Source organism: Oxyura jamaicensis, chromosome 2 (assembly GCF_011077185.1).
Source record: "Oxyura jamaicensis isolate SHBP4307 breed ruddy duck chromosome 2, BPBGC_Ojam_1.0, whole genome shotgun sequence".
NCBI lineage: Eukaryota > Metazoa > Chordata > Aves > Anseriformes > Anatidae > Oxyura > Oxyura jamaicensis.
The window spans coordinates 34,886,228-35,030,406 of NC_048894.1; the positions used below are offsets into that span (position 1 = coordinate 34,886,228).

The 144,179-nt window shown below is 41.7% G+C and overlaps 3 protein-coding genes and 1 long non-coding RNA gene across 11 annotated transcripts; 2 read left to right on the forward strand and 2 right to left on the reverse strand.

The window, feature by feature from the left end:
• Window positions 1–39,492: 39,492 nt before the first annotated feature.
• On the reverse strand, window positions 39,493–53,476 carry HNRNPA2B1 (heterogeneous nuclear ribonucleoprotein A2/B1). Of its 7 annotated transcripts, XR_004748766.1 has the most exons (12): window positions 53,306–53,476; window positions 48,644–48,754; window positions 47,680–47,826; window positions 45,965–46,175; window positions 45,552–45,653; window positions 45,372–45,461; window positions 44,773–44,835; window positions 44,181–44,300; window positions 43,815–43,937; window positions 42,992–43,074; window positions 41,542–41,672; window positions 39,493–40,702 (listed from the first exon to the last, which is right to left on the reverse strand). XR_004748766.1 is itself a non-coding variant. In XM_035319440.1 (11 exons), exons 1-10 carry the CDS (start codon window positions 53,333–53,335, stop codon window positions 43,013–43,015), a joined length of 1,059 nt encoding a protein of 352 aa, XP_035175331.1. In that variant the 5' UTR covers window positions 53,336–53,476; the 3' UTR covers window positions 39,493–40,702; window positions 42,992–43,012. The 7 variants fall into 7 exon arrangements, 6 of the variants coding, with proteins under 6 accessions (XP_035175331.1, XP_035175330.1, XP_035175332.1 ...); XM_035319440.1 differs by lacking the exon at window positions 41,542–41,672; XM_035319439.1 differs by lacking the exon at window positions 39,493–40,702 and having other exon boundaries at window positions 40,797–41,672.
• Window positions 53,477–53,585: 109 nt separating this feature from the next.
• CBX3 (chromobox 3) lies at window positions 53,586–64,541 on the forward strand. 2 transcript variants are annotated; one of them, XM_035319445.1, is made up of 6 exons: window positions 53,586–53,731; window positions 55,075–55,125; window positions 58,982–59,124; window positions 60,607–60,772; window positions 62,163–62,257; window positions 63,891–64,541. In XM_035319445.1, the coding sequence occupies exons 2-6, from the start codon at window positions 55,102–55,104 to the stop codon at window positions 64,015–64,017; spliced, it is 555 nt and encodes a 184-aa protein (XP_035175336.1). In that variant the 5' UTR covers window positions 53,586–53,731; window positions 55,075–55,101; the 3' UTR covers window positions 64,018–64,541. The 2 variants fall into 2 exon arrangements, with proteins under 2 accessions (XP_035175336.1, XP_035175337.1); XM_035319446.1 differs by lacking the exon at window positions 55,075–55,125 and having other exon boundaries at window positions 53,597–53,731; window positions 63,891–64,537.
• Window positions 64,542–78,011: 13,470 nt separating this feature from the next.
• LOC118162149 lies at window positions 78,012–79,966 on the reverse strand. Its single transcript, XR_004748316.1, has 2 exons — window positions 79,197–79,966; window positions 78,012–79,036 (listed from the first exon to the last, which is right to left on the reverse strand). It is a non-coding gene; the product is annotated as an uncharacterized LOC118162149 (long non-coding RNA).
• Window positions 79,967–80,983: 1,017 nt separating this feature from the next.
• Window positions 80,984–120,259, forward strand: SNX10 (sorting nexin 10). The gene is made up of 7 exons (XM_035318152.1): window positions 80,984–81,237; window positions 97,705–97,760; window positions 106,080–106,166; window positions 108,109–108,209; window positions 108,891–108,989; window positions 116,775–116,990; window positions 117,426–120,259. Exons 2-7 carry the CDS (start codon window positions 97,737–97,739, stop codon window positions 117,502–117,504), a joined length of 606 nt encoding a protein of 201 aa, XP_035174043.1. The 5' UTR covers window positions 80,984–81,237; window positions 97,705–97,736; the 3' UTR covers window positions 117,505–120,259.
• The last annotated feature ends 23,920 nt before the right edge of the window (window positions 120,260–144,179 follow it).

The following is a 144,179-nucleotide window of genomic DNA, read 5'->3' on the forward strand; positions in this document are numbered from 1 at the left end:
TCATTTGTGATCAAAAAGAAATAGCTGGCAGCTTCGCCAAGAAACCTGTGCCTTTGGGCAGTTCTCATCTGCCTCCAAAAAGCAGACAAACCAGCTTCGGGTGAAGCTAGGCATGCAGCACAGCCCACAGTCAACGGAGCTGGAAGAAGTAGGAGGCTTCAGTGGTTTTGTTTCCACTGCCATACAGGAAACAAAGCTTTGCATACCTGTACTTCACCCAAGTGTTTCAGGTTTATTTCTGTCTCCAGAGCTAGACCCCAAGATAAGAAGCCAATGGTTTTACGTGCACTGGAGCACGTAGCTGTATTTTAATGCTCGATTAAAACCATACATGCACTCCAGTGACACCAGCCACTAAATAATGCAACAACTCACAAACCATTATTTTAAACAACCCCAATTTTCAGGGGGAGAGAAATAAGTACAGCGATAACTTTTAATGTGGTCGAGGCAAATTCCTGGAAGTGAGATGGCAACAAGCACAAGTTTGATGGACTGCTGATGCAGAAGGCAAGGAAACTTTTTTTTTTTCTTTTTTTTTTTTTCTTTTTTCTTTTTTTTTTTCCAGAAGGGGTTGTAATAAAGGAACAAAAAATGGAACAAATGCTTTTTGTTTGTTTGTTTTTGCAAGTCACCTCTCCTAGGGTTTCCCCACCTGCTGTATGGCAATATGGATGCAAGCATTTGAGATACCTATTTTTGGAGCAGACAGATTTTTCTGGGTTTTTCTTTGCACACCTCAGTTGCACTTGTGAAACAATCTAAAGAAAGCCACCAGCTGGAAGAACAAAACCTCTCGGTACCGTACACAGAAGGAGCCTGCAATCATGCACAGGGTTCAACGTCATATTAGTAGCACTGCTACAGGTAAGACAGTTTAAGGTTATACAAGAGCCAAGGCTGTCACTTCTATTTTGCTACTACTTTTTTAGAGTTAAGCAATACTTCATTTTTTGCCTGCAAAAATTGTGGAAATGATAGTTCTGATATAAATAAATAAATAAAAATTGTTTGCTTTTTCTAGTCCATTGGAAATGAGAGGTAAGTTCAGCACGGAGCCTGCTGTGGCACTGAATCATCTCTGTTGTTTCTGCATCCTTACTAAACCTCCCTGGAATGATGCTGTTGCTAATAAAACTCTGTTCTGCTATGAACTATAGACAATACTGTGAGATTAATTTAAAATCTGCCTCTTTTCTCTCTTTTTAAGCTGTTTTAGCCATGCTGTTTCTTTCCAACTTTGTTTCTTGATTTCAGTCACCTGTTACTTGAAGAAACCACTGCCCTAGAGAAGGAAACATCATGTTTCGCTGCCTGGTCTCTCATGTTCAACAGTGTTTTCGAGGTATTTCTAGCAAAAGTTACAAAAGATTGCAGGCTCCATAGCAAGATCCCCAGCAGCCGTAAAAGCAAGGGGCAGTCTATTCTCGGAGCCATGCCGATGCTAAGAAAATGCAATTTGTTTTTCACACACCTTTCTTTTCTCCTGGTGTCAGCAGCATGCCCGTTTCCCCACCGTGTATACGTGATCACGTTGGCAGCTCCGGCATACTGCAGTGTCTGAACCTGCAATTAAGCGGCTTATTCCAGGTTAGAAGAGAAAAACAAAGCTTGCAATTATAGAGCCTACCTGAGAGGCTTTCGGGCTCTGTGATCAAGGCGGGTTGGGCAGGGCTGATGCTGAGTAATAAAAAATCAGGAGATCCAAGTTCAACATCCAGCACTGCCCTCGGACCTGGAATTTCTGCGCACTGATCCATCAGGCATGAGGTTTACAATCCCTGAATAGGTCTCAGGAAGGTGAAATGGCTGAGAAGCTATAAGCTGTTGAACCTCTAACTACCAAAATATCATAATTTAATGATATTTCTGCATCTGAAAGAAATACAAATGAGCTACTGCTATTGCTGAGCTGTTGGTGCTATTCCTTTGCAAGCAAATATGCTGCTTTACAGAAATGATAGCTCTGCTAAAAACACAAGGAAAGCTAGGGGAGTAGGAAAGAATGATATGATGAGAAGAAAAAAATATAACAAAAATATAGCAGCTTTAGCAAAATTGTTACAGTACCTTTAGCAGCTGAATGTGAAAGAATAAGATGAACCACAAGGAACTGTTTTTCTTTTACCTTGCACCTCTGTAAATATTTATAAGAGCACAAACTGTGCACAAAAGAAGCATAAAACATTCTCCTTGTGAGCCAAGAGCCTTTTATGTTCATTTTGCATGGGTCTGCATGACTCCACAGGTTTAGGGGCCAAGAACAGCAGGAGCAGAGCCTGAACACAATTCAGAGATACGTAACGTGTACAAAGGTGGTTAGTGGCACATACAGATCATGTGTGGTACATATAGATCACGAGTCCAGAGACAGAAGATGAAAGAATGAAAGGCAGGGAAGAGTATGGTAGAATCTGCAGAGAAGTGAAAATGAATGATGCCCAAGGACCAATTTCTAATAAGAAATAGTTTCAAGAAAACTGTCAGCTCATTGTGAACAATTTGCAAACAAAGGAGGTGAAAGATCTTGGATAAATTATTCATTATTCACAAAACTCTAATTAGAAGACACCCCCACAGTGAGAGGGTTTGGTTTGTTGTTTTTATTTTATATTATTTTATTTTATTTTATTTTCCAGCTTCTTATAAGCAGTTTTCCACCTAATGAAATGTTATAGTGGAATGCCAAAGCAAAAAACAAGGTGCCCCAAGACTTGCCTCAGACTGGATCTTTGTAATGATGTTTATCTCATCAAACAGTTTTGAGGGTATCCTCTCAGTGCCAAAAATACAGAGAATAATTCCCATAACAATGGAATATGACATCCTACGTCTTGAACTGCTAATTGCAGTTATGTACTTCTTGATGACTGATTATGGGATAACTTACTAGGGGTGCACCTCATGAAAAAAAAAAAAAAAAAAAAAAAAGCTTAACGATTACAGTCCTTTAGAGCCTGCCAGGAGAGCTGGATGCCTCAGGATGCATTCAAATAGCACTGATTCAGTGGTGCCACATACAATCCATCTGTCCAGAGACTCCATAACACAAATTTATCATTCAAGTCCAGCTTTTTGAAGATCATATTCCAAAAATCATTGCTAGGCTAATATTTAATTGATAGTCTTATCTGGCAGCAGTCTTACAGCAGACTGTCTAGGCAGACTTTGAGTCAATCAGTTACCATGAGATTTGGTCTCCTATTCTGTTGATGCCTTGGCTTATTTTTTTTTTTTTTTTGATGATGCCTCTCCCTATTATACCTGCACGTGGAGAGCCACATGCATAAATGTTCCAAAAAGAGGTGTTAAGCATTTGCAATGGCTTGATTAGTATACGCAAGTAAACTAATTGCAATCAGACTTAATTTCTCTCAAAAACATGTCCAAAATTTGTGCAGAAAATAAAACAGAACAATAGATTCAAGACTATACAATGGGATTTGGAGATTTTATATATAGCTCGGGTTGGAAGGGACCTCAAAGACCATCTAGTTCCAACCCCCTGCCATAGGCAGGGATGCCACCCACTAGATCAGGTTGCTTGGGGCCCCTCCAACCTGGTATTGAACACCTCCAAGGATGGGGCATCCACAGCCTCTCTGGACAACCTGTTCCAGTGCCTCACCACCTTCTGAGTGAAGAATTTCCTCCTAACCTCTCATCCAAATCTCCCCAGGTGTGGAGCTACAGGAGCTCAGACCTATTGTGGATCAGGACAGAGAAGTCCTTGCTCAAGACTCAGACTTGACACTCACCTGTTCATGAGCTATTTGGTGCTAGAGAGCCCACGGTGGCTGGGCATGACGTTGGCAGTGCTGTTCTTGTGCTTTAACTGTCTTAATTATCAGGCTCTAAAGAGCAATTGACCATGACAGGTTTTGTATTCTGTTCAGGTCATAAAGCTGCAGGTGAAATAAAGTGTTTATGACGTTAGCAACAGAAATATCAATGACAAACCCCTTCCAGGAGTGACACATCACTTTGAGAAGCTTTAGAAAGAGACATTTGTCTATGCAGTCAGTTTTAAATTATTTAATATTCGAACTGAAGTCTTGTTTCACCAGCACAAAGATCTCAGCTGTGAGAATGGGCACCCACAGAGCCAAGTCCAGCAATGTCCTCCCATGGACCTCTGCCAGGCTACCAGGGAGTTAAATAGAAGCCCTCCATGTGAACAAGGGTGAGCAGCTCCATTTTCCTTCAAATCCAGTTGTGTATGTTCAGGTTTTGCATTAAGAATCATCTGTATACCTGCTTAACTTAGAGAATGAGCAGTCTCTTCAAAACGCATGCCCTGAGGCTCTCCTGTCTTTGTCATGCAAGCAAGCTACCCCCTGCCTTTTCCTATACAAGCCATGAAAGGATAATGTATTCTTTTCTTTTCTTTTTTTTTTTTCTTTTTTCCTTTTTTTTTTTTTTCCCTTCATCTCATAGTGATATGTTTATACAGTGATTATAATCTTTGCAGGTAACAAATGCACTGGTTTTAAGGTTCTTAACTTGAAAAAAAATCATCTTCTATCTGCATCTTTCTGATATAGTCAGATATGAAAGGTTTTCTTTCAGTTATTGAAGGAGAAAGTTTTCCTCTGCTTGTCTTCTACATCACTGTCTTTTGAATAATTGAATCCCTTCTGGGGAAAAGAAGCAGAGCATTTTCCTCTACATGCTGATCACTTCTGGAGGCAAGATACAAGGTCTGATGGACCCAAATTCCTTTTAGATCTGCATGACAAGGGCTGATCCTCTAAATTAATTAATTCCTAGTAACAAATAGCAGCCCCTCTGGCACAACATTTATTGGACTAAAACAATGCTTTATTTTGCTTTGTGGAGGAAGTGCAGAAACCACCTATGAAGAAACACCTAAGACACTGATAGAAGACTTAGAAAGGTATGCATAATTTAAGGATTACAGTAATTGACATGCCTCCTATTCTTAGATTTCTATCAAGGCAGGGGTGTGTTTGGTAGACTCGGCTGTTAAATGGTAATGTGTGTGAATTAGCTGTTCATTCCTGTATCTAGATCTTTGCAAATCATAACACATTTATGGAAAGCAATCTCCTCCCGTGTTCTAATTGCTGAGCTCGGGGTGAGAGTGTTGGGGGGGTTGCATCTGGAGATTACACTGATAGATTTTAAATGGTGGTATCAGTTTGCCTATCCAGCAGCAAAACTACATCTGAAATTTCAGAACAGAATTTGAAAACATTTTCTTCTTTGATTTATTCTGCTATTTCTGCAGTACGGGACATGAAAACATCCATTTTTAAGGGCGTAGGAAGCAAGATCCCTGCCCCAAGAAGAAGATAATTTAATCCAAATACAGAGGACAAGAACAGAAAGATCAAGGTGGTTGCAGATAGTGCCAAAGGGCACACCGAGTGAAGTCTAAATGGAAGGAAGACATTTGAAGGGAGTTTTGAAAGCAAAGAAGGAATTAGCTTAATGAAGGGGTGGCTGATCCAAGTGCAAAATGTTGCTTGAGGGTAGGTAGGACATGAGGAGAGGAGGGAAGAGACAAAGAGAGCATTAAGAGAGAATTAGGTAAATGCTACACTTCATCGCCATTAAAAGAGGTTTGCTAGTGTAATTTATGACAATAAAAAGCATGTGCTGTCTTTCATTTTTTATATTTTGCTTGTGAATGCATCAGTTCAGGAATCGATGAACAAACAGCTTTACACATGTGTGCACACACGCACATACACAAATGATTATGTCTACAAAATGTTTGGGGTCAAAATAAGATCACAAAGACAAAAAGCAATCCTACAGTGCTAAAGACCCGTGGAAGATCTTGTGCAGACCTGGCCAAAATTATCCCAGGAGGTGGTAGAGTGGACAGAAGATACCTTGCGGAAAGACTTTTCCTTCAATGCAGAAGTGGAGGCAGCCAAAGGATGATGCAGTCTTGAGACAGGGCATTTATTTGAATCCAACATGTAAAAGAAGTGGAACCAAGGATGTGAGAGAAGAAAGCGATTGTCAGAGGGGCAAGAGAGAAGGAGAAGCAAGCTGTGAAGCCTGTGACCCAAACCATTGTGTACATCATGTTCAAGGTCTCAACAGACAAATATGGGCTCTAATGACTTAATTTTTGTTGAAAAAATCTTCTAATTCTGAAGAATGTAGAATTTCAGGTAAAAAAAAAAAATGGATTACATAGATTGGCATTACACTTTTGTCTAGCAGCACTGGTGAAGAGCTGCCACAGTCAGCACAGCTCAGGAATCAGGGTATCGTAGAATTAGGAATCAGACCTGTTTGGGGCTAGCCACTGTAGTGACCTAAATTCAAAAGCTAATCCCTCTCTCAAGGAGTTTTTCTATAGATTATACACATGACAGTGATTGTGGAAGGGGAGATTATGACTTATCTTCATGAAGCCACTTCTCCATGTTGCAATGAGTCTTTCTCGAAAGCTATCATCAAATAAGAACATTATTTATTTATACAGCTCCGAAAGTATGTTCAGAATTTGAGTGCAGAAGCAGGCAGGATGTAAAGCAGAGGCATTTTTAAGCCTGACAGTACCAAGACTTTTCACTTCAACTGTTAATTTCCTTTTTTTGTTGTTGTTTTTAGTTCATACAGCACAGTATGCTCGCTGTTCTTTATCTCTTGGCAGAGAAGACTGGCAGGTACTGCTAGGTGCTGTTCTAAAGGCACAGAGCATGCTTACACTATGCCAATTCAAAAATATTAATAACTTCTTCCACTGCAGGGCCTCCAGTGTTTTATTTGAGAGGAACTGTAGTCTAGAGCATCCCACTTAATGCAAGAAAATAGCTCAGAAATTACATTCATAGATCTCCTGTAAGCCCGCCTACCAACGTTGCTTTGTCTACTGACAGGCACTTAAGGCATTGCATTGACATGAGTTTATTTATCTATTTGTAAAAAAAAAAAAAAAAATGATAAAGAAGGAACAACAGACATATTTCATTCTGAAATGGTACCACATGGTCCTGTAATTAATTGGGCTCAACTGCTCTGTGATTTCATTTGTTCCTATTAATGCAGAGGCTTGTCAGAGCTTATAGAAAGTTAATCACTGACACTAAGACATAGAAGATATTATACAGCACAGTGCATCATTTCCCTGTTTGTGCTGAATACAAATTACTGTGTCGGAAGAAACATGAATGATGCCCCAGATCCCTCTCACCTCTGAGTGCAAATGTGCATCATTTTGATGTGAAGTGCAATGCATTAACTCATTGCTACGTGTCAGCTCGGTGGAGTTACACGCGGGATGAGTTTGACCCATTCCATGCCCAGCACAGGATGGGTCTGGTGCCCTGCTCCAGCTCGCGGGCAGCTGGACAGCTGGAATATCCCCAGCCTGACCACCAGAGAGGAGGACAGGCAGGGAGGAGAACTCATTGAGAGCAGCCCTGTGGAGAGAGCTTGGGGGTTCTGGTGGACAAATGGCAGGGGAGTGGGACTTAGATAATCAATAAGGTCCCTTCCAACCCAAGCCATTCTATGATTCTATATCTCACCTCCTCCCCATACAGACTTATAACCAGGTGAGCTAAAGCAGGAGCCACCATCCCTCTTTTGCACGCAGCCTAATGAGGCTGAAGATTTCCCTTCTTGTCCCACAGGGTTCAAATTCCTCTCTTTTATAGCCAGGAAAGTACCTGGCTGCTGGCTATGCTGGGTGGTTTGTTGAGCCTTTGAAGCCACGCCGCCGCGCAGCACTCAATGCAACCACAGGTAACGCCAGCACCTGGAGCACAAGGCTCCCGCCTCCCTGCTCAGTGCCAGGTGAGAGCAGCTGGCTCCCCATCAAGGTGTCAGCTAATTATGCCTGTGTGCTGGTCATTAAGGTGTTCTCCAAGAGACAGAAGGTTAAACACCTCTTTCTAATGGGGAAGAAGGTCCGAAATCCATGTCTGCTCAGGGTGGATGTTTTAACCAAGCCAGCCGTTACATTAAAGGTAATTTAACCACACCCACCCACGCTCCTCTTTTAGTAAAATAAATAAATAAAAATGCATTCCCTGTGTTGGAAGAAGGGAATACTTCCCCACTTCTTCTGATCCCCCCTCTGCGGTTTTGGGGTGGGTGGCAGTGCAGACGGGCTGCCTGGAGGGGGACAAAGGCAAGATCCCCAGGCTGGAGCTGGCACTGCTCCCGAGGTTACAGGCAGAGCGAGTAAGAGAGGAGACACAGAGAGGGGGCTTCCCTGGGGGATGTGGGCAGGGAGCAGCTCTGGGATTTACAGCACCCAGACAGAGGAGTGGAGGTTTCTCAGAGTTTTGGGGCAGAAACTAGCTCTTCAGACTGCCTTAAAACACCCCTGTGTGCAGAGAAAGCTCCCTATAAACACAGTGCCCTTTCCAGCAGAGATTTTTGCCAGGATTCTTTGCTGGAGTCTGGTGTAATCGAGGACTGCAATTCCCGGCAGCCCCTGAGTTATTTTTTTTCCTGTGGCAGCTGAAAGGAAAGTGGCTGTTAACCCGCTCTGCACGTGGGGGCTCCCACTACATTCCTCATGAGCAGAGACAGGTGCAAAAAGGGATTTCTTTTTTTCCATAGGCATTCCATGCCTGCTCCCCCAAACCCTCACTTCTTCTTGTCAAAAAAGAAATTATCAGTGAACCTGAGGGTGCTTGTCCATGAAAGTTCCCTCCATCCTTTAAGGGCTGCACAAGATGGGTGTAGGGGGCAGAGTGTTAAAGCTTGCCTGATGAAGGAAAGAGGACCTGACATGCACAGAACATCATTTCTGGATGTGAGAACTGACTGTGCTGGCTGAAGGAACAGGCAGGTGAATGGGGGGAATCATGAGGGCTCCGTTAGATAATCACTTGGAGTGAAAGGCAGCAACACTTTTGTCCCTGATTTATTTTTGACAGCTGCTAGTCTTCCCAAAGTCACAGAAAATATTAATGCCATAGGAGGGATAATGAAAGCACAAAGGCCTAATATGATTTTCCTTGAGGTTGTCATGAATTGCTTATGAAGCCAGCACTGTCCCTTCTGGTGGAGAGCAGCAGATGTTTGCAGTATCTTGTTTGTGCACACAGATGTGGTTCTGCTCATCAGGTACGGTTGAAATCTAGCAGGACCCCGTGCTCCCCACAGGGATTCAGCATGAAGCATCTGCAGGTCCTTCATGTCCAATCTGCAGAAATACAATTAAAACATAACAGAATATCATGTTAATGATAAGGCTAAAAACGAACAAAATTATGGCAAGTATTCAATGCTGTGTTAAGATATAGGGTTATCAAATATTTTCATAAGCCTCACTGTTATGGTTTTCTTCCTACTGGAAGATGTCATGCCTTTGCTAAATGCAAGACCTCGCTGACTCATACTGCAATAATTGCACCTTCAGTCACCATCGCTAACAGCTGGCAGATGGCCCATCTCCCAGTAGAGATATTGCACTGGGCAACAGCACAAAGCCCTGCATTTCTGAACATTAATTATTTTACAAGATATATTACAAGGTATCACGGCCCGCAGTGGTCAGCACTGCCAGCATTTGCTGTTTGAACTCATTTTGGGCTCTGCCAAGTTTCAGGAGTTCCCTGCATGGCATGGCCTCATCCGCCACCCCTACTGTCCCCAGAGAGGTGACCGATGCCCCGGGCTGGAGCTGCTCCCCTCACTGCCCTTCTCCAGGCTGGTAACGGGACAGATCCTGCCTGTGGGGTCCTGCCCATTCCACCCCCGTGGCCCCCACAATACCCTGCCAATTTCTGTGCACTGACCATGGAATTTTGCTACACTGATTAGTTCCATAAATACTAAAAAATAATTACAGCTGATTTTTTTTTCTGAATTGTAGTGAGGAAAAAAATAAAAAATACTATTTGCAGCAGTTCTTGGTTTCTCTTGCAAATTAGCCTAATTCTAGACAGCCACTACTGCAGCAAAAAGATGCTTGAAGGCAAACTAAGCTGGCATTGTCCTAAAGCAGTGCACGAACTGGGGAAATCTACAACAGTGACAACTGCTGGAGGAATCCTCCCAGGTGCCTGGCAGTCAGCTCTCCTGTTAGCAACTAAGTGTAACCTGACCAAATAAAGGCACATAAAACCAGTGGTTTTTACTACTGAATAGCTCAGGTTTGTGTATATCCCTCAGGTTTGTGTATATCCCCAAATACTTATTTTTGTCCCTCCTACCTGCCTGACTTCAGCAGGGCAGGTGTCTGAAGGTTTGGGCTGAGAGCTCCGTAGCAGTATGACCACCACAGCAAAAGCCAGTAAGGGATGCTTTTTTTACTCTTTGTCATAACTCAGATCATATGATATAAGAGACAATTAAGAAAATTGTCAGACAGACCCAAGCAGTATGGGAGAACATTGTGGAGATCTAAAGTGGGTTGAAAAGGGAATTTGATAAATTCATAGGAAAGAGACCCATGAGCAGCTGATAAACACGATGGCCCAGATGCAGCTTTTGGCAATGGGAAACCCTGTGTTCTGCATTGCCAGAGCTGGAAGGGCTCAGCAGAGGAAGGATCCTGCCCGACTCCTTATACTCTTTCCACCAGTGCTGGAAATAAATAGATGTAATAAATGATATAGCTCCAGTTTATAGGCTGCAGCCATCCAAACACTAAATAACAGCAGTTGAAAGCCCTCTTACTATTAAAAATAGTATTGAAAATGTGAATTAAAGCTTTTTTTTTTTTTTTTTTTTCTGACAGAGCTCCAGAAAGACACTTCCCTGCAGAACCTGCTGCAGGAAGCTCTACACAGAGGCATGTGTTGTGACACCTGGGTGAGTGCTACAGGCAGAGCCTGGGAAGCTCATCACCACTTCAGAGCAATGAAGAGTGTTTTCCAGTCCTACTCTGAGACATGTAACTCTTTCCTGCAACACTAAAGAAATTCTTTCCTTTGTGTATGAATTTTTGTATAAATTTTTCATAAGTTGTTTATAAGACAGATGGATTGCTTGAGTCAGTCTTTTTTTTTTTAATAGTAAAATGTGATTTTTTTTTCAGAAATAGAAAGAATAATTTTGACAGTTCTTCCACAAGATCTTCTATATTGCTGAATAAAAGGATCAGAATCACACCCCATATAAGACCAGCAAAACAGTCCATTCTAGAAGAAGTGTATTTCTGGCTTTAGCTGTCAGGACAGTTGTTTCAAATTTAGCTATTGCATTAACAAAAACCTGTATAATAGCATATACAAATGCAGATTATAAATAGCCACATTTGGGAAAGTGTCTTTATTCCTCATTTATCTAGGGCATATGGACTAGTGTGATGATAAACTCAGTACATGCACATTCAGGATCTCTGGTTAGGCCAAATGTTTGCCTGATTCAGCATAGCATGCTTTAATAATGTAATTCAATTCTTCCTCATTTTTAATGTTATTTCAGCCCGTTAATATAATTTGGTGAGCTATTATAGTTGTTACAGCTGCTAGTTTTGCCCTTAATACTGATTTCACTTATGACCTCAGTCAGAACTAGATTTAAAGTTTGAGATGATGTAAGTGAATAAGGATTATTAGATTTATTCATATGGCAATTTAAATAAGAAACTGCCTGGCTTAGAATAAACGGTAAATGAAAAATGCATGTGATTTATAGACCTGTCCATTTCAAAGATTTATACGTGGAGTAGGATGATTAAGTAAGAGACAGACCTGATTATATGAAATATGTAATTTTTGTAATGCAATATTGGAAGCAAGCTGCTAAACAGCACCAGCATAACAATGATTGCCCAAACAGCTTTTATTACAATATCACTGTACAGCTGGTATGCAGTCATGTAAACACAAGCAGCAGGCCGCCGACCATTGCTTTTCCTTGACAACTGGTAGATGGTGTTATGCTCCCGTGAAAAGCATCATCCTTGCTCAGTCACTGCCTTGCAACCTCCCCGAAGCAGGCTCTGAGCTTTGTCTGTACCTCGTCTTCAGGAGTACAGGGGCTTCGTATGTATCTCTGCTTTCACGGGAATGTGTATTCAAGTACTCCCAAGGCTGCATGCCAGGATTACTGACCTTCTTCCATTAAACTCTCCTGTATCAGAAATATAGAGATTTCTGAGAGCTATCGGGAGCAATCACACCTCTCCCACAGGACCCAAGAAGGTCCAGGTGCATCATCACAGAAACAACAGGATTGGTAAAAATCATTCCACTCCTACTACATACTAGAAAGGGCAAGCTATTCTTTTGCTCTCTGTTAAGATTGAAGAGCAGAAGAGAAAAAACAAACAAACAAACAAACAAACAAACAAACAAACAAAACAAAACAACAACAAAAATATATTTCCTCCCATGTGCTTTAAGGTTAGAAGTAGTTGATGTACTTATTTATTTTCCATACCTGTATAATGCAAGCCACAGACCTCCATTCCTCTGGCTATCTTCCTCTTTGGTTTAGGACTGAATGAAGTCCTAAAGCCTCACCATTAATAGTAAAAGGCCCTGTGAATAACACAGATGAATGGTGCTTTAACACTCTCTAGTTGGAGCATTGCTACAACCTGTTGTGTCTCCTAAGGCATAGTCTGATCATGTAAGTATAAAATGGTAATGCTACTTGTGGTTATTGCGGCATTTTTATGCGTACAGATGTGGAGATTTGAAGACCGCATGGGAAAGTGTGTGTAGGGATACTAGGCTCTGCCATTCTACATGAATTAATACACTTTTTATGAGAAAGCTTAATAAATGTGTTCCAAACCAGGGGGTCTTCCATAACATAATTTGCATGAAACAGAATTGACCCAGAAAATTTTAATCTAAATCCCAATCTGATTTGTATAAAGTAATTTAATTTCCTCCCTCGTAGTTATATGGATTTTATCAATTATACCAATTAAATTGTCAAGCAGATTTATTGACCAGTCATCTAAAAGACACTTTCTTTGATGTACTATTCTTGTATCATCAACTGGTCATGCACGTGTAGCCTTGGTTTTGGGTGTCATCATGTGCATCTGAATACTCAGATGAGAAGGTTCAAATAAATGAGTTGTGTGCACCAAATTTTGAAACGGGAACAAGAATGGAAAGCTCCTTGTTTTTAAAAGCAGGCACAAAACTACAGGTAATGGCAGGTATGATCACTTCAGATCCTTAGCCATCCTATGTGGAAAATACATATTTGATTTCTGACCTCAGATTTGGATCTCCGTGCTATTATCTAAATGTAATCATCTTTGCTAGAGTGCACATCCAGTTAATTTTAAATGTAAAAAGTGAGCCATAAAATTAAAGGTTGGTTTTGAACTTGGTAACCTCTGTTTTTCAGTCCGTTTGATTTTCTCTGTTGCCTTGGTTCTAGACAAGTGGCAAATCTTTCTGAAATAACCTTATTATCCATCCTGAATAATTTTGTTATTAAAATAAATTTTAATTTGTCAGAACAAATTACTAGAATCAGACATCTTGCTTCCACTGAGAGAATCAGAGTGCAACTTCTGATTTCCTCATAACATTTTCCTAATTTCCTTCTACAAGTTTGCCAAGAAAATGAGGATAATACTAGAAGAAGAGTAAACAAGTTACAGATCTTTATTGTCAATGAAAATATATATATATAAAAATATGTAGGTGCTAAATAGGAGAACTGCTGTGGGGCAGATTCAAAAGTCTACAGAAAAAAGCAAATGTGAATAAAGAATTGGACGCCAGTGGGAGTGCTTTGGTCCACATTTGCCTAGCAGGCAGGCTCCTTTCCCACTGCAGGTTCAGAGAACATGAGAGATACCCAACAACAGGTTTCGTCTCTTGGGATATTCTTCTAGAGTTAACTTTTTTAGAAATACTAAGCGCTCAACATGAATAAGAGGATATACGGTTGTATATATCTGTATACGTCTGAGAATATACATCAATGTATATTGATGTGGTATTAGTTACAGGGACCCCCAAATCTGGCGGTTTGTGTTATCTTCTCTTACAGACAAAGCTAAAATTTTGTTTTTCACCGTTGGCATAGGAAGTCTGAATTTTTGGTTCATGTCACTGTAATGCTCAAACTCTATTCCTAAAATGTTTTGAGACATTTGTCAAAAGCAGTAAGTGGCATGATGTGGTAAACAGAGCTGATGTGAAAGACAAAGACCCTGTTAAGCATTGAAGAGCCTCTTGGACTATTTCTGAAATGGTTGGCTGCATGCATAATCTCAGTATTTTTGTAAGCATGCCTGTGAATGTATGCTTTGGCCAACAGCTCTGTATCACTCTAGTGAGTGATGTAATGAAAGATATCTCATGATGAATATGAAACATAAGTAACAGCTAGCTATGTTAGTGCCAAACACAGAGCAAATATGCCTCCTTAGCTGCCTGATGGCTTGGAACTGTTTCCTCTTCTAAATCCACAGCATTTCTTTGGCCTCTACACCCATTTAAAAAATAAAGAATATGGGAAACAAAATGTTAATGCACAAGCTACCTCTAGCAAAGAGTGTGTGAGATTCATAGAATCATTTAGGTTGGAAAAGACCTTTATCATCACCAAGTCCAACCACCCACCTAACACTACAAGTCCATCGCCAAGCTTCCTCTTTGGACAAGCCAGCGGTGGCTGGCTGCTGACTGTTGTGAAAGCATTCTGCTGGTGTCCAGCACAGCAAATACAGCTCCTGCAGGGACTGTCCTGAAGGCAATAGCACCAAGGTTGGGCTGCATCAAAGCCACGCTGAACAGGTTAGGAAACAGGAGAAAAGCATGACAAGCAACCAGAACCCTGATTTTCCTTTATAGGACTTCAGTCACCAGGCTAGTCTCCAGTATAGAGTAGCTGTTTAATTCAGAGGTGTGCAGGAAGAAGTCACACTTGTGCCTAAACACAAAAAAGCCACTATAACATGTATATTCTGTGTGGTTCCCTCTAATTTGTCACCTGCTTTGCATAGCTGGAGCAGCACGAAGCAGAAGTAGAGGGTACCTCTGTGCCTGTGCTGGGGCACAAAGCAGATGCAATATTGTGGGATTACTGATGGTTCCCATGCAGCCTAGGAATCCTTTACATATTTCAGGCTGCAGAAACTTAAGCAGCAGACAGGCAGTGACTACAATCCCCTTGTTTCTGTGTCAGATATCTCACCTTGAGTAAGGCAAAAATGTTTTTACTGGGTAGTTTTGTGAGGCTTTCCTTCTGAAGTTCAGGGGCAAAGCCAAAGCATACACATCAAAACACAGGGAGCAGCTGAGCTCTTGTCATGCAGAAATCCAGGCGCTGTTTCAGGGACAACAGAACCAAAAGTGTTATTAACCTAGCTGGAGGAGGCCCTGCCAGAAAAATAATGCTTTTCATTATGAAGATGACAGTGTAACACCCTGAATGGTAAGGAATATATATATATATTTTTTATCTACTGCAGTTGAATACTGCAATAGGTTTGATTTCAGTGAGTGCAAATGAAAGAGAATATGGCCTTCAGTGCTTAGCCTAGCTGTAATTACATGGGGCTGTGATTTAGGAGACAGTGTCTCATTCCTTTCTCCTCATCTAAGAGTAGCTTAAAAAACTATATATTATTTAAAATGAAGTCAGGAACACCCTGGTATCATTTAAATGACCTGAGCAGCAGATACAGCAGGCAAGAAAGAATTATTATTAAATTAACAGTTTCATAAGGTGCTTCAGCATCAGACACAGTTGGAAGAGGGAAGCAAAATCAGGAGGGAGGTTTCATGAATTGTTCAAGCAGCTGGCAATAAGATAACTGCAGCTCAGATAAGAAACCTCAGAGCTGAAATCTTCTTTCCAGGCATAACAAAATATTTTCTGACAGGTGTAGATTCCTAAATGCTGAAGAATCAGTCTTTAGACCCAGGAGTGTGCCTCCGCCTAAGAGAAATCATCACTTTCCAGTTGAAATCTCCAGTCTAAACTAAGCTCCTAAAATTGCTAACTCATTTAAGATTGAGGAAAGTTTCAGAGCTATGTAACTCTTCCTGTTCCAGCAAATCAACCTGAGTCAAAATGTATTTGTCATTTAGCTGTGAACACGATTGCCAGCTGGATACTGTCTTTCTAACTGCTGTGGCTGCAAGACACAATCCAATCCCCCCTTAAACTTGGCACCATCTTGTCTTTCAATCCTGAGTTTCTGCGGTCTTGGTGATAAATTGTTCCTGGCATACCACTGCATCAATAAGTAAAACAAAAAATTATATTAAAAAGTCTTGGTTCTTCCAAGAGCCATAGATGTAAAGCAAGGAGACCTTGAAAGCATCAAGTCTTTCTTATTTTCCTGTACTTTGGTAGTTAGTAACCAACAGTATTACAGTGCCTCAGGCTATCAAGATTATCGAGACATTGACAACCTCCAAAAAATATTCAGACCTCTTATCACATTAAATATCCTTGGATCCCACAGATGTTACTACCATGAAAGTAACTGCTTCATCTGAAAAAGAAATGGAAATGTATTGATTTCTACCTATGAGTGCAAACCACATGAAGCAATGCCTTTTGCCTTCTCCCCCTCCCGACTCCCAGACAAAATCAACCCATTCCTGCTACCTCTATCAAGTGATTTTATTTACTGCATTTTGGCCTATTTTGTTCTGGTTGAGATTGTTTTGAGGATTTCCTCCTTGGGTTTGTCTGTGTGTGAATATCTTCTTTTCCTTGGCTTTCAGCTAGTTTAATGTTGTTGGGTTTTGGTGGCTTAAATGTATTTATTTATTTATTTTATGGAAGGATTGGTCACTTCTCATTTATCACCTTCCCTAGGAAGACAGCAAGTGTTTCTTGGGTCTCAGCTGTTATGTCCACTAGCCCTTTACTCCGAGTGTGTCTGTGCACAGTCTCCTTCACATATGCCATTGGGACTGCATTGGTAGGAGGAATTCCCGCCGAGCTGCAGCCTCATCTGGCCCCCAACTACTATGTGAAAAAGGAAGAAAGCATTAAGGCAGGGATTCAAAAAAAGCAAGCAGGTGCCTAACACTGATCTGTAAAGAGCCACCAACTGTCCTTATACTGAAATCAGTTGATGTAAATTAAAAATACCCATGGAAGAAGAAAAGGTGTGTTTTCCTGCACGAAGAACACTGGGCCAGGGAAAGTGGCCTCCCTCATGGAGGATGAACTGGGAGCTGGATGTTGAACTTTGGAGATCTGCTGGTTTTTGCAATTTTTCTAAAGGAAGGAACAGAATACCTTCTTGGTTTTAAAATGAATTCACATTTCTTTTCCCCAGATGATAGGGAGAAATACACAAAGTAAGTGGGCAAAAGTACAGTTGAAAGAGAAAACCTGGGCCCATCACTTTGTGGGAGCCCGCTGTGCATCCACAGGGTGCCAGCCAGAGAAAGGGAGGGAGTTCAGGTAAGGACTTGGAGAAAGAGAGTCAATGGCTTCCGTTACCAGGATGAACTGCAAACAGTGAGTTACAGCTTCACATTACTTCTTGTTGCACACTTAACTAGTTGAATCTGAGTGGCTGACCTGATGTCCAGGGGACAAAGTGTTTTACTTTTTCAGTACATTGAATTATGCCATTATATGTTGAGACACGATTGACTTCCCACCCCTGAGTATCGATATTTGTATATATCCTAGCCAACAATCAGTCGCTTACCTGTTTCTGCTATTGAGATTACCTGCCAGAGATGGCAAGGGGACAAACCGGGGGATGAGGCACCAAAGCATGTGTGCATTACATACCTGTATGGTATGAGAGAATTTAACAAGCCTCTCTTATGATCTGTGTCCAGCTCTATAAACTGTGGCCTCCAAAGCACTAATGCAGCTATTTCAGGCTCCTGCCAAAGGATTTGTAGTAAGAGCTTAGTAAGATACACGATCCATCCAAGTACTTGTTTGATGATTTCACTGGTGTAGTAACTGTGTATCTAACGTAAAGAGCTGGATCAAGTCATGGGGTAAAAGTGTGAAATGTATGAAAGTGGGTCCCAGGTATATGATCAGCTTTTGTCATTTGATTCAGAAAACACCAAATCCGGCCGCTGCAGATTCATTCTCTTTTTCTCCTTTCTATCCATGCAAAAACCCTTAATAAATTAAACTTACTCAAAGCAGGAAAACAAAACAAAACAAAAATTGGCAACAAATTAACTAAGAATATATCTTTTTTTTTCTACGCATGTGTTTTGATAGCTAACACTGTTAAATTTAATAATTGATGCCTTTAAACTTGGAAGGATTTTCAAGAGAGTGGTTATAGTACCACTTATAGGATCTCTTAAGCTGAAAGAAGGATGAAGTAAAATGAAAACAGGGGCACTTATTAGGAAAGTAATAAAAATGTTGCTACTTGTTTACAGTCAGAATGACAAGCAAATGGGATGGTGAGAAATCAGTCAGATAATAAAGTAGTAAAATGAGTATAGTCTAAGACCAGGAGACAAATTCTTGAAATGCTTATGTTTGTGACTGTTAGTACCTGCCTGCTCTGAATAAGAGCCTGAACTTCAACACTTGCATTACTGTAGATGGCTGTTGCAAAGGATTTCTACTCAGTTGCTTGGCCTCCATTGTAAACGCTCTTACCCTGAAGAGGCCATTCCTCCTTTTCAATACTGGAAGGAAGCAAAAAGGCATGCTGGGGAGTAATTCATCCATCTAACACAGCAGAATCAATACCTAGAAATTAAGTAACATAATTATTAATGCTAATGCTTCTCTGAGAGACAATTATCTATGAATTACTTATCCTGATTAAAAGTATGTTTCAAAGGAAGTGTATTTATAAATTGAAACAATCAAAAATGATTCATGAAGTATCACATGGAAGAAAATTTATTAAACAAAATAAATTATTATCAGAAGTTAGCAATAAGGAAAGAAACAAAACAAAACAAAAACTATATACTAGATTGTCTGTATTTAAGACTAGCAGAACACTTGAAATTTTTAAGAGTCTCTTTTGGAGTACACAACTACAAATGCATTTAAGAGCTGTAAGTGGCTGAAATGTAGCCTAGCCTCACCTGCAGCTCCCAGTCCTGACACCCATGCAACCTTTGGTGATTCAGAGCTTGGTGCTCACCCAGGCTGCATGTGCTGCTTCTCCTTCTGCAGGGATGAGTCTGGGGGACCTGATACCAAAGGGACCAAGTCTCCTTTCCACATGAGTAACTCAGGAGCAACTCTTGTGAAGTTACTCTACTGCAAACGTGAAGAAAGAGGTCTTCATTTTTACTTCAGAACATTTTCACCAACTCAGATCAAGCCTTCACTCAGATTTACAAAAGTTGTTTGTCTCTTCTCCCTCGTAAATGAGCTGCCAGACCACAGAAAACTGCTATCAGCTGTCACATTTGCTGTTGTGCTGAACTTGATTAAGAGGTTGGGGGAGATCCTTTGATTAAGGGATTTGGGCTAAAAGAATCATGTTACAATATCATCTATATAGTGGGATTTGCACTGATTTTTAGCAAACATGCACAGAAATAACACTGACTTTGCAGATTAGGATGAGGGGGGATGACATTTCTGTGGCCAGCATTTGCCATGCAGAACGGCTGTGGCACTGACCAAGATAGGGCACATGAGATCTCTGATGCTGAAACCTCCTCTGTGGGACACAGTTTGAGGGTAAGATTTTTGAGTCCTGAATTTCAGGAGGCAAAGAAATCTGAATACCATCCCTAAATCTGCCATACAATATTCTCTGTGTGAAGTTTATTTCCAGTCAAAGTTAACCAGGAGAGCCTAACAGAGGTTTTGGTCCCTCTCCAGTTGCTCGTGTGTACTGCTGAGGACTGGGACTCAAAACTCAGCTCAGATAAAACACTACCAGACAAAACCAATGGTACAGAGCTTCTATACCCTGATATCCATTTTAAATCCACCATTTTGTTAAAGGAAAATATTAAGTGATTAAATAGGCCTACTAATGTAAAGTACACAGTTGTAGTGGTTTATGGTGGCCCCAAAGAGGCTCTCGTCTCCTTTGAGGTGAGATGTGCCAAACCACACACCAAGGGCTGGCCAGGCAGAGGAGTGCCATACGTCCCTCAGGTGGTACTGGAGATGCTGTGTATCACAATACAAAGTTGTGGAATGTAAGGACCTGTTCTGGCAATGTCTGTCCTTGCATTTGTCCTGTGAAACGCGATGTGAAGTTCCCTGTATTTGGCTTGAGACACGTAATTTACTTTTACAATAGCAAAATAAACATTGTTCCCTTTGGATATGCGTCTAGTTAAAATACAGAGATCTCACTTTGGTGTGGAAAAGAAGCTGACAATAGAATCTGACTATCAGATTCCACTTCCTTTCAGTTCTTGAAAGAAAATCGTTTTATTGGAATTCAAGAAATAAGGTGCAAGAGAGCACCAAGAACATTGTAACACACACATTGCATAGCATCACATAGGATAAGATGGAAAGACGAGATGTCAACTGTGAAAACAGAAAAATTAGGGACTGCGTCTGTTATAAACGTAGATGTTGCTGAAGAGATGACACTGCCCAGACAGCCTCATGCCTTGCAAACACCAAAACCAGTCTGAGACGCCCCGATAATCTGAGGTGGCAAGAAGTGGCAAACGGCCTTTTCAGAGTTTAGTTACAGAAATAGAGAACCTCTTATGCATTTTTATCTTTATTTCCCCCCAAACTAACGAACTTCCTAACGCGTCTCCTTCACTCGCCGCCCCGGGGCTCCCCACAGCCCTCCGGGGGCGCTGAGGCGGCGGCCACCCCCGCGGCTCCCCTCGCCTCGCCTCGCCTCGCCTCGCCTCAGGGGAGCCGCGCCCGAGAGCAGCCGTTGGGGAGCGACCGTTAGGGGGCAGCCGTTGGTGGGCGGCCGTTGGTGGGCGGCCGGTGGGGGGCGGCCATGAGGGGGCGGCCCCGCGCTCTGCGCCCCCTCAGGGGAGGCGGTGGGGCGCCAGGGGGAGGAAGAGGAGGGAGGCGGGCAGCCCCATGGCGGAGGTAAAGGGGGGCGGCGGGGCTGGGGCTGCGCCCCGCGGGAGGGCTCCGGGGCTGCCGCGGTGCAGCAAAGTGCTGTCGCTGCCACGGAGAGGGAGCGGGTTTGTGCCCTGAAGTAACGCGGTGTCACGTTTTGCCAACCCAGGGCATGGTTTTCAAGGCGCAGGAGCAGCGAGGGTTCGCTCAGAGCCCCCCTTGTGAGGGCACTCCCGTGCCCCGAATGTGGTGTGTGACCCGCAGGTCGGGATTGCAAGGTGAGGACTTTCGCTTTTACTCGGCATTTCCTCCTGAGATGCCCTCTTTTTCTTCACGTGGGCGTACAGGCAGCTCAGGAATGTAAAATAGCTGCAGAAATACGGCTTCTCCACAGAGCGTCACAACTATCAACTTCACCCCACGGATCACCTCTTGAAGGGCACATGTATGTCACAGTCTTGTATTTACACTTGCCAGTAACATTTCTCAGTGTCACTCTAGACTTCTTACAGTGCTGTGGCTAAACGCTCGTCTCGTTTCATCTGCCTGCATTATCAGTGTGGCACCTCTAAAAAATAAGGTAGGCAATGAATGCCTGGTGGTGATGGCCAGTTTCGGTTGTAGAGGATGCAGTCCTTACTGCACTTCTGTCTGCTTGCCCCCACTCAGACCCCACGCCTGTGGAAGTGCTTTTCTGGATCGAGTCACTGGCAGGCACAGTTTCGTTATGCCTGAATAATTTATGATCTAATTTACGATCTGATAATTTTGTGATACCCTCTGCAGATAGAAGATATGCAGTAATGCCAAGAAGATGGTTTTGAGGCTTAGAATAATAGATAGGCTTAGATAATCAGTACGTCTTGAAATCTCAAGTTGAGCTACTGAGATTTTTCAAGTTGATTTTGAATGATTATGAATACCTGTTCTTGTTATGAATTACAGGACCTGCATCAACTAATGCTTGCTAAATTTGACTTGCATAGTAGGTTTTCATTTTTTTTCCCTTCCTTTCCTTTCTCCTCTCTCTTTTTTTTTTTTTTTTTTTCTTTTTCCCCTTGTGTTCACTTGGCTGTTTTTTTGAAAGGTAATTTCACAATTAATTTCTATGCCCTAACTGTAAGGGATCACTTGTTTTCTTAGAGAGATGATGAATTTCTTTGCTAAATGTAGGTCTGGACCCCTCTCGTAATGCATGTTTTGTTTAAGTTGAAAGAATGATTGGACCAAGGCAAGGTAGTGTTAAGTTCTTGAGCTAAAACATAAATGGACTTCTAAGTGAAAACTACCATGTCTGTCCCACCAGACTTCTTTTCAAGTGCATGACAGGTCCAAAAAAAGAAATACAAAGGGAAGAGTTGATCTTAGTTTTAAATCTGACCCCTATAAGTTTGAATAAATCTACCTGTGGTGTCAAAATGTTATTGCAACAGAAGAATGAATTTCAAAGTGTTGTAGCTGATTTATAACCTTTATTTTGCCTTTTGTAAAAATATACCAGAGGTATTATTAGCCTTTCTTTTATCTCTAATAGATCAGGACCAGACTTAGGGCTATGTGTAAACAGATCAAAGTGATGGCTTTGTTCTGTTTGTTATTGTGTGATTGCTAAGTTATCAAAGCTTTACACAACCAGATTAATCCACTCCTGGATTAATTTCATTCACTGGGCTCCTGAGAATGTTGCTGGCAACACCATGCGAACTGGTGATTCTCATCCTTAGGGAACTGGTATTTTCAAATGACTCTGGAAGATGAACGCAGATGAAAAAGAAAATGAATTCAGTGGCTGAAATACACAGTTTGGGCACGCTGAAGTGTGTGGGATTGCTTTACTTTTTTTTTTTCTTCTGTGCTAAGACGTAATGCAGTGTTATAAAAGTTTGAGCACTTAGTCTGACAATGAGTAAAGCTAACAGGTGTGCTTGCTGCCCAGCAGACTGAGATCAGCTCTCACCTTTGCATTAACTGTTTTAATCAAACAATTTCTTTCAGCCCATTTCTGTAATAGAAGTTTGCTAATAAAATGTAAACTCCGCGATATTTTTTATTACCTTGGTAATAAAAATAACAACATACATTTCTTCTGAAATATGTTTATTTTTCTGGTTAAAAGGTATATGATATCAGAGTCTTGCTGCCTGTTTTCTTAGATAGATGTAATAACAGGATCAGGAAAGAGTGTTTGTACCAAAGCTGAGACTGAATTAAAAACAGTTTTTTGTTCTGAATTGTATAATTAATTCACTGTCCTGCATTACTGCAGGTCATAGCAGATGGTTTGTAGATGTGCTCATAGGGCTCAGGATATTAGTTTAGTGCTTCTGTGTGTTCCCTTTTACAGATTCTCATTCTCATGGATGCTTAAGATTGAGACTACAGTACCAGGGTTCCTGCATGGAAGCCATGAGTTACATCCTTGTGGGGGGAAACAAAGAGGTAGACTTGCCTTGAATAAGCCAGGAAAGCATGCATCAGTTCATGCAAGGCATCTTGCAATGGGAAAACAGCATCTGTAGCAATGAAAGCTGACCTAAGTCCTACCATTTACAGAATGCCCCAGCCCATGATTTTAAGTTCAGTGGTCATGTTTGCTAGGAAAGTAGATTAAAAAGGGTAGGTATGAACCTTACTTCTGTGCTGATTATTTCTCATTGTACTTTTTTCCTGATACAACAGTGTTCATTATTTTCTTCTTCATAGTTGGCTGAAAGAATAGAGTGTGTTCTTGTTTTTTTTAAGAAAGAATTTGAGATGGAACGGTTTACTCCTTAAATGTTAACAGTGTATTCCGTCTGAGTTCTACTGTTGAAAACCTGTTTTCGTTACCTGCTCACACAAGGAGGTCACATTGGGTAGGTTATTGACCTACTCATACAGGTAAAGAGAGGGAAAAAATAACCAGACATTCCTGCATGCTTGCAAATTGGATTGCTCAAGGAATGAGTTTCAATGAAAATACTAAATTGAGACAATATGTGGGGATGTACATTTTAAAGTTTTAAGCATAGCAAAAGCAATAAAACATACAGGGAAAAAAAGACATGCAGCTGACACGGGATGTAGGTGTGGTACCAATAGGAAAAAGAGATAAGCTATCCCACAGGCATGTAACCTGGGATGTGGTCCATACCCCACTATGCCAAAACAAGGCTGTGATTTCCTTAGGCTTCTCACTGTAAACCTGCCCTGACAACGCTTCTAGAAGCTGTCATATTGAGCCACAGGCCTGTATGCAAAATGAACAAGACAGGTTTTCCAGAGCACCTTAAAAATGTGTGTGGAAGTAGTAAGCCAGGGTGCTACAAGATGTGCGTAGCATAGATATAGGTCCAGTGTAAATGGTAGCAGAATTAGCAAATCCATAGAGAGTCTCAAGGAGCTTGTAGTACAGCATCACTCTTGCAAGGTCTTTGGCCAAGACGAACTGCCCTGCTTGATTCAATGGTGTTGGTTTTTTTTTTCTGTGTATAGATACTTCATGTGTATATTTATATGTCTGTGTATTTAGGCAGACATGACATGTGAAGAAAGGGAGTATAAAATTTGGATGGGTTCCTTATCTCTCAAGAAATATACATGGGGGAATAATTTTGATTACCAGGGATAGCCTATGTAGCTCTTCAGTTTATCTGTGGCCTGAATCACATTTTTATTTTCCAAATTGTATGAACCCCCCAAACACTGATGCTGCCCATGTCAGCAGATGAGCCAGCATCTGAATGAAGGCAGCAATTGCAGTGCTGGGTCATCGTGAAGTACGTAGGGCAGGCTCCAACTTGGGGTGAGACAGAGAAGGAAGTCTGCCCCCACCAAAACCCAAAATGTTTGTTGTATATGGATGCATTACATTCTGTACAACAGATCCTGAAGCCCTTTATAAGGGCTGAACTCCAGTGCTAGGTTAAAGAATGTCTGCTCTATTAAAGAATGTCTGCTCTATTTAATACTTAACAGCATAACATTGCTGTTGTTTATAAACTAAAAAAGTTAAGGAAGAAAATGTATGGTGGATAATTCTTATTGTTTGCACTGTAATCATCGTGTTTGTATTTTGGCAGGGCATTTTGGAGCACGATACATAAGACCTCTTACAAGCATAGCTTTTTGAACACTGTTCAAGGGCGGAATTTCACAGTATTAAAAATGCATTGGATGCAGTGAATCTGTCCTGCGATTTTGGGCACCATTTCAAATATTTATGCTGACTGAGAATACTTTGAGATGTGTTGTTGTTCTGCTTTGTTTTCTTGGAAGGTATCAAAACTTTATTTAAAAAAAAAAAAAGTAAGTAGAAACTTGGTAGGCTTTTTTTCTGAAAGCTTTTCTCCCTTTGAGAACAGTCACACTGAAGCTGTTTGCTTCACTCAGAACATTTATCAATTTTATTTATTTAACTTCTTAGAGACTAGGATATAACAATATTGCTATGGAGGAATGTCACTGGTTTGTACTCCTGAATGGCTCTTGCACATTAGCCAGAACTTACCTGGGTGTAATAAGAAGGTTTGTGAAGGGCTGAGTGGTTTCAGAGAGAAGTGGACTAAAAGAAGAACCTCATGAATTTGGGGTCTTTGAAGATTGATCTTGATTTTTTTATTTTTTATTTATTGCTTACAGTTTGCTGCAGAAGGTACAAGGGTTTCAAAAAGTAAAGTCCCGCAAGTGGTCAAGAGGAGTGTAGCTGAGTGTTGTGGGACACACACCAGCATTTTCCTGCTACCTGGAGATAGGGGAATGTATTCTGCATGCAGAGTGTGCATGAGAAGTGTACATGAGAGGGGATGAGGGGAATAGCAGGCATAAAGAAGAAAGAATTGGTGTGGTGAGTATGCATAATAGAAGAGGAATTATCTATGGTGGAAAAGGGGATGTCATGATACTCAAATCTCAGAGGAACTAGAATTATCAGACTGTGGATTTTAACAATTCTCCCTATTCAGATCCTGTGAGCTGGGAGGGCATTTGTTAACTACAGTGAGATATGTAACTTGAGAAAGTTACGAGCTGGATACCTGGAAAGCTATATTAGCCTTTAGGGGCTCAAAAGAAAGACATCTGAAAAATGGAACTGGGTTGTGGACAAAATTTTATCAGAAAGGGTGTTCCCTGAATGCTTTTGTGTTTATTCAATGCATCATTTAATAATTATGTCATACTAATGAGGATATACTACCGATCCAGCCTGCGTAAAGGTAGACAAAGTGGGGGAGAAAGTCTCTTATAGAATGCCAATGTTGACCACAATAGAAAGCATCTTGGGACAGCAAAGGCATAAAAAGAGCTCTTTGTTTGTTTGTTTTTTAAACTAAGTCTGGAAGAGTGACTGAATAAATGTAATAACCTTCATATCAGGTTTACTGTCAGAGATATTGCATGCATTAGGATGGATTCAATTGCTGTTGCAAAAACCCAGCGCAGGACCGAATAGAGTGTGAATGTGGTTTATGTTCTAAAAGTGGTTTAGAAGGTTCATCTTTAGGGGATATCAAACCATCTTCAAGTCAGCTTTGTGAAAACTGATTTCTTAATTTAAATCAGTGATACAATTTGTGTCTGTGTCTTCATGTGATACCCATCTGTGCCTCTATTCTGGAAGTAGGTTGGTGCTAATTCTGTGTACGCGTCGAACACGGAGAATGCAGAGTATGTCTGTTTTATAATGCCCAGCATATCTGAGCTATGCTCTGTAAAGTCTTAGTGCTTTAGTTTCTGAAATGCATGTGGCTAGGTTTCACATTTCACACAATGAAATTCACTTTTCTGTTCCCAGGTATTCAGGGTGTTTTAAAGCTCATTATGAATATAGAGGGACAGCAGAGTACATTTCACATTCTAGCTGAAATTAAGTAGATATCAATTTATAAGATTAATTATCATCACATATTTAAAGTACACAAGCAAAGAGCAACATCAGTAACCCTAGAGCTACGTGAAAATCATATTTAAGTCTACAAGGTTGTAAAGCAAAACTGCTGGTTATGTTCCTAGATGCTGTAACTTTGCTGAACTTGTACTGGTGTGGGACAATCTTGTGAAAAGTTACTTAATGGTTTAAAATGTGGAAAAGATCACAAGGCCTGTGACATCTTTTCAGCTAATACCAAAGAGAGTGCCAGTTATACAGAAAAGTGCAGCTCATAAAGGAGAAGGGATACAAGTTCACAGAAAATCACGTCAGGGATCAATGACAGTAATGGAGCAATCTTGTTTGAAACTGGACAAATAAAATAAGGAAAATGTAATTTGAAAATGGGTAATTAAAAGACAGCATGTGAACAGAATACATTAATAGTCAGCAAGAAAAAGTAATGTCCTCTTGCAAATAATGGTGGTCATATACCTTTGCACCAGTGCAGCAGATATTTGTAGAGAGAACTCAAAATCTCTCTGCAGAAAACTGTTTGTGGGCTAGTATACCCTGCCTCCTGGTGTTGCCTGTATGCTGAGACAAATTACCCTGCGTGCTCTGTCCCGCTGCAGTGAGGTGTTTCTGTTACTTTATGGAAAGATAGCTCAGATATTTCCATGAGCTTGTAGCCATGAGCTGTGTGGTTTTAGCCCTGTTTACAAACTGCACGCTTACCAATAGCTGACAATGGCTTGCTTGTGTTTTCTGTTGCATCTAGAGTGGGGGTCTCGTTCATCTGATCCAATGCATTGCAATAGACCTGTTTGTATTTTGTTATCTTCACAGGTGCTGCTCCTTCAATCTTATGTTATTGACAGCAAATAATAAATGGATGGGGTGGCAAGAGGAGGAGATACGTGCAGGCAGTCTGATGTACTGTGCACCCATTTTATACTGAGATCAGTACTCCAGTACACTTAATTGGAAACTGAAGGCTTTATATTTAACATGAGATGTTTTGGAAAACTGCTGGAACAGGCAGCGTTCTTCCAATTAAAGCAAAGGTTGGGCTACCCATAAAATTGTAGCTCCTCTCACCTCTGCATGGATTTTGGGGCCACCTTAAGTTGCAGTTTTGATATAAATGAATATTTTTTATGTTTCAAAGACTGACAAACTGTAGCTGATAGTTGATTTGTGGCAAGTCATATCTCAGGAAAAGGGCACAGCTAGAGCCCAGCCCTCTGTCACATGAGGCTGATAGATAACTCACTAAATCAGGCTTAATCTCAGATTGTGTTCTGTAGCTCAACCAAACTAGTAAATGGCAGAAGTAAGATTAGAGTTTGAGATACTTGGATTTTTTATTTTGTTTTATATATTGTAAATCTCCTGCCTTCTGCTTGTGCAGAAATCTTTCCAAATGTAAGTAGAAGGCTGTCTTCAGGTACTGTTTTAGTTTGTAAACAGCCTGCTCTGAGGTGTGAACTTCCACACCTGCTGTTGCAATAAATGTACTTGTCTGTAATATTAAGCCTTCCACAATCAAGAGATAAGAGAATTTGTTGTCTTACCTGTACAGAGACTGACTGATGTGATCCTGATCTAGATCTTGACCTCCTGGTGGTATTATTATGACTCTATTTCTGTTTTTTTTCTGCTACCATTAATACGAAATAAGAAACAGGGCAGAAACACTAGGTGTGGCAGTGCAGCACCAAGTAAGTAGTATTTACACCCAATCCCTTTTTGTCATTAGATGTATATTCAGGCTGCAAAATTAAGCTCTTTAAAAAAATGGTGTATTCAAGAACATTCTATGGCTGTTTCTGGAGGAGGCCTTTCTGCTCTCCCCATAGCAGCAGCCCAGCAATCATCCCAAGTGATACACAGGCTTGGAAAAAAGCATTCAGTTGCTGAGCAGTATTTTCCAGCTGTTTTTCTTCCACTGGGAAAGAGTAACGTCAAAGAGTAAGTCTTTAGCATCATAATCCATGAGATTTTTTGTTAAAAAACAAAACTAAGGAATGAAGAGGAAAAGGTTCCAGTTGTGTTACATGACTTCCATGTAGAGCACTTCACTGAAGTGACCCAGAAGTTCAGAAATCCAGGTTTCCTTGTGATGGTGCTGGGAAGGACTGTCTCCATTGTATACTTCAGCAAATCGATTTCTGAGGGGTTTGAATGATCTGTGGGGCACACTGTGGGCTTTTTACAAATCTCTGCAAGCCTTTGTTTTCCCTGGTGTTAGAATAGATTTGTACCCCTTGTCATTTTAATAGGATCCATCAAGTTGTTATCCATATACTTCCGTTGTTCAAAATGTGTGCTTACAATTAGGTTTTGAGACATAACGTTATAGATAATAAGTTTGTTTCCTCCATTTACCTCTTAATCAGCCAGTAGGGTGATGGATTTACTGTGTTATTCAGGAGGTGAATGCTCGACTTTACAGCAGCAGCTTTCCGTGCTGCTCAGCTCAAGAAGAGCTGTTTAAGGTCTTTAATAGCTGTTGTCCTTGACTTATTTGCTTTTGATGATGACGGATTTTATCAGTTAGGATGATAATGGAGTATATTAATTGAACAGGTATTAGGATGGTGCTTTGTAATACTGAAGACTAGCCCTGATCTTGAAAACACAGTTGTAGAAATAACTTCATGTCTATGAGTAGCTCTATTGGGCTCATTTAAATGTTTGCAAGTAGGGGGTTACTGTGTACTCAGCGTCTTCTGTAGTGAGTTCCCGCTCCTGCTCTTTTACCAGGTAGAGGAGTACTGCATTTTTGTGTAATTGTATTGGAAAAGTACATTTGTTTTCTGAGATTTGACGATAGCAACTCACTTGGTCATTTTTAATTTCATCTGGCAAAGATGATGTGATTTATTGATACATGTGTATGTATGTATAGATAGGTGGTATATCACAAAGAAGTGATATATTGGAATAACATTTTTAGTAGGTAGAAATTCTGTTGGGCTTTGTTGAAGACAAGTATCTCTTCCATCAGAGCAAGGTGAATGCCCTGCATATCTGTTTGTTGTTAGAAATGACTGTTTATTTCAGTTTTTCTTAATTTCTTTTCATAGATTAGAAGGGACCTTTAATTTTATAGAGTTTAAAAACACTGTTTTGAAAAATAAATATTTGTAATAGAATTAAAATGACTATTACTTTATTCTTAAATGTTGGTCAACTTTGAGGCTTATTTTTAGACTTTATTATATTTTTGAATGTTTTGTATGAAAATAATTGAAAAAATCTTGTAAACATTTTGATGACTGTTACAACTGCAGTTTTTGTATAGCTTAGGGTTTGATCTTGAGAAGAGAGGACATTAAGTCATTACATTTGCTGCTGTTGAGAGCTTTTCTGCTACGGCCATAGCATTTTCCTTGGAATGTATGGAACTAATGCAGTGTAGCTACCTGGTTTCCTGGCTGCTGTTCCGCAGAGTCTCACATTTTAATAGCTCAGACTTGCTCTTTAAAGCTGGAATATGACAGGTTTGTTTGTTTGTTTTGGTTTTGCTTGTTTTTTGAGTTCAGATATGCAAAATGCTTAGCAGTGATCCCTTATCACTCCAGCAATACCCCAGCCTTAAAATAATAATAATAAAAAATCTCTGCCAATACAACTGCAGATGTAACTTGAAAAATGTTTCTGAGAACACTAAATCAGAACAAATTCATCCTTGGAGATGAAAAAATATATATATTTTATTGAAAGGAGGATTTTGCTAACTGGTCATGTTTCTAATTGCCTATTTTAAAATTCCATCACTTAGTATGTATCTGGTCTGGATATGTTGTTGTGGAATGACATCCAGATGATACTGAAAGCCCAGATTCTCCATGATATCACAGCATGGCGTATCTGTTTCAGAATAGTTTGTTGCCGGTGATTATGAATGTCCAGTTCTCCCATGGATGGGTTCAGTGTCTGCGTACCTAAAGCAAAGCTGGTATCTGCAGTTCTGAACCGTGATCTCGTTCAGCCCCCGAAGTCTGTGTATACTTAGTTAATTTCTGTGAATGAATTGTTCAGTGTGTATTTTACTTGAAATGCTGTAGCTGTTTAAAAATCAAGAGTGTTCTTAAAGATTAGTTTTGTTAGTATGTTTCTTAATAGGACTTTTATTTTTGTCGTCAGGATGTTGATTTGAAAGCATATTAGGAAGCTTTGGATAACTCTTGTCCCCACCAAGAAAATAATCAGTTGAAACTGGAAAAGGAGGAGGAGGAAGAAAACAAATCAAGTAAACCATGAAAAAAATGAAAGAAGGGAAAACTCTAAAGTGGAAGTGAGGGAGAATGTAGATTTTATCACTGAAGTAAAAGTAGTGCAAGAAACTGAGTAAATGGTTTAAAAGGAATATCTGATTTCCTCTGTTAGGATTTGGAGGTGTCCGTTGCAAGGACAGGAAAGGAAGACTGACTTACAACTTTATTTTGTAAAAGATGACCTTGTTCACCTTCCTGAAAATCCCCCTGTCCCAGTATAGTTTATATAGTTGAAATATTCTAAAGGTTACAAAAATTACTTGTAACTAACTAATTACTCAATTATTATTTTTTTCTATCAGTACTGTGTTTGAGTAAGGTGTTTTTTTTTTTTTATGCAAACACTTGAGACATGAATGCTAAGTTACACTGCTTTCACCATTTATGTGAAGCTTTATGCTCAGTTACAGAATGACATTTGGGAAACTTCACTGTTTGGATCTGAAGGTATGTACTGTAACCAGAAGTTAGAAAAAGAATCTAATAATGTTAAACCAAAACAGATGCCCTTTGTCTTTTGTTCTGTCTGAAAGCTACTATGCAAAGTGTTTTCTTATTGAGTCCTTATGAGGGTTGAGAACATCAGATCTGGTTTTCCTGTCAGCCCCTTTGTTCACTACTACCCTGGCATTTTGGCTTTTTTTTCATCACAATAGCGGGTGGTGCAACCCCTAAGAGAAGGAAAGCTCAGTTCTGCTTTTTGGGGCAGAGTAGGGCGCTATTGCCATGCAGTTGTTCTGCTCAGTGTCTCATCAGGATGAAGACTTGATGGTGGGGTCACCAGCTGTGTTTCAACTGATGAAATACCAAACACCAGCTGGTTGGGGCTGGAACTAGATGATCTGGAGGTGTTCAAGACCAGATTAGATGAGGCTCTGGGTAACCTGATCTAGTGGGTGGCATCCCTGCCCATGACAGATATGTTACAACTAGATGATATTTAATGCTCTTCAACCCAAGCCATTCTATGGTTCAGTGATACACAGCTGTACTCTTTCCTGGACTTTTTTTTTTTTTAGTTTGTTTTGTTTTACCTTCTTTTGTGTAAAATGACTGTGCTTTACAAAATGTTTCTATTTTTTTCTGTCACAGAGCAACAACAACCATGTAGATTCCCTTCTGTCCTTAGAGGGTTATTTCCAGCTTCTGTTGTAGCAGACAGAAAATGAGCTAGAGGTAAATGTGTAAACACATGTATAACTAATGGATTGGAATACACTCAGTGGTTATTGGATAATGATTTACTCTGTTTTATCTAATTAAAAAACAGGGAATATGTCAGCAAATCAATACAGTAAAACCTGAAGAATTTAAACAAGCTAGTGTCCACCTTGCGTAGCAGCTGTCATTGGCTTGACTTGAAAATTTTCCTCAATAACTTGTTTGGGATTTGAAAACTACAAAGTCCTGTCTTTCATGTGACCTAATGTTCAAAGTTGGATGGAACTGCTATGGCTTGCTTAATTAATTCAGCTAATGATTTCCTTTCTGAAACCTAATACCAATTTGTATTTACACAGCAGCTCTTAGTGCATTTCTCTCAAACAATACTAAGGTATTCAACACTAGCAGTTAATAAGCATTTGCAGCCAAAGGTTACAGATGTATGTACTTGACCCAGTATTTACGACAAGGAAAGTGTGTTCAAGAACAAACCTATCTTCATTACAAGTCAGGTTAGTCAACATTAGCAGCAAAACCATTTTGTTTGCTTCACTTATCTTTTGGACTTCTGATACTATTGTTTACTTTCTGGATGCCCATCTTCACCAAAAAAAAAAAAGTTACCTTAAATGGAGGTACCCTCTTCTCCCCCAGCTTATAGCTGCAATCGTTAGCCACGAAATTCAATCATTAGTCCCTACATTGCTTTTTTGCAGCACTCCAATGGCATCTTACATATGCTTCCCGTTCTAAGAGCCCTATAAGTTCATTAGTGTTTTCCATACTGTTTCTTTCTTACAGCTGGAACACCTGGTCTTGGGAATCTGTAGGTTGGATAGTGCCTCCTGCCCCATAAATTAGCTGCCTCCTTGTTCAACTTTGGTAATGCATTCCATGCTATCATGGAATATGGTTCAGAAGTTTGTCAGTACAGTTTTCTCTGTTTTTTCCATAATTCAAAAGGAATTCGGCTGTAGCCCTTATGCAGTTATAACAATACGTTATTACATCTTTTACTTAAGACTATCAGTGCACTGCCATCTTGTGACAATTTATCTGTTGAAAATTGAATGTTTGCTTTTACCAGGTATCATGTTTTACACTGTGGGGGATTTTTTACGTATATTAAGTTGCCTTTTTTAAAAAAAATAAATAAATATATATATATATTTTCAAGTGCTTAAATGAAAATACCACCTCTGTCTCTCAGACTACAGGTGTCCTAGTACACAGTAAATTCCTAGGAAAAATATGACAAGACTTTCTTCTGTTACCTGAGCTCCCTGTAAGCTTAAGACATTCTGGTATTTGCGGTGCATTGTTCCTCTCCTGTGGAGAGTAGGATTTACGATGACTGTTCAGCGTATTGCAGGCAGAAGAGTGTTCTCCTGTATAACAATAGGGGTGCTTAGCTATGGAGAAATCATATCACATACTTTTTTATGTGATGTATTTAGAGTCTTAGCTTTTTTTTAAAAAAAAAAATCATTTATTTTATGACTGCTTGTCAGCAAGTGCCCTGATGTAAATTTGTGCAGTGGTTTTGTACTTCCAGGAGCCAGAAATTGTAACACAGGCCCGCAAATGGGGGATGTTAATTCTACGGCAGCATTTGTTTATCATTTGGACTTCAAAGCTGAGTGATCAGATAGCAGCTTTATTTTTGTAAACAAAAACTGAATAGTAATTTCCAGTCAGAAGACATGTGCGGAAGGTATGAATAATACGGATTTGGGGGGGATATTTCCTTCAAATGGATTAGTAAAGAAGCTGAGTTGAAATCTGAAGATGATAGACCAGAGTTAAGAAGTAGCTGAGCTAAATGTGGTATTTAGCAGCCCCAAAAGCTTTTATAACCTTTGAGAAGAAAAGCAGTGACACCGTGTCAGCACGACCTTAAAATCAAGTTCCTACACTCTTTCCCTCTCTTACATCACTATCCTCACTGGTTAGGTTCTGCAGGTAAACTATTTATCCTCTTTTCAACATTAACTTTCTAACTCTTGGGCATCTTGAACCAGCTTACCCTGGAATGAGATGATCATCAGTACCACTACCAGGGAAGGGGCAGGACCAGCAGCGCTGCTAGAGTGACCTTTTTGTAGATCAGATCAGATGTAATATGTAGGCTGCAGTTTGATGTGCCTTTAGCAACAGTTCTATCTCTACCTCTCCCCGTTCATCAGTCCCACACTGTCCTTGCTGCTCCTCTTCCTCACATAGAACCTTCAAATATCCCAAGTTGGAAGGGACTCATTAAGACCACAGAATCAAACTCCCTTCACTTTTCTTCAGCACCCTTCCTGCTCTCCCTTGCAACAAGTCAACACCAGTTGTTTTGTACATTCATTGTATAAAAGATCCCATCTCCCCCGTCATTTTTAGGGCAGTTTACTGGACGATACTGGAGAATCACTAACAGCTGTGGATTGAGAAACCGAAGTAAGAATATTGGGGTGAGGGAGGTAACAAGGACACCATGCTTCATATCAAAATTACAGATACAAGAAAAACGTGTTTTAAGCCCAAGTATTTGATTTTTAACATCCAACACCACCTTATTTTTTTCCTATTATTGTTGTTTATTAATGAAAGACCATAGCTTAAGTTCACTTTTAGTGAATTTATACATCTCTAAGAGAGATGCTGTGCTTTACCTTTGTTCAGAAAGGTTCCGCTTTTCCTTTGAGGAGAGAAGCCCAGGAGACTGTTGCATTTTTCTCATATACTTAGTTATAGCTACATGCAAACATAATGTACCAAATAAAATTACAACTAGTGTGGTCATTCTGCAAATAGATTCTGAAATGTATTTAGTACCTGATTCAATACTGTCTTACCTCCTCAGTTATATCATTCCCAAGGTTTTTGTGGATGAGGGGGGTGGAAAGTTCCTATTCTGTGACATTTACTTACGTGCCTTCCATTTTTCCCTTCCTTTTGGATACCTTTCCCAACTAAAATACTTCACGTTTTTGCTTTAGCTTTTTAAAACCGTTATTTTGTAAGTGCCTAAGCTTTTCAGTTTATGGGTGGCGAAAAGTACTTTTTCCACACTTCTATTTAAACGACTAGAATTTAATTGATTTACATTATTGTACTTACAATAATGAGGTTCCACTTCTCATAATGGCTTTGAATGAAGAGATTTACTACCTTTTGGTTTTGATCTTTATTTATGCTACAAAAAAGACACTTAACTCATTTGCATGCTTACTCACAGTAGCTTATCCTTTTCTAAAAGATGGCCTAAAAAAGAATCAAACGTGTAATGATGAGAAAAGAATGTTAAGAGGGATACTAGTTTTTGACATGTTAAAGTCGGCATTAAGAATTAGGTAGCAACACATACTTCTGATACCTTTTACAAGCAGAACATATAAAAGTAGTATTAAAATAAAAGCTCATGGGTTATGGTATGACTGCAATATAGCAGCTTTATGCTCTGGTATGTTAAAAAAGCACTCACACCCACCAAACAGAAGAACTAACCGTATATGTAATAGATTTAAATGTGACATGGTATCTTTCAAATAAATGAACTATGCCTTTAGCATCTACATAATGTTTGCATTGCTGTTCACGCTAATGAGCAGCGGATGCAAAGCAGTCAATTGGCATTTTCTGAAAAGGAAGCAGTGCCTCAGAGTGCAAAATACACTAAATTATCAAGATCGGTCACTTTGAACAATTTGCATTTTACATTAAAAGATTTGTTCATGAATGTGTTTATCTTTTCTTTTATTGCTCACTTTTACCACACCTTCAAACTGATAAGGGAAAATCAAAGGGGAGTCTTCCATGAGCAAGGCCCTGCAATTTCTTTGTTAGTTAATGATCAGTGTGAAGCATATTTGTGCTTGCTGGTACTTAGCAGGACTTTCTTTAATCACTAGTTCATCAACTTCTGCCAAAATCCAGAATGCATAACAGATACGTAGGATTAATTGTAAGCTTCACTTCTAGAGGCAGATTTTTACTTTTTTTATATATGTGCAAGTCACCATGGTTGTCATCTTTGCATTAAATGGCATACGTAAGAGGCATTTTAGGCTCCATGCAAGTAACCTTTCCAGGACGAGGTCTTAGGATTGCCTTTATGGCCCACGTGCACAAATTCTGATGGATATTAAGTTAGTCCCATAACTAATAAAACAAAAAGCCCTAGTATTTCTCATTCAGGTCCTCACAAAGCTCCTCAAAGGTTCTACTATAAAAAAAGGGAGGGGAAAAAAAATTTAAATGCTGATGCTAATTCCTTCTGTAGCAGAAACAGAATGGCTCTTACAACTCCAGCAAAGGCAGCCACTACTGAAATGAAGCATGTATCCAGCTAGGTAAGTTACATGGTTAAATTTGGGTACATGCTGAAAATAAAGCAGCATATTGAACTCTTACAGAGAGCAATACCGCTAATCAAAAGCAGCATACTACAGCTCATACATACAAAATAAATAGAAAATAAAGCCCCAATTCCACTGGTTCAAAAAATACCTGTAATTTTGCAATTGGAAATTAGCATGAACTGACCTTAGCTAATTCCACTTCTATTATTGATCAACTATTCTCTTTACAAATACCGATTTCTGAGAACTCAGCTAGCAATGATACCCCTTACAAAAGCTCTCAAGTGAATTATTGAGTGGATTGCAAGTTGTAACTTTCAGGTACGTACCCCCAGAAAAGAAAATAATAGAATTCAGAACAAGCTCCTGTTTTTTTTTTCTTTCCAATTAGTAGGCTGCCATTAATTTCACTTAAAAGCTGCCAATACATTTCTGAAGTATCTTCCCTTTCTGCAATTAATGAAACTCCCATGTCAGTGACAGGTTAAAACCATTCCTATGGTAAAGCAGTCTCCATAATCCTTAAGCGCTATTTTTTTGTTGTTGTTAAATTAATCACGAAAATTAAGAAAGTTAGAAACGGTGAGATCAAAGTATAGAGAAAGTCAGTAGATGGTTGGGGAAACATGACTTTCTGCATTACTACTGGTAGCAACACTTAAAGGCACTACAGAGCATACATAAGCTTAGTACTTTTATTAGAATGCAATGCCCTCAGCATTATGAAACCTAAGGCCAAACACTTACACAGAGGAATACTGCAAACAATCCCTCACCAGCCACAGCCTACTGCTCCAGCATTGCACACGCATTGAAAGACTGGCAGCAGTACTGCAACAGACTGCAGCTTTAGCTTCGCATCTTTTATTCAGTAAACTTTGTTTTGAACAGAAGATGAATCTTATAAATTAAGACCGTTTCTGCAGAAGAACTTACAATCTAGTTTTAGCTGTGGTAAACAGGAGTTACAAACTTCAGAGAGGAAACAGGACAATGCATTGGTATCAGCTCGTCAGTTTGAAAAGTTTGGTTACTTGTTCCAAAGTACACACAACCTCTCTCAGAGCCTTCCTTTGTTTTCCGTATCAAGAATCTTGATGACAGAGTACCTAGAGGTCTATATAAATGAGGCAACAGGACACACGGCACTGGTTTGTAAAGAGAAACTATTTATTATAGATAAATCAAAGACCAAGATGACACACACAACCGTGTGAAGCCTTCGATTACTGTAGTGTACCTTGTAAACGCACTGCAACTTCAGTGATGTAGTATAGCTACGGGAAATCCATCAAATGTATCAGCCACTGATTTACATATAAGAATGTCTAGATAGTGACCAAGAGCAAGCAAGCAAAGGAGAAGAAAAAAAAAAAAAAAAACATTGGTGAAAACTTCAGTGGAAGAGCAATTTTAAAGGAACTTCTCCACAAGTCACCCTATTCACACAAAGTAGCAGCATGGGAGGTCACACAGTATGTTTGTGAACTACACAGTCCCTAGTCACTTATTGACCCAGTATGTTCATAGCAGTGTCAGACAAGTCAGTTTCAACTGTTCATTTTGCTGCTGATAAATTAACTAGTTCTTGCTTACATACATTTGAATAACCTCTGTGAACACAAACTCCTGCTGCAATGCAAATGGGCACTCCTTGCTACAAAGCAAGAGGACAACTGTTAAAAGGGACAGTATGGATTCTGGCAAAACAGGTCAACAGGACATGAAAGGGGGGGTCCGAGAAGCTCCTTGCATTTCTACCAGCATCACTGTATGAACGAGAACAGAACCTGACATCTCCTTCAAGAGAGAAGGAAAAAATGTAGCAACACTTAAAGGATTTTTTTCACTTGCCTCATGCATTCTGCTTTGAAATAGAATCAAAACGGTGAGGTGACACGGAATGAGTGTACTGCTTTGTTATGTTCTCTGCTAATCATCCTCTTTCCCTAATGTGGTCAAGTTGTCAAAATGAACTCAGCTGACAGCACTCTTCAAAATTCACATGTGTTTTTGGAGGTTTAGTTTCACAACCCCTCCCCCAGCCCCCAGTAGTATGATTTAATCCCCCAGAAAATACATATGTTAATCAGCACTAAAAGAATGTGATCTTCCCTGCACATTATGAAGTTCCATCCCTACTAATTTTACAGTATCAAGGAAAATTTCTCGCATTTTCTAAACAATTTTCAACACAACACTTAAAACTCAAGTAGTATGGAATGTGAATGACATTCAACTTTCATTGTAAATAACATCACAAAGTCTGAGTGGCCAGAATTAACCAGTATTAACCTCTTTTCACCATCACTTTTTACACATGCAAGTCCAGCATGCTTCAATCATGTAATGTTTAATTTTTATCAACCCCCCTGCCCAAACAATGGTTACCAGCAAGTTATATTGTCTTGCACATTCAACTTATTTGTGGCAAAGGTTTGCTTTGAAAAGCTGTGGCTACAACTGACAACCTGATTTTCAGTTTTCTTAAAGTATTTCAGCATACCAAATAGCAATGTTACTTTCCATTTTCAAAGTAAAGGTGAGTCCATAGAGGGATGTAAAACCAACTTATGATAAATTAAAAAGAAAAAAAAAACCACATTATCTAAAAATTAAGGAGCAGTAATTGACAAGTTCAGTCTTTATTCAGAATTGCTAGCTGTTATTAGGTCAACTCGATGACACGTCTCACTGAGCTCATCAGCAAAACACTGATTTTCATTTGCTTTAACTGTTATGCACCAAGAAAAAGAAATCAAGGAAGTTTAACAGTAAGACAACAGGAAACTTACTCAAATGCTCCAAGCTTTCAAGACTTCAGACATCCAGTAACTTAAGTTTTTGCATGCCAGTACCCCCGAGAGATAATGCCCATTCCCAGTAGATGGAAAGTAAAACATTCACGTGGAAAATGTAACATACATAATTAAGGAAATATGGAACCTTGTTGCAAAGCTATTGAAAGAGCACACACAAACAGAAAGAAGAATTATTCCCCTTTGAAGTACTTTTTCAGTTATGTGATCTGAACGTGGACTTGTCAACTGTAAAGAAAACTTCCATTAACTAGAATCTACGTTCCAGGAAAGAAGGCAAATTCCTAATTAACAGGTCAACTCATTCTGCTGGAAAGAGCAAAGTAAAGCAGATTTTGAACGTCTTCATTTTCTGCTTCCACTGCAGCCCACTGGTCACCTATGCAAATATTTCAAAGTTCAACTTAAAAAAACATACCAAAAAATGTTTTTGAATCATTAAGTAGTACTTTTGAGTTATATAAAGAAGGTTAAACACATCACAATTCTACTAAGCATATACATTGCAAGTTTAGAATAACTTATGTAAGCAATACATTCCCAACTGGAGCTCTCCCAAGCTTGTGCTTGGTTTTTTCAGAAGATGCAGCTATCAGTAATACAGTTCTGGTACAGCAGAAACTCTTTTTTCCATTCCGTCTTTTACTATTGATGCTAAAAGCTCTTTAAAGTTAAGAAGGATAAAGTTATTGTCCTAACACATTTTGTTGAAGTGCCTTAAGTGGTTAGTTTCTTTAACAGGAAAGGAGGAGATACTTTTTAAATTTGATAAAAAAAAAAAAACACAGAGCTATTTTAAAGCAATTTTGTCCAAGAGCAAAAAATAATCAGCATGTTTCATTTGTAGCACTGTTTCTCCCAACAGAGAACAGGTGCCTATGTTCAGAGGTACGAGTTCTGTGCATACACTTGCCAAGTTAACGTGGTTTTTAAACCCACCTCGAAATGGCATGTTTCAGATCATGGAAGGTCTAAAAGCTGCACATCAACATTATTTAATGTTAGACACACACTAAGTTTTATTAAGCATTACACTAGAACTATTTTGGTATAAAAATACTTTATTTTAAAGCTATGAAAGTTATAAAAATATGTAGTTAAACCTTCAACTCACAGAATGTTTGCTATTTTAACATTAGTAATTTGTTTCTCCTACCGAATCTGGATTTTATTCGAAAGGTTTACAAGACAATTATTACTATCATTTAAAAAACCCAGCATTACAGGGAGCTGTGCTAATTGTGATATTTTATCAGTATTCATTTAACCTCTAGATTTTTTTAATGAAGGCAGCAAAAACAACTATTTTCTGATGATACAGAATTTCTTATTTCTTGAAGCGTTTCTGTGGTTGACCACTTCTTCATTAGTTACCTGCAGCATGGCACCTTCCTGCCAAAGAAAAAAAAAGTGTATCTGAAGATGTTTATCACATATGTCTAAACCAAATTACCAATAGGGGAACTTCAGCCATTTTTTTTTAAAAAAAGTAATAAGCAGTTCACTGGTGTGTCTAACACAAAAGGAACAGGACTTTGGTTAGCCGAGTCCACGTTCTTCAGTAGGCAGTAGCCTGTCAAAGGCAATGGAACTTGGAATTAGGGTGTGGGCATTTTGTTGTTGTTGCTGTTTTGTTTTTTTCTTGGTGGGTTTTGATTTAAAAAACAGATCTAATAGAGTATGCCACCCATACTCTGAATAGCTCATTAGTTGGTGAGTTTTCATTAATTTGAGGAGCAAACATTGAATGCAATTGCGAGTAAGGCTGACTGAATTTGGCACTAAGGTTTAGTAGCTGCAAGAACTATAAAAAATGGTGGAAACCTCATCATTCTAGCCAAATTCCAGATTAAGTAATTACATTATACACTCATAAAATACCACCTGCAGTTTCATTTGAAGTTTTCACTTCCCCTCCTAAAGAACTGCTTATGCAGTTGCTATAAGAATGGACGACACATTCCTTCACAGAGGCAGATGTATTCTGTGGTGCAATTTTTTTCCTTACACGTAAACAGTCTAAAGTTACTTGGGAACCTTCAGGATGAAATGTGTTATATAAAATAGATTATAGGAGACAACACACATAACAACATAGTTCATTTTCAACAGCACAGAACTACCTTCATTGCATTACCTTGCAACCACCATAATGCATAGACTCCCAAGAAAAATAAAATGTTGCAGGATGCAAAAATAAAGTTGTATGATTTAATTAACTTGTGACCTACCATTTTAACTACCAACACCAGGGATGGAACCCTTGCAAAGCTTTACTAATGGACACTTGCAGGTCTCATTTGTTCAACTGTAGCAGAGTACAGTGGCAGCAGTCTATGCTTGTCCAGGGTTCATATCATAGCTAGATTCCAGTAGGAAAAAAATATGTTAAGTAGCTGAAATTAACAAAAATTTGTTTGTAAAAAATTTAATAATACAAGAAAACAGGATTCACAAATTTCTTTTCAGTTGGTAATTGTTAACTCAATTTATTGCTATGTTAAACTACATAATGATAATCACTATACTGAAAGAATACTGTCATATAAAATTAGTTTCTCGTTTTTGGAACGTTAAGAAAGGAAAAAGTAAATAAGATCTTACCTAAAGAAGTTTAACTGACGCTTAGAACTAGTTTGCTCTACACCCTCAGCCTTCGTTGGCATCCTTATAACACTACCGTAGTTAAAGCTTTGCAGAAATACAGCGCAGCTTTTTAAGACTGGCTGAACTTAGTGACGTTTTCAAGAGTTCTCTTGTACTAGACCTGTGTCCCTGGAAGAGTACCTCGCTGGGGATATTTCCTTTCCTTGCCATTGAAGAAGCAGCATCTAAAAGATCTAAAAACGTGTTTCTCCTTGCAGAGATATCCCTTAAGTTATCTAGATATTTAAATCTGATCATTTACAGACAACATACTTTTTTTCTGACCAGCATTTAATTTTACATGTACAACAATAGCTTTATATTATTTGTGGGACCTTATACTACCCACTCCTTGCCTTATTTTACAGTATTAAAAAAAAATCTAAAATTACACAATATTTCCTTTAGAATTATTTTATTAAATCATAAATGTACAACAGCTTCTTAACTCTACACACGCACTTAAATTTTTAAAAGGAAAACGTTATGTCTTATTACACCATGATCCTGGCTAATAGCTTTTCAAAACTTTGAGAAAAATCTTAAAAAAGGTTTCACATGTCACCTGAAACTTACAAATTTAACATTATCAAAGGAATGCTTCTACACTTACAAAGACCACTAGAAAGAAACAACAATTAAAAAGCTAAGAAACTGTCTCAAAGGCATTTTTACAATCCTTCCTCCACAGTAAGGTAATGTTATTAAATAATCCAAATCCATTCACAAAATGGCTCTCTGCATCTGCTCTGGTGTCTTCTGCCATATCACTGCATATTTATGCATGACTGAGATAAGTGTTTCCTTAACATTGTTATTTCGATAACCTGAAGCTGTTCTGTTACCTCTGGGCTCTCATCCTCTCCTATTTATACAGTGAAGCCTGTTTCAACAGAAGTAAAGAGTAAAAAAAATAGGTTATGAAATTATTCATCTAACCATTTTTTAAAGGAAAGATAATATCCTAAAAAGCTTTTAACTCCTGCAGCTACTCTCACGAATCACTGCAATTTTAGCACTTAAAAACATACTTACCCATGGCAAGCTTGCAGAAGCTCAATAACGGCTCCTCCCTCCATATCCACCACTTCCTCCACTGCCCCCAGGACCATAGTTTCCTGCAATTACAGGAAAGCAAGCAACAGAAGAGTTACATCTGTACACTTCTCAAATCAAAAATGCTTCTGATCACTCTATTGAGATTAGCATCCAATTTACTTCCAGCGATATCCAACACAGATTTTAATATTTCACTGTCTGCACCTTACTAACACCAAAATAAACTGCCAGAGGAACTACAGATTGCAATCTTAGAAGATTGAGCTGGGCCACATGTAATTTGATGCCCTGTGCTCTCTTGAGACCAAGAAAGGGTTTCTTCTTTCAGTTTCCATTTCACAGGCTTTATATGCCATATTAAATAACATTTAGACAACTAGAAGCAGGAAGTGACAGAAGAAAGTGGAACTAAAACGAGGGAAATGGGAAAAATCTCAGGAAGTTTGGTGGACGTTAACTGGAGCATAAAGTAGACTATGAAGAGTATGCAATGAAAGCAAAGATAAAGCTTTCCTACAGATCTTTACAGATCATTATCTGCAAGATATGTTGTAATAGCTGGGGGGGGGGATGGAGAGGGAGTGCATTTTCCCCAATACAAACTTTGCAGTCCCAAGAGCAATAAAAAGTTATTCTAGCTAACTCACATACTACACAGAACAAACACAGGTATTGTGCATCTGTTTGTTGTTGAAGAATCTAGCTATTTTTACCCATCAATCTTCCCTCCTACCTCCCCAAAGAGCCAGAGCTTGCCCACTCTGTTTGGCTCGAAGGCAGGTTAGGACATAAACAATACCTCCACCATATGGTCCCCCCATGTTCCTGCTGCCACCAAAATTTCCACTCTTCATTGGACCATAGTTGGATGGCTGCTGGTTGTAGTTTCCGAAATCATTGTAGTTTCCACTTCCATAATTGCCTGCATTATCAATACAAGAGAGTAGAAATGCCCAGATGAGCTAAAGCACACACGGAATCATCTTATTATTATACATTTAAATAAAACACAAGATCATACCATTATTCCAGCAGCATATAAGCTGCTTTTTTATACTGTTTGGAAAGTTGAGCTTGCTTACCCCACCCACACACCTCCCAGATCTCAAGCGACTTGGACTAATTTGGAACTGAAACACTTGATCCTTTCAAGCCAGTAAGTTACCTCCTCCATAGTTGTCATAACCACCTCCATAGCCCCCACCCTGGTTGCCATATCCAGGTCCTCCTCCACCGTATCCTCCTCTTCCTCCTCCGTAACCAGGACTGCCACCGAAGTTGCCACCTATGACAATACAATCCTTTAAAATAAACTTTTCAGTGTAGAAGGCAACCCAATTCTAAATGGAGGATATGTTTCTGTTTACAAGTCTACAGAGAAGAAAAGGGTGGGAGTTCTATGAAGGCACATACCCAACTCCCACCCTAACTGAATTGTGAATAAAACCCACTAGTCAGACTGCCTAAAAGTATCAATGAAGAGACTTAAGTCTCTTTTTCCGGACAATTTAAGAAATGCTGCCATTCTAAAGAGAAGGGCATACACAGTCATCACGATGCACCTTTATATGGCAAGCCATATGGTTATAGTGTGACCCAACAACCAGGTGTGCTTCTTAAAGCCAACAAAATAGCTTTGGCCAATTAAAGTAAGTTTCATATGAATAGTAAGTGAATGTATAAACATTTCAGAATGAAAAAAAGAGTAAAATTGAAAAAAAGCAAAAACAAACCCCCCGCAACAGAGATAAACTAACCTCCAGGTCCTCCACCATATCCATTATACCCATCACCAAATCCACGGCCACTCCCATATCCATCTATTGGAGGAAGAAAGAAAGGTAATTTGGTACAGGTGAATTTAAGTGAATTCTTTTGTTATCCAACCCCTATGACCTTAAGAACCAAATCTCACAGACACTTGGATTTAGAAAAATGTATGTGAAACACCTCATCTAATCATTCCTCTACCTCTTGCATGAGTTCTATTTGGACATACCATACACCCAGTTAGCTTGCGCATAATTTACGTGTTCAAGAAAAAACCCCTCCACCATGGAGCTCATGAGTGCCACATATGATTACAGACAGTAAGTCTCAGAATTCCTTAGCAGAATCATTGAGTTTAGGTTAATTTTGGCATTTATAAAATTCTTTAAAAATTAGGTCTCTTGAGTTACATAAATAACCACATAGTCAATTTGTGTACTATGCAAGAGGTCCGCAAGTTATTTAAAAAAAAAAACACCACACTTCAGCAGTTATAGCTGCATTCAAAGTAAACCACAGTAGCTTACAAAGTTACCCAAAACCTGAAGGATGGTATGAATGAGAAAAAAAAGTGCTACAAACATGCCTGTCTTACCGGCTCCCCCTCTGAAATTGCTGCCAGGCCCCGGACCAAAGTTGCCACCACCTCCACGTGCATCACCAAAACCAAAGTTCCCTATTAACATTTGAAAGTTTTAAAGCCGTGAAATCACAGGAAGTAAACACAAAAATGAACTATAAAGCACTAAGCGTCACTTGCACATACCTCCTCTCCCACTCCTAGAGTTCTGAACTTCCTGCATTTCCTGTCTAGAGAGAGCTTTCCTTACTTCTGCATTATGGCCATTGATGGTGTGATACTTCTGCACTGTAACCACAAGAAATAAAATACGATGAGCACTGAAGTACTCCTCTGCAAATAAACAAGAATCTCCAACTACCAAAAATGAAGTAATTTCCAAATTAATCCATACACTTTTCATTTGTTTTAAAACCCTGAATACCAAAAATGTATTTAAACAAAGAATCCACTATTTATTTAAAATACGTGCTCCCACACAACTCAGCAGAACTATGACATGGCAAATATTCATGCACTTAAAAATTTAGCTTTACATAATTGCCATGACTGTAAGCATTAGTATTATCAGATGGAACAGTGACACAAAGATTACTCACATACGATTTTATCCACAGGATCATGGTCATCAAATGTAACAAATCCAAACCCTCTCTTTTTACCAGACTGTCTGTCAGTAATGATTTCAATAGTGTCAATTTTTCCATATTCCTCAAAGTAGTCACGAAGGTGGTGCTCTTCAGTGTCCTCTTTAATACCACCAACAAATAGTTTTTTCACAGTGACATGAGCACCAGGTTTTCCAGATTCCTGTTACAAGAATACTCCAAATTACCACAAAGAAAAGCAGTTTTTTCAATTGCTATTTTGCCAGGATTTCAGGCATGCAATACTAAAAACTAAAACTCTCAGACACTGGAAGTCAGGTAGCTCTCTTGGAGTATATGTCCCTAAACCCTCTTTGTAAGGTGGAAGGCAATGCTTTTATTCCCCAAAACTGCATGGAGGTTTTAAATGCCCTGATGAAGACACAAATTCAAGTGCTATTAAATACCTAAAGGTAAATAAAAGGCTTTAAGTAGATTGAGAGAAAAATGTGAGACCAACTGTTTGAACGACCTGAAGGTATCCAGTAACAAAAAATTAAAAATCGTGCTCTAGTTTAATTAAAATGGCAGTCCATCAGATTCCTCTGTCCACCTCTTCCATCAGCAGTGAAGCCCACATTCCACATCTCAACAAAGTTTCATACAGCAAGTCCACAGTCATGCTCTTTAGCCTCTTCAAAATACAAATACACAACTCCTCACATTCCTTTGAAAGCAACAGAATTAAAAAGGAAAAAAGGCTTTGTTTTGAGCATGATGTTTAAGCCACTGCAGTAGGTAAGTATGACTTAGCCCTAAAGCTTGTTAACAGCTTTACGTGTATAAACAGTATGTACATACACTGCTTTAATAATGTTTTCCCAAATACTAATTAACCCTGCCTTCTTCAGGGAATGTAAAGAAAACTGGAATCGCTAATAACAGTAACGGTTGTGGTTCTTTCCATTTTCCCTGACCTATGGGGCACTTCATTCAATTCCAGTTCATCAATTCAAGTATGTTAAAAAATGGTTCAAATATTACGCTTGAACTGGTTAAATCCTCCCAGAGTTCTGACAAGGCAGCAAACAGAAGTCACCTAGAATCTGTACTTGTTCCTCAAGTATCTCTGTGCCCCAGTAACCCAGCTGAAAAGCCTACAGGTATGCTGTGCTGCTTTCCTGTGCACCCACCTAATTTATAACCTGGAGTTTAAAACCAAATATGCCTGAAGCAAAAACATGAGTAGTCCCTAGGTTGATTTTGAACACTACCACTGGGGAAGGAGAAAAAAATTTCTGCACTATGCTCTCTATTTTTGGTCACTTCATTTACCTTTGAAGAATACCCAGAAGACTGACACGAGCTCATTCATTTGAGGTGTAGTAAGAGTAGTAACAGCAACCATTCCAGAGATCAGTTGGTTTGGAATTTGCATAATTACATTCAACACGTTTCAGCTAACTATACTTTCCAGACCCCAGCTGCATCCCTTGCAGACATGATTCATAACCAAAGTAACTAAGAATTTTCTGTAATAATAGAGGTTTATGTAATATAGTCAATTAACAGACCAAAACATGGGAATGGTGCCCCAGCTACACCCTTCAACCAAGAGCACTTAAGCCCAGACAATTTCAAGTAAGAATGAAGTGTACCTAATCTGTCCAAAACAGAGGTTCATTTCTCAAAGCACGTCAAGTATCTGCTTTCAAAACCGTATTTACCTCTCGAGCCACAGCTCTCTTGGGCTCCACCACCCTTCCATCAATTGTGTGAGGTCTTGCAGCCATGGCTGCATCAACTTCAGCCATTGAGGAGAATGTTACAAAACCAAACCCCCTTGATCTTTTGCTTGCAGGATCCCTCATTACCTAAAAACAATAAACAAGTGTAAACCACATCTACATGTCTCATGTTAAGCTTAATTGTAACAACATTTGGAGAAAACATATGAAGCTAATTCAAGTATTTATTGGTTTCAAAATACAATTACAAATGAAGCAGCAAGCTATCAAGGACACAAGCAGCACTGCTTAGCATCGCAGAAGTTCAGAACATCGCTAATTCTCTACCAGTAACTCAGGAACGCTGCTAACAAAAACCCCATGGCAGCGATGCGTGTTTAGATTTGTATATGCTTTCTCTAAAATCAAACATTTTTTTCAACCTCCCTGAAGAGCACACTTAAAAATTGGCTCATGAAATACGGATTTACTACTTCCCAAACAAATTCTGTGGAATGACTTCTGCAATAGAAGTAATAAGCATACAGAAGATCCCAGGCTGCAGAAAGCCATCCTTCCCCAGGTTCATGGGGCTGCTTACCACGGTATCAGCTTTCTGCCAAAGGTTACAGATCATGCTACTGCAGATGCAACCATTCTTTATGTACTCCCTAATGCACTTCAAGCGATGACACTGAAGTTAATTTTGAACAGATGTAACAAGTGGTTGAAGATAATGAGAGATTTTACAAAAAACACATTGTGAATGCTTTCTAATTTTACCAGCAGACTTTGCAAGAGGAAACCTGCACAAAGCTCTGATGCACTCTTATGTATGAACCAACTGTAAGTACACTGAAGAAAACTGCATGCTCTCTTCATTAAGTTGTTCAAAAAGAACTCCCCATTTTCACAAATTCTACACGTTCCGTGTTAGCGTTGTGCATTAACATGCCAAACTTACCACGCAATCTGTAAGCTTGCCCCATTGCTCGTAGTAATTCCTCAAGCTTTCCTCTGTTGTTTCAAAGCTTAAGCCGCCAATGAACAGCTTGCGGAACTGTTCCTTTTCCCTCTACCACAGAAAAAACAATTACGTTAATATAATTTACAATACCTGCCCTGCACCAGCATAATCAGACAGTAAGCAAGACTTTCTTAGAAGTCAAAAACTTTCACTAAGAGATGTTTCTCAAAATTAGGTTTGGCTATTCAAAGCGTTCTACCAGTATTCAAGAAATTAAGCAATTTACACAATTCTCTGGGTCCAACTTTACGAAACAGATCTTAATAATGTCCTTCTCTTCCCATCTCTCCCTCCAAATATTAAAAGCAAAGGGCCAAATTTAAATATTTCCAGGAGAAAAGTCCTCTCAAAAACCTGTATCAGACACCTTTTAAAACCGCATTGGAGTAAAAAACGCTCCGAAGTAACAAAGCGTCCTCATTAGAAATAACAGAAATCCATTTGAACTGCCTCTCTTTATTCCACATAGCATTCATTTTAAAAAATCATTATGGCTCAAATTATTGCACATGGATACTATTTAACCAAGGCATTAAAAATATATATAAATAAATATGGCTAAGCATGTTCTCAAATGGGTCACTGATTAATATCTCATTAATTATTAAAACAAAGGAAGCTGGACCACCTGTAAAATTTGTTTTGTATTCTGAACCAAAGAGTTAGTGGTAACTGCATCCCCTCTCAACATCAGGGATATCAGAACTAAGTGGAAAAATCACATTTCCCTTTATGGGTACAATGTATGTTTCTAATAAAAGACTATTACTTTTCAGAGCAATTTTCATTGAATTTATTCAGCAGAATTATCTACGATGACAATTGTATCATCTTAAAAAGCCCAAGACCAATAACAAGGTATTTATTACATTTACTATTTTGTATGCAGTATTGCAACACAAAATGTCAACCTTCCAACTCTCTAAAAAATATTCTCATACTGAGAAGATAGCACGTCGCTGTAAACAAGAATACTACTGTTTCATAGATTTCACTTGTCCACACATCAAATACCAAACTAAAAAAAAAAACCAACACTGAATATTAAGCCCCTTTCACAGAACTTAATAATTTTATAATCTTGTTTGATTGAGTCAACTGTCCTGCCAGGTTTAATCCCAAGAGAACTCAAATGCAAAGATTATGTCAGCTTCATATTGGTTGGTCACTCTGAATATGAAGAACATTTGCCTTTTTTTTTTTTAAGTAACATCTAGAAAGCAAAAAAAGTGCAATGCACAAATACTTTCAAAAGCATTAAGCCAGCCCACAGGAAGACCAACATGGTTTCTGAGGTTGTCAAAGGTAGGCATGATGTAAAAACACATAACATGGAACAACACAATTACTAGAGAAAACAACATCCAATCAGTTTTTGTTATTGGTCTATTACCAGCTGACAAGGAACTCAACTGTTATAAAATCCATTTTTTCCCCTCCAATTAACCATTGCATTTCAGAAAATTTCATTTTAGTGTCATTTCAAAGCATGACAACAGCAGATTCCAAGTATTTTTTCTTCAAAGAAACACAAAGGAAGCTAGTACTATCTCCTCGCTGTGCAGACGACTAAAATTAGATCGGATTGAGTTTTAAAGCAACAAACCCATGCTTTGTGAGGTTTCGTTTCATATAATCTCCTACATGGAATAAATGAAAGCATGCTGCATACCACACTCAGACTGAAGTCACACCATCATTTCTTGTTTGAGCAGACTAGCACAGAAATTTTAAGCAATGATTGCTTAAAATTAAAAAAAAAAAAAAAAAAAAAAAAACCTAACTGCCAGAAAACCTCCTCTCTTTAAATTGCTCCAGTACAACTGCTTGAAGATTAGGGACTACTTTCTAGTTTCGTAGGCCCACAAGAGACACTTTTCCCTATAAAATCAATTCCTTTATGTCTCATAACAAAACTAGGATAAAAAGGTGAGAATCAAATTTAGAAGGCATAAGGACTCTTCCAATAGATATTAGACTTACTTTAAAAAATAGTAATTCAGTAGCTTCAAAAAATAATGCCATCTTTGAGATGGCTGTAACCACACTTGCTTTTTAAAAGGCAAACATACCACACATTACTAATGAACAGTAAACAGTAGCAAAACAGCAGGAAGTTCCTAAGAATTCATGCATCTGCCATAGAGCACATGCTCTACCTGAGGCAACATCTAGATACACAGGTCTGAACATGGCAAAAAGGAAATTCACTGCTTCTTAAATGAAACCCTGTGTGTGACAATATCCTAAACACGCTGTTCCGCTCATACACACAGGCAGCCACTCGATGGAGAGGGACTGTCTTAACCGCATCAGTTTTAAGAGACTCTCACTACAGTATGAGATTAAACTCCCACCAGGGTGCAGCAATCTTCGATAATCCTAATTTTATGCTGAAGTGGTAACACGCCTGATATGAAGTATAATTACGCCAGTCCCTCTCAGAATCTTGACGAAAACCCTCAGTTGGGAAAAACAAAACAACCCATTACCCATTTCCCACAACCCCCAGGATAAAAGCTGGAAAAAAAGACCTCCTTAGAAGTTTCCATAGTACATGCTGTGGCAGGAACAGAGTGAGAGAGAAAATCTTATAAACTCCTTGGCATCTTCATTAGAGTTTGTGTTAAACCTTCTTTCACAGCCTTAAACCGACGCTTCACAGGACTGGAAAACGTGAAGCCTTTACTGGAAAATTGACCATCAGAGCAATAAGATGCGTTTCACGTAGTAGTAGCGCGTGCATAAACGCGCCGAGCTGTCCGCAGAGCTCTGCGGAGCTGGGAGCCCGAGTAACCAAAATGGTTAACGGCGAGAGGGGGGTGGGATCTCGCAGCAGCTAATGGCCAAGCCCGCCAAAAGACCGGCAGGCCCCAAGGAGGAAGACTCCTGGTTTTCAGCCCAGGCAGAAGCCCCGCTGCCCCCCTGTAAGGGCGCAGAGCCCCGCGGTCCCGCAGGCCGGCTCCCCCCGCAGCCTCGGCGGCGGCTCCGCCATGTGGCGGCGCCCAGCCCGGCAGGGCCCCGCAACCGGGCGAGCAAAATGGCGCCCGGGAGCTGCCGCCGCCCGCAACCACGGACGGCGGTGCGGCGGGCTGGGAAAAAGGGATTGCGGAAACGCCGCCCCAGATGAACACCCGGGGCTGCGGAGAAGGCCGCCGCTGCGGATTTACGCGGGGGAAAGCCCGCAGGAGCCGCTCCCCGCCCCGCAAACACCCGAGGACCGCAGCCCCCCCACCCCCCCGGCCTCCCGCCGCCATTTTCCCCCTCCCCCTCGCGCCGCCATTTCTTAGCGGCGCCACCGCGGCCCGGCCTCGCCTCGCTCCCTGACCATCCCCCGCGGCCGGGCCGGGAGCCACCGCCGAATTCCCGAGCCCGCCGCCCGCCCGCTGATCCACCGCTCCTTCCTCCTCCTCCTCTCAGGGCTGCGCGGCGGCACCAACGGCCGCTTCCAGAACCTTCCTCGCCGCTAACGCTCCCCCCGCTGCGGCAGCTCGGCTCCGCTCCGAGCCCCCCGCGCCCCCCAAGGCCCGGAGGAGATCCGCTCGCTGCCCCTCGAGCGAGCCGTCCTCCTGAGGAGCCGCTCGCCGCCCTGCCCACGTACCATGTTCTTCATGGTGTCGGCGTTCCTGCCCGGGAGCACCGCGCAACCCGTCAGAAATGGCCGCCCGAGCTGTTACGTAATTTGAAATGGAGCTCCGCGCACTGATAGCGCCCTCCTCCTCCTGCCTTCCGATGGCTCGGTTTAAAAAATAAATAGTAATAATAATAATAATAAAAAAAAAAAAGCTCGGATCTGGAGCTTAGATATCTCCGAAGGGGCAGTGTTTATGTGTAACGCCCCTCTATGTTTTTATCACGTAATAAAAAGTCATCGGCTCCGCTAGGAATGGCCGTCTCCGGAATGAGCCGAAGGAGCCCTCGTCGCCGAGCTCCTCCGCTTCGGCACCCGCCGGAAAGAGCCGAAGCGCGGCCGGGAGACCATTCGCCTCGCTTCGGCAATTTCCGGAACTCTCCGAAGCGGGCCAGACGGCCGCTCGCCTCCCGCTCGGCAATTTCCGGAGAGAAAACGCCGCAGCGCCCGTAGACCGCGCAGCCCGTTCGGCAATTTCCGACGGCGGAAGGGACTCGCGAGACGCGCCCGAGCGGTTCCGAACCGGCTCGGCGTCCCCGTCCCCCCCACTCCCCCCCCTTCCGGAAATTGCCGAAGCGCTGCACCTCAGGGCGGGGGGGCTATAACGGCTTCACCCCCCCCCAGTACCGGTAGCGCGGCCCCTTCCCCTCACGGCCGGGCGGGAGGAGGCCATAGCGGCCTGGGAAAACGCTGCGGGCGACGCACCGCGCCGTCGGGCCGCTCCCTCCTCTCCTTCCCTCCCCTCCTGCCTCTCCACACGCCCCGCGACAAAGGGTGAGTGCCGGCATGGCGCTGCGGCCGCCCTCCGCTTCCTCCTCATCCTCCTCCTCCTCCCCACTCAGCCAACGGACCCCCGGGAGCCGCCGCCGGTGTCCCCCGAGCCGCTCCTCAGGGCCCCGCCGCCCTCCTCGCCTCCCTCACGGCGCCGGCCAAAATGGCGGCGGCGGCGGCCGCCCGGAGCCGCTCACCCAGTCGCTCTCCCTGTCGCCGCGAGGCATCTTCCTTCTTTTGGACGCCTGGCGCGGTCCTGCGCTCGCCCCCCGTTGGAGAGACGTCTTGGCCCCCCTCCTGTGCCGGCGGCGACGACGGTAGGAGCTCGCAGCTGGCGCGGAGGCGGCGGCGTGCGCTCTGCCCCGTCAGCCGCCGGCGCGCACTGCTCGCCCAGCCCAGCCCCGACCGCCGCCGCGCCCGCCCTGCGCCGCCGCTCCCCTCCTCCTCCTCCTCCTCCTCCTCCTCCTCCTCCTGCTGCTGCTGCTGCTGCTCCCTTCCCCCCCCGCCTTCCCTCCGCCCCCCGCCCCAGCCCCCTCGGATGTCGCTGCCGCCGCCGCCGCTCAGTGCGCGCAGGGCGAGAGCCGCGAGGAGACGGGGGAGCGGCGCGGCCGAGCACCGTTGAAGTCTGTATCCTTCAGCTCCCCCCCTTCCCCTCCCCCTCCGCCGCCCCTGCCTCGGGGCCGGCACCCCGCTTTTCCCCCCCTTTTTATTTTATTTTTTTTATTATTATTATTATTTTTCCCTTTCGGCGGGATCCGCGGCAGGCCTCGGGGAGGGGGAGGCAGGGGGGCGGCCCCGCGGGCTGTGCCGCGGAGGAGGCAGGAAGGAGCGGGGGGGGGGGGGGGGGGCGGGGGGGGGGGGGGGGGGGGGGAGGGCGCCGGGCACACAAAGCCGGGGCCCGCCCGCGCCGAGGGGCGGCCTCCGCAGCCCGGCCTCCGCCAACAGCCTCCGGCCGGGGGAAACGTGGCGGGGTGGGGTGGGGGGGCCCCCGGGGTGCAGCACCCCCCCCCATTTCCTTTTTTTTTTTTTTTAAAAAAAAATCGTTATTATTTATTTATTTTCCTCTGTTAGCGCTGTTGGCTCTTCCCCCCCCCCTCCCCTTTTCTCCTTCCTTTCAAACGGGGACAAGGCGAGCCCCGCTGCGCCGGGGCCCCGGGAGGGCCCTGCTCCCACCGCCCCCGGGCCTGCCGGAGGAGGACGGGGCGGGATTGGGGAGCCCGGGGGGCTTGGCTGGCCTTGGAGGACTTCTCTCTTTTGCCTTGCCCAGGCTGATGTGGAATTCTTAAGTTTAATAGTTGGCAGTGGGGCAGGGACAATGCACGCTGAAAGAGGTGGCTGGTAATGAGAAATGCCGTGGAAAAGGGGATGGATTGTGGTCGACACAGGTTAAATCTGCCCAGGTTAAATCTGCACACCTTAGCTGAGCTGATTCTGGCGTAGGACCTGAATTCTTGCAATCCTGAGAATCAGAAGGCAACGTTACAGTTGCGTTAAGATTAATACTTGTTCATCAGCACTCAGTACCATGTAAGAGTGATGGGTGACTCTGTTACACTGCAGATGTGTAGCTGCTCCCCCCTCAGATTCACAGTTAACACATCCAAGCATGTGTTTTAATTAACTGCTAGAATCTGAACTCTTGTTCCATTGGGTTTAAGGAAATAAGCATCCCTGATGGTCCTCCCCCTTTTCCCTAGAAACATCTCTGTGCCTTAGTAGGCCTTGGGAAAAGCCTTTTTATACCATATGTACCACTTTGTCAGTGTCATCTATCCTGGCTAGGTAAAAGTGTGTTGCTGGGGTATGCCAGACAAAGTAGTAATCTACTTTTTGTTCTGGATTTAATCCATGTTAGAAATGTTACATGCAGTGAATACATGGGGGTTGGAACAAGGACCATGCTTGTATTGGGATGCCTTTCTTCGAGTAATGTAAACTTCCTTTTAATTGTCATGCATTTTTCTAGTAAAAGCTCTGCAAGTCTGCAATAAAAATGGCCTCCAATAAAACTACATTGGTAAGTTCATGCACACCTAAAGTATGTAAGGATTTAATCAACATATTTTTCTTCAAACTTATAACTTGGCATCTCCATTTAAAAGATACATCCACATCTCCCCTCCCCAGCATTGTTCTGACCAAAATTTCAGATCCAGAAAGTAAGGCTACTAGAAAGGACATTAACTTTGGCTTTAACAAATCTGCCATTTCTGCAGAGATGCATTGGGAAAAAGAAAAAAAAAAAAAAAAAAGACTGCACAATTTCATGTGTCCTACAGTAGAAAACACTGAGTTTTTTTTAGTCTCCTTTCAGGATACCGTGTAATTTATCGTATGTGTAAAAATGAAATGAAAATAATGTATTTGTTTAATTTCTTCTAGTTTATTCAGGAAAAACTATTTGTCTGAGAAAAGGCAGTCCCTATAGAAGAAAAATAACTATTGGGAAATGATGTGGTGTAGTTAAGATGCCCTCTTAAATGATTGTTAACAAATAACAGTTTCTTTGAATTTCATAGGAGCAGAGATTATCAGATGCCAACCCCTCCTGGACCATTTTAATGATGCATTCATGGATCTCAAGTCCTGTAAAGCTTTGCTTGATGTTAAAATATGAACTTTTAAGGGCAGTTGGTTGCAGAAGTTGATTTAATTGCCATTTAACTAGTTATTATATATATATGCATAGATATACGTGTGTGAAAGAACTGAAAAAATAGAGTGTGAGATGCATCCAAAGCTGGTTGAGGCAGGGAGCTAAGGAAGAATGCATATACACAAGTCACCATTTGGGTAGCAGAACAACTGACTTGCAATGCACTCAGAAGGCCTGTTTTTAAATTTCCTAAAATGGTTGCTAATTGACCCAGATTGAGGTACGTTAAAAACTTGCATCAACTCATGGCTTCACAGTGCAGTGTGGTGCTTGCTTTACATGATATGATAAAAAACAGCTGTAAGGATTTCATCAAGATGAATGTCTGAACTTCGTGTCAGGAATTGATTGCCCGCTTTTCCCTAATTTGAGGAAGTGTAGTGGTTAGCCAGCCCAGGGAGGAGGTGCCTCAGGGATGGGAAAGAGTCTGTGAATGCAGTATTTTTAATATTTTGATGTTGTTCATGGTTTTGCTGCACAGGTCAGGAAAATCAGTTATGGTTCCCATGGGAACCGTAACTAATTCTGCTTCATTTTGTAGTTCATGCAAAACCTACATATATTAGGGGATAGCTCAGCTCTGGAACTGTAATTCTGATTTTGTTACCCCTTGTATCTTGAAACACTTTACCACGGTGTCATGTCAGCATTCTAATATTGCCCCTCAAAGAAAGAGCGATTATCCACTGAGGAACATCTGTATCTGGCACATGTGGCTTCTGAATGCAGAGTGGGAAATGCGCCATAGATGAGTATCCAGTGGTTAAATGCCCAAGTTAAGGCTCAAAACAGGTCACCCTAAAGAAGGGACTCTTCAGGACTGTGTTGGACATTTCTACCTTTTGAGTCAGCTACTGCACTCGCCTGTAAGCTGAGATTTACATGGGCTTGTACAATCTCAGAACTTCTTTAATGAACATTGAATATTTGTCCAGGCACTGCAGTTAAATATTATTTATTAGGTTGAAAAGGCTCAAGAAGAGTTTGGAAAGTAGTGCTGTTCAGAAGATGTAATTAAACCCCTAATATTTAAAATGAAAAGCAACGTACCTTTGACATTGCTTTTGCTTACTGAACCTCAAGGAAAAAGCAGATCCCATAATGTTCATTTTCTTCTATGGACGTTTATACAGATACTTAAAAGTCTTTAAAAGTGCTCAGAAATAAAGAGGTTACTTTCATACAGAGGTATAAACCATTTAAGTGACAATTAGTAAAGCTGAAAACAATATTAGAAAACAGTCTTCCACTGGACAAGAGAATTTCAGTCCAATAGGGAACACAGATTGAGATGTTTTACCTGTAGCCTGCTTGCTTCATCGCCAATAATTAGTATGATAATGCCATGCTATAGTGAGTCTGCGTCACTTTTTTTCCTGCTTTTTTTTGCTGTTTTCCTCATCTCTACCCATTTCTCTTTTTAATACTTTAATTTCTTGAAATAAGCAGCCTTTGTAGATGAGTTGGGCATATTCATGTTTTTATTTAATTTTGGTCTTGCGTTTTTTTTTTCATGTGCAGGCAAAAAAAAAAAAAAGCCAGTGTGGTTGAGTTGACACTTCTCAGACATGAATACTGTGTTCCAAAATACACCTGGAGTATGCAGGCAGTTAAAAAATCTAATTGGAAATACATGCTCTGTTTTAAATAATCTCTTCTATAATCCAAAATTAAAAAAAAGTGTCGCATATGTTGTATACAGAAAATTGGTGTTTGAAAGGGAAACTTGAACCTTTTCCTTGCCTTACTTTGTTGTTTGCACCTTCGGTTTATGGGTTGCTAACCAGAGTAAAGGTATTTTGGGGAGGGAGAGGAAAAATTGATTACAAAAAAAAGGAAGAGCACAAAGAGTAGGCTTTGGAAAGACAGAATCAGCTTCTTCAGTTTACAAAAAGAAGACGGTTTTCTTTGCACCTAACCAATATTTTTTTCTGCCTTTCACCACATCAAGACAAAATTCTGCCAAGTTTAAAAATTAGTTTCAAAATTGCATCACAGTATTCGCAAACTAACCCACGTTAATTCTAGAGAAGGCCAGAAAAATGCCATAAACATCAGTGATCCATGATTTTTGCTTGTTTGTTTCTTATGTGTAGGAAGCGCATTAGTGAGGAAGTAGTTCTCATTTAGGGTGCTGCATGACTATATAGTTTTTGGAGCTTAATAATGCTCCCATTAATTTATGGCTGCCATTTTAACAGTTTCCCTATAAGGAGCAATCCAAAATGGCAACCAAACTGTTTTTGGACTGTTAGTTCTTCAGAAATGTGATATGACAAGGTTACAGACCTGTTCCAACCTTTTCAAGACTACAAACAAGGAAATTCTGAAACGTGTCCTTCTATAACTATTAAATTGTGCCTTATTAAACTGGGAATGCCTTGAGGATGATGTGGATGTAATATTTATTTTAAGAACTTTGAAGAATATTATTTAAAGTATCAAATGTGAACTTAAAACACTTAAGTTTTTTAAGTTAGCAAAATTTCATTTACATGTTAAGTGCTGTACTTTAAGTGTAGCTGTCTTAAAGTTTTGCACCTTTGTGACATCTGAATGTAAGTTACATCGGTGCGTGGCTAAGAATGAGGAGGGACTGCAGTAGTTGAATGCTCCTAGCATGCATCCTGGAGCATGCACCCTGTTCAATAATTATCACTCATTATTGCATACTTTGTTTATAGTAGCACTACATCATAAACTTTGCTCCCATCAGCTTCTCTTTTTTTTTTTTTTTGGAAAACGTAGTAACCACCTTTTTTTTTTAGTAGCATCCCCTTTCTGTTTTATGCATTTTCACAATTCCCTTATTACTTTTCTTTACTCTGCCTTACGCTGTTTCTTGCCCTCTGCCCTTTCACAGGCGTAGAGTTAACTTACAGAAGTTTTATAAAATTTTGAGCATGTAGCACTCTGGGAATGAAATTTTTAAGGGGAGTGGAGGCACTGATTGTATGGACAAAAATATTTCACCTTTATGAAAACTGCTGTTAAGTGTTGGGTATCTCGTAAAGTGACTGAAGAACACCCAAAATACTACCATGTCTTGCTCAGGTTACCCGACCTCATGCACTAACGTGAAAGGAGTCTGAGCTTCTGGCTATAACGTGAATAAGTACACCATTCCTTGCTGTTTATTGACCAAGTTGGATTTGGCCAGTGAAGTAACTGTGTAAAGCAGAAGAATGAATAATGGCAATCTGAATTTCTTTTGTAGCACAAAATGGGAAAAAAACAAAATGGCAAAGGTAAAAAAGTTGAAGAGGCAGAGCCTGAAGAATTTGTTGTGGAGAAAGTCCTGGACAGACGTGTTGTGAATGGAAAGGTGGAATACTACTTGAAATGGAAAGGATTTACAGAGTAAGGCGTTGCCCAGTATTTTTTTCTGATACAATGCTGAATACTAACCATCTATTTGAAATAACTGTGTGGATGGGGGGTTGGACGGGGGGGGATGCATTTTATAGAGTGGAAAGGGGTGGGCATCTGTAAACGTGTATTCAAGTGGGGCAGTCAAGTATGAAAATAAAATAGACAATATCTAGCCTAGTGTTCATGCTTCATAAAAATGTTCCAAGGCTCCTAGCAAGTCTTCAGTGATCATTCTTTTGCCATTGTTCTTTGATTTAGCTTGTGTCAATATCTATCAAGGTAAGCTAGACTGGCAGTTGTCGTAAGTATACTTAGATGTGGGGTGAGAAGAATGTTATTTCTGAGGAAAAAATTTTGCAGGGATTTAAACTGTAGGCAGCTCTGAAGTGGTGCATTCAAGGCAGATATTTTGCGTATTGTTTTCTTTTTTGAACTTCTCTTGAGTTAGACTAATTTACAAAAGGGATTCTCTGGCATGGTTGCCTTAATTAGACATACCCAAAAGGTACCTGTCAGCACAACTGTGCTTTGCCAGCTGAAAAAAGGGGATGGTTCAAATGTTTCTATAACCTAGTGTTTGAACATAAGTAGTTACATGTGCAGCTACCTTATTGTTGTGTTGTGTGTCTCACAAAGCGGTTGCATTGCAACTTTCTGCAATTCTGTCACCTGAAATCTGTGCAAAGATGAGTGCATAAACAGCAGTGTGTTTAGTATGCAGGGGTCTGGTTTAAAGTTGTAAAAATATGTTTTAGTAACTGAAAATAATTTGTAGATATCCTGTTTGTGCTGTAGTACTGTGTCAGTATTTGTGTGTGAGGACTTCTGATGGAGTGCTTAATTGTTGTAGGCAACATTCATGGATGACTTAAATAATAATAATAATAAAGTACATACTGGAGCATTTTCAATACCCAGCTCTGGACCTGGAGCTCTTGTTCTCTGTAGTCAACCGAACAAGGGAGATAGAGTTAAGCTCAGAGACAACTTTTGAGAGCATTTCTGGTACCCAGAAGGTTAGATGTATATACTTACACCACTTACAGTGGGTGCTGTATATGCTCTGTTCTCTTCAAGTCTTAGTTTGTGCTCTCACAACATAGTTTGTTTGCATGGACAGTCTTCAGAGGAACCAGGAAGGGAGTCAGTTTAAATGGATGGGTAGGTTTTGGTAGGTTGAGGCCTGAATGTCTGAGCTCCCACCAAGATCACAGGAGTTAACAGAACTGCTTATTTTGTACCTTGAGTGTAAGAACAGTTCAACAATATTCTTCACGCTAGCAGAGCTTATTCTTTTGGTCATCAAATGTTCCATACATGAAGGCTGTGAAAGATGATGAGAGGCATCCTTAGGCTTAAAAAAGATTACTTACATAATGAGAAAAAAATGACGTGCTTAAGGCGAGCCATGTGGATAGTTTTATGTTTTTCTTCTTTTCCTAGTTTTACATAAATGTGTGTATGTTTCAGTGCTGACAACACGTGGGAACCCGAAGAAAACTTAGATTGTCCAGAGCTAATTGAAGCTTTTCTGAACTCTCAGAAAGCTGGTAAAGAAAAAACAGATGGTGCCAAAAGGAAATCTTTGTCAGATAGCGAATCTGATGATAGTAAATCAAAGAAAAAACGTGATTCTGTAAGTATGTATTTGTACGCTAAGCTTTGTTTCTCCTGTGTATCTTCCTATCTACCCAACCCTTTGCCCCCAAAATTCTATTGTGACTTGGAGAATTAGAAACAAATGTGGGTTTAAAACTGTAAAAATTGCACAGTATCTGGAGCAGTGGTTGGAAATTGTAATGATACATAGTGGTCAATGCGACTGTCAACATAGTGGGTGAAAGATGACTGCTTGACATTCCTCTATATGACTGAAAGTTCTGACGTTGTCCCCAGATGCTTGCTGAATAATTAAAAATAAGACTGGTTGAGAGTTACTAACAAACAATGTGAAGTGGGTCAGATTGTATTGGAGCAAAGTGTTCATGAGTGGAACAAAGTGAAGTTCAGTTCTGGCTTTTGTATGGTGAAGTATGTGATTATATAGGTGAGTGAGAAGATGGCAAAATATGAAGATCAGGCAATTATTTAGATTATACTCCACTTGATGGTGGAGAAGGTGTAGAAAGGGTGACTGAAGGAAACCTATCTTTACGTAAAGGTCTGGGTTTCGCCTACAGTTTAAATGAATGAACATGGTAAGTTTAGTAAGAGCAAAATAAAGCACACATTAAAAAGTGTTCAGTACTTCCCATTTACCTCTCTAAGCTTTCAAACTGTAGAAATTTGAATTGAAGCTGGTTGGCAATGTCAGTGGTTTACTGAAGACAGCTGTTGGATGTGCGCTGTCAAAAATAGGTGACATTCAAAGTCATCACAAAGAATATTAATGCACAGAAAATAAAATATTATTTGTAGTATTTAAAGTCAGTTGTGTGGCTTGACCTGGTGAAGTAGTGGTCACTGTCTGAAAAAGGATGTTGTGAAACTAGAGGAAATAATAAAGGAAACAGTCGTAATATTCTGTACCATTGCTGCAATCTCAGTGAGCCAGGAGGAGTTGAGGTGTTCCCTTTGGGTGCATTTGCACAGTTGGCTTAAGCCAAGCTAAGTACCCAAATCTGTTGTTCTGCTGAAAAGGATGGGTTCTTCCCACTGCTGGGACTGCATTTTGGCTTTGCCTGTTTTGTTGCTTTTCGTAGCCATCCTTGTCTTTTTGTCTACTATAAGGATTTTAGATTGCTTGTTTCATCTATTGAGTGTTCAGAAATAACTGCTAGAAACATTGATATAGAATTCCTTTATTCCTACTCTGCATCTGAACAATTTGATCTGAAGACCAGTCATGAGAAAAAAAAATTGTCATCTTCAGGCAATTATTATATGTAACCATAGCTTTTGTAACTATGTGAGGCTGTATTTTGTTTTGTTCTGTTATACGTGCAGACAAATGCATGTATCTAGCTCTAAAGCCAACATAAAATTTTATCTTGAACTAGATAATGATCTTATAACTTACTCAATAGGTTGATAAGCCAAGAGGGTTTGCGAGGGGTCTTGATCCTGAGCGGATAATTGGGGCTACGGATAGCAGCGGAGAGCTTATGTTCCTCATGAAATGGTAAGTCTTCCATCCATAGTTTGGGTCCATATTACAGGAGGGCAGGCAGGTGGACTTAGCTGGTGAAAAAACTTCATTTCGGCAGGCAGATGCTGGTGGTCTGCTTATTAACCTTGCATTTGTAGAAAAGCAAAACTTGTATAATCACTCAGTACTTACTCCCTCTTTCTTCCAGAACCAAATGACTTTAGGTTCTCCTGGTTCACTATACAGAAATTTGAGAGGGAAATTCAGATAAAATCTGGAAGAATTGTATTTGCATAGAAGAGATGGATCTCAGTAGTGTTCTTGCTGAGGGCATGGCAGGCAGAACTCCAGTTTTACATAAGCCCAATCTAGCTGCTGGATAGCCAGCCTTTTAACCGAACATAGTGACTACTGTTCTGCATGCAATTAAGCGGATAGACAGTTGGAAGCAACTAGTGGAGGAAGCTGAAACTGTGATGAAGAGACAATGTGGAGACAAGGAGAAGTTTGCCATAATGGGCCTAAAACAGGAAATAAGTGATCTGGGAAGCTCAGGGCATTGGGAGGGTAGGGGGAAACCACTGCCATTAGCTAATGTGTTGGCAGGAGACTTCTTGTCTCTCTGTAGTGAATAAGTAGGATAATTTTTTCTCAGCATTGAGAATATAAGAGATTGAATTACCATTTGCAGGGGGGCAGGTTTCTTATGGTGGTGGGGATGATAAGAATGATGGTTTTCAACAGTCTTTGAGAAAGGCCTAGTTTTTTGAATGGTGCCAAATTAGGTGGACTCCAGAGAATGGGTTTGTCACACAGTATACCTGGACTGTTGAAGATCAGTGCATTGGAAGATTCTGCTTCCCTTCTGACTCTTCAAAATCTCTTTAGTATGTGGAATTCAGAAGAGCTGGAAAACGTTGATCATGACTTCAAATTTCTGTATGGATAGTTGTCAGAATAAAACACAAAAGAAAACATTAAAAAGGAGCACATTTTTGTTTAGTTCAGTTGCAATTGATTAGTTTTTCCATAACTGATTGTAAACAACAAGTGTAGATGTAAGTATGTGAGCACAAAGCTGACTAGTAAAATCAGCATACACTTTAAAAAAGAGCCTGAAGCATGTCAGATTGGAACGATTTTTTTTTGTTACCCCAAGACAGCACCAGGAGTAGCAGTATAAAATGCAGCAAGTTACTTGCATAAACATTTAATACAATTTGGATGTAAATAGCACCTCTTAAGACTGATGCTACTGAGTTTTAAAAGTTTCACTTTGAAGTTTTGATTATGCTTTAAAAGTAAAATTAGCAAAGTTTTACCTACTTCATTATGTACTGCAATAGGTAACAGTACGAACAGTTTCCTTGGAACAGCATTTTCCTTAAAGTAGAAAAACAAGGGAAGGAAAAGAAGATACAGCTATGAAATCTTGCCATTAGCATGGAAATTCTTAATAGCTGTTGTGAAAGGAATACTGAAAACTGATTTCTAGCTGATATTCTTAAGAATTTTATGATGTATGAAGAGCTATTAAGTTGATATGAATACGTATGCTTCCTGAAACCTATTGTTGTTAAAATAATTTAAAGTACCCTGGTATTAAAAATAAGTTACTGAATTAATAATTATCCGTTTTCTTAAATCCCACTCTCTTCTATATCAGGAAAGACTCTGATGAGGCAGATCTGGTGCTGGCCAAAGAAGCTAACGTGAAGTGTCCTCAGATTGTAATTGCTTTTTATGAAGAGCGACTAACTTGGCATTCGTGCCCAGAAGATGAAGCACAATAATTGTTTGCATTGCTTTTTTTATATATATGAATATTAAAACCTGAAATTTGATTTATTAGCAATGTGAGAAGCATACATTCTAACAAGATTCAAATTTGATATTTTTTTGAAGTAGTGTGTTTTGCATCAACAGCAAGTAAATAAAAGCTTTCTGCAACTTGTTTCATTTATCACGAGAGAGCATTTGATACTACTACTTCCTCCATACTAGGTAAAAGCTTTTATAAAACATTCATAAACTTCCATAGTTACTATCGAATCATAATGAATGTCTAAACAAAGTCACAGATGTTTTGTAGTCTTCTATACTATTGATGTGCATGTATCTTCTTTACCCAAACCTAGCCCTTAAAACCTGTAGAATCATTCTTTTTAGTACTTGGGATCACTTGGTCCCAAGAAGACCAGGTGAAAACTAACTTTGTAGTAATTTGAATGTTATCAGACTGTATATTGTTTACTTTATTGTAAATACTGGTGAACAGTGGTCAATAAAATAGTTTTATATTCTTCCTTTATACTGATAGGCTGTGACTCTTTCGAAGCGGTATGATATTTCTGAACTTTTGATATGTTAAGCTCTCAATTCGTAATGTATTTAACTGTAAGTTGTTTTGGGGGGTAGATTGATTAATATTACCCCACTGTTACTCTGTAGTGACAATACCAGACCAGTGCCAGGCTTTGGTTCTCTGTATTTTTGTTGAACAATGCCTGAGGTATAATTTTTTCAGTCAGGAAGGGCCAACTTTTTTGTGCTGTGAAATGAATGTGCTTTGGTACTTGTTTAAGTCACAGATAGCAGCCATGCTGACTGGGTATGGCCATCGGTCACAAGGCCAAGTGGCCTCTGTGGTTGTATTGGGGGAAAAAAAATATCTGTTGACAGTGTCAGCCTTTGCTCTAATTTCAGGTCTTAATACAGGGCTATACTAGGAATGGTTCAGGTAGAATTATGCTTCAAGCAGTGGCCTGAGAATACTTAGATAGCCCTCTGCCTTTAAAGTCTAATATTTTAATCAAGATTCTAAGTCATGTACTTTAAACAAGACTTTGTTTCTCTTTCGGATTGAATTTTAAAACGAGTTTATCACCTGCTTCTTGGGAAATGCCCTCAGAAGGGCCAAGTTAAGGGGTGGGGAACTCAGGAGGAGGAAAGTTGCCTTTTTCCACTCTTTTTCCAGGTGTCATTCCTGCTTTTCTTTTCACTTTCTTTCATATATGCTTGTTCTTTTATTTGTGTTGTGATTACTATGGCAGAGTTTGCCTTGAGCTTTGCCTCTTTGTATCTCAATGGCCAACCTTGTTTCAGAATTCCTCTTAATGTTCTGACTAAAATGATCATGTAATGTGCTACTGGCAGAATCCTAGGAGAGATGGTTAAGATTCCCTGAGTATGCTTTCTTAGAAAGTTTTTTTTTTTAAAAAAAAAGATGTATAAAAATATTCCTGGAAACCCTCACATGGTATTCTGAGGAGCAAATGAAGGAATTTAATCTATGCTTTGATGTTCTTTTGATACAGTTTCATAAATCATGACTAAAAATACTTGTTCTCATGTAGTTTCAAAAGCCATTTACGTAGTGAATTAAAACTTGTGAAACACTTAATTGCAGTTAAACATGGATGGTTAAACTGACGCTAAATTACCTTTTTAATATGTAACTGCCTTGTCTTGTCAAGATTTTTTCTTACTGGATTTGGGCACAGTTCAGTCACTGGTTGTGGCTGTGGGAAAAAATCACAATCTGTGCTAGTACAGGGGTTCCCTTACTCCAGTTAATGATAAATATCACTGCTTAGCTACCTTCTCTTGCCTCTTCCTTTGACAAATTACCCTGCATTTGTCATATGTTCAAGTCTTCTACAGAGTTCATGGCTTAATTCTTCTTTGGGGCCTCTATTAGGAATATTAATACACCTTGTGTATAGGATTCTTAAATCATTGCCTTTTTACCCAGTTGTCTGAAAAACAGTCGGACTAAACAAGAATCCTAAAGCATCATGCATTTTCCTGCCTGTTTCTTCAGTATGAAGTGATTTTCAGTTCAGAGTCTTAAGGTAGTTACTTTGCAGTTTGTGTTTTGACTGTCTGAACTTTGCAGTTTCTTTACGTTGTTTCAAGTGTGGATATCAAGTTTATAAGAAGTTGCTGATTTGAATCAATATAGGTTGAAAAGTCGATTTATTGGTTATTGTAAGTGGTAGACGTAAAGGTTTTTGTTGAAAGGTTCATGCTCAACGATTTGTATGAAATGTGGTTTTGCATCTAGATACAGCTTTTACATTATATTTGGTTCTTCCTTCTGACTATCCGTAAAAATGCACTGTATTCACGTTGAAATATTATACGGCTTGTTATACACGTAGAAATCTAATTTTTTACATTTTGATGGTAGAAATGCTGACGGGTATGTTTCCTTTTTATTTCCCCTCAATTTGTGTCAAACTGCATTTTGACGGTAATGAAATGCAACACTTTAAAGTTACAAGTTATGTAAAATTATGCTGAATGTGCTGGGTACATATGCAAAAAGACGTTATCAAATGTTATTAATTTAAAATTAACTGATTAAATAAATGAAATATCTTCTGTAGTTAGTGAGTTGTGCGGAGGTTTCTGCTCATTGTCCTTCCTGATACTGAAACAAAGATCTCAGGCTGTCTTTTCATGATCTTTTTGTGTTGATGCTGCTGTCCAAAACAACAAAAAAAAAAAAAACCAAAAAAAAACCACAATCCCCCCCGAAAGCATCCCCCCCCCCAAGAAATTGTATTTAGTTGTCTTTGCTCCTATACTATTCCTCACCCTGAATGAAGAAAATACTCCCGATTTAAACACAACTACGTTTCTTCTTGTTGAGAAATTTTAACTTCAATCAGTTTTCCAGTTTGGGTCACTTCATTAGCTGATTCACTTCATTAGCAGCATGAAGAGTTCTACCACCATGTGTTCTTTATAGGTAGTGCTAGGTTTTCCCAAATTCAAATTGTAATTAATTGTGGCGTCAACCTCTCAGGGCCCGGTTCTTCTTCACTGGGAAAGAATATCATCTTTTAGTTTTGACTGGTTTGTTCCTTAATGAACTAATTGCAAAACTGCTGTTAAACGGAATAAAATGAATGTTTTTAGTATATGCAAAATAAGCAACCAGCATTGCAAGTTAATTCTATCAGTTCAGCAGAAAGCAACTTTATATGCTTCATGATAATTCTGGATTCATGATTCAGTTCTCTTTAAAGTTCTCTTCAAAACTGCCTCAAGGTTTCTTAACAGATCATACACATTTAGGACTCAGTGTAAGTTGCTGTAATTTCAAGTGTAACTGGAAGTACATTTTTTAACTGCACATTATTATTTCTCATATTAATTACTTGCCTAAATTAGGCTCTGGCACTAAAAGATTGTCCCCCTCCCCTGTTATAAAAGCTGTCTGCAACATCCTCTGCATTTTCCTCACCTTTGACATTTTCGGTTTGGAATTTCTTCACCAACCACCACCTCCTTTTACTGAGCTTCTGCATTGAACTGATGCCATTAAGACGTGTCTGAGGGAGGCCTCTCAGCCTGGACTAACAGCTGAGCCAGGTGCCCCCGATTTGTGAGGTGCCTCCCCCCACTTAAACATCGGGCTGCACAGACTGACCGCACCTTACAAGCCAAAGTGCACCAAAGCTTTGTAGGGCCAAGCAGAGCCACACGTCTGTTGGTTTATGAAGATGTGTCTCTGGTAGCTCAAGGAGCTGTGCCATAGCGCTTCATTTTGCAGAGTGAATATGCTGACTAGTTGTTTTTATCTTTCTCAAATGTATGTTGTTCACAGGCAATTTCAGTGTAATAGTGCTTTGCTGTTTTCCCAGACTTCAGTTGCGACAGCACGTGAGGTGCAAGTGTTTGGTGGTACCTGCGTCTCAGCGGGACCTGGGAGGAGGCAGCAGAAGCTTTGAGCTTTATGGTGCTCGTGCTGCTGTTAGGTCATCAACTTGGGTAAAAGCAGGGCTTTTTTAAGTTCAAATGGAAAACATCTCCCAAAATCCATTTCAGGGACTTTCATCAAAACATTCTGGGCTCATATTTCAAATAACTGGTAGATGGTTTAAAAACAGTGCATGCAAAGCAAGACTGAACCATTTCTCCCAGAGAGAGAGCCTGCAATTTATCTACCCCCATACAAGAAGGAAGGGTGCTTTTCTTGCTTGGAAGGTTCTGTGGGATTTATTAACCTGGTGAGAGAATCGGGTATGATTCCCCGCGCTCCAGATGGCACCATCCCGTTGGGAGCTCATATTCTGAAGTTTAAAGACACTGGTGTTGGTGGCGTGGTGTTTGAGAATGCAATAACCTATTACGATGGATTCTCTTACTAGATGATGGTTTTAGTAAGTGGTCAAGTACTTAAATGCATTGCATTGTCTGCAAAATTATATTTACCTGCTGAAAGGATAGCCCTTCTGGCTATTGTACTGGAAGGCGGGGTTACTTTTCTTTATTGAATGTACCAATCACTCCAATTTTCTGGAGCAGGGGAGGCACCGTTAGCTTCTGGATCTAATTCCTCCTTCCCCAAAATGGTTTTCTTCAGGTGCACTGTTCTGCACGTATGTATTCATACGTGTAAGATGTATTCATCCCTGTAAGATGTGTATGTATTTTTGCTTCAAAGTCTTCATCAAAAAGCACTGAGCCTTGGTCAACAATCAGAAAGTTTTGTCTTTGTGTAGAAAAGGCATGTTACTGAAACTCAGACAGAATGAGACTGCTATTTTTTTTCTTTAATGTCTGAAATACAATGGATGCTTGAACTACTTCCCCACCTTTTAAAATAACAACCAAAAGGCAGGGAATTAATTGTGATGTTTTTTCTAGAACCGCAAAACGTTGCTTACACTACATGTATTGAGAAGCTAAAGAACTGAAACCATTTGCTTCTTCCATCATTGAGCCCAAGTAACGTAGGCAAGATGCAGCATTTCTGAACAAAAGCCAGATGAAACGCTTCCATTCACCGGAGCGCCACTCCAATGTTAGTAATTATAGTATTAATAAGCCAGGAGGAGGTGTTTAAAGCTTTTACTTTAACAGAATAATACACTGTAGACTTTAGATTTAAATATATATATATATATGGTAGATTGCATATCTGCTGCATTCATGGGCTTCCCTTTGAAATTCTATTGTTTTGAGACAGACCCTAGGACATCACTATTCTGCAGATCGCTGCTCAGAAAACGTATGCTATCCCCTGGGATTAGGAAAAAAATAGTTAAACATAGCTTTTTTTGAATGAGATGCTGATTGTGGGGTGATTCAAGATGCAGTTTCTGGGTTTAAGCGTGTAAGCGTGCCTGGTGATTCAATAGGTGGCACCCCAGGCTGAGCCGAGCACCGGCCTGCACCCTGTGCTCTCCAGCAGGTGGGGTGCCTGCACCCGCGCTGCCTGGGGAGGCCCTGAGGAGCCCGTGATGGGGAACCGCAGGAGCTCTGCGAGCACACCTGCTTGTGCATGGCCCGTGAGGTGTCTGGAGCCTGCAGGAGTCAGCCACCGTGCTGCCATCCCACTGCTTACACCCCCAAAGTTTCAAAGCCAAAGGGACCCGCGGCTGGTGCGTTTTACCAGCAGATTGCCCCACTCTGTTCCTCCTGTCTCAGAAGGACGATGATGCCTGGGAGATGAAGTCGTCTGTTGTTCCCACATAACTGCAAGGAACTCATAGCCTGTGTGCTGCATTGCAGTGTTGTACCTTTGGCTTTACCATAAGATGCCAACCGTATCTGGGGGTGCATCAAGCATGGCATCGCTAGTAGGGCAAGTGAAGTGATCGTCCTGCTCTACTCTGCGCTGGTGCGGCCTCACCTCGAGCACTGTGTGCAGTTCTGGGCACCACAGGACAAAAAGGACATGGAACTGTTGGAGAGTGTCCAGAGGAGGGAGGGCAATGAAGATGGTGAAGGGCCTGGAGGGGAAGACTTATGAGGAGCGGCTGAGGTCACTGGGCCTGTTCAGCCTGGAGAAGAGGAGGCTGAGGGGGGACCTCATCGCGGTCTACAACTTCCTTGTGAGGGGCAGTGGAGAGGCGGGTGACCTATTCTCCATAAACACCAGTGATGGGACCCGCGGGAACGGGGTGAAGCTGAGGCAGGGGAAGTTCAGACTAGATATCAGGAGGAGGTCCTTCACTGAGAGGGTGGTTGCACACTGGAACAGGCTCCCCAGTGAAGCAGTCACTGCACCGAGCCTGTCTGAATTTAAGAAACGTTTGGACTGTGCACTAAGTCACATGGTCTAAACTTTTGGGTAGACCTGTGCGGTGCAAGGAGTTGGACTTGATGATCCTGTGAAATTCTTGATGATTCTGTGAAAACTTGATGATTCTGTGAAATTCTGTGAAATCCTTATGGGTCCCTTCCAACTCGGAATATTCTATGGTTCTATGATTCTATAAGATGCAGTTTCCAACCTACTGGAATATTCAGGACTGGGGACGAATGAACCAAGTAGCCTCTCTCCAGTTTCAGTGCTCCACAGTGAATTTGCTGCTGAGTCTTGGTGCCATTTCCAAAGCGCTGTGCGCCATCTTTCTGAACACCATTAATACCAAGAAGTTCTTCAGGTGTATGGCCTTGTTTCGGTGGATGACCTTGAGAGCTGGAAGATGCCAGTACCCTGTCCACTGTGGTGTAACGGGGACAGCCACTGGAGAAGAGGGATCGTGGGAGTGATATTTCTGTACAGCCTTCTCCTTGTGATGCTCCACTGGGGACAAGAGAGTACCAAGAACAGAATGGGAAGCAGTGCCCTGGGAATTTCAGAGGTGAACAGTGACTTCCCTCAAGGTGGTTCCAGGCATGGATGCCCCCTTCAGGAATCTCATCCAGCTCGCTGCTTACTAATCACTTCGCTGCCAGTAGATCAGCAGTTGGAGCTCCTGTCGGAAAGATTTGTGCCTCCATTACGAGGATGTTGTGTTCGTTTAGGGGGAAGTAACTGGGCCTGGGGAATAAAGGTAGTATTACGTGTTCAATATTCACTGCTTAATTATGGTTCAAGGCTGGAATAAAGAGACACTGGTTTTCTTTATCCCATGGCAGACATGCAACATCCATGCTGAAGATTCCAAATGTATTGTTAGGATGAACAATGACTAAATGATAACACTTAAATTACGGCAGCATTCTGAAACTTGAATAAAGATGTAAGGTAACATTAATTAACATTACAAACCCTTAGCAGAGAAAATATATTGTAATGGAATAGCTTACCCCGCCAATAATTCCTGTGAGAAATAACAGCTTCTCAGGATGGTTTTTGTGACAGCCATGGCTACATTCCTGCAGGGTAGCTGTTCTGTAGCGATGCTGAGCACTGGGATAATCCGTTTGCTTCCTGAGTGAGAGCGACAAAACAACCGCAGCAAATGCTGGTAAGCAGATCTGAGAAAGTTTCTCAGCAGTTGGAAATGTTGCCTCTGTACAATGCAGATATTCCAAACTGGTTAAAAGATTACACGTTGATAAATCGCTCTCTTTCCAAGAAAGTTCTTGTGCTAAAATAGCACTTGGAACAGTTCGAACTGAAATGCTCCCATCCTTTTGCAATACCACTGGCAAATACTGGACTGGAGTCACAGAGCTGACCTGCTGATGCGAGGCTGAGAATGCAGCAAAGTGGCTGAAGAAAAACGGTGCACATAGCAGAGGGAGCTTTACCCATTTGGATGAATGATTATAGCATGTACCATGGATGTTACGTGGAAAGAAGACTTATGGGGCATTTCTCCTGTCTGAAGGTTATTGCAAAAACCCTACAATGCTGAGACCATTGCAGGCTCAATTCCTAGTCCCTCTTTCAAATGGTAGGTATTAGCTTGTCTTAAAATATTTTTTTTAAGAGGCAATTTGATTTGTTAGGTAGTGCATTGCAAAGGCAAAACTGAAGTTAAAGGCAGTACTAAAACTTGAATTTGTGGAGGACAATGTATGTACATAAATCCAGCAGTACTGGAGAACATTTCAAAGACACAATTATGAACTTAAAATATACTTTGTAGTAGTGGAGAAATAAAATTCAAACAACTGAAGGCCTCCTGCTCTTCCTTATTATCTTCTGTATCACTTGCTATCTGAAACTGCTGAATTACAGCAGAACAGACTGCTCGCTGCCTGCGTCTATTTTGAATACAGCAACTTTAGGGGGAAAAAAATCCATGCAACAAGACTTATTTCCTTGCTTAATTGCGCTAATGAAGTGAGAACGGCACAGAACAGCATGGAAATATTTATTTGAAATTGTAGCAAGTGCACGAGGGAATCCCCTGTCGCACGCTGATGGAAGACAGGAGGCGTTGCAATCCTCCTTACTCACATTACTGCGCCAACTAGTCCTAAGGCCAGACCAAAGGGTTTTGTAGCAATTTGACTAGGAAATTCTTACCACTCTTTTCACCACAACAGTTCCCCTAGTATCCACACTGGTGATAACGAGGTAATTAAAAAAAACTGAAAAAAAAAATGGAATTTGGAATCTGAAAGAAGTAATTTAAGAATACGCAGAAACTGAAGAGTCCCTCAATTACTTGAAAGCATATCTAATTAAGCAACACATCTGTCACAGAGTCTTTGGCCTTAGCTTGTTTGGCCACACAATATAATGAATAAACTTCCCATTAAAGTCATTAAGAGCAGACAAAGCCACGATGTACACCATAGGACTTGCCTGCACAGGGAATAGCTCAGACCAGCTACAGCAGAGGATCTATTCTGCAACACCTCCCTGGGGGGAGCACTTTTTTTTGCAGTAAGTATGCATTTGTGTGGTTTAACTTAATACACGAGAGGTGAAATATGTTAAAAGCAAAGAAAGGCATCCATCACGTAAAACAAGTGCATCTACGTGAGGAACTGGTGCAGAGTGCCTGCTGGGCTTTGAATCCCCCACTTTAGATCGTTTCACAGTAACCACCTTATATAGATCAATGCAGAGTAGCACAAAGTGCACTGCTCCTTCATCGTAAATTTACAAAGTGAAGGAAATCGACCCATTGAATGCATGGCTTCATGATGAGGTAATAGCTAGCCAGAAGCTGCTTGCGGTGCCGGAGATATTGCTGCAAGTCAAACATACAGCTCACAAAGTTAAGTCTGCTGATTGCCAAGAAGCAACAGTAGTTCGGCACCACCCGCACCCTAGAGTGTGTTTTCTGTCTGTTTATGGGACAATCAAAACACCATTTCAAATATACTAGTGCATATGATGTAAATTTTATCACGTTTAAATATTACATGAACATAACTGCTTATTCCATACAGAACTGACTGAAAAAAAATGTGTTTATTCAGTGCAGTGCCTTTAAGGCAATGGATGCACTCCTCCGAAATGTGCAGAGTACACGGTCATGGAGGGTGAAGCCTGCCTGATGTAGCCGTGCTGAGCAGTACGGGGTATCTGATACACTTGACTAACTGCTGAGAGACTAAACAAGACCCCTTGAGACGAACCAAAAATAGAGTCAAGAGGGGATTCTAAGCACCAGACGTTTTCGCTTGCCATCTCCTCTGGTTAACGTCAGCTGGCTCAGTAGGCTTCACCCACGTGTACTTGAGATTTTTTTTTGCAGCAACGAGGTATTGATAAAATTGAAAGTGACAGCCATTGACATGTTAAATGCTGGGCTGGAGTTTGTCTACGGATGAGAGTAGTACCCCTGTATGAGAGCAGAACCATTCTAACTACGCAGGTATGTCTAAAATAATACAGCCTTGACAAAGACTTCATTAAATTGGCACTAGATAATCTTATATCTGTGCACAGGAAAAGGGCGAGTTATACTAATTTGCAATAGCTTTAAAACAGCATCATACATTAGTGCTAGGGATTGTACTGGTGTATTTATTCTGGTAAAAGGTTAGCGCCCTGAATGACAGGTACAATAGCATAAATCCATGTAGACCATGCAGTGGGGCTAAGGGAAGGTAATGGCATAGGAATTCCTGCAAAGCAGTAGGAATCTGCTCCTTGAGCTGTGGAAGTTGCCCACAGACCATGATCTCAAAGAAGGGAATGCAAGATGATAGCATCCACTTAAATCTTTCTTGTTTCCTGCTAAATTAGATAGTATGATATGGCATTTACATGAACCAGCACCACTTACTGTAAATCAGCTGATGTGTGGTAACTTGTTCAGCTGCTGGATCTTCAACACGGATTTAAGTCCTGATCCTTTGCTGTCAAAGTACCAATGGGCAATGTTCTTTCTTCTTTGTGTGTGACTAGAACAAGCACACTTCAGCTGTTACGAAAAGTGGTCACTTCCCCAGTAACATCACCATTCTGTCAATAATGCCAGATCAAGTAGGTCTTTGTCTTTCCAAACCTGCTGCTCCTAATTAGCTTGCTGTTCTTAATCTTCCAACTTCATTTGTAGCCACCTTGCTACAGCTTCTCTTAAAATATTCACTGCCAACTTCCCTGTCTGTGCTCATCTCCGATAAAAACTGCGGGCAACAAGAAGTTGTCGTAGCAAGTCATTGCATGGACACTGCCTGGAAGTCCACTGCAGAAGTCACGGCAGCGGGTCAGACCCACCTCTGTTCCTCTGCCTCTGGGTGAGGTTGGTAGGAGAGACACATTCCCACAGTGTGGTGAAAACTGTAGGTTAATCTGCCAGATGAAACAGGTGCTCGTTTAGAAGTACACACCTACAATCTGCTCAGAACAGGTCTCCCCCTGAGGCCGATAAAGGATGGATAATGTTGTCATGGTTTTTCAGATGTGGACTAAATAAATAAATGGTGCATGGGAATTTTCTTTGCATTAAAAGAAAAAAAAAATACAAATAGAGGAAATGGACTTACTGAGAGTCCTTGGACTGGTAAAATTGCAAGTTTGTTCTTATTCCACCTCTTTTTATGAACGTATCAGAACAATGGTGGGGAGCAAAAAGTAGTCCATATGCCTTTCATGTGCCACACAGATTCTGTGGCTCATGGCCAAGCCAAAAGAAAAAACTATCATTTACAAACAGTCTGACCCAGATGCCTCCCTCTTGAGGTATAAAATTGCCTTTGTCTGCCTTGACAGACACTGGAGCCCAGGTGTTCTCAGCGGACAAATTAAGTCGTAGTCAACCAGAAATGTCTGAAGGAGATGTTTGTATCTGCCCTGACCACAGAGGCCGGGGGACTACTGAACAACCACCATACCATCTATTTCAGAAACCAGCAAAGAACCAGAAAGGAACTACTGATGGAAAAACAGCACCTGAGCCAATCCAGCAAGCCACTGCTTTACACTATTATCATCTGCTCTGAAACAGTCCTGAGTATCGAGCAGGATTCGAAGGCTGTGTATTTTGTTGCTCAGGCATTTGCCCTGGGTGCTGATTTTGTCAGGCTGGCGGATCTGTGCAAATAAATATAGTGACTCTGTTAATCTGTTAAACCTGACCTAGAAAAACAAAAGTACACAGAACCAAAACTGGCCAGAAATAAAGTGAGGAAACAACAAACATCTTGTAGGAAACAAAGTTAGAGGGGAGAAGGGAAAAGGAAGGCTGTATTCCTCTGCTGCTATCAGATGTGTAAAGGAGAAGTCCCTTTAAAAAGAGTCTTGTTTATTTCATGCTTATTTATTTGTACTTCAGAAAATCATGGAAGACTTGCAGTTTGGCCAGCTAACTCTGCAAGAGCAAGGATGGTGATGGATCGTAGCTCTTTTTGATGGTTTTGTTTTTAATAAAGCATTTGGTTTCTGCTAGAGTTGAAAAGACAGAGTACAGTTTTCACTAATTGTTCTTCTCATTTGATAACTTTCTTCCTCCTCACACTGGAAACAGGGAGGCCTTCCATTTTAGCTTGTCTTCGTATCAGATATAATACAGAAAATTGCAATTATTTGGGGGGGGGGGGGGGGATTGAAACAAAATAAACAATCCTTCTTCATGTTCCATGTAAATGCTAACAATACTCTCCCTCCCTCCCTCTTTCCCTTCCTCCCTCCCTCTGTCTGACCCAATTTTGCTTGAGCAGACTTTGTTTTTCTATGGCAGGCACCTCTGAGACTGCAAACTTAGCAGATGCTGCTGAGAGCACTGCACCCAGAAAATCAAGTTTAAAGCTACTACATTAATGGCATTAACATTTCCAGTGTACTACTGACTTGCTTGTTCTGTTTTCATCAGAGCTCCTCCCTTAGCTATGCTCACGTAAAAGGAGAAGCCAAGGCTAAGGGTTTCATTCCTCCAGCGACTTCAGGGATCAGGGGTCTGTCCCACCTGCCGGAAGGAATGCTGTGTTCTCGGATACAACTATTTAAATCTGTTCAGCCGCTTACTGTCATATATATCTAGAAAAGGGCTAAAAATTGCTAGCACAAGCAAATGTGTTCATTTCATGCTTTACTGCAAACAAGCTAAAAAAAAAATGAATAAATATATATAAAAAAACCAATACTTGCCAAATACAAAAGGACAACATTGTTGAGGGGAAAATTGTTTCCCACCACAGAACACAAGCAAATAACAGGAAATGTTGGAAGAGTTCCTTTCTTTCTTCTCGCTCTTCTCTTAATCCTCACACCTCCCACAACACCGAGGCACCAAGCATCTTTTAACACTGCAAGCAGTAGCACAGCTGCCATCATTGTTGGTGTGGGCTTCCTAAGTATAACGCCTGAGAATCCCACCACAGACTAATGCTGCATGATCACCTCCCTCTTTAGCTATGAAGAGGGGATTACAGGAGATTTAAAACCATGTTCACCTTTATGTCCACAGTGCTCCACATGTGCTTGTTTTCTAACTCTAGTTCAAGGAAGGGTATCTGGTGCACTCAAGAATTTTCCTTTGGATCTGAAATTATTTTTTTTCATAATGTGAGCAGGCAGTCTGGATCCAAGCAGTCCTGCAGCAGCTTCTGGATGTTGAGCTTTATCCCAGCCCACCGAAATAGCTGAGGCCATAAACAGGGGCTAGCATCGTTGCGTTTTAATTGCTGTGTGACTTAGGCGATGCCTGTGTTAGCACGCGGGATGACACAACAGGAAGAGCTCTGTGCTGCACCCTAATTTGAGCGGAAGACCAGCCTCCACACGGCTTGCTCTGGCGGGTTTGTGTTTCCAGGGCACTCCATTTGTGGCTGGAGCTCAGCTTCCTGCTACGTTTCAGGTGAAACGTTTCCTCCGTGTGTCCTGGGGATGCTCCACCAAACAGGGCAAAGAGGAGGAGAGGAGGTCAACCCAATTTGCTTCAAAACCGTAACAGAACTGAAATAAAATGCTAACTAACATAGATGCACACTTAGGTTTGCCCTTTCTAGGCAATGGGTGTCACAGTTTTAATCTGAAATAAGTTGAACTGATGTCACGATAGCAGGGTAGTACTTTATTTTGGTGCAAATTTTAAGAGCTATTGTAGAATCAAGTCCCCCTTGTTTGTCTGAAGCAGGGAGAAAACATCTTATGCTTCAGTAACTGGAACTGGTTTATTACAGCATTAAGAAGAAGCTGGAGGTGTAGGCAGAGAAATCCCCTCCGATCAGCGGGTTAGATAATGTCAGCAGCAAGCCTCCACCGTTCACACCAGCACCAGAGCTGCATCCCTGGGAAACTGTTAGAAAAACCTTGGTGGAAATGCATTCTTGAACATCATGTCATGGCACAACGCCACTGGTGTGAAAAGAGCTGGACAAAAATAGCATGAGAACTTCACAGACAGCGTACCGTTATTTCCTCTGTGCAAATTCGAAATGGGCAGCAGCACTAGCCCAAGTCATCGCTTTCCCTTGTTTACACCCGTTTTATAAGACTCCATTTATCTCTCATTTCTATCAATTTACTCAGTATATATATTCTCTTTTCCCAGTCCTTTTGGTCTTTTTTTAAATTATTTTTTTATTTTTATTTTCTATTTTTCCTCCTGTTTTCTGGCTTTCCTGATGTTTTCCTAGGATGCTATATTTTACACTAATAGGTTATTTTCTGTAAATATTTTATTTAGCAGCTGCAATTATCCCAAATTTTGCTTGTTGAATTGGTAGCTGTTTCCCCTCGCAGTAGCACAGTCATAGATGCTCTGAGCAATATCCAACGGGTCCCTCTGGATCTCTCACCAGACAGCATTACACAGCTCATTGCAAACCAAGAGCCTGTTTTGCTGGCAAGAGGAAGAATGGAAAGGAGTTGGAGCATGTGGCCCCAGTCATCCATGAACAAGTAGAGAACAGGACATAAAATAGGAAATTTCAGTGCAGATGACTGAGATTAGGAAAATTTTCTGTGCGTGACAAGTGGGTGTATCGACCAAATTAAGCCATAAAATAAATTAAGTAGGTCCCGCCACAAAAGAACACACTTCTCTGAAGAAATTAATCAAGGTCTTGGACAGACCTTCCACTTCAGAACCACAAAATGTGGACACTGTGATGATCAGCAGCTGGTCCTTTTATATGCATGCTCTGCTGCTCACCACAGACAGTCATCTTGGTAAGATCTGATGTTTTCCAATCTCCCTTCTTTCCTGGAAAATATCTGCACACCATACCCTTATGGAAAGAGGTAATGCAATATGACACTGAAATGGGACACAACAACAACAAAAAGCCTTAAAAAGGAATTGATCACTGAAATGGTATAAACAAACAGTTTGGAAGCTTGAACAGAACTCTGAAAGAGACGTGTTCCCTATCATAATTATTTTTTCCCTTTTTCATTAAGAACACTTGCTTGTGCATCTTCTGTTTGCTAAATGTGATTGTACCTAATTGGGATTTTTTGCTAGCAAAATTGTGTGGCTTAGAGGCAGCATTATTTCGCACATGTATTGAAATAACAGAGGGATTTATAAATCTCATTGATAATCATCTTTATTATGTTAAAGTAGAACAGGAACTTGCCTTCTGAAAACTAGTTTGTACTAGCAATCCTGTAGAAAGCTATTTAATCGCCAGCTAGCCTCAGTGTTCCTTTTTCACTTCTGTCTTTTCTATCTGGTCTTTGTCAATCATTTTTCGGAACCAAAACGGTTGCTCAGAACACTGCCTGGCAGTAAGTACCAGCAACAAAATCTGATGGCCAGCCTTGGTACTTTCACCATCCTATCACAAAAACTGGCTGTAAATAACTTTACAGCACAGATACCAGTAGCCACTTGTAGCCCCGTATAGGCCTACAGTAGGTTTCCACTACCATCATTGTTGAACCAAAAGTGACAAATATTTCAGAACAAAAAGGTCGATACAGACACCTTTATCTAACACTCCTGGTACTCTCTGTACTTTGTCATTATAAATAAGTTGTTGTTCATATTGATCTCTACACGTTTTTGTACTGTTTTACATAATGGCTCTTATCCGATGAAAATCGGGGGGTATTCTGCTGCAAGACAAATTAACATATATAGATTTTTTAATCCCAGAACGTGTTTCATATTTTCATATCTTATGGGAAAAATCAGATTATAGATTATGTAAAAAGACTAAGACAATATTCTACATTTTTCAATATTTAGGAATGAAGTAAACATATATTCAAATCACTACTCCCTTTTAAAAATCAGAGAAGTTGCTCAGATTCTTTGGCAATTCTTTAACAGGACGTAGGTAAGAAAAGAGTATTTCATCACTTCAGAAGCAGAAACCCTTACTACTTGCTGTAACAGAAAAGTAATACCTTTCCTTCCACTCTAATTAGTGTATATTACCTAAGGTGCTTTTATTTACTACTCGTAAAACAATTTCAGCACACAGGAAGAACCTTAGCTTTACTTTCCTGGCCTATTCATTCAGAGAATTCCTCCTGACAAGCTTCTGCTGCTTCAAGCAATTCCATTCACTTAAAGCAAAAAAATGTAATATACACACATCTACTCTGAATAAATGTCTGCAAAAATGAAGAGAGCTCCCAGAGACAATACAGTTAGCTGGGTCCTCACACGTGAAGCCGGACTACAAGTTAAGTCTGCGTGGAACGGGGCTCAAAGGCCCGCTTTGTACTTTGGTTTTGCTTCCCTTTGTAGCAGTAAACTGTACGTGAGCAGAGCTATTCTCTGGTAATGGAGGGCAGCTGCTCTGACACTGTCCCTGTCCATTTCGGTAATCTTGGTTCTGCTCCAGAACAGAGGTCCAAAGAAGTTGTCCATTGGGACTGGCTCCTGAGCCATGCTAAGTCTCCAGACGTCCCTGGAAATTGGCATAGGCCAGGGGTGCACAGCGCTGCTCCAGCACCCGGGAGCGTTTTCCAGGGCTGCCGATTCACAGGGAAGATGCTGCCTGCAAATCTGCTCGCCCGGCGCACGTCGGGAAACACAGCCGGGAGCCCCAAGGGCACGAGGCGCTCCGGCCTTCCCTGCGTTAGTGGGTGGAGGACCTGGGGAAAAAAATGAAAAGATGTGTTTATCATTAGTGGCAAGACACACCAACATTCTCACAGGGAAACAACTTCCCTAGGCTCATTCGGGCAGTTTTTAGAAGCCAAACTGAACTCCCTTAAGCTACTTTTTAGAAGCCCGACTGCACTACCCAAGGATGGGCTATGGAAGAGACGTGGCACGAAGTCACAGCGCTGTTTCCAGGCCCACCTCCAATATTTCACACAATATCAATCACTAAAAAATAAGAAATATTAAAAAAAAAAAAAAAAAAGCGGCTCTTCAAATGGTAACATCTCGCTCTCGAAGATGTTAAAACCAAAAATAAATTACTGGTATTTTGATTTCCTGACGGAATAAACATTCAGGAGAGATTTCATTCCTCCTCAAAAAAATATATATATATATGTGTATATATAATTGGGTTTATCGGCCCTAATTACTATTACTTTTAATCCCCAAAGACCCCCAGCCCACCTTTCCCTACGAGCTCCTCCGCAGCCCCACGCCGCAGCTCCCGCAGGCCCTCTGGCCACGCCTGCGCAGGGAGCTCCCCGGCAGTCCCGATTTTACCCTTTTCCGCTCATTTTCGGGGCGGGTGTCCCCGTCCCTGCCTCCTGCCGAGGGGACGGGCCCCAGGTGACGGCGGCGGGCGGGCGGGGACAAGGACAAGGGACAGGGACATGGCCGGGGGCCGGGCGGGCCCTCCCGGTGCCGCTGACGTGCGAGGCACCGCCCGGCCTAGGGGCGGCTCCGGCTCCGGTGGCTGTGCAGGGGGAGACACGGACAGACGGACGGAGGGACTGGCAGACAGACGGACGGAGGGACGGACAGACCGACAGACCGGCAGACAGACCCAGGGTGCGTTGCCGAGGGGGGCCGGCGGGGTCCTTCGGGGGTGCGGCTTGCTGGCGGGGGGCTCGTTGCGCCCCGAAGTGAGGTGGGTGCAGGTGTGTAGCATATATACTCTATGCACATAATTACGTGTGTTATATATAAATTTATAATGTATTTATATGTATTAACGCGTTATAATTATAATGTATTTTTAATGCATCGTATTTATCTTTCTGTTAATCCGGAGACGGCCTTATTTTACTCCTAGTCGTGTGCCGCCTAAAGGATCTGGGGGAACGTCGGAAGCGAGCTGGTGGCGATATGTTTAAAACAACATAAAACCTGTAAAAGGAAGGAGGTGCCAACAGCAGCCTTCGTGCTGCTGGCTTCTGCCTCGGCCGGGTGCTGGAGCTGAGCACGGTGACCCGTGGGTGGAGGCATGGAGGGATGGGTGGCTGCCTCCCCGCTTCTTGTCCCGCACCCGCCAACCTGGCCCGGCATCCTCACAGCCCCCTCAGGTGTGTGCCACTTCTGGACTGTGACAGTTGCCAAATTCTGATGGCACACGGAGCACAGAATGGCACCACGGAGGGTTAGGGTCTGGCCCGTGCACAGGATCCCTGCCTGGCCCACGGCCACGCCGCTGGTCACCCATGAGTCGTGCCCCACACCTTGCGTGGTGCAACGCTGCGTCGCTCGTGGGGGCTTCCTCGGGCATCGCAGGAGGGGAGCAGCGGCCTGGGTTTGTGTTTCCAGTCTGTGTGTCAGATTGACAGGAACTCGATGGAGTAGAGAGGACGTTCGTTCTTCCTATCTATACCTACGGGGGGAAACTGAAACTAAAGATAATGCAGGAAAAGCCTGAGTGACTCAAGCTGAGCACGCCGTCCCGCAGAAAAACTGAAATACAGATGTCTTCTAGGTGTAGAAGATGAGAGTTATATTTATGATTTGAAATCCAGAAGCATGTTGTTTATCATGGATATTTTATTTTGAGCCTAAGCAGGATTTATCTTTCATGAATTTCAATTTGAAGATCTTATATCGGTGTACCATACTTGTATGAACATACTTCTAAGGGCTTGTAGTGTATGTGTGCTCTATTATAGACTGTTATGATTCCAAATTATTTATGCAGAAATAAAATATTTTCCCCTTTTTTTAAAGCAGAAATATGTTCTGCAAATATTATTACTAAAGCACTAACAACATAATCTCTCCAATGCTATAGTGTAATTAGAAGAGGGTAGCACCTAGAAGCCTTATTCATTTACTTGTGCCCTGTGGTAGAAGCTGCACAGACACAGGCAAACAGGCTGTCATCTGTCCCAATGAATTTATGAAATAAATAAACAACAGGCTTTAAACATAGACAAAAAAAATATTTGTTTAGTGAAATACCTCCAAATGTTCATGCAAGTGGAAAATCCATTATAAATTACATGGGTGTCCTAGTTCCTGTTTCATTTATGTCTGTATATATGGCTTAACTGCAGTTATCTGCTGAGCTGCTGGAATTAATGATTAATGGCTCTTCACCACTGAAAAAACAGTATTTGCCAGCTAGCAGATACTCCTTCCTAAAATCAGCTGTTTTGCAACAGGACCTGCCGCAATAATTCCTACAGTTCCGTAAGACAGGAATTGATTTGCATGCTGCATTTTTCTTTTTCTCTTTAAAGATGTGCTTATGCTTAAGTCAGTCAGAGTTAGCCTGGTAGAAAGCTGCAGCATAACCACTATAGTGTTTGGTGAAACGTTGCTGGATCCCATCTCAGCAGCCCTTCAGGTTTCTGTTTTTCCCTCGTTCCCTGCCTTGCAGGCAGAGCTGGGTAAACATTGCCCTTACTCTTCAAGGCCTCTCCCTTTGACCCTCCATACACTTAGAAGTTGTTTTCAGTTGTGCGTTTCCACGTTAGCTAACGAGAGCAGCTCTTCCCAAGGCAGCACCTGTACGCAGCTCTGTACATCCACTTGCAGCACACAGGCAGTGCTGGGGTCTGACACGAGCAGAGCGGTGCTCAGCTGCAGGCCGAGTGCTCGGGGGTCTCCCTTCTGAAGCAATGTGCGGTATAGAGCAAAAACCTCTTGGTGGTTGGGTCAAGCGGAGTGATTCTCAGGCACGGGAAGGGATGGAGCATTGAATCATCAGCTGATAAAAACGTGATGGAAATGCTCTTGGAGAACTGTCACCATACAGTGGGGACCGGTGACATGGAGTAAGGTAGTAGCACTGTGTGGGTGAGGACCAGATCATAGTAAGGGCAAAGGCGACGTTCTTAGACACTTTTACAGAGCTCATGCTGCTGCTGCTGCATGTGACATTCTAACAAAACAGCTTTTCCTACCTAGAGAGGGTCATGGCAGGTGCTGCTTTGAAGTTTCCTGCATCCCATTCCTAGCTGAGCAACCCTGCAGCACTCCTTGCTGCTTCTCTCCTTTCCCCTGCTGCTTATTCCCCCTGCACAGAGCAGCACTCCGTCTCACCCGAGGACTGTACCTGCCCATATGCTTGCTTCACCTGTTATTTTGCTATTCCTCTGATCCTGGGTAATGAAACACTCCTGTCAAGAGCATTGGTATAAAAGTTGGGCACTTTTGACAGTGAAGAGCTGAATCATGCTTGCAGCCCTGTTTCAGTCATTTTTTGTTCAGTACTTTTCCCCATTACCGTAATTTCAGGCAACTGAAACCTTTGCTTTTATCATTTGGTTTTATAATTTATTCATACAAAAGAAGGAAACACTTCTCTGGCATTGTGTGTGTTTTTCTTCTTTTTTTTCTTTTTTTTTTTTTTTTGGTGGTGATGATGTTTTGCTCTGTTATTTTTTGAAGTCAATCCCAAAGAAGGCAGTGAGCATCTGCTCCACAGCACGGACTGCTGGAGGAAGCTTTCCTTGCCTGCTGGGAGTTGATAGGTAGGATAGGAAAGGTGACAAATGCAGTGCATCATGCCTCTGCAATGTATCACATGGATCTTACTTCCATGCATGTGGTGTGTCGTATGCATAGGCTTTTGTTTTTTGTAACCAGATAAATGCAGGATCTGGTTAATTTAGGATATTGTGATTATTTTTTCCGCTTGTTAGACATTTTGTATCTTTTTATTATCTGAAGAAACTAACTCAGCAACTTGTTTTGTTTTTCTGTTACTAAAAATACTAAGAGGAAAGCACAGCTTTGTGTCCTCTAGGAATTTTCTGACTTGTTGGCAGAATAACTTGGGGTAGAGCAGCAAATCATGCTATATTTGCCTGTTCTTAAAAACAAACAAACAAAAACGTAGTTAAAGAGGACTACATGTACAAGTAGGATGCATGGTATTTGGCACCAGGCCTGTGTATTTGTAACATTACTTGCTAAATCTGCACAGTGTTTAAGAATAGAAATGCTTGTAATGAGCTTTCCCCAGCCTGAAAAAAAAAAAAAAAACACCACCCCCTTGATTAATTTATATGGTTATGAAACATTCATGATTTGCATACAGAGAGACATTGGGAAACAGGGAAGCAAAAATAAAAAGCTTGTCATCTCAGTAGTGTCTGCATGAGTGGTCACAGCACTTGAGCAAGAAGGCTGTCACCACGCTCTGCTCCTCAGCAGAAGCTCCAACATATTCACAGCCATGGTCAGCAGCTCTTTGGGCTTTTGAAGTCAAGCCCCTGTGTGAGGGGAAGAACAAGAGGAGGGACTGCAGAGAGACTGCAGAGCCAAAACCACCTGCAACAGTCCAAGCACAGAGACCAAGCCTAGTGGTGGGAGAGGCTGCAGTGTGTAAGGGTGGCATTACATTGTCTTGACACAGGTGACAGGGGCCATTTGAGGGCTGTCTGGGGGGACCCAGATGTCTGTATGAGGCTGGTGTTGTGACACTTGGCCAGCAGCTGGTCCACCTTTTCTTGGGCAGCAGCTGAAGAGTAAGTACAGTACCGAGTGAGCAACCACAAAGACACTGAATGCTTATGGTTAGGTATCTGAATCCTACTTATCTGGGTTTCTGCAGGACAGGGGGATTGTTGGGAGACTTAAGAGAACATAATGCAAGAAAAAGATTGCAAATGGTCCTGCACTTCCTGCACTTCCCACCATGTTACTTAGGTGATTCTCATTCAACTTAGAGAACTTCAGAATGGTATTTCTCTTCTTGAGGTCTAATTAGTGGTAAGTCTTCACAGAAACCTTAAGTGCCTGAAGGGTTTCTGGTCCCAAAGAAGGATTTCTGGTCTCAGAAAGCAATTTCCTCTTGGCCTTCACTGGTCATGTTCTCCACAGAGTGTGTGCTAAAGCAGCCAGTAGCCTGTGCTCTGTCTGCCAACCTCTGCTGGCTCTGTGCTTGCTTCCAGCTCTACGTGCTTCTTCACTGCTTGGGGGATGGTTGTGTAAATAATGTCGATCCTATGTTCTTGCTTGTTGGTTTCTACCAAAAGCCTGTCTTTGAACAGGCCTGTCTTGGGGTTGGTGTTGTGCAGGTAGGTGTCTGTAGGCTGGCAGGGTTTTCTGTCTCGCTGGCACTTCAACACAGGTTATTTCAGATGTCTCCCTCAGGATGTGCCCCAGATGAGAGGTACATTCGTCGTTAGACCTGAACCTTGCACAGACCTTTCCTCAGCATGACCCTGTGGGTCTTGCCCATGAGGAAGGGCTCGATCACTTTGAAAGGCATTTCTTTTCCTCCAGCGTCTTTGTGAAAGCAGTATTTGTGACTGACATGATGGATTGCCACAGAGTGCTTTGGCAGGGTGCAAGTTGAGGAGTTTCATTTGTTTAAGAACAAATAAACCAAGAATGATTTTGTTACAGTAACTGTTGTATTTAGAAAGAGAATGCAGTTTACTTTCGGCATTGACTTTTTGTGCCGAGTGGTATGAAGAAATTTCTGTTCCCTGGTATTTAAAGGTTTTGTGGCTTAAGAAAATTACTCCTTCCTCTCCCTTCTCTGCCGGAGAGTTGTCTCGGAGGGCACGCTCACTCGGAGGTATTTTGTACTTCAGAGCAGAACAGGTGCTTTTCTCCTTCGCGTAACAAAGCCTCCATTTTAGTGCCGAGCCGAGGAGGAGCCGCACACCCTGACCTTCCTGTCAGCGGGCTCTTGGAGTCCATGTTCCTGCCCCTCCTTTCCCCGGGGGCCTAGCTGCTGGCCTACCTTGCTGCATCAGTCACGGGGTTGTAACTCGGGGCACTCTAATAGCCTTGCCATTTTAATTGTATAATGGGACCATGTGGGTTTGGGTTAGTCATGACTTTGGTACCCGTTTGATGAGATCTTCAGCTGTCTTCCTAGAGGGGAAGGCTTTGTTTTCCCAGGAGCAGTGTGCTTCTTCCCAGAAGAAATTAAATTCTACTCATGAGGCATTCAAAAGCAAGGTTATAAGTTGTGTGCTAGGGTTTGTTTACAGGGAAGTAGCTCAGAAATACGTAGCTGTGGGCCTTGTGTGCTGTGGAGCATTCTGATAATACCAGAGCCTGTGGCATACTGGGCATTCACACATATAAATAGTCGCGTCAGTGCGCGGTGTCACTGCGATCATACTGGCGCTGAGAACAGCCAAAGGTAACAGCCTCGTCTCTCGTGGTGTGGACAAGCACAGCCCAAAGTGCCCTCACGTGTCTTCAGGCGTGAAATAACGAGGCCTGCATTTGATGACTGTGACACAGGTCGGTCTGCTCGCTGAGAATTTACGGCTTCCTTACGTTTGGTGGGTCACTGTGAGGACTGGTCGCTGTGTAGCTATGTGGGGCTGAATCAGCAGGGCTGGTGCACAGCAAGGAGGGGAAATTCGGGGTAAGATCGAAGCCCCTTGTCTCCCATCTGTACAGGTGGGGGCTGCCATGAAGATGCTGGGCAAGGCAACCAGGTTGGCTTACATGGTCCCTCCACCTCCCAGACTGTGGCAGTGGTTTGGGGCAGTAAGATCCAAGAACCTGGGGTTTTATAGCCAAAATGCTGCCTTGGGGGATTTAATAGAGAACTGCTTGACACACAAATGCTTGCGCAGAAACTAAGCCTTCTGACTAACCTCCTGACTGCTATTTCACTGGTAAACACAGGTGGATTTGGAAGGAAGATCTCTTTGGCCTGCTGGCAAGGAAGAGGGCGCCTACCCTTAGTATGCAGTCCAAGCTAACATCTTGAAGTAGGGATGCAAGATTGTCTCCCAGAGAAGGTATTTTCAGTGAATTTTTCATAGCTAAATCACAGGGATTTAATGCATACCCTGGCAAGTTGGTGCTAGTAGCTCAGATCTTCTTTCAAATGAAGCATTTTGACCTTTTCAGTAAAGCTCTACCCTTCAGTAAGTGCACCAAGCAGTGTAGGTAGCGCAGTGTAACTGAAAGGAGTATTTGCAGTACCGTGAGCTGTCTTTAGGAAAGTCTAAAGTCTTCAAATTCCAGTCAGCAGAGAGATATCTTCTTCCTTTTTGCCATTACATATTTGCATTCAAATGCAAGGTTTGAAAAATGATGTTAATATATTATGCTATAGCATATGGGTAAAAGCAATGGTTTTTTTTCAAAATTGATTCTTCCACGTTCTCCAGGCTCTTCAGAGCCAGGAAACTCCTTATCCAAGGCAAGCTTTTTGGGTTAAATATTATTTATTCAACTAACAAATCTGCTTGGAAGAAATGCAGCGTTGGCATTTACAATCCCAGCAACTTAACTGACTATGAAACTGAGAGTTTATTTATTTGTTCTTTTTCTCCAAGTATATTTCTAACTTCTCATAAAAGACCCTGCTTCTGCTTACAGCACTGTCTTGCCAATGTTCTTAGATGATGACAGTGACGACCACTAGCATGTTTCTGAACATGGCAGAATTATTTTGACCAACCGAGGATCACTAGAGCTTCCGTAGTGCTAACCCTGGGTGCTGAATGGCTTGTCCTAACCATCTGAACTGTGACTCTGCAGGCAATGTGGAAAATGATTGGTGGGTTCAGTGTATCTGATATCTGATCTGATACCAGATTTTTAGCAAAGTTTAATTCTGAGGAGTGCTCTTATTTCTATGGCTGTTGGCCATAGCAGCCTGATTGCATCAGTTCTTCAGGAAAGTTGCTGGTGGTGATGGGTTAGGATCCTCCAAAGAGGATTCCTCTACTGTTTTCCATCTACAGCAGATGTGTGGCTGCTGCTGTACGTTTTGGACCTTTCCTGTAGATGTGTTGCTTTGGTTGCTGTTCGGTTTCAAGATGTGTGTTTAACCCCGAGCTGAAAGTTGCCGTCCCCACAGCATCCTCACCTTTTTTTGGGGCAGCAGAACTGTGGAGGAGCTCATGGGTGTTGGCAACTCCTAGCAGCCACCGGACAGACGCTTACTGAGGATTTGACTGTAAGACCGCAAACTAGGACTTCAGATATGTCCAAATGCACAACCCAGGCTATAGCTTGTTTAACTAAAGGTGTGATTAAAAAAGTTAACTCTGTTGTTCCAGTTAAAGAGACTCTCTTGCATCCACAGAGGGAAATCTAGCCATATATGCAAACAGGACTGATCACACAGCTGGATGGGTGTGACAATGATGTTATTTGTGTTTGTCACGTCTCCTACTGTTCTCTCTTAGCTTCTGAAAGGAGTTTTCCATACTAGAAGACTTCTTCTTATGCTGTTGTTGGCCAGGGACTCATGCCAACCTTGTGAGGTTGTGGTGCAACAGTGGTAAGAACTGCAACCTAGGTGAATGTACCCCAAATGACATCTTAACATTCACTAGGCACAAAACAAATGAAAAGCAGAAAATCCAGTGGTAATGGGTGAATCGCCGATTTTCAGTCTGAACGTTTTTCTTGGGTATTCTCATGAATAGCTCCTCCTGCCAAATGCTGTTTGTTCATCAGAACTGCCTGCTTTAGTAATGAGTAAAATTATGTAAAAGCTATTTGCTTCCAAAATATTGTTTTCATGCTGCAACAGGCTAGCAGAATTAGAGAAAGAGAACAAAGCCTGCTCAACGAGCAAGCTGTCCAGCTGAGTTCACTGTCGATGTGTTATTAAATGGTTAATTTAAGTGTTAGTAAATCTAGCTGACAAACTAGTGCAACAACAGATGCAACACGACTAAGTTTTTGCAGTAGTGATAGGCCATCTTATGAGCTCTGCAGTGAAAGAGAGTGTGAGTGAGTTGTCCCCATGTCTGGTCACATGTAGGACATCCAGCTGGATCATTGTAATGATCTCTTATGGGCTTGGTGAACTTAAAGACCTAAGAAACACAGCAGTTTGAACAGACATGATCAAAATGCGTGGTGAACTTGCTATATTGGCTGAGTATGTATCTTCCCTGCTGCTTTGAGCTGCAGTTATGGAGACTGTTGAGGATTGATTTGTCTTGGGGCATAATTACTTAACTGACAGTTTTATTTTTGACTGTATCTGTGCTCTGCCACACGTCCATCTCGCCAGATGCACATGATTAGACTGGTAGTTTTTATTCTGTGGTTGCAACCAAGACTGTCACTTGTGCTTCACTTTCTTCTCTAGGGACAAGAGCAAGCACCGCCACTTCCTATATGTGACCAGGTTGTGCTTCACAAAAGTAACGGTTTTGTTAGAATAAGGAAATCCCCAGCAGGAAGAAAGCCAACATAAGACACGTTGTGATATCTATCAGCAATTTAAGCAGCAGAGAGCTTGACAGCAGAGAAAAATCATATGATAAATTAAAAACGTTTGAAATAAGCAAAAATGCGAGATTTCTGACACGTGAGATTCAAAATGTTAGAGGGAGTGAGTCAGGAAAGAAAGGGTCAGGTGATGTCAGCATTTGCATTTATGAGACAAAAAGAAATGTTGCAATAAGCCTTCGTTGCGTTTGCTGACTTCTGCTGTGCTTATTCAGCAGTAAAGCTTCTATCAACCCATCTTTCCTGTGGTAAGTAAAACTTAGTTATAAAAGAGAGATACCTTGGGGAAGACGATATTTTTAGGGTCGTTTAATTTGCTTTGCTGAAATCAAATATTTAATACCTGTAAGAAACATGAAGTTCTGGAAGGAAGCAAAACATACATTCTCTGAACAGAGACCCTTTTCCAGAAGCAGCATTTAAGATCTTACGAGACAGGATTTTAATCACTGTTCTGGAGTCCTGATACTTCAGTAGCTATTTGCAAATCCTTTCTTTTTGGTGTTATAATCAAGCTTGTAAAAGCAACAGCTGTTTGGTATGTTGTTTGTAGCTGGCGTCCTATAAAAATAACAAGGGTTGGCTTAGCTATCTGTGGTGGTTATTTTATATTATTAGTTCTCATTGGTGTATCTAACGAGATGTGCATATAGCTCGTATGTGCACGGCATGACTATCTTTACTTGTTTCTGCAACTGAACAGAACTTCGACTTGGAAAATACTCAGGTACCATCTCAGTAAGTGATTGTAGCTTGGAAATTACTTTTTTCTTTCCCTTTGTTTTCAAAGGTGGCTCTACTGCATGTGGTATGCCCTGTTTGTATCAGGTATTGTTAAAAAGTCTAGAGCCTATCCAGTATTTTCCATGTTGAATATGGCTAGAGCTGAAAGATGATTTCGCTTGCCAGATTGCCAAGGTTGCTGCTGCTTCCAAAACCAGTTTTTCTTATTTTTTTTTTTTAGTTTTCTTAATTTTTTGTAGAAAAGGGATCTCCAGAGTCCCCTAAAGCAAGGATACTTATTAAGAATTTTTGCTGAAGGTCACTGACACTTCCATTCAGACTGCCTCATCAATTACTGGCAGTCTGAAAACACCCCAGCAACAAACCCTACAGTCTGTCATGCTGCAGAATCATATAGTGTAGTTTAAGCTTTTTATTATGCACGACTTATTACACACTTCCCATATATTTGGAAAAAGTAGCCAAGGTAGGCCGACGTGGCAGACCAGCTTGATATGCTGCCTGCAGAGCGCAGGAGTCTGAACAGAAGGAGAATTTTGAGCAGGCCCCAGAGAGTCTGTGGAAGTTGTGACAAACATCAGCCTGAGCAGTAGCTAGTTAGCAAGACGAAGACTGGCACATACTGTCCTGTCAGGGTCTTTCCCCACAATTTCCCCTCCATAGTCATTGCCTAAATCTGAATCTGCTAGAGTTAGCCTTATCAGTATTTTCTAATGGGAGAAAAACAAATACTTGTTCTGGGATCAGCAACCCACTGAAGCTGCAGAATGTATGTGAAGTCCTTTGGGTGAGCTAAGTCTGTAATTAGCGACTCTTAATAGGAATAGGAGAGTGAAGAAACCCCGTGCCTCCTTGTACTGTGAACATTTTTCTTGGTACTTCTTCCTTGTTTATCTTTAAGCTCTGAGAAGCTTCAAAGAGACTTGACATGTGAGTCATTCTGCTGTCCAGCAATATGTTATTAAGTTCACGCAATTCAAAGTGTTCTCTAATGTTACCGAAACTGGATATCTGTGACCCACACCTGCCACTGTAATCCATGTAGTGTATTTATTGTGGAGGGTTGAAGGGGAAATTAGTACATTTGGCTAATTACTTGATTCTCAAGTTTCTCTGAAATGAATGAAAAATTCCTTTCATAATTTGTTTTTTAAATGGATCAGATTCATTCTCTGGATAAAACAGGTCTTAATTGCTGGGAAGATTGCAGCACAATGGATAAAATGGCTGCATAGTATTTAAAGAGGAGTTGTCTTCTACCTGGTAGCCGTAAACGAGCATTTTGCAGCCAAATGAAGCAAAATCCTGTAGGAGAAGACCATTTAACTAAGCATCTTGACAGTGGCAGCTGGAGGTCAGAATTTTAAGCACAGCCACAAAGGCATGATTTTTGGAAGTGTGTCTCTATATAGTGTTGTGTTTGGAGGGAAGGCCTGTGAATTCTGTTAGTGATTCAGAAAGCTCTTGTTCTTTTAAAACCTCTTTAGATGATGTCCTTGCGTCCTGCTCAGCAATGAAGTGACGTTGCTGGAGGGGTACTTAATTTTTTAATATATATATATATATTTTGTGGACATCACTAAGCAGTCTGCAGATATCTGAACGCTGTGCAGAGTTAACTGAAAAATGCTTGTTTTTCGTACATTTTTCACTTCTAACAAGCAGACCCTTACAGTGGTTTGCAGGAGGAAGGTGAAACACCCCAGCAACACCCCAGCTGGGGTGATAACCCACAGGGTTTATGAAAGGAAGAAGGATGTGCCATGACCTGGACAACCCAAGGTTACAGTCCTCACCCTCCTGTTTATGTACTTGGTGCAGAGGAGAGCTCACGACTCCTCACCTGAATGTCGTCAGATTGACCCCAGTTATTAAACTGGACCAGATGAGCTAGAGGGTGTCTGCTTACTCTGGGTTAGCCCGAATACCTGGGGAACAGCTTTTGAGTAAGATGCAGAGCACTGTCTGCAACACAGGGTGCTGGTGGTGGGCACAACTGCCTCTTGTAATACACTTAAAAGCTAAAAAAATGCCAACGTGATGGTGCTGAAAGCTGAAGGTAGCTCTTCCTGTGGCATGATGTTTTTGCATGCCTCAGCTGGCCTGCCTCGCTAGGTGTGCTGAGATTGCTAACTTCAGCCCGTGACCAGAGCCACTGCTGCCTGTCCACAGCTTGCATCCCTGGACTTCTGCAGCACTTTGGCTGCGAACCGTCCAGTTCGGTCTGGAGCAAAGGGCTAGTCCGGGGCTGGGGTTTTCAGTTGATACGACGTGGTCCTTTACTGATGCACACCCGTACTCTGAAAATGGAGCCCACTGCTCTTCCAGAAATGTTTGTACTTCTGAGGTCAGTTGCTGATTCCCATCCATGAGAGCAGTAGTTCTGTGATAATGATGACCTTGTACTGAAATCCTGTAAATGCCAGGCTATGTGATGCGGTCATCACAAAACGGTGTATTTTATATGTATTAATGTACACTACTTTTATATAGTTTTCAGAGTATTTTCTTCAAAACTGGAGAATAAGCAGTCAAAAGTTTCTTATCTTCTGAGGTTCCAGTACAAGTCACCATTAAGTTGCTGCTGGACTAGGAGGACATTTCAGTCAGTAAATACAGTATGGCTGTTGTTATGTTTGTCCCATAAACAAGTTAATGTTGCTTTCTGCTGCTTGTTATCCTTTAATCTGAAACAGCTATAGCGACCTTCTTCTATATGACTGATGCTTCTGTATGACTGAGTCTTCTGCAAATCCAGCACATGCTGGATTCCCCAGGAGAAATCTGCCTTATCCTATTCCGAGCCTAAGTGCTACTTACATTTTAGCATGGAAGTATTTCAGTTTATTACAGTTACTGATAAACTCTCCAGAGCTAGCATCTTTTTATTATTATTATTATTATTATTATTACAGGTCCATTCTTCACATCTTTCCCTTTCTTCCCCCCATCCCCTGCATGTTTATTTTCCAAATCCATATGGGTGACGTACTGATAGGGAATTTCATGTATGGGTGCAGTTGAACTTCCCACAGGCTGAAGATTAAAATTCTTAGTACATTTTATATCAGCGTTAAGGTAAGCAAGACCTTTATGTATTCAGAAATTTAATTGTGATCTCTCTCGGTCACCTGAAGCCTTGAAAGCAAGTTTCATTTGATACTAGTGACGGAACATCCTTGGAAGTCCAGCTGAGGACTTCGCCTGCAATTGGATAGGACTTTCAGTCATGACCAAGGTCTAAAAATAAATCACTCTTCCCTCCTAAAGCTTGAGGGTGGATATTTGGCTGTATTTTTAGAGATAACCAAAGGTGGGTGGGTGAGTGGAGGGATGGATGGGTAATTCCTGAGCTGAAGATCAACACTGGCTATGTGCCTTTACCGAGCGATCCCAGAGCAGACAAACGGACTGCCTGTGCCACTACCTAGCAATGGGCTGGTGGTGAAACCTCAGTGCAGCGAAGCACAGCTGCTAGCGAGGCAGCCGGGAGGGTTGTGCTCGGGTACCGGCTTGGAGACACCGGTCCCCACACTGAATCAGCTCGGAGGCCGAGAGCAGCAGGTGCCCCTTGCTTGGCTTTGTTTGTGCTGGTCTCATGGCTCTGTCATGTACTTTGGCCTCTTTGCTTTAGTTTTAATCTTCCATTCTGGGAATGTGGGCGAGAAGTTGTTTCCTCCTTTGAGAGGAGGAAGATGAAAGGGTATTCCCCAGTAATATAGTTTCTTTTAATTTAGATTTTAAAATATAAAAGCAACTCTCATATAAGATATAAAGTATAATACTTAATAGTATGTAGGTATTATCCCTAAGAAAAACACTGAGGCATTGTTTTGTTTTGTTCCTGGTATTTGTGTTGTGTCTTCTTTTTTTCCTTTCTCCTGTGGCAAGCCATCCTACCTAACCTTCTTGCTTTGGGGTTGTTGTTGTTGGCAGTTGTGAAGCCGTTCCCTGGGGGCTTCTTTGGTTATGCAATGAAGAGCTGTCAAAAGCACTCACTGAAAGGAACAGGTGTTATATTAAGTCTATGAAACTAAGCAGTAAAAATAATAATAATAATAATAAATGTAGATCAGAAACAGAAGAAAAACTTACTCAAAGTGAATTTCTTTTTCCAGTCACAGTAGAGAACAGCTTATCAAAACCATACCTACCGTTGACTTTTTTGGTTCTTTTTTTTTTGCAGTACTGGTTCATTTCTCTGCCAGTGGAATTTTTTTGAGTAAAAAGACCAGCAACCTTCTCCTTGTCTTTTGAAAGCTACTTCTCTCCATCACTGGTATTTTGGGTAGGGATTTTCTGTAGACAAACATCTTAAGCAGCCGGTTGAACTGTTCTGCTTCACCAACTTCTACTTATGCTAAAGAAGTCCTAAAATACTGGTCTTGCTACACAACCAAATACTTAATTGAGTAGGTTTTAAACTGCCTGCAGGGTGATTGGGGTGATCTTGGACTTGCTAAAGTCAGTGTAATTTAAAAAAATGTAGTGTTGGTGGGCTTGCAATGAGGTTAATCCCAGTGGAAGTTGCTATGCTGACAGCCTCGGCCTGTAGCATGTGCAATGGTAAATGCATTTTGCTGTTCCAATGTGCAAATTTTTAAAAGCTGTGAATCAGGTTTTGTGTCTCTTTTCCTAAAGCAAGAGAACCTTTGCTATTAAATTAGCTAAGGATAATATTTGCAGTGCAGCGGCTTAGAAAGTTTCTTCCCTTTTGCATCCAGTTTCTTGCTTTGTCGTAGGTTCTTGTCTGCTCAGACAATGTATCTGCATGTACAGCCACGTACCACGGTATTCTTCTGCTTCCTCTAATTCTGTTTTTCAGATCGCTTGATGAAAAAATGATGTGTTCTAAATATTTTAGGAAGCTTTTTGGTGGTGAAATGCTAACTTTAGTCATTAAATATTTAGAATTGCAGTGGCTGTTTGGACTTTAAACTCTTCTTTCTAACCTGCACCAGCCAGTAACTTGGTCATTAGACAGGAGAAGACAAAACCCAATGTGTTATTTCAGCCCAGTTATTTACTAACATTGTCAGGAATGAGCTATTTTGGGTTTGCATAATTACTTGCTTAAATCAGTTAAGAGACTGAAGAGAAAGAGGCTGCAGAATCTGACAGAATAAAAATATATAACTGGAAAAAAATGAATTTCCATTTAAAATAATACATTTTGGGGGGATTTAGAACCGAAAAAAAGGTTTTATTTTATTTTATTTTATTTTATTTTATTATTTGGTTTAGGTAACGGGCAGAAGCAGCCCTTCCTCTGGTGGCAGCCTGAGGCCTGCACAGTGCTTTCCGCGCTGTAGGCCGAAGGAAAGCTCCAAGCCTGCCATACCTCTGTGTTCGTAACAATAATATATGATGAGCCAAATTCTTGTGGCCTGGTTCAGCTATTTTGTGCCACCTAACCGCACCAAATAGCTGAATATCTGACTTGATTACCTTCCTGAAGGCCCCTTAATCACATTGTTTGGCACTGACGGCAACCTGTTGCCAGCACCCCACAGATGAGTTAAGTGTAAAGCCATGGAGCAAAAACAATTAGTGGGAGTGTTTTGTATGGTCTCCTGTGCTTTTATCCATGAAGTTCCAGCTACAGAATTCAAAGAGCAGAAATAAAATGGTGGCCTCATCCTTATGGAGATGGGAGCTGCACTGGTGGCACCATCTCTGAAGCCTGGCGTATGGACGTTTGGAGTGAGAACACCCTTTTTTGTTATAACTGAGCCTACAGGAATCTGACAAAGATGTGTTTGTTTCAAAAAATAAATACATTGTAAGGAAATTAGGTGTGCATATCTTTGTATTTTATTAACATAGGTAGAGTTGTATTTTGACAGCTAGGTGTGTTTGTAAGAGGCATTGAGGAAGTACTGAGTTGGGCTTCACCTAAATACATAGTGGTGCAATAGCTTGTGCATTTCCAAGTTCTGTACAGCTAAACCTAAACCTCCTGTATCTCCCCTATTCACATGTAGACATTTGTCTACATAAGAAAGCTGAAAGTTCATCTCTTACAATATGAAGGTTTCGCTCAGCTCGCCTGGGTTGAGGTTTACCTGCCCGGTGCGTTCCCAGCAGGGAGCTGTGCTCTGGTGGTGCAGGGGGAGGAGGAGGAGGGAAGCTTTTGGGTGTGTTTGGTCTGGAAAGGGGAAGCTGGCATTTAAAAGCTGATTGCACAATTCTGTAGCTGTGGGGGGTCAGTGGATGTGTTACCTGAGGGTGACTGGGTGGCATGGGGGAAAGGTAAAGAGGAATGGCAAAATGCAAATCCTTTCCCCTGTGGCCATTGTATTTACACAGGCCGTGTGTATGCAAACCAGCACTAAATAAATCTGCCTTGATCTTCCCGGTAGTATCTATCCTGAGCAAACTGGCTGCTTTGTGCAGTGGCAGAGGTAGTTAAGATCTAATCAGGATTTCCAGTAAAAGAGTGGATTTAAAATGCAAGTTAATGACAGGATTTTTGGATTTGGTCTAATTACGTACTTTCCCCACACAGCAGTTTTAAAACCACAAATGCTGTGAAATGTTGCCTGAAGGGTTTGTCTCTCTGCTTTTCTCTGTTTCAGAGAAGCGACTTAGAGAGGTTTTTTGATTCTGCCAACTTCATGTATTCCCCGAGGGAGCATCCACAGCCCAGCTAACATGGATGGCACCACCTTGTAGTGTCTCCCAGACCTCGGCTGTAGTCACGCAGACCCAGCAGGGTATGGGCAGTGCTGCCTCCACAGTGTTTTCACAAAGAATAAGCCAAGGGGTGTCTGCTGTGGACGCTGGATGCGTGGAGCTGTTGGGAGCTTGGTGCAGAGCATCGGTGCCACAATGAGCACTGGGGCGCTGGGTGATGGCCTGACATGTTACAAGCAGCCCCAGAAAAGGACTAAGCCAGTGCTTCTGCTACAACTAAGCACAGAATCTGCCTGTCATGAATCAAAAAGGAATGGAAATGGCACTATTTTAATGAACAAATTCTTAGTTATGGTGCAAATTTATTTTCTGCCATATATAGACCTGAGTGTGGCTCTTCCTACTGTTTACTGGCATCTATCAAAAGCAATAATGACCTTTTAAGTAACTTTAAAATGGCATGCTGATGTCTGTTTTGTTTTTCAGATCAATTTTTACTGTAATACAAGACATTGAAGATGACACCAAAACATGAAAAACAAGTAAGTGACATAACCTTTAATAACAAAGGATTTTATTTTGATGGTGGTAGAGTGTATTTCATTGAGATTTACAGTTTGTCATCTGTCAGATTAAGTAAAATAATTGGTCATGGCATTTTTTTTTCTTTTAACATTTACCACTAGCTGTGTACTGCATAATTCCAAGGAAAGCCATCTATTTCTTTGATATAGCAGACCAAACCTGAAGTCAGAACGACTTTTCTTTGGAGAATCTCCACTTAAAAATTCAGTGAAGTCTCTGGAGTGCTCAGATGTTGGTAATTAGGCTGAGCTACTGTGCTGGGAACAAACCATGGCATGATGCTCCACCCTGGGGTAAACACCAAGAATTTCAGAGTTATGCCATGCTGTAGTTCTGACTGTCCCAATCCCCAGAGTAGTCTGTGGGCACTGCAAGATAGAAAGGAAAGGAAAATAAGTTTTTGGGACTAAACAGACTGAATTTGATTTGTCTTATATGCTGCTGAAACTGACTTCCTTGAAGCAGTTTAAATCGACACTTTCATATGCCCTCAGTTCCACCATTGGCTTTGAGACTGATTGCTTTTACTTACACAAATCCATTGTAACATTGGCTGCTTTCATTTTGATGCGATTAGGAATAGTTAGCTGCCTGAATGACACAGTGCAGTCTTTAGTAGTTACCATCAACATCCTAAGGAAGATGCTGAAAATCCGGTAATTCTTGCTGTTTGGCATTTCTAGGCCAGGGTGTTCCAGACTACTCAGGAGGACCCTTTGACACCAAATGACAGTTTCATGAAATTTGCCATATTGCTTTCTTCATTGAAGAGATATGCGAGATTTCTTAGAATTATTTAAAAAAAAATCAAGCAAGACAGTCATTTTAAGGACTGATGATGCAATCTCGTTACTGTTAGTATTTTAAACTATTTTCGGTAAAATTTGCAACCTAAACTTTGTATCATATTAAAACAAGAGGAGTGAGAAGTGAAACCGACTTTCTGCCTAAACTGAGAAATGCAGTTTCCTGCCCCCCAGTCCTCTTAATTTGTGTACATGAGGGCTGATGTTAGCCAGAGGAAGACAATCGGACAGGATATTTAAACCCCACCTGATCCTACTGTGAAATTGCAGTAAATGCAGCACTGCAGATTTTTTTTTTTTGTCTGGCAGTGCTGTCTGGGTAGAAAGAGAAAACACATAATTGGTGTTTTGTAACTTCCAGTGTGGTTATCTCATTTTAGGACCTGAATTAAATGAAATTAGAATGGATCTAGGTAGTATATGGCAAATGGTGATTCCTGCTTTGCAGGCCCAGGTCAGCGTATTTGAGCAATACCAGTAAATTAAGTGGGTTTAAACAGATACAAATAATAAGGGTCTATCAAATACCTATTTTACCACAATTTCTTTTGATATTTGCATTTATTTAAAATCAGTGCTGCAGAACAAAGAGTGAATAATGTCCCATTGACTTAAGTATCGTGGACCAAGATAGGAAAAAGGAGACCCAAAGACCACTCATGTCCATGAGAGACAAAAGCCTTCCATTTGTGGCAGTACTTGCCTGCTGTCACTGTTGGGGCAGTACTAATGGACAGCTGTAGGTAAAAGTTTTCTGAAAACAGTAATTCTTATGAAAATAATGATATTTTGCTGTTCAAACCACTTAAAGTTGGAAACCATTTCATTGAAATGATACATTAAAATGAGTTTACAGAAGCACTCAAGGATACAAATTGTTTTGCAATTAAAACATGTGGATGAGTCTTTGAATGCAATGAATTTACTGACAAAATTGAAGCAACATTAGTATTCTGTAGTAATGTTTGGAGCCAGACCTTATCCACAGCCCACGGGGAAAACGGGTCAATAGGACTGAAGAGCAAACCCTGCAGGCAGTTTTAAGGATTCCTTTGAAATGCACATCTGCTGCTTGTTCCACTGCTGTGGTTCATGTCCTCAAGAACCACAGTGACGCTTTGTTTCCTCCTTTTTCAAGTGCTGTTGAGTAGGCTCCATGACTGGTTTGTTTTTAGCAAGGCAGTAATAAAATGCTTCCTTTTAACCAATGAACACTAAGAATTGTCTGCTCCGGCTAATTGCTAGTGTGCATCCCGGCCTGGAAGTCGATGCGGGGATGCATAGGAGTGTGAGAAGCTGGACTCACCTGGCACACAGAGAGAAGACAGTGTGTATATATTCCATGGAGGTACTGCTCTTTTCTATAATGGAGCTGCGTTGTAGGAAACAAGCCAGAGCCCTGGCTCTGCAGCAGCTAACCCTGCAGGGATCCCTTGTTCTTTGCGGTTTGTTTTAGCCCAAACCCAACTCAGTTAGTCATACAATGGTTACAGCAGTCTAACCCCTGATTACTGATTTAGCAGGGAATCTCTGTATGATCTAATTATTGCCACATAGGAAACCCACATACTTGAACCAGATACTGAAGTGCTTAAACTGACATGCCCCAAGGTTGTTAGCACATTGCAGGAAGAGTTAAAAGCAGCTAACCACTGGTGCTTTACAGGAGCAGCACCTTCTGGAGAGTCAGTCTTTTACCACTGCTACCACTAGTGAAATCAGGAGAACTGACAATTTGCACCTTTGATATTTTGGCTGCCATATATTTGTGTTGGATATTTATGTTCTAAAGAGCAGAAATAATGTCAATATTCACAGAACACTAGCATATACATGTCTTCTTGGTTTAGGTGTGTGTGCTGTTAAATCCAAAACTTAGCTCTCAGCACCCCTCAGGCAGTTGCTTCATATACCTGTGGCAGTAGCTCCCTTCCAGAAGTGTCCAAGTCTTCTTCAGGAGAGGATTTAATGAGCACAAGCAAATCTGCACAGGCTGGTCTGGACACTGCTGAGTAACTTATTGCTTGACTTGTGAGCTTGTTCAGGGCTGATAAAGGAGATGCTTTCTGCCTCTCTCACCTGCATGCCAATACTGGACAAATATAATAAACCTCCTGTTGCACCTGGTGTAATATGATGGGGGTTGAGGGGTATATTTTCTCTTACCTTCTCTTTCTCTTTATCCACCAAGAGAGTGGTTTAGGACATTCACACAGGCCAGGAAATGTTTGTTTTCTTCTTTATGCTTTAATTGTCGAGCTACAGAGTATTCTGGAGTGATGCACTGCCAGTTCCTTCAATATTCAGTGGATCAGAGAGGAAGAAAGTAAATGACTCTTTGTGTAAGTGATTCAGACACTCACATGGGAGAGAAGGGCTTGGATTTCAGCCTTCTCTCCATCAGTCATCAGGTATTTTTTAAGACATAATGATTTGAGTGAAGCTTGAGCTCTGATGTCCAGATGAATGTGGACCACAAATATTGTAGTTGCACGTTCTCCTTTGCTCAGTGCCAGTAATCTCAAAGTTTAAACAAGTCATTTTATCTCAGCTTTTCATTTCCTACCAACCTTACTATTTAGCATGCGTGAAGATCCCAATACACCCAGTGTGAAAAGCCCCATTTCATTTGTGATTGATCCTTTTACTAGTAGACAACCTGATGGGAAACTCTTTTTCTAGGAGGCTTTATGGAAAATGACTCTTTGGAGGTTATTGACTAATCCGACGTGTAACAGTGGCACCGTGGAGCATGAGGTTATCACCTGATGCTGTCCTGAGCACACAGATTTGAACTAAATGCAGCTGGAATGAATGAAGCACATAATCATCCAATGCAAGATTATTTTTATTCCTCCCTCTCGTGGTAGATTGTTCCCATATTAAAAATAGATGTTTCCATGTCAGATTTCCTATTGTCCTAATGGAAAAATAAAAATAGACTTCTCAGAAACATTGTTTTTTTGTGGTCAAATTCTACATATCGGAGCCTCTAGTTCATGCTTTACATCTGAGCAATCCCTTGCATTGTTGGAAAATATCTCCAACAAGAGATTTTTATGTTTTAAGAAAAACTCTTCTGTTTGCTTCAGCTGCTTTTATAGCATACTTCTCTTTTAGGGGAAAATCCAAATGGGAACAATTCAGTCTTCAGTGCTTGCGTCTACGTGACCTTAGTACTGCCCTTTTCCTCTATTTCCAGAACTCCTGTTCTTTGTACGGGACTGTCACTGTGCGAGGTAGGTGCCCACCAGACCTCGGGCTCACTTTGGCCATTTTGTCATCTGTATTTGACCCTAACAACTTGGACTGCTCCACTTCTTAAGGACAGAGTAGTGAAGTGCCCATGGTGCCATGCCTAGGCTGTCAGGCACAGAAATCACAGCCCTCTTAGCCAGGATTTAAGAGGCACATCCAGCCAGAGAAGCTGCTCTGCTTGTTCCTGTTTGCTAAGTAGTGATGACTACTTTTTGTACTCATATATTTGCTTTGCTTGCACGTACAGTAACTCTGCGGAGTTGTTTTACACAAGAGAGAGAAACTGCTTTCTGTTTTTCCTCAGTCATCCTCCACAGAATTCCTCGCTAAGTCAGTTCTGGGGCAGATGTGAAGTTGTTCATGAGGGTATTTGGGCCAGTGTGATGGCTGGAATCCAGATGGAAGTTATAGCACCAGCAGTTTGGATAGGATATGTTTTGCTTACGAATTTCACAATTTCCAGGCAGATTGAATAAACGGAGATGCCACTCACTAGTAGCTTTCTGTTGAGTCTATATAGTTCCCAATGCAGGAGGCTTCCACTGCCAAGTTTAGGCACTTTGGGCTGTCAGCAGTAAATTCTGGTCTGCCTGAGGCATTGCAGAAAACATGCTGCTCTTGCATGTATAATAGACATATCCATATATTGTGTCCCTCAGAAAATAATAATAATAATAATAATAATAATACAAAAACACAGGCAAAGCATATATAATGTAGTGTCATAGTTAGATCTGCAATTCTGGAAAAAACAAGCTGAACTGGGAAGGAGAAGACACCTTGAAAAGGATTGCAGCTGATGGTACTAAAACTTCCCTGAAACTCTGTTTCTCTTTGGGTTCTGCTTCCCCATTTGTAAGGCTGGCCTGCAACACTGTCTTGTGATAGAAGACAAAGCTGGTCTTCATGTGCTGTGTGGGTGAAGAGTTCAGCCTCACCCATCCCAGGTGAACAGCAGATTACTTGAAGACAGATGCCTACCAAGGGTGTCCTAATTTTTGTAGCAAGACTGGGAGGGAGCGGAAGATACACAAAGGAGAAAGGCAGTTATTACCCAAAACTGCCTTATTTGTTTAACATTGAGGACCAGTGGACTGAGCTTACAAAAGCCATCTCCCAGGGGAATATGCCATCACCTAACTCTGCTTAAGCCCTAACATAGCCAGTGCATGAACATTGGCCTTGTGCAAGCTGGTGGCCATGCAAATGCCTTTTGTGGTGGCCACAGTCGGCAGTTCGGGCTGGTTGGGTTCAACCAATGTTGTTATCCCCGTGCGGTTTTTGTATACAGGAGAAGGCTCAAAGGAGGAGGGGTGGTCCACCTGTGTAATACGGCTACTCTGGAGCAGCAGAAAGTGTAGCAAGAACTGGAAGGGGAACTTCCTGGATTCACGATGGCTGGAAGGGAAGTACTGGAGATCTTGAGAAAGGCTGGACAGTTTGGCTTTCTTTTCTAATTGCTTAATGTCTGTCTTGCTTCATTCTGACCTCAGCCTTGGTATCCTTCAGCAAATGAAGGGGACATCCAGTATTCTGCTGAAATTAAGGTGTTTGAATTGGAGGTCACATTGACTTTATTTGAGCGTGGCAGCTTACTGAGGTGCTCTGCTGTAACCATAAAACACTTGTACTCCTGGGGCAGTGATTTGCTACCCAGACACCTGACTACCACAACAAGCACAGTGGGTCTTGTTTCTTGTGTAGATGGAGCCTGAAAGGTGTTTGACTTCTGCAGTATTGAGACTTGGGGCCCATCTAACTGGAAGTTAAAGGCGCACAGGGTTTTGTGTGGAAATCACATGGCCCAGAATCATTTGCAAGGTATCCCTTTGCTATCCCAAGGCATATCCAATAGTAGCTTTCTATCACAATATTTTGGTATAATAGAGGTTCTAAAGGAGTAGTTTACTTATCTTGACTCCTTGTAAAGGAGAAGTTTCCTTGAAATGAAATAATTTGGGGAATTTAGGCAATAGCAAGCATAATGAGAAGATGATAGGCAGTGGATGGCAGGAAGGGAACCCAAGGCTGGGCTGCAAGCAGGCTATTTACAGTTCTGACTCCTGGGCTGCAGTAGTTGAGAGGAAGAGGAAAGCAATATCCTGCTTGAAGCTTCCTGGCATAATTGCTCTTTTTCTGGCTTGCAGGACTGATGCACTTGGGGCTCAGAAATAAAAAAGAAAAATGTTTGCAGCTTTGGGAAGAGTGGGGCACAGGCAAGGAGAAGGCTGGGAAAAGACAAAAAAAACAGGAGAAATTAAGACTGTAGATACAAAAAGTTGTTGCAATGGGCCTGAAGGTATGCTGCGGTGGAAACCGGGGCAGGAGGAAAAGAAAAACTGGACTGAAAATGATTTTATGTCCTTTGTTTAGCACATTGCTCAGGATCTGCTCAGGAGGGGGAATAACTTCCTCATGCCTCCCACTGGTGTCGTTCTGTTAGCAAAGGCATGAGCCTCATCTGGTAGGAATGGTTGCAACGCTGTTCTTTGGTTCCTTTTGTACCAGGTTGGCACAGGGTTAAAAAGCTGCAGAGAATGCAGAGTGGAGAAGAATCAGGCCTCCGGTGCTCTTCAGTGAGGAAAGATGCAGCAGAGGTAATGGGAGACTTTTAAACAGGCTTTATTTTGCAAGGAACTCATGGCAGACACCAAAATGGTACCCAGCAATAGTGCAGAAAACACCCTTGTGACTAAGAGCTGGACTACGTGAGATAAAACTGGGGGTTCCATCAGGCCACAGGTTCCTCATCTCTGAAACAGTTCTGCCATGAAATCAGCTGCTCCTGCATGAGAAATGATTTAATTGAGACCACAACCACCTCCCTGCCACATACGGAGGGCAATGACCGGTCAGGGAAAATGCATCTTTTCCTGTTGAAGATGTCCTTGTGCTCCCGCTGGTCGGTTCCACGTTTGCTGCTGTTGGTGGTGTGCATGGTGGGGAGAGAGGGTTGGGGGGGGGCTAGCTGAAGAGTAAAGGTTTTGTTTGTGACATCCGTGGTTCGGGCAAGGAGACACATTTTGAGAGCTTTCAAGTTTAAGATTTCTTGATTTATGAAAAGAGAGCTGCTAAGAAAGTGTGTTATTTGTCAGAAACTTTGTCCTTTGTCCTGTAGTCATCTCCTGTACTTGCATTTGGAGCACAGTGCCTTCCTATCAGGAAAAATATATCTGCAGCTTAAAATAATATGCATTTCATTAAGTCATCATGTAAGTGGTTGGCTTAGCTCTTCAGGGTACTCATTTATTTAGACAATTGAATTTGGGCAGCCTCTTCTTTTCCTGTGGAAATAACAGGTAGTTAGAGGCACTTCCAACCTTCGTATTTTAAAGAAACCATCTTAGTATGAACACACTGGTTTACCGTGTTTGTTTTTGATACAGGATTTCACGTTGTTATTAGCTGATGATACTCAGAGGCGTGTGATTCTTCAGCTGCTCCCAATTACTATTAATGATGCCTAATTATGTTCCAGTAATACCCACAGGCCTCTCTCACTCCTTCGGGATCACTCTTTAGTTGTTTGGGAACGCTCTAGGTTGTTACGTATACATATGATTTAGAAGGAAATAGATTAGATATGACAACTTCTAGGATAAATATTCTATATTTTCCCCTGAAAATGGAGAATACCATATTTTTCCAGTGGGCTGGAGCAAGAATTTTTAAGTTCAGAACAGAGTCAGGTCTTCAGCCCCTTGTGGAGGTACTGAGCTCTTACCTCAGATCCCTGAAATGGATGGGCATAAATACTTGATTTTAAAAGAAGGTAGATAAAATGGCAGAAGAAATTCAGGGGTAAATAAAAGGCTATGTGAACGCTGAATACAAGGGTGGGAAAAGCCCATTTCAATACCTGCCTAGCTCTATCTCAGATGTGTGACTTGAATGTTAGATTTTCTGTTTGTAGTTACTGAGATAACCAACTCTCCCACACGAAGCATGTACATAACTTCACAGTATTACTTAATCTAAAATATTCCTCTTCATCTAGCAGTTTGGCAAGGAATTTCCTGGGCATGTGGTATAGCTCAGATGATTCATTGCTTTTTGCTTCTCCTTTTATAGGGTTGCAAAATACAATAAAACAGCAGTTCAGCTTTTAATCTGAGCACAGTAGTTTGTGGAACAGCGGAGCAATCAAGAGAGTCTTCCAGGCTCCCTTTGTCTTCTGAAATTAATTGCTTGATTTTTATTATGCACTTGCAGGAATTTGTTACTGTCTTGGTGCGAGACCCCAGGACACAGAAAGAAGACTCATGGCATTCTTACATCGACTACGAGATATTTATTCATGTGAGTATAAAAATATTGCTAGAGATTCTTGGGACTCATACTGCTGTTTCTGTCTGAGCTGGGGCTCGCTTCGGGTATTAATGGAATTTCTTTACAACACTTACGGGAGACTGCAGGTTATTACTCTCCTTTTAACAGTTGAGATGTAGTGGAACAGGTAAGGGTATAGTGGCCAAAAAGACCATGCAGAAAAGTCTATGGAAGAGCTGGGAGTAGGACCTGGTATTGCATTCACACTTTCATTCCACTGTGTATTGCAACAGATGCTATTCTTAGCTTTACTTATCAACTAGAAGACTGTCATGGTCAGTGATATCTTACCATTATAAAAGAATTTTGATGTTCAACTTTGTTTTCAGGTATCTGGTTATTTTTAAATTCTCTTCAACTCTTCTATTTGCCAAGTTACTTGGTGCTCCAATGTGTTGGTTTTCATCATACCTTGATATTCATTTTATACCACCTTAGTGGTGATGGTATATGTCAAGTAAGTACATTCAGGTTCATAATTATAGTCTACCATATGTTAATGGAGTGCACTTAGAGTCATGGTTCTGTTGTGTCTTAAATCTGTCCTGTACATCAGTTTATTTTGTTGATTGTTCTGATTTGGTGGATGATATATGGAAGGAGTTATCCTAATTTCCTAAATTTAGTTCCAGGGTTTTTAACTATAATGAAAATAAATTTTCTGAAGTGCATCAGCTATCCAGCGAGGAGTTTGAGAGCACCAAGTTACATAGTTGATGGTTTGGCACGAGGCAGAAAGCATTTCCCTTCTGTGTGGGAAAGCTAAACACTTAGTGTAATGTGAGCAAACAGTCAAATGATTGCTTGTTCAATATCTATCAAGACAAGTACTTTCACCCTGTGCGGCAATCAGCTGTTAAACTTCTGCAGAGTGGTGTAAGTACTGATATAAAAGCAATTATATTTTTGACTTCTGCTAAAGAGACATTCTGTAGGTTTGGTGATGGGTGGGGTAGACGTGGGTGTTTCTCAATAGAAGCGTATTATCATCTTTCTCAGCAACTGCTAAGTTGGGGTGAAGTCCCTTAGACATACTGTTATGTGACTCGGTGCTGGGCATCTCAGAAGCTGACAGGCAACATCTCCTTCCAGAACACTGCCAGGACTTTCAGAGACCAAGTCTAGGTCAGTCCTACCACCCAGGTTACTAGCTGGGTTCAAAGTCTTGGATCTGCCAGGTTCTTAGAACAGCCGGATACCCCTTCTGCCCAGCTCCTAGAGTATTTGGCTTCTTAAACTATGAGGTAGCCAGGATCTATTCTAGAAAGCTGGCACCTTTAGGCCCTGCACAATCTGCATTATGTGCCTGTGGAAGAGCCGTGGCTCCTGGCAGGCTCTTGAGGGCTGGATGGACTGCAGGCAATTATATAATGGAGTCCTGTCTGGGAGGCTGGGTTTCACTTAAATGTATGCTCCTTCGGAAAAGTTGGGAAAAGCATCTCATTTCCATGAATTGTTTCTCTTTTGATGAATTGGCGTTTTCTAGTGGAGTAGTAGTGTTCTGTGGGAAAGTTTCCAAATGCTGCTGCTTGCAGAAAGGAGTTATGTTAGTTCAGATTTAAGGAGGATCGCACACTGTCAGAACAGCTGTTTGCAGGATTATAACTAGAAAACTAAATATGGTTTGTTTGTTTGTTTTTTTCCTAGCAAAGTTTGGCATTGTCTGCTAAAATTTTTCTGAGATTTTTTTTCTTGTTACTGCAAATTGTGCCATTATCTTGATCTCTTCCTTTAAAAAGGAAAAAAAAAAAAAAAGATGAGATAAACCATAGTCCTTAACCTAAACTGGATTAATTATCAAGCTTTCCATTGGTGTGTCAAGGCTTAGCATCTCAGATGCTTTTTGATATCATGCCTGCATGTCAGCTTAAGCTGCTTTACCAGTAACTTTTCCTTTTTAATTTCTCAACAGACAAACAGTATGTGCTTTACAAGGAAAACATCCTGTGTTAGACGACGCTTTCGAGAATTTGTTTGGCTTCGGCAGAGGCTTCAGAGCAATGCTGTGCTCATGTGAGCAACTTTTTATGATTGGTTTATTTCATTAGATATCTACTTAATAATCTGTCAGTAACACGTGGAAGAGGAGCGTTGTTTTATCTTCATTCTGAGAACTGTAAAAATGAGAACTAGAAAGTGTCCTGCATTTGTACAGGTGCATTCTTGCACTCGTACAAATTTATTCCTTACAAGGCATTTTCTGTGCTTTAAATCCAGAAAAAGAGATTTTTACTGATGGCCTTTGGTGAGCCCCATCTAATTTCTAACATATTTGAGCTGTATTTCTTTTTGCTATGTACAGGTAGCAGAAATGACAAGCTGGCCAAGGCTCAACTACTTGGCCATGTTGAGCTGAGGCTTTTCTGCTTAAACTGACTGGTAACAACAGCACAGGTGTAGCTCTTCTGTGTGCTTTAGGATGTGCTTAGGTTCTTCAAAGGCCATAAGTAACCTAGCCAGCCACACTTTCAGGCCTAACAGCTGGACCAGAAAAATCTGCGTTATTTTTCCTTTTGAGTTGTGTCAGAAGCCCTCCAGTTTCTCAACCTTGCATTCTCCAAGTCAGTTTCATGAGCTTCTAGAACCTGGCTCATGAATTTCAAATGTTTGGGGTTGACATTTTCTTGTAGCATTTTTCTCTGCTGTTTCGGGTTTGGTTTTAACTGTGTGTTTGTTTGCTTGTTGTTTATAAAGACAGTTACCCGAACTGCCATCTAAAACTCCTTTTTTCAATATGAACAATCCGCATCACGTGGACCATCGTCGGCAGGGTCTGCAAGAATTCCTGGAAAAGTAAGTACAGCTTATCATAGTTGGCATTTTTATGATGTCATCAATTTTCCGATTGAACATAACTCATCTCCGGTGCGTGAGAGCCACCTTGTGGTCTTCTAGATAGCACTCATTTGGTTTTATTTTTTGCTTTATTTGCACAAAGTCATATTTCATACACATGCCTTCAGCTCTGCTGGTTGCAAGGAAACCTCAACTTGGGCTTTTCCATTGTGTTTCACTGACTAATTAAAAATAATAGCTTTGGATTTATGTTGTGATTCAGTATTAAGGTTGAAAGGTCTTTCATAGTGATGGCTATTTGTAGCTTCCAAGAAAGAGCTAGATGTTCTTATAAAAGAAATAGACTTCTTTCTGTCTTTATATTCATGGAAAATGAACATCTCTGTAATGAACTCTGCAGGCTAAAACACTGGGGGCTTGGGAAAATGCTACAGTGAGATCTCCTAACATGTATACTTCCTATAATGCCAATGACTGTGTTTACCAGTCCCACTGACATAAACAAGCTCTAGCAGCTGTGATAATTTTCACTACAGCTGCAGTGTGTATAAGAGCATTCATCTGTGTGAGTATGTAAAGGGGTAGAGGAAAGGAGCAGTGCAATCTTAGCTAGCCTCTGACTTGAGTTTCAGGGAGGCACTGTGTTAGTTCTAGTACTGCAGTGCTGCAACCCCTTTACCAGGGGTAAAGTCTCTGCAGTGGCAGAGACCCTGTCGGTGTAATCTTCTGCTTTCTCTGCCGTTCTCTTAATATCCTGCCACTGATGGGTACGAGTGCAGATCTGTTCAGAGTTGCTATGGCAGGAACTGTGAGCGAGTTTGGAGGTTGTCTTTAACCACTGTTTGGGTTAAGGGCATGGTAAAAAAGAACAGAGACATTCATCTTCCTTTATTATCAGTGTTTCCATGAATCAGAACTGCGTAAGCAAAGGAAAAAATAATCATTTAAGTAGGTTTTAGGCCTTGTGGTCAGGGAGCTGGAGAATACTGGACCCACTGTTTTTCCATTCAGTATGTTGTAATTATGGGTTTCCATAACAGACAAGAAATGATTGGTCCTAAGGTATGTTAGGCTCAGTAACTGAAGGTAGGAGGAGCTAGCCATTGCAGGAGCTGCAGGAATATTTCTGTGTGCAGTTATATACAGAATCTGTGCCAAAGGGATGGTGACTACATACCGCATGAGGACTTAAAAGATGGGGAAAGGAAATGAGAAAAGGATTAGTGTTTATTCTTCACCTCACGAGAGAAAAGCAGTGAAATAGTGACTGTGCTTCTAGGGGTGATAGCACTAATGGTCAGTCAGGGTATGGTAGTTCAGGTCCCTGCGTTGGAGCAATTCCTAACTGTGCTTACACAGCCTTAGGTGTGCGGCCCCACGGAGCCGTGCGTTTTCAAAATCACTCACATTTTAAAACGGCGAAGAGGCTAATCTGTTAACGCGGGACAATATTGCAGCATCAGAAATATTTACTGCTGCTGTCAGTGCTTCAGAAGGCAAAACGCAGAGGTAGATTCTCTAAAAACAGATCATCACTCTCCAATTTTGTGGATGTCTGTGTCTTGAATGGGTACTGACAGGAGAAAATGACAGCATGTTGAGTATGTTACCTTGCTGCTGTTAGTCCAGGAGGGGGAAAAGAGGCATCTCTGTTGTAAGGAGATGATTTAAATGTTTGAACTTAGATGCTATTTAGAAAGGTGTCCGCTTTTCTCTCAGCCCGGGGGAACAGTTGGAAGGAATTTTCAGAGATACCGTTGTGTTGTGATGAATTGGCTTGGCAAATTACGTGCCGTACCATTGCCCTCTGCTGGCTGGCATGTCAGATGTACTGCTATTTATAGAAGGCATCTTTTTAGTGGCTGAACTAGACTGCCATGATGCTTTTTTTTTTTTTTTTTTTTTTTTTTAATAAGTCTGAACCAAAGGTTGTGATTTCTTTCTCTTGTGGAATTCGTTGCATTGTCTTTAAATCTTGCATGTGATCACTGCTGATTTTGGACTTGCTCCAGGTAGTACTGCTGACACCATTCCAGTTCTTCTGCCTTTACATATTGGCAGTTTATATAGAGAATGTATATATATAGCTTATGCAAAGGCAGAAGAAAAAAATAAAGATATATTGACAGACTTGATTTTACATAAGTTCTGGGTCTGGATGCTACAAGTTCTCTGGTGTGGCAGTGACAGGGGAAGTCAGGACCTCCCTGGTCTGTTGGGAAGGGAGTGGGAAAGGAGCCAGGATGCAGTTGCATTGCTCAGAACCACAAAGCTGAGTGCCTCATTCCCCCCAGCTATGGCAGCAGACATCGTGCACAAGTTCACAGCCTTTGCTGGATGTTTCTTTGTGATAGAGGGAAGAAATTGGATCCTAATCTGTGTCTATGTCTCAAGGTGATACAGGAACCCAAGCTATATTCAGTATGCTGTGAGAGCATCAGGATCCGAGCCATACCTGACAATGGAGTTCAGATTTTAAACCCTTTCTGTTTCTGCCCGTTGCTCAGTGTGAGAAGGTTGCTGCAGCCTCTGCCAGCACGGTAGCCATGTGCCAGAGGAGTCAGTTCCTGTCTGTAACCCTGGGAGCACCTTCACATCACCTGTATATAGGCAGCCATAGAGTTCTCTTGTCCTCCTTCACATGCCACAACGGAACTAGGTAGCACGGTGAGGCACTTACAAAGGGCCTTTTTGTAGCTTCTTCATGCTGAGTGTGCCGACAGCTGGAAAGTAAACCAAAGCCCTAGAGTTTGGTGAAGTCTGGAAGTGGGTCTCGTGTTTTGATTTGGCTTTACCACACAAATACAGGGTAGGACCTGCTTGTCTTATAGGTTATTATCTCTGAATGATGAAGAGCTGTAAGGCTTACTTCTTGTCTGGGAGTAATTTAATATTTCAAAAGCCCATTTGCATTAACGGAAGCCAGCCAGCCCATTTTCAATTATGAATTACTTTGTAAGAATAAGGAAAATGATGTGTTATTTTTTTTTTTTTTTTTTTTTTTTTCTGGTAGGTATCCTCATGGATTTGAGGATAGATTCACTGGAAAAGCTTATTCTGAAATTGGAGGTCAAAATTAAAACACTACCTTACAATACTGGGTTCTGTAAGATCCCTTGTGTGTTTATCCCTGTTTAGCTGCACAGGTTTAACTTTGGGATTTAGATTTCCTGCAGTCCTGCAGATGAAAGCTGGTGTAGGGGTTGAGAAGTCCCCATGGGGACAGGCAGATCTGGAAAGTGGTGGGAGACAGGCACCGAAGAGGATGGATCCCAGCCTGCCAGCGCCTCAGAGGCTCTTCTGTCAGCACAGAACAGGCAGCAGCACTGGTGGCTGTGGGGCAGGTAGGATTTCCTCCAGTGGATGGTGGCTGCCTTTATCCAGTGGAGCTGTTCCGAGCAAAACCTTGAAACTATTTCCTCTCTGGCGAGGGAAGCAAATCCATTGAAGTGAATAATGCTTTGCAGGCATGTGTTGGCTAATTCTTAAACGTATTCATTATCAGATCCTAAACAGTTGCTTCACAGTTGCTCGCTATCAGTAACATTTCCTCTGTTATAAAAAATGAATGAGGAGACACAGTAGGCTTTTTAAAAGGAGGAAATGAAGCTTTGTTTACTGCGGGCTGCGGAGCCCTGCGCTCGCTGCGAGAGGCTGAGCGGATGTTCAATAGAGGGCACCACAGCCCAGGCTGTGATCTGTTGTCTCTCAAGTTTTATTTTCCCCTTTCCCTCGTGATATGATGTAAACGGGCAGAGTAAATTTGTTGAAAACAAAATCGGAGTGTTAACCTTCCACACACATACAAGTGTGCATCTGTCATTGTATTAGGTTACAGTAGATACAGGAAATCTTTAGTTAGGATTAAGTTGTACTGTTCGGCCATATGTTGCTCTCCTCCAGCAGAACAGTGTATAATATACCTAATAAAATCATGTTGAAGAAAACCAGATTTTGGATCCTGTCCAAATAAGACAAAGCACATGTTTTGTCTTTTGTAAATGCTCTGCTGTAACATGGGGAAGGAGAAATGCTCCTCATGTACTATCCGGCGTTTCCTCAAAAATGACATTATTTCTTCAGGTTGGAAAGTCGCGTTTTCTGCCCTTCTTCTTTAAAGGTCTAGAGATCACGGGCATTTACTGAAAGCTTACAAACAAAGATTCGCATGGCCACGAATAAAAAATGATTTTATTATCTCTAATTCAAATGTAGAGCCCTATCCTGCAGCCCCCTTAATCACATAAGTAGTCATTATGCATGTGAGCAATCTGGCAGAGAGGAGTGAGATCTCTGACAAGGAATGACTACTGATGTGATAAAGACTTGCAGGATTTAGCCTCGCATTCTTATTCTAGGCATGCATAGAAAGTCTGTTGTTCCCTTAAACGCGTCCAGTCAGTTTATAGGAATTAGCACAGTGAGCCATGACTCTTGCATTAGCACGACTGCAGGGAGAGCTGACTCCCATCACTGTAACTGCAGCTCGGCATTGGCACTCGCTGCAATAAAACTGCTCGAGAAACACTGCGAGTGCTACTGGTGGCGTTCAAACCACACGCACGTGTGTCTGAGTATTAACAGCAGGGCGTTTGACCTGTTCTCCTGCCTTTTTCATTTGTATGTCGCATACGGAAATTCTGATTTTGAACTCCTTGGAGCCAAATCTGTTTTCCCCAACAGCTCACACAACGTGTCCCCGGGACAGCGAAGGCCCTTAAGGGCGACTGCTGTACCAGCACTTAATGCTACTGCAACGTCTGGTGACACGTGTGGTTGTTTCCCTGCAACGGGGGCATTTCCAACAGGAACATGTAACGCTTAGGGATAGCACAGCATTTATTTTTCATTTTGATTGCTTGAAGGATGCAATTAAAAAGCGATCTAACCTGTTGGTTCAGGTGAGGGGGGAGAACAGAAGTTATTTTTTAATTAAAAGAAGGAAGAAATGTTTCAAGGGTATATGACTGGGTGAAAGGTGTTGGTATATTTGCTTGCAGGAGGGTTTTAAACGGATTGCAGAATGCTTTGTGTGTTTGGTGTCCTACAGCCCGCCCCCAAATGTGCGTGTGGGATTGGCTTTATGCACGTTTCTGTTTTCTTCCCCTTGGTTTCCCTTCGCTCATTCCACCTCCAGATGGCACTGCGAAGCAGAAAAGAAAATGACTGTGAAATAATGAGTCCAATGTAAAGTAAAATTGGAAATTGAATTATAGCTGCAGAAAAAGGACGGTAGCCTTGAGGTCCTGATCAGTCTGTACTCTTATCACTTTTGTTTGCTGTTCCCTGTGTTAGGTTACCGCTGAGTTAATAACAGGGCTTTAGCAGTTCAAGGCTTAGCAGAATTGTACTGGACATGAAATAAAGCTAAAATGAATTTGTGTCCAATATCATTGACATTAGTGCTCATTACTTCTCTGGTGTAATGCCTCAAACCATCTAAAATCAATTTTAAAGATTACCCATTATTTTATAAAGAAAATAAAATACATTTCAAGCAGCAACAAAGCTGTAAGTGTAGCGTAATCTCATGAGCAGTTAGTTACTCGTGATTTCGCTGGTTGGCAGGAAACTTTTGAAGGTAGAGGAAGAGGGAAAATCTGTGAAACTGAATGCCATGGGCAGAATTCAATATCTTGGCTTTTGCTGTGTTACTTTGTATTAGACACGCAAATGTTAGAATTGCAGCAATGTGCATCCCCTCATTGTGCTCCCAAGCCTGGGAAAACTAGTAACTCCTAGTTACTCCACAGTAAGCTCCACGATGTTATTTTTTTATACTTTTTTTTAAGAGGAGGAAGAGAAGGAGGAGAAAATTTACTCCTCCAACTGCATAAACTATAAGCATGGATTTATTGTGTGGGGCGGTGTTTTGTCTTTTACTTTTTGTCTCAATGTTTGTCGTCTTTTGGAATTTATGTTTATCAAGAGTCAAGGCTGAGATCCTCTTTTAGTGGCCAGTGAATGATGACTTTTCAAACTCTTCATGAGGCTGTTGCTGTCAAGGTGTGTAGACTTGTAAATTCTGTGCTTTGGATCATTTTTACTCAGCATTTGGTTGCTTCTTTGACTACTAAGAAGTTTTTCAGCGTATTTAAACACTGCATGCATTGATTTCACGGAGGTATACTCTATTTGCTATATTTATTTTTAAGTAAAATTGCGCGACTTTATATAGGATTAAAAAGACTATGGAGGCATGAAAACGTGTTTCAGTTTTAGCAAAATCTGGTCCTTCTGAGACTGAATTTTACACGCAGCTGGTAGATCATTAGACTCATTGGAGATATTTCCTCACTGGAAGATAGCAAAGTTTGAATTATTTGGTTGGGAGTGTGTGTGTGTTTTCCTAGGCAAATGAAATCTGCAAGTACAGAAATATCCTACGTTTTCAGTTAGATATCTCTTATTATTTATTTTGATTTGTCAGAATTTTATAGGCTTAGATAAAGCCAGACATTTTTTAGTATATTAATTAAATGTTGTTGTAATGTTGGCTACTTCAGAGCACGGATTTCAGAAGGTATTTGTATTTTAAAATGTTACAGTCCAAGCACATCATTAATCTTGTTTGATAGAAGGAACTAATCAGTTATACATTTTATTTTAGTTGGAGTACCTATCAAATGCACAATTTCTTACAGCTTTTACTACTTCTTGCATTAATGTCATTTCTTGTTTCCTATTGCATGGTGTGATGACTTTTTTTGGTAACTACTTGTAACATAAGTGGGTAGAAATAGGTAAATAATGACTTTAATAGTTATGGTTTGCTTAAAGATATCTAAGTAATTTTCATGGAGCATTATTTGGCATGGTCATAGGCTCTGATGACTTTAGTCATACGAATAAAAAAAAAATTATATGTACATGTCACCAAAAAGTCTCATTTTATATTCTAGGATATAAGTATTGAAGAATTCTTTCTGCAGATAAATGCTGCAGGAAGGTTGCATTTTTTTTTTTTCTTCAAAATAGTGATAATAATCTGCAGTTCTCACTTATTGTAAAAGTACCTCTACAACCTTCTGTGTTACTGGAATGTGTTGTACTTTCTTTACTCATACTGTATTTAAGTAAATGCTCTGTGCTAAATGTATTTGAAGACTTGACTTGGAATATATATAAACCAAATACGAAAATGGACTTTTGAAAAGCATAGCTAGAATGAAATAGTATTTAAGGTTCCCTGAAAACAGTTTATAGATGCAATTAAAATATTGTTCAGTACCTGCATTTTCTCTCTAGCTTAAACGTGCGTATCTGTAAAAGTGTAAACAGATTGTGGCGAGTGTCAGCTCTATTGTTTACAGGTATTTCAAAGTCCTGGCATTGAGTGTGTCTGAAGTCCTCTGTCTCTGTACACACTTCTTTCCCCCACCGAAGGAAAAAGAAAAGCTTGGCCATTTAAAAATGTGTATAGACAGTTATCAATCAGAGAGCAAACATTCATAAGAGTATATACCTCCAACTGCCCAAAAATCATTAATTGATCCATGTGGTAATAACAGATGGGTAAATGGGAGAAATGTCCTTGAAGTTATTCTTATAGCAGATGTGCTTAACTATTAGCCTCGTGTTTTTACTCACCTAAAACTCCAAATAATGTAGTAAGTAAGTAACGCACACCTAATCATTTTAATATGTTCATTACCTTCTGTAACTGATTTAGGATTCATATAAAAACTTAAAAGCAGGACATCATTTAGAATTTGTTCTGGTAAAACCCTTCAGAATGCGTGTGTGTATCTCTATAAAAACATCTCGCTTTTCTTTTTCCAGGATTCTACAGAATGCATTATTGCTTTCAGACAGTAGGCTTCACCTCTTCCTACAGACTCAGCTAAGCCCAGAAGATATGGAAGCTTGTGTATCTGGACAGACCAAATATTCTGTCGCTGATGCGATTCATAAGTTTGCCTCTTTGAACAGACGTTTTCCTATAGAAGATGAAGAGAGAAAAAAAGGAAAAAACGATGCAGACTCTGATTCGGAGAGGTGATTTCTGTATTTCCTTACTTTCTGAGATTATATATACATACACACGCGCATGCTTCACTTTTTTGTTGATGTAATACTAAGATAATGAAAAAATTAATTGACTGAGATTTTATTGAGCTGTGACAGCTCATCATAGAAGTCTTCACACACACCTCCACACTGAATTAATGAATGCAGTAGAAATTCAATTATCTGCATTCTGATTATGTGAATTTCATTTAGTCAGACTTGAATTATTCGCGTTTAAATTATCTTGCTAAAAAAAATATCCAACTGCACTCCAAATGGCTAATTAAAAGTCCAAATTTCCTGTCTCTCTTTGTGACTGGAGATAATTAAAGTTCTCCTCTGTTACTCAGGCTTTGAGTGTGTTGTGAAAACCAATTTCCTCTTTTTTTTTTTTTTTTTTTTTCCCTCTCCCCTTTTCTGCAGTTCATCCTCCGGGCTTGGACCTAGTGATGACAGCATTTCTTGTGGATGTAAAGCAAGCCCAGCTTCTGAAGAATCATGAAAAATCATTTCTGTATTCCTATCCCAAGGACAGCACAGAGTAGTTTCTGATATATTTCCTAGTTACGTATACCATGTAAACGCAACTTGCTAGTAACATGTACCTAAAGGACTTGTTGTCAATACAACCACATGTCCTTACGGAATTTTCCAAACAGACCTTGATGTTATGCCTTTGATTTATTATGTGCGTCGATTCAGGTCTGCGTGTTACCTATTACATTTAGTTTTCTGTAACTGTTAAAATCTCAATATTGGGTCAGTCATGTTCCATTGACTGGCATAGCTGTGAAAATATTTCTCGTAGTGAGTACATGTCTTAGATCTGGAGAAATAAAGATAACTTAATTGCTCAGATTGAAAGTTGGTCATACCAAATATATTCAAAGCATCTTTTTGTAATTTGCAACAGAGAAGTTTCATCTTTAGAAGTCATTTGACATTGGTGATGAAATTACATACCCCACAAGGTATTAACTTTTTCAAGTAGCTCAGCAACATCGGCAAAACAACATTTGTACAAACTATATGCTGCTGACAATTTGAGATATAAATATATCTTCCTCTGGTCCTTCTGTAATGTTTATGGAAAGCCTAGTTTTATCGCGTATGAGAACTGAAGGCCAAAATTCTTGAGTACGGTTGCTTAGAAGTTGGAAATGTTAATAAAAATGACATCATTTCTGGGGTTGCTGAAGATTCTCATTTCCCAGGGAAATTATGGATACTCATTCCCAGTGAAAAATCTTGGATGAAGTCCTTTAAGACTAGCGGCTGAATTTTCCACTGGCTGCACGAGGGCCAGGATTCCGCCCGACGTGTTTTAGCTTCAGGCACCTCCATGAAGATGTCAGGAGGGATGTTTTAGTCCGGCAGCTCAAAGGGAGGGTATCTGCCACCCCGAGATGATGATCATCACGCAGGGGTAACGTGCTGCACAAACGTGGGCCTCCAGTCCTTGGGAATAACTGGAGCTGCTGCTTTCGCTGTCGCTATAGTCAGCACGTTGCCATAATGACTTTTTTTTTTGTCCCCCCACAAACAAAAGGCAGGCTCCAGCACAAGGTTGTAACCACCAGCGCTTATTTTGATTAAACGTCAGTTTCGTTCTTTATTGTTAACAGCAGCTGCGCAGTGTCTTGTCCCAGGCTCTGTCAAAGGAGTATGTTTCGCCGTGGTGTTGTATTTATATTTGACATTTAACTGCTATTAAAAAGAGCTCGGGGGTCCGGTCGCCCCAGCGCAGCGCCCGTATACTGCAGCACCCGGCCTAAAAATGGAAGGACGTGTGTTTTTAAGAAAGACGTACGTTTGTAAGAAATCCGGGGGTGCTTTCAGAGAAGGAGCGTTTTAAGCCCATGAATTACAGAAACAATAGATTAATAAATGGCCACCCAATGAAGGGCAGCATAGGCATGTGTGGGCATGGTTTTTTTAAAGCATCCAGCTGGGAATTTGTGTAATTTTAGAAACATGTTTTAATAGCCTGAGGATAACATCTCTTAGGTAACTGCTTTAAGCCACTGTTTTCTGTTGATGGTAGCACTTTCATAAGATAGATACCCCTGTTTCTTTTTGCTTAGTCTTATTGAATTGCACAAATGTATCAATTCACCATCTCAGCTTGTGTGCGAGTTAGCAGCAAAGCTATTTTAATGCAAAAGTGATAACATTTAATTAAAGCAACAAGTTATCACTAGAAGTAGCTTAAAAATTGCTATTACTGCCACACGGAGATGGCTTGATTGCTCTTTTTTTTTTTTTTTTTTTTTTAAGGTGGTAAGTTACTAGAAAAAAATCATTTAGAAAATTTATTTAAAAGATGCGGAAAATGTAAAAACCAAAACCTGGAATTGTATCTGAGGAATATATTAATGCTTTTATTTAACTCAGTACTTGGGTAGCGTTTTTTTATTATTTTTATTTTTTATTATTATTTTGTTTTAAAAGATTGAACTAAGCGATGCACTTTACAATTCTGCCCTGCTACCACGTCCTCAGTGTCTGACACACATTGCAGAATCCCAAGGGCTGGCCAGCCTTTGTGGCTATTTTTTTGCCATTCGAGGAGCTGATCTGTGTTTGTGTTCTGGCACGTGTTTTCCAAATAGAGATGTTTCTGAAATAAATATTTGTTTTCTAATAGCTCTGTTGTTATTCTGTTATTTCCTTTGTCACCGTTCAAAAACGAGAGTACTGTAGCAGAACTTTCTTCCTGCCTTTGACATAAATTTGTTTAAATATTTATCTTTTGGATGTTGTTTGTATAGCTAGTAGTACTGGAAGTTTTCCTTTTAAAGGGGAAGGAAAAGCATTCTATGTTCTGGTATTTCTTTTTGCATCAGCTGCATGTATGGGCATGTAAATGCTTCAGGACATCTTAATTGGGAACATTTGAATGCATTATAAATTTATACTTAAATATAAAACATTCAGTGAGTGATGCGGTGATTTTTCAACACTATCATGTGCTTTGATTTTCGAAAAACACCAGTGGTATTTTGATTCTTCTTTCTTAGTTGGGAATAATGCTATTTCCTGCTAGTATTTCACACAGGCTAAGCTCTGGTTTGCTAGTTTCATCTCATTGCTGTTGCCAATTTCACCTAATGGCAATAATGCTGTACTCAAGTAATTGCACTCAAACGCTGCGCTTTATCTCGTGCATAGATGTTATATTCTCATTTTATGTGATAATTTCTTGAAAGTTTTAATTAATTAAATCATGTTACCATTTTTATCCTGTGTTTAAACCTGCCATTAAGGTTTCCGTGTTGTTTTTTCTCTATCAATATCCTATTCACTTTATGACTTACCCTGTGTAATTACTCTTCAACTATTTTTGTGATGTGTACATACGTAGTAAGTTGCCTTTGGTGGCTTTTTTTTTTTTTTTTGGCTTTTTTTTTTGGTAAAATAAACATAACTCCAGTCATCTATACTATCCAGTTGTGTAACGTGTAACTTCGGGGTACTGTGAGCTAGCATTAAGCAACCTGTTACTTAGTGGGGCCATGAAATATGCTCTCTAGGAAGATGTGAAACTGTCCTAGGGAAAGAAAATCCTAATTTAAAGAGGGGTGCAGTTCTGTAGGCATTAAGTTTATACTCTTAAATCCTGCTACGTAACGCTGCAATGCTTTGTGCCCGACGTTCTTTTATTTTTGACGTGATACGTTGCAGTTATTTTCGGTGTGATATTTAAATGATAGAGGTACAGAGCATTTGGGACGTGTCAAAATACAGGATACAGATGAAGCCAGCATGTTCAGGCGTGAATGGAATAAAGCCACGCGTGCTTCTTTGTAGCTGAAGGATGAGGATCAGTGGAGGTGTCACTGCAGAGGGTTCTTCCCTGTTGGATTTCACAGTGCTGCCCCAAACTGTAAATCAGGATTTCCAGTCCCGAGCTGGTTCTCTCTGCAGAAGGCTTGAGGAAAGAGATGATCTCAGAGCCAGGGCATGGCTCGGGCTGGACGGACCTCGCCGCTCCTCGAGCTCTTCTCTGCTGCTCTGGCTGCTCGGTGCTGCCCTGGGATAAAACCTCCCCGGCCAGGGTAACACCTCCCCGGTGGGACCCCGGCATCGCTGCTTGGAGATGTGCCTGCTGCAGGGTGGGGTGGGCTTCATAAAAGGGGAGCGGGGAGGAACCAAAGAAAAAAAGGAGGAAGAAAAAGGGGGAAAAGGAAAAAGGGGGAAAAAAAGAGAAAAAGGGGAAAAGTAAAAAATAAAAAATAAAAAATGTGAAAAAAAGGAAAAATTAAAGGGGAGGGGGAAGGAATAAAAAGGGGAAAAGGGAAGAGGGGAAAGGGGAAGAAAGGGGGGAGGGAAGAGGGAATGAAAAGGGGAGGAAAAAGTGGGGAAAAGAAGGAAAAAGGGGGAAAGAAGAAATGAGGGGGAAAGGGAGAGAAGGGAGAAAGGGGGAAAAAAGGAAAAAAATGGAGGGAAAGGGAGAAAAATGGGGAAGGGAGAAAAGGAAAAAAAAAGGAAAAGGAAAAAAGGGGAAAGGGGAGAAAAGGAGAAAGGGGATAAAAGAGGAAAAAAAAAGAAAAAAGGGGGAATGAAAAAAAAATGGGAAAAGGGGAAAAAATGTAGAAAGGGGAAAATTAGGAGAAAAAAAGAAAAAGGGCAGAAAAAAAAAGGAAAAGGGAAAAAAATGGGAAAAAGAAAAAAAAAATAGAAAAAAAAAAAGGGCGATGCACCGATGCACCATAAAGTGTGAAGATGACGACCCCGGCAGGCGGCACCCCGGGTCGTGCCCCCAGCCCCTTCCCGGTGCCCGCGGCCCGGCCTCACCTGGTTCGGTCCCGCCCCGCCCCGCCCCCCCCGTGTCTCCCCCCGCCGTGCCCCCCCACGCGTGTGCCCGCGGCCCCCCGGGGGAGGGGGGGCAGGCGGGGAGCGCGGCCCCGCTCCCGTAACCCGTGGCAACCGCTGCCCGTGGCAACCGCGGGGGGGGGGTGCGCGCCTCCCCGCGGGCACGGAGGGGGCGGAGACTCCGGGCCCCGCCCCGCGCCGCCGCGCCGCCAGGGGGCGCTGTGGGGCAGCGGGAGCGGCAAGGGCGGGGCGGGGCCGCGCGCTCAATGCGCGCTCCCTGAGCGCGGCGCTGCGCGGGGCCGTGGGCTGCTGAGCCCCGCCGCGAACTCCTCGGATTTTATTATTTTTTTTTTCCCTTTCTTCTTTTTTTCTCCCCTTTTTTCTTTTCCCCTTTTTTTTTTTCTTTTTTATTTTCTCTGTTCTTTTTATTATTAGTTTATTATTTTGTTTTACATTTTATTTTATTTCATTTTATATTATTTTATTTTGCATTTTATTTCATTTTATGTTCTTTTATTTTCTTTTATTTAAATTTACATTTTTTATTTTACTTTTATTTTATGTACTTTTATTTTATACTATTTTATACTATACCATTTTATACCATTTTATTTTACTTTATTTTTCATCATTTTATTACTATTTCTGTGACCCGATCTAGCTGTTCCCGCTCCAGCAGGGCGCTTGGCCCAGATGATCTTTCAAGCCCCCTTCTGCTCCCTAACTCCCTGTGAAATTTCTGCGAAATGTTACATCATTTTTCCCAGGCATTTCGCCGTACCCTATTTCATTACCCGTATCTATTTACGGCATCACGCCGGGTCCCCTTCCGACAGGAGCGGTTTCGGGGATGCCCACGTGGCACCGGGCACCCCCGCGGCCCCCCGGGGGACGGAGCCTCCCCACGGCACCACGGGGCCGGGGGCCTGGCGTCGCCGCCTGATGTGAGGCACAATCCCGCCCGAAAACGCACAATGAGTCGGGGGGGAGGATTTGTGTAATTAATTGACCAGTCTTAACCTGTTATCGTGATGTAAGGAATTTGGAACTCATTAATTTGGGCCCTGACAGATTTCATATTAGAGCTGGCAAATATGGATTGAGCCTCTTATTCCTGCAGCAGCTGGAGTTTCCGTGACAGTGAGGATTAGTGAAGAAGACCTATTGCTGGAGTCAAGCTGCCTCTTTTGTAATCAGCAGCCCTGCTCGGCATTACAGGGGGAATGGGAAAGAGGAGAAAAATAAATATATTTAAAAAAATGAAAAAGAGAAATGTGTTTGTGTATGGAGCGGAGCATGGGAGGGAGAGGAGGGCGAGCACTGGTGGTCCTGTGGTGGCCGGAGGCGATGGCAGGGGGCTGTGCTCTGCTCAGGGCTCCCGTCCTCCCATGGGAGGCCCAGGGTGAGGCCTGGGCTCCGTGCCACGGTCTCTGCTGGCAGCCCGCTCCTGGGCACGCCGTCCCCAGGCTTCCAGGCGGCACCGTCGTGCTCGCGCTGCAGGCGGGTACCCGCTCCCAGGCCAATGCCACTTGATGGCGGCGGGGCGTTTTCCCTTTTCTCGTTGTTTCTTGGCTTCATGCTTTTCAGTGACCCCTCCGTGATCACTCAGGTCCACCTGCAGGTCATTTCTGGGTAACAGCCGGGGGAAGAGCATGAAAAAGAAGGGGGGACCGGCAGGAGAACCACGGCCGTTCACGAGGCAGCCAGCATGCGATGGCCGGGCCGGGCCTTGGTCAGTCTCTGCGTGTTGGTTCACAACCAGGAGTGGCAAAGAAGCACATGGCTTCGACAGCAGCTCCACACTTTGCTCTAATCCTCCTGTTAAAATGTTGATCAGGCAGAACTAATTTCCATGTTAAATTAAACGTGCCGGCGTATGTCCGAGCTTAGCATTGTTTAAAAGAACCAAACAAGGCATTTTAAAACTCATCTGGGTATTGTAGTTATTAGTGTTTGTGCTTTGGGTATATTTTAAATATGCCAGAATGGTGTAACTTGTCCCTGTCACCCATGATTTTGGTGGTTGCAAAATAAATAGTTAATATTCATTATTAGCAGTGTCTTCCCCTCCTCTTTTGCTTGTAGGTAAGAAAACAGTCGTCAGCTGTGACGAGTGGTTGGTCTGACCCTTACACTGATTTTATTCTTTGATGGTTAGTCAGAAAACAAAGCAAAAATATGATATTGAAAGCAGAGTACAGGAAAAAACAACGACAACAAAAAAATCCCACCACAGTTACACCTTCTGAACAAAACCATCCTTGCTTCGGATATTTTTAACTTATCCCAATACAGAAGGCCTGCTTCAGTTTATGTGTAAAACCAAAATACAAATTTCAGCGTAGAAATGGTTAAGAAATATCAATGGCTGGTTCAGTTGAAGTCAATGGAAGAAAAACATTGTGCTGCTTACACTGAAGTTGAAGAAATGTTGTCTTCTGAATGCCATTCAGATTTAAAATGACATTCTTGTTTGAACCAATAGGTGGCCTTCGTGAATGTGTTATGGTTAGTTTTTTTTTTTTTTTTTTTTTTTTTTTTTCCTGAAAGCAGAAAAATACCTGCTTTGAATTAAAGAACATTTTCAAACAGTAATTTCCAAATGCATTTAAATTGTATTTTTGTTTCTGAAAGACAATCAGGAGTGCATGAAGTTCTAGATTTGTTTCCTACTATTCTAAAAATGCACGTTTTTGGTGTACATATGTGTACTTTAAATCCTGAGTCCTCAATGCATGATAATGGTTAATAATCATAGAACCACTTAGGTTGGAAAAGACCTCTGAGATCAATTGCTCTGTGTGAGCAATACACACTTCAAAGGTTTTCTGCCAGCAGCCATAGGTAGGTAAGGTCTCTTAAAAGCCTGGGTAAGGTGAGGATGTCAAACACTTGACCACAGGGCCCTGAGTTCCTCAGAATACCTCTCACTTGGGTGTGGACCCCCTGAGATATTTTAGCACCTCATTCCCTGCACTGGGTTTTCATGGATACACAACTATTTCTTGCGTTTTATTGCCAAATTCTGGGCTTGTGCTTTTGGCCCCGTGAAGTCAGTGTGAGGCTGAGAGCTGGGCAGTGCCCAGGGAAGGAAGCATCACTCTGTGCCTGAGGTCTTCTTCTGGTACTTGCTGGTGGCCCCCATCCAAGAGCAGATTCAGAGGTTACGTGGACCATGGACATCGCTTCGTCCAGTTCCTTGAGGTGAAGGCCATCAGGTGGTAACATACAACTTGGTCTTCCCCCACCACTCTCACCATGAAACTGGGCTTTAATTCAGCTAGTGGGAATGTTGAGGTCTTAGCATGGGACAGGATTTCACCCACAAAATCCAGTGTTCCCATTTGTGTCTGTCTTTGCTGCTGATGTTCATTTGAAGGCTCCATGCCTTCAAATTTTGAGACTGAACTACCCAAGGTGTGGGGAGAGCTATTCTCAAAGGCTAACTTTTTCCTAGGGAGGCTGTCTATCTAGATATTGTAGCTTCGGCTCATCCTCTGAAGGAGACCATCACTCCCCTGACATGTCTCCCCTTGGGTGCCCCAACAGGAAAACAACTCTACGCATGTCCACCTTGGGACAGCAGTACTTAGCCCCAAGAAAATTCTTTGGTGGAAGAGTAAACTGTACATAGCAAGAGGATGGCTTCCTATTACATGGCAAAAAAATGCCTTATATGTGCTGTTTATATGAATCCTCTCCCTTATTACTGTTTTCCCCTCTGTAGAAGATCCACAGCTCTTGCTGTTTGTACAGGCCGAGGGCACTGGGAGGAGAGGTGGGGTGAGGCTGTCTGTCCATCCATCAAAATGCTGCAAACACAGTCACAGAAGAAAAGGAACTTGTGAAGCAAGTTTGACTTTTGGATGGCTTGAATTTTGTTGGGAAGTCAAAACAACCCCTTGGCATCACAGCCTGCATATCAATGGCTGGATATAGGAAGTCACTAATTCTTCTGTGTTTATGATAAAGCTTTCCTGCCTGAAGTCTCAAAGTCCTTTGCAACGAGGGATTAATTCAGCCTTGAGTGCCATAAACAGGATCTGCTATTTTACAGCTAGGGAAACTGAGGAATGGTGAGGTGACGCGTGGGGATGTCCGGGGGATCTGCTGCAGACAAAGGAGGAGCCGGGACCCTTCCTCTTCCCTGACGGCAGGGACCAAGTGCTGAGCTCCTCCCGAAAAATCTCGCCCTCGCCACCGGCACGAAGTGTTTGGAGGAGGTAGTGGCGGGGCCCTGGTTTTTGATGTTTGACCTGAAACACCTGAAAGGAATTTGCTTCACTCTGAACTCCAGCACTGGGAAACCCAACTCCCCCAGACATCTGTTGCATCTGGAAACTCGGGCCTCATTATCCCTAAGGTGCAGCATTCGGGACAGAGATTTATGCCCAGTTTGGAAAAAAAGGGGGTTACTCGCACCGCTCACTAATTAAAAAAATAAAGTAAAAAACAGAGGTGAGAAGAAAGAGGCAATTAGGGCCCCTTGTTTATGGTAGTTAAATAAGCTGCACTGACAGGATTTTCTCGGGGGGACCCAGGCAGCAGTGCTGCAGTCCTGTTAATGTTGGTGTTATCGTTGGAACTGGACTGAAGGAAGCAGGGCTGACACTGACTGAAAACTACAGGACAGATTGATGTTGGCCTGCTATTTCAGTCTTTACTCATCCATCCATGAGAATTTATTAAAATAATTTGGGAGTGCTAGATCTCCTCACACCTGGAGGATGAATTTTGCCAATGGGAAGCATGACATGGGCTCCCATCCTGTTACAAAATCAACTCTCAGATACTGACTCCAAACATTTAGAAATATATATATATTTCTAGATTGCAACAACCCATTTAATTAAAACCAAGCAGAATCTCTTAAGGTTCATATTTGCTTTTCATATTTTGCTTTTTATTCTCTCTGGCTGGTGACAGAGATGCTTCACCAGAAAGCCCTGCAAGCTTGCACCCGGTTCTGTGTTGTTTGCACCAAGTGACGGTGACTTCTGAGCAGGAGGCGAACACCGTGCCAAGGCCAGAGCATTGTGCTGTGCCTGGAGCTTTAGGGGCTCTTCCCTCCTGCCCTGCTTCTTGCTAATCACCACGGCTTCCTACAAGGCATTTATCAGCCCGGGCCACTGCCTGTAAATAAGCAAGCTCTTGTCCTTTCCAAAAGCTCCAAGTACAATGTTATCTTTCCTCTTTCCCTCAGAAGAGATACGTTAGGAAATGCCTTGGTTTAGTTTGTCCCTCCTTGTTCCTGGATGATGCTGGAGCCATTGTGAAAAGGCGAGGCTCGCATTTCCTTCTGAGGATGGCAAATTCATTGACATGTGGGATTGATGAGTTGGATGTGCGCTGATGTGCTGCATCCTGCTAGCAGATGAGATTTCTGGGCTTACGAGCCTACAAAGCATTTTGCTGGGCTGTGAACCGAGTACTTGGGATTTCCCTGGGTGAAACCCAAGAAAGTGTAGGCCTGGCTGCTAAACTTAGTGAAAAATGGCTTGGGCAGTCAGTGCATGGCGTCGGTGGTGATGTGCTTGCACTCATGACCCTCACCCTTCACAGCACCTGGAATTTCTTTGAAGGCATTGCCCTAGTTCCCAACTGGAGTGTGGGGTGATAATTTGAGAAGGAGGCCGCAAAGATATGGACTCCTGAAGTGAAATGTAGCTCCTAGAGCATATCCTCCACAGCTCTTCACTTCTGTGTCCTTCCCAGCTGGAATAGCAAGGAGGAGCCCAGGGTCTCGCTGTCCTCTACATCCCTGGGCACCTCTACGGCTATGGGTGGTGCTGGGGATGTGACCTGTGGCTGGCTCACCTGCTGCTGCTCATCCCCTCTTTGCACTGCCTTGGTGGGGTTTTTCGAGCAGCAGTTCCTCGGGGAGCAGCACTGAGAGGCGGCGCTGTCCTGGCAGCCACCGCTGGATCGTGTGGTGCTTTGTGGTTTCCCTGGGTAGGCTGGAGGAGTTCAAGCTCCCCTCTTGCAGAGGTGGGTATTGACACAGTGCACGTGCAGAAACTCCACAGGCAGATAAAGGATCTTTCTCTTCTCGAGCCCCTGCTCCTCCCGCTACTCCGCACAGCGCTGGCTGCGAGACAACAGCCACCTGCGGGCTGCAGCACCGGGGTAGGGGTGGGGGGCATATTAATAGGCTTCCAAAGGGCTTGCTGCCACCTTCAGAGGGAAGGTTTCCTACAAAACTCCCGGGAGACTGGCAGAGAAAGCACTCCCACCAAGAGGAGCGGTGTCATCCCGTCGCATTGTCCACGTGTCACCGCATGGGGCTGACGCGCTGCTCTCTGCCGCTGCAGCTTGTGCAGCTGGATGTAATTTCTGTGGCTGAACATCTTTATTTCAGGTTTGGAGCGAGGTAGTGACTAGTTTGCCTGTGCCTAACAGTTCCCTGATCGTGGTTTAAGCAGCAGTCTCCTCAATGTTAAGGTCAGTTATATGTTTGCTTTCCACGTTTGTTTTTGTAGCACACCATGTAAGAAAAAAAAAACACACACAAACATCTTCCATGCCATATTTCCGCCCCAGCTAAGGGGATGTGGCTGTGACAAGGAACCCAGAAACACACCTCGTCAGTGAGTTGCGAGCACGTTGAACCCTGCAGCTAAGAGGAGAAGGCAGAGACAGAAAATGCCAACGCAAACGATGGGGCTCGTTGCTCCCAGGCGAGCTGGCGACGTGCTGCTTGTAGGGCCGATCCCGTGAGCTGCCAGGCATCCTTGTCCCAGCCCAGCAGCTGTCCCTGCAGAGCCTGGCCTTCACTGCTCTTATCCCTGTGTTTGATTAGAAGCAGGAGGCTGTGAGCTGGCTCTGTCAGCAGATGCTCGCCGGGTGACGGGGGGCTGGCCAGCAGCTTGCCATGCCATTTATTGCCCGTCCATCCATCCTGCATGCATTTATATAGCTGAATAAGCTCAGCGCTTTAGGAAGTTTGACTAACGTGTCTATTGCATCATCCAGACGTAACTTTTAATGTGGAAGAGTGCTTTGGTTTCGTGTTTTTGAGCAAAAAATCCCCGACTACTGCATAAGGCACTGGGAGTTTTTGTTTCATTTTGTTTTCGGATTGAAACTGAGACGCTGATGTACATGAGTTGGCCTGTTCTGAATCTTTGTCATCTTAGACAGCCCTGCTTATTGCCAGCTCATTTCACCGAGATCTATTTCAAATCAACTCATAAATTATTAATAGAACACGTGTAGGTCAGAGCGACCCTAACCCTGACAATCACACCCTAATATTCTCTCTTTAGCATCAGAAATAAGAAAGGAGATGTGAACAATCAATATTCAGCAACTGAGGAACATCTCATGCAGATATGCTATATGCACTTAGGAAAAAAAAAAAAAAAAAAAAAAAAAGAAAAAAGAAACAGAAAAAACACGGATCTTTGCAAAACCTGTCAGGCTGGCATTAATCTTGCATGATGAATAATGTGGCAATCTATGAATTTTTAACACCTTTAAAATGATAGAATCGTGGGATGAGATATCCAAAAGTAAATTTGTTCAAATTGGAGAATATTCTTGATCAAACGGAGATACTGAATACCGTGTATAAAAATATTTAAGCACCAATTTCAATTGTGCAGCAAGCAAGACGGTTCGTACGGGTTTGTGGCTGGGAGCAGCTTTCCGTCACAAATAATTCGCCTGAAGATTTAATTATAACTCGGGGCTCAAGCGGGAGCAATCCCAAGAAGAGACCTGGCTCTGAAGGCCCGGGGCAGCTGCTCCTGCATGGGGGATGCACGGGGAGGAGCAGGAGCTGAATTTTACCTCGTGTTTGCAGCAGGGCTGAAGTCCAGGGGTGCTGTGCACACAGGGCTCCTCTCCACCCTGGGCACTCAGCGCAGGGCAGGATCAGGCCCTCGTGCAGCTGATGCTACCCCATGGGTGAGGGAGAATTTGGGGTTTTAGGCTGAAAAAATGAACGGCTAACGTGTGGGAAATAATGGGCTGGATGCTGTCCTGCCTGAAGTTGGTATGAATTTGCTGTTGACATTCCTGGGGACGGGATCAGACTTTACATTTGAAGTCGCGTCCCTCTGAGGTTTCCTGACAAACACTAATGCAAAATGTTTCATTTAGGAACCGTCAAAAAGGAATTACTAACCTTTTATGCTTATTAAAATTGCCGTGTGCTTTCCTGGAAAGGGACTGGATAGCAGCTGGACGTTTTAATTTTCACTCTATGCAAAATAAAAATGACAGTAGAGAACTTTTCCTATTTTTTAAATCCTTCTAATGAAAGCATTTTATTTTGTTTTTATTGAACAGAAAATAAAATGTGTTTGTTTCCCCAGATTTGAGTAGAATTAACGTGTATCTGATTGTTAATATTTGATCCTTCTTTAATTATTTATGATATCAAGGAATGAATCTGTCAAGTAAATAATGAAATGCGTACATGCAGCATATGTAATTAGGTTAGGTGCATAAATCCAAAGTGTTCACTTTATAGTTGTCAGTGCAAAATTTATTAATAATGAGAAATGCTAAGTGAAGAAAATCCCTAGCAGTCTACTCATTAGTGTAGGTTAGAGCAGTTGCCGAGAAGGAAAGTTACCATTCCTCCCTCTCTGCATTTCATCACTTCGGGGTGTTAGTACATCGCTACCCGTTCTCGTCGTCGCTTTATATCTGCAATAAGAGCAGTCTTTAAGTTGCTCTGGGAAGGTGGGCTGGGTGTCAGGCTGCAAACAGATGGCCCTCAGCGCGGAGCTCTTCAGCAGCTGCATGTCGTTTCCAGCCAATGCACAGCCCAGGTCTCGCTTCCCTTAGGATAACAGGAGCTCCTTCAGTGCAATCAAGAACCGTCCTGAGGTGCCCAAGGTGGGTGGCTTCAGCCAGGAGCTGCCTGGAGCCAGGACTGCACGAACCAAACTGCTGGATTTGGCAACTGGGCAGTGGCCCACGTCGCCCTCCCCGCTCCTCGCTTGCCATCATGTTGTTCCTGCTTTCTGCAGATTAAGGAGAAAAAAAAAAAAAAAGTCCTTGTTAATAAAAAACAAAGCAAAATTAATCTGTGAGTTTGTGCCTCTTGGGATCTCGGCAGGATGCGTGAGATAGATGAAACACCTGTTTGAGAGAGAGAACTGCCATTGTGGGAGCGCGAAGAACATTCTTCAGTCCCAAAAGGTATTTTTCAGAGCTCCCACTCCAAAGGAAGATTTGATTGCTAAATGTATATTTAAAACAATATTTCAAGATCATTTTGAAGCTTATCATTAGCACGAGCTCTTCACGGGCTAATTCCCTACATCCAAAGACAGGCATTCACCCCAGCTTGCTTTAGCTGTCGAAAATTAGGTATCTCATCTGAATTAGTCATCTGGGCTCCCTGCACAGCCATTGAGACCCATGCTGTGCTAAACCTGCTGCTTGAGGCTAAGCCTAAGACACAGGAGGTAAATCACCCTCTGGAGACAACCAGGCTCTCCTTGGGCTGCAGAAAGCTCAGGCTGGAAGCCCGGCTCTTGGAAGGAGCTGAATGCCATGCTGTGCATCTGTGCTGGACCCAAATTCCATGGAGAGATGAGAGGGGAGGGCGTCACACCCTGGTCCTGAGGTAGCCAGAACTCTTGGAGATCAACCACACGGCCACAGCAAAGTGCTTACATTTGCTGCACCTCATTTCATTTATTTATTTTTTCCCAAGAGCCTTAAAATAAGGAGGACCAGGCTTGCTGATCAGCGGAAGCTGACCTCTGTCTGGGCTGTCACCGAAAGCCCCCAACCTGAAGCTGCTCTCCTGTATCCCTCCCTTCTTCTGCTGGCCTCAGCATCCATGCAGGCAGCTGCTCTGAGAGCTGATTTGGCTGAGCACACGTCTTCAGGGGGTGTCTCAGGGTAAGCTCTCATTTTTAGAGATCTAGCTGACCATGCAGCCCCGCCATCACTTAGGGCTGGCCCAAGGGAGAAGGTGGGAAGGGAAGGTAGGGCTTGCCGGTGTCGCAGGATGGGAGGGTCGCTCCTGTTGGTAGCCCTGCAAAATTAAGTGGGTTGTGAAATCGAGCCGTGAGCGAAAGGGTACTGACAGCCGTTCATTACATTTTGCATCACACTGTTAGATTTTAATCACAACGTTTGGGATCAGAGTCACAAATCCTCTTATCTGCCGTAAGAGCTTCTTTCGAGCTGAACGTTTTTATGCCCCATGTAAGATGCAACAATATTCATCTCTGCTAGTCAAGCTTAGAAATGCATTAAACTGCCCAACCAGAAAATCGGGAACAGGCATTTAGTGATGCAAAATGGTCATTCTGCAACCTAATGCCTAGGGGACAGATCAGTCATCACAGCCTCCCACTTCTGCCTGAAAAGACCAATTAGGTGACTCTGCCTATTCAACTATCAATACAGGATTGCTCCCAACAGGATATTCCCCTGTGCTTTCCCCAGTCTAATTTTAAATTACTCAAGTGCCAAGACTTCTATCGCTTCCCTGGGGTGACCATTACACAACTGAAGGCCTCACGGTGAGGAAATGTTTCCTGATATTCTGTCACAATTTTCCTATGCTCAGCCTCATCCCATTTTATCTAGTTACACATTCTTGAGCAGCTCTGACTTTGATGGCCTCAGCCCTGCAAAATATAATAACAGCTAACACATTCTATTTTATTTTTTTCTTTTTTTTTTTTTTTTTCTTTTTTTTTTGCATAATCATTCCTGCTAGGCATTAGACACAGGAAAAATCAGTCATCTCCACTGCTGGTATCAGCATTGGTGCTGTTCCAGCACCGAGGTGCCCTGATCACCCAGCACCAAACAAAGCTCCTGGGAGAGGAACTGCTGCCTGCGCACATCCTTTGAGGAAGGATGACAGAGGCTAAACAAAGGGAAGTCGAGAAAGAAAACAATCAACCCGAGGTGTTACAGACCGCCATGGAAAGAGGAATCTGCTACTCACATTCACTAATAATGAATAATTAGGATGAAACTGCTCATGGGAAAAGCTTATGGCTTGGTCTGTAGGCTTTGGCAAGCAGGTAAATGATGGAGCCTGGTGGGTTGTGGCTGGTGGGGGCAAGGGGCTGCAAGAGGCAGCTCTTGGGTGCCCTTGCCCAAGGGAATTGGACCTGGCCGCATCCTGTGCAGCAGGGGGGTACTTGTCTCCAAACATCTTGGGCAGAGGAACAGCAGGCCTCCTCCTCACCGGTCTTTTCATGCTTGGCGAAAGGGCAATAACATAATGCTGCTGCTTCTTTCACCTGAATCAATGCCACCCTGCATTTTGGGTCCCACGTGTTCAGGATGAGCTTCCCCAAGGTCATCGCAGGACCTCTCAGCCTGCTTGAGGTCACATTTCTTTGGGATTCCCCCCCACACACAGTGAATGTCATATAGTCAAACCCTTCATCTGTTTTATCAGACAAGCAGAACTGGGAGTCTGATATCTTTTAAAAAAAGATACAGCTCTCTGATTAACTGAAGAGTAATAGCATGAAATTCTAGTCTCCAATAAGTAACATATTGATGCTTATGTCTAATTTAATCAGCATCAGGGGGGACGGGGGTGCCCATTCCTTCACCATCAGTTATGCAGCAGTTCAAGGTGATAAATCCTATCTGCAGAATGATATTCCGCCGACATTTCTATAATATTAATTAGATCACCATGTCAGGCTGTAGGAAATTTGCTTAACATTCATTAGAAATTTCTTATAGATAGATGGGCATCCCTCCCTCCCTCTCCCCCCGCTTTCTTTCTCCCCTGATTGACAGAGGAGGTCAAGCTGCAGACAGCCCCCTCCCTCCCCGAGCCTGAAAAGCTGGGTCACCGGACTCCATAATGCATGGGGAGCGGGAGGGGAGGACCATGCCTCCAAGAGATATCCTATTAAATTGGACAAAAGCTCATCTGCCTCCGGGCCCCGTCATTGCCGGCTGTCCTCGGCCTGCAGCCGGCACACAGGACGCGGGCGAGCGCGCGCCACACGAGCCATTTGCATTACCCTGCAGTCATTTTTATACGCGGAGGTAATGAAGTTGTCAGCGGAGCCCTGAGTGTGGCAGAGCCTGATATTCAAATAGACCTGCCAGCTCTCCCCCTCCCTCCCCGCCGCCCCCCTCGCTCCCCCAGCCCCGCAGCTGATCTACTGACTCCCTGGATTACTGCTTGGCTGGCTCCCCAGCTCCTGCTGCGCTTGCACTCTTGCCCCTGTCAAGTGCTTTTGTTTCCAAGCCGGGGATCACGCAGCTGAGGCTGCTGCACACCCCACCCATGCCCACATATACATGGGCATCACGGGCGTCATGAGCAGCGAGCATCCCGGGTGGCCACGCTTTGCCCACGCTGGATTTGCAAGGAAAGCCCCCCCAAGACATCATTCTCATCCCAGGCTGAGAGCCCGCAGCATTTTGTCGTGGTCTCAAGGAAGAGGAGGGCTTCGGGTTTAGGTAGATTTACTGGGTGAGGTGCAGGTGGCAAGGGCAGGTTCGTGTTTTGCGCGTGCCGTGCCCTCCTGCTGAGCGCACGGCTGGGAGGGAGGCAGCAGCCGAGTGGTGCTCACCGGTGGCAAGGGGCATCACTGACATACTGCATCCTCATGAAAGAAACCGCAGGATCGTAAATAACAAGGCAGGTCAGACTGGCCTTCAGTAATTTTTAAGTCAATTTTTGAAAAGAAAAGAAAAAAAAAATATTCCCTGTGGCAAAGCTGCCTGGTAAGCAAAAGGTCTGATTCAACCCCATTAGCCTTGGAAACTAGTTTTTACTAAATATGGGGGTAGGCTGTCAGCTGGTGTTAATTGGCATAAACCCACTGAAGTCAATGGAATGACAGTGATTTATACCAGGCTGAAGACTGGAGGGTGGGTATTTAAAAGGAGAGCTGTCTTTTTTCTGCTTTCAGTAACCAGATCCACTTGTGGTTGCGACACCATAGGAGCAAATGATGGCTTTTCAGCTGGAAGAGCAGATGTCATTAGGTAGCTGGGCGTCTGTAAGTTCTCCAATGTGTGCAGTGAAACTGAAGGCCACTTAAAAAAAAAAAAAATCATCACCTGGGAAAATATTTAGCTGCCAGAATTTTCACATTTTTGGATCACCGACTCATTATTTGCAGAAAAGGATACTTTCTGTGCTCTTATGAAAATGATCAATGATCCTTTAGCACAGAAGGCCCGTGGGATTAATTTATTTTGTAAGCAGCATGTTAAAAAGACTGGCTCAAGCATTTTTTAAAAACCTGCAGGAGGGTCAGAAACACACAGGTTAGAGCCACAGCTTTTTTTTTTTTTTTTTTTTTTTTTTTGGCCTTTGTTCTTACAATGAGATTTTGAAAGATCCCCTAGAACCCAGCAAGCTATGGATTTTTATGACATGATGCATCATTGTGCCACTGGAATCTGTGTGCCTTCAGGAGTTCCTTTTTGAGCAAACTGAAATTTATTTAAGAAAGTGAACTTTGTGTCTACAACAAGTCTACAAGTATTTTTAGCATACAGGGCCCCTCTAAATGCACCAACATGCAGATTAAAGACTCCCCGAGTATAAATTGGCGCGATGCACTGTAAATGATTCACAAATGGAGGAGTCCCTAAGTGTGCATTGACTCGCTACACCATAACATCTCCTACAGAGATTTTACAGCATTGTATGCCAATGATCCATGGATTAAGGACTCCCTAAGTGCACATTGACACGATAGACTGGAGCTGTTTTGGTCTACCATGTCAATGATCCAGGGATAATGACAGTGTCTTGTGCAGATCCACTGAGACCAGAGTTGTTGTGGTTCCTAGTGGAAGAACCCAAACTGGCCCACTTCAGGCATATTTACCATTTTGGGTGCTGCAGGAACATGGACACTGTTCTCATCCTTCCTACCGATGGAGGAATGTCTTCAGCAGTGCCGTTCTGTAGACTGGACAGCTTATATTTGTGTATGTACTAGCATATACAGATCCATATAAGAAACTGTGGACAAATACACTTTTATATTTCACCAAAGTTTTGCCACTGTCATCTAGGGCTCCAAGAGTCCAAGTGATGAAAAGTCATTCCAGATAGAGATCGACTTCTTATGCAAGACATCAAAACTCTCTGTCGTACAGAGCAGGATGGGAAGGGATGGAATGGGATGAAGAGCAGGATAAGAAGGGATGCGGACCCAAGCCATAATAATGTTGATTTATTCTGTAACTTCCATCTCCAAAAATGCCTCTCAAATAGTTGTAAACCTCCTCTTGAACAGCTGGGGAAATTGGGACAAAAAGAGCTGTAATGATTTGGTAAACCCATGACCAACGTGCAGCTAGGACAGAACACAGACTTTTCTAATATGTCTCAACCCTTACAGCAATGGTTTAACAGGTTTAGGATAAGTAGTTCCTGTGCCACAGCCATGAAGACTATGCAGGAGAAGAAGACTGGAATGCCTTCAGAAACAGGTGAGAAGTCAGTGTTGGTGTTTATCCTCCAGAAAGGGTCTCTTGCTTGCAGCAGCCTGGGTCCTTCCACAGGCTTTAGAATCACAAGAACTGGAGAAAATAAGACAAAAAATCAGGTTGTAAATGCAACTTCAGGAGAGGCACAGTCAAAGAAAAAATCAGTAGTCTGAAGGTGGAAAAAGGTCCTTTCAGGGCCATGCTATCTATTTACTCTGCTTGGCAGGTTCTGCCTGATCCCATCCAGACAGCAGTACCCCTGCACAGACAGGTAAAAGGAGTCTGATGCCTAAACCACACCTCATGTTAGGAATTTCCCTTCTGACTGCTGAAGCAGATGTTTCAGAGAAGACTTCTGAGCTGGCGTTGCATCTTAAATCATGGACTTGTTTCTTTTCTGAAAGAAGGAATGATGCAGATGACTGATAGAAAAAGGCCAGGAGAAACACAGTGCACGAGATGGAAGCGGGAGCAGAAAATGAAAAAGGAGCAAGTCTGGAAGATGGCAGCTGCTGCAGTTACAGTGAGTGTTGTTTCTGTAGAAAGAAATATGGGTACACTTTCACTGTGGAGGAGTAGCTTTGGTGAACTGCAAGAAAGACAACCTTTATGTCTTAGTGGAACAGTACTTTTGTGTTATATAATTTCTCTTAATATTCCTGAGTTTCTGGAAGCGTTAAGCTGGTTTCTATATTAGGATGAAATTAGAGGGGGTATAGTACAAAATTTAATGGGTTGAAGTTGGCACAGGACAGGATTATAAACATCAGTGAATGCATCTAGGATTAAAGTGAGCAGGTTGATGAGCTGTTTACAGAGAATAAAGTAAGGGTGTTTTATGGATGAAGGAGAAATAAGTGCTACTGATGTTTGCTTTGAGTAATAAAATTTGAATGATCTTCAAACAAACACTCACGAGATGTCTGCCCATCTAGAAACACAACCTGTGGATCAAGCTTTTTAATGTTTCAGTTGGCCTGGCCACTGAAGTGGCCTGAAGCTGTGTCTGAAGTCACTAGAACATACAAGGTTCAACATAAATTTCTGCAATTGAGCCTCAGATAACAACTGCCAAAGAAAATTACCCATATTTTTGCAACACCATCTTTTTTTCCAGCTGTGGTCATTCACTTCTCACTTTTCCTGTAAGAGGAGGACCTATGGAAAGCAATACTGTAACAGCAACTGCAAAGTGCAGAGCACTTGTAAATGTTAATGCATTTAGAGTGGGCCAGATCGTTTTTATCATTGCAGGTAGATTTGTCTTTAGAGTGGGAAAATATGTTGGGAGCTTGATTTTTTAATAAATAAAGATGATACTGAAGGTTCCAAGAGATGAGTGGAAAAGAAAACATAAAATTTTAAATAGAGATTTAAAATTGGAGGCCCATCAGCCTCCACAGAGCTGTCTCAGAAGACACTCATAATACTCTGAGTACGTTTAATTGAAAAGAAGAGAAAGTCTTTGACTGCAATTACAATTTAAATTAATACATTATACATTGACAACTGGACCCTATGGTGAAAGGCTGTTTAAAGTTGCAATATATTGGCTTCTCAGACCCACTGAAGTTCATTATAAAAAATTCCATTAGGATATACTATTTTCTAAAATGTTTAAATTCCTTGACTTCTGACAGTCAAGATAAAAGGTGCGTATTAAGAATATTAGGAGCATTTTCATTTTCTGCATAGTTTTACCTTCACAGAAAGCAATGTCTGACCTCATTTTATCTTCAGAGGAAAAATGCATGCTACTGAGATCCAAAGAACACTGAGAAAGAACCAGAGATCATCACCAATATTCAGGAAATTCAATTCAAAATCGCCTTTTCTACTTATATTCCTGGAATGACTAAATTTATAAAGTTTGCAATTTTATTGGACGATATCACCTTATTTATAGTGCACATAACACTACTTTAATCATGTTCAAAAGGATCAGTAATGTCTAATCAATTTCCATATTTCTTAATGCATGAGGTAAGAGTTTCCCCTTCCCTGGATTTCACTAATTGATTTTCAAGAGTGACCTGCTCCAGCCTGCCCATCCCTAGAAGAGAGCTGGGGATGTTCAGCCTGGAGAACAAGAGGCTCTGGGGACACCTCACTGTGGCCTTTCAATACTTTGAAGGGTCTTATAAGAAGGATAGAGAGGGACTCTGCTCGGGTAGATAATGATAGGACAAGGGGGAATGGTCTTAAACTAAAAGAGGATAGATTTAGATTAGACTTTAGGAGGAAATTCTTCACTCAGAGGGTGGTGAGGCACTGGCACAGGTTGCCCAGAGAAGCTGTGGATGCCCCATCCCTGGAGGTGTTCAAGGCCAGGCTGGATGGGGCTTTGGGCAGCCTGGCCTGCTGGGAGGTGTCCCCGCCCATGGCCGGGGATTGGAATTAGATGATCTTTAAGGTCCCTTCCAACCCGAGCCATTCTATGAAGTGGAAAGTTTCCAAAATGGGAAAAAAATAATTGGAAAAGCTCTTCACTAAATCTGTCTTTGGCTGCTTCACAATATGCCTCCAAACAAATGTTTAAGTCAGACCATCTCATTTGACTATTAAAGATGATGCTGGTGTTCAGGGATCCCAAATATCAGAACTGATGTCCTTGTTGCATTTAGGTAGAAATTACTCAACCCAACTCTGTATGAGACAATCTTTATTACTACTGCAAACATCCCCAGCACATTCCATATGCATATACACTATGAGTTCACCCTATCTTCATAGTTTTGAAGACTCTTACTGCTCAAGAACTTCCCTCCCACAAATCTTAGCACCATTTTCAGCCAACAGCCCTTTTTACTCCTTCACTCATAAGCATGTGCATCATGAAATTGAAATATAAAAGAAAAAAACACATATACACCAAACACAGCAAAGCTTTGCAGCCTTTCACCACTGCTAAGAGGAAGGGAAGTGTCCCCAAGTGTTAAGCCACGGTTAGTTAAAACGGATGCTCCAGAAAGGCATCTAGCCTCATTTTGAAGACATAAATAGGCAAGAATTCCTCCACTGCCCACAGTGTTTATTTCTTAAAAAGTAATTGTGCAATCATTTTGATAAGCTAACCAGATCAAGCCACTTACATGTCTTGCTCTGAGGCATTTTTGCTTGTCCCTAGTGTGCACAGAAATGTACTAAAAATCTGACCCAAGCTGTCTGAAATCCACAGAGTCACTGTTATTAAGTTCAGTAAGGCACCAAAAAAAAAAAAAGTATATTTTTTTCTGTTAAGAAATATGAAGAGAATGGTTAGCTTGAAGACACAGGTCTAAATTTCTACCTTCTCACCAGACACCTGATTTTTAATTTTTAATTTGTTGTTGTTGTTGTTGTTGAGCTGTGCAGAGTTATCTGTGCTATGCCTACATAAGCACACAGTGCTGCCCAGTAAAGGAGACGTGCAGAGCAAAATAGTCAGTGCTGAGGACCTGACCTACTCTTTATGCTCGTTTGGGTTGTACTTGAGATTAGCACATATATATAATTTTACAGCGAATTCCTGGCTTTCTGGAACAAGTCCCTGCAGAGAGGCTGGGATGCTTTCAGCAGCAGGATCTAATGACTGAGCTGGGCTGAACCTGACCTCATGGGTAGCTCTGGGAAATCTCAGGCACAGCCACTGTCCATTTCCTGCTGAGGATGTTCCTAGCTACACCAGCCGTTTAGGGGAGAATGCTGTTTTTTTTGACATGTTAGTAGGAAATGAAGCAATAGAGTAAAACCTAACATGGATCTGATGTGGCCCATACAGGATGTGAGAGGCAGGACACATATATATGATCTCTTCTTGAGAAATGAAGAGAAAAGGAAAAGTATCATTTCATTTTGGCAGTCAGGGTCTAACTGGATCGGAGAGAGGATCAGGGCAGGAAAGGATCCAAGGCTTACTTTTCCTCAGAAGTGGGGAAGGGAACAGGAAAACACGAAATCCATAGCTATCTCGGAAGTGCTTTTTTCAGCTGGTGAGACCCACTTTTTGGTGGGTATCTGAAGAAGAGGGGAATGATGATGAGCTCCAAGGGACTGAGTTACGTAATGCCTTCTGTGCTAACACTGCGCAAGAAGTGTCTGAATACAGGTGGGGTAAAGTTCAGTTATCCACACAAGGGTGTCTAGTACCACTGGAGATGCCTTGGCCACTCGAGGGGGCTGTTCTGGCCACCTGGGGAGACCCAGGCCCTTCTGGAGTGGTAGACGAAGGCTAGCACAGCTGCCCAAGGGCACCTCAGGTGGCATCAGCCCCTTTGTCTGGGTGAGAGAATAAATCCCATAAAAACTGCACATCTTGTTGCAAACCTGGTGCTTTGCATATGCAATTTATAGCTGTTCTAAGAACCTTTAATGCCTGTGCACATGCTCCAAATAAATATACTCTGAGAAAAAAAATCCTTCTTTTCCTTTTTTAACACTTCCAGATTTCTGACATTTGCACCCCTAGCATTTAATTTTGAAGTGAAGGGAACCTGGCTTCTTTACACAGACAGAAAGTACACTAAACTTCTCCCTTACAATAGGTCTTTCAAACATTATTTGAACAATTTTTGTCCATTTGACCATCTGAGTAATTACTTTAGAACGTCTCCTCCTGCATTTCTTTGCTAGCAGTCAGACCTCTGTAGTAAAATATTATGTTCAAAATATATTTTAGAAGAAAGGTATATAATCCCATTAATGGATTTCTTTAAATTCTCTATACGTGTTTTGCAATGAAATAAGCATATCCATAGCAATTTTTAAAGTTCTGCTTCAGGATTTATGCACTCTTAATGGACGGAGATTATTTCTTTGGATAATATAAATATCCCAGAGATTTAATGAAGCCATAAAGACATTCATTAGACTTCTGTAATTAGAGTTATAGTTACAAAAGCTTCAGTGTGCTAAATATACCTGCAATATTTCATTGTTTCAAGTTTTCAGTAAACAGCTTTCATCCGGGTGAGGATGGAACTCATCTCCAGCTCGGCGAGAGGGTACCCAACATCACCTCTCCTCAAACTGGGCAAACAACCTGTGAAACTACATTTATGGATAAACTGCTCCCCCAGGCCACCTGCAGTTTGCCCACATCCTCTCTTGGGGAACTGCCATGGAGCCTGCTTCAATATATGTCATCTCCAGCTTGCAGTAAAGCCTGAAGAGAGATTCCTTCTGTCTTGGTGAGATGTGTACTTGATGTCAGATCAGGACCACAGATGTGTTTTGGAAATGACTTGGAGACTTCGCACAACCATATTTGTAAATGTTGGGATTAAATTTGGCCATAACTTCTCATTGGAACTAGGGAAAGGTCATAAATTTTTAATGGATGTTGTATGTCAAGCCGTTTCTGGATTTGTGCAGGCCATTGTACTCCCATGCAAATGTTTTGTCTGCTTTCTATGCAAAGAACAGCAACGACATGGAGCCCAGTGGTGACGTCTCAGAATCCAATCAGAAAACCTGCATAAAGATGAAAGGTCTTACCAACAAGAAGTGAGCTTGCTAAACTACACCTTTCAATGAATTCGGACAAAACTGAAAAATGTTGTTGATATCAGATCCTTAGGCTGATTACTGAAGCGTTCGATTTTTCAGCATGTCAATTCATCACTGTCTACCTGGTTATATTTAACACTTTCTCCTGTTTCCATCCTGTCTGCTGAGATAGGCAATCTCTGTCACATGGTATCTGCTTCACCAGAAGGTCAACAGACCATTGTGGAAGCCCATGAGTCCTGTTCCCAAGTCGTCCTGATTCTCTCCATGACATTGCTGGCGGCAGATGGAGCTTCCACGTCTTGTGGCACCTAAAATACTAATGAGATTAGAACTTCCATCCTTCAAACAGTTCAGTGTGTCCTTTTTGGTGGTTTGCAATTATGCAGCCAGTCACTGGAACACAAAACTTACATACCGATGGTCGGTGCCCTGTGCTGGTATTATAAAAATGTTGCATTAATTACAACTGTGTTTATTTTCTTCAAGATAATTATACTTTTCACTTTAAGCCAGCCATAGGTTCAAAGTTTTTGTGTTAGATATTAAGCTTTGAGCCCGGGAGCTGAGAATTTTGGGATGCTTCTTTTTGGATACAGCTCATCTGTTCCAGAAAAATTATGCAAAAAATATATATATGGAAATGGTGGCTCACAAATTCCATATGCCTGCTTTTGGGGATAGCTGGGAATAGTCCTTAGGCTTCCCTAACTCTGGTCTCTCTGAGGCTACCTGTGGTACCACAGCTGCGTTGTGGGACTGAAGAAAATTGAACTACTTTTTCCTCTGCTATCTCATCGTCAGTGAGGAGTCAAACCAGCTGCACAACCTGTTAGGCTGCCTCCTTGTTCCTGTCAGGTTATCCTTCATCATGTACTTGGATCCTCACCTTCTTGTTTCTGGCAGATTATCCTTCGTTAGGTACTTGTATCCTGGGCACGTACATGTGTACATATACACATGTGCAGCTTTAAAAATAGGCATATATATATATATGCACACACAGAGAAACGTCATTCACTGATTAATAGGCATTTATTGTTAAAACTTACTGATAGTTTAGCATAAATTGGCTTCACAGGTTTCCTGGATTAGGTTTATGTTCCAGTGCGGGTCCTGAACCACAGCTAGGATCTGGGTCTTTCTGGATGTTAGGAAAATCATCTACTTGATATTTGGCTTCTCCCCTTTGCAAAACTATAATCATGCAACTTGCCTGGCTTTGTAAAGTGCTTTGAGATCTACGGGTGAGACAAGCTATAGGCATTCTAAACATGATTTATTTCCTTGCAGGGCCTATCCCTAAGTGGCTCATTGAAGAAACAACATTTATAAATATGCATAGCTTCCTGGTATAGAATTTTTCCTATTCTTTTCAGAATATACAGGCTAAGCTGTTATTATTCACTTTTCCATTTTTAGAATCAACGATTAAATTGCACAGCACTGCTGTGTTGTACCAATTAAAATAACTACTGTCTATTTGGCAGTCCTTTAATGGGAAATGAAATTCACTTTCAGGCATATATCATGGTAATACATATATCATATGGTATACAACTTAGATCATTTTGGAGGACAGTAGCTGTATTAGTTCGTATTCCCCTACCTAGTCCTGGTTACGAGCATCAATTTTGTTAATTAAGAATTTTAAACCCTGTGAATTTATAGTACAATTATGTTTTACTTCATAAGTAGGTCTTTACCCCTCTACAACTATTAACAAAATGTCCACTTATATTATTTGCTGACGGTTTCAAAGGCTGATGAATTTTGTATGAAGATTTGCTGTTTTTTCTAAGCTTTGCTCACTGCATATCAGCTGTTTGTCAGCAAAACATAACAGTGAAGACTTTTGACTTAAATCTTATTTTTCTTTTTTTTTAAAGAAAAGCCAATTCATCAGGTAGGAAAGACCGCTGCTCACACTCTCGAGTCCTGCCAAAGACAAATGGCTGTAAAAATTTAAAATCAATCATTAACAGATTAGCTGTTGGTCCAAAGTAAATAGCAATCAGCTTATTAGGCATCAGGCAGAGTGAGATAAAGGGGAAGAGTTATTGAAAATGAGGATGTTTGCTGGGGCTGTGCTGATGGAGCAGAACAGGGAAAGGCTGTTTCTTTGTTGCTCTAATTACAAATGGAAAATAACCTACAGTGCTGAAGAAGTTGAGCTCCCTAGCTGAATTGAATGGAGCATAGTGCTTATGTTCTACGTCATGGCTTGATTTATCTTGATTATCAGTAGTTTGCACTACTTCTTCCTCTCCTCAAAAGGACCAGTTTGGCATTCTCTTATACTGGAGTAAACGCAGTTTTTGTCTCTGCAAAGAATGGGGTGGAGGTGGAGGGGTTATGACAGTAGAAATGTCCTTCTCATCCAAATCTATAATTTCCATACAGGAAATTCTTCTCATATGATGGAATTCTGTTTGTGGCAGTATTTCATCATGGTAAAGCAACAAA

Excerpts from the sequence above, each read along its gene's own strand:
- CBX3 (XM_035319445.1), top strand. The coding sequence starts at position 55,102 with ATGGCCTCCAATAAAACTACATTG. Across the intron at positions 55,126-58,981 it reads CCTCCAATAAAACTACATTG|CACAAAATGGGAAAAAAACA; the intron begins GTAAGTTCATGC and ends TTTCTTTTGTAG. Across the intron at positions 60,773-62,162 it reads CAAAGAAAAAACGTGATTCT|GTTGATAAGCCAAGAGGGTT; the intron begins GTAAGTATGTAT and ends CTTACTCAATAG.
- HNRNPA2B1 (XM_035319440.1), bottom strand. The coding sequence starts at position 53,335 with ATGCCTCGCGGCGACAGGGAGAGCGACTGG. Across the intron at positions 44,301-44,772 it reads ATATGGTGGAGGACCTGGAG|GTGGCAACTTCGGTGGCAGT; the intron begins GTTAGTTTATCT and ends GTATTGTCATAG. Across the intron at positions 43,938-44,180 it reads TTATGACAACTATGGAGGAG|GCAATTATGGAAGTGGAAAC; the intron begins GTAACTTACTGG and ends TTGATAATGCAG.
- SNX10 (XM_035318152.1), top strand. The coding sequence starts at position 97,737 with ATGACACCAAAACATGAAAAACAA. Across the intron at positions 97,761-106,079 it reads CACCAAAACATGAAAAACAA|GAATTTGTTACTGTCTTGGT; the intron begins GTAAGTGACATA and ends ATGCACTTGCAG. Across the intron at positions 108,210-108,890 it reads CAGAGCAATGCTGTGCTCAT|ACAGTTACCCGAACTGCCAT; the intron begins GTGAGCAACTTT and ends TTGTTTATAAAG.